The following is a 144,179-nucleotide window of genomic DNA, read 5'->3' as shown; positions in this document are numbered from 1 at the left end:
CTTGTCTAATAAAGTCTAATGATGTTTGTTGGTAAAATGTCCCCATTAAACATTTACACCTTTGATTTTTTTTTTTAATCTAGGCAAATCCTTATAAAACAATATTGCATTGTTTAACATTTGTCCACATTTTACATTAAAGCTGATTTCCTAGAAGACATTATAAAACAGAGTCATTAAAGAGTTAATAGAAGGGCTGTGGCAAGTTTAATTTTCTTAAAAAGAATATCCATTATTAACTGAAGAGCCCTTTACTATGTCTGTTTTTTTTCCCCAATTGTGTATGTGTATGATGCCAAGTTTTCTTCATGTATCTCAACCAAAACAACATATTAAAACATTAGGTGCAAAAAAAAAAAAAAAAAAGATATGAGAATTCCATTGTCTCTGTTGAAATATTCATTAAAGCAATTTATAATAATATAAATAAAAACCATAAAGCAAGTCTTCTAACTAAATTAATTTTTTTATTTTGGAACATATAGTTATTTTATAAATATATGCTTTATCTTACCTCAATGGTCTCATTGCTATCTCAAATAAACTATTAAATTATTTTTTAAATATTTTTATGGGATTAGAAAAATAAAATAAGACTTATGAAAGCTATATGATGAACTGAAAACTAAAAATAGCTATCTTACTGGATGTTTTATTTATACTAAATAAACAATTATAAATAAATTCTAAATTCTATGATGATATTTACAAGTAGCTACTGTTGTGACCTTCAATTTGTAGATAAGGAAATTGGACCAATTTGCCCAATTTACATGACTAGTGAAAAATAGAGCTGGAATTTGAACTTAATGGTCTGACATCAAAGTTTCTATTCTTATACAACACATTGTACAGTTTACAATATAAATGAAAAACATGTCTCTTAGTCATAGAAATTGGGTTATATGGTCATGGCATTTTGTGTATTTATTGTTTCATTCCTTACCTTTGCCAGCCATCATTCTTTCAGGGCCTAGAAACTAAACTGTATCTGGCTTACAATAAAAGTATTTTGATTGACAGAAAAATCTAGTTTAAGTTCATAGCTAATCATAATAATATAGTATCAAAATCTAAATATATTACTTATAATAAGCGTTTCTCTTTCTGAAATCTTCAAATGCATCAAAACACAAAATCCAACTATGACAATTCTTTATATTTGTAGAGAAAGTTTACACTACACATGCATTATTTTATCCCCATGAAAAATTGACGCTGGTAGTATATAGGCCAGAAATAATGATTATGGGTTGCTTTTATTCAATTGAACTATCAGAATTGTTATTCATTTGATTTTTTGAATGTTAACTTTTTTACTATAAGCCAGTGAAATATCTCCAGTTTCGAAATCAATTTCTGTCATAAGACTTTTGCTTCCCCCATGTCTCTTACAAGCAAATGTTTTTGTTTTATTATCAAAAGAAATCATGCATATAAGAGCCAGCAACCAAGGTGTTAAATGTTATCTTCCAGAAAACATATATGTTTGTTTTTGTATGGGCTATTACCCTAAACTAGGATTGTAAATAAGTAATTTATATTTAATATACAATTGTATGCTTAAAAAACAACTAATCTACTATAAATAACTTGCTATAATTTTAAAATATTCACATTCTTCAGAAAATATATTGATAAAAATGTAATTAAGCCTTTACTGCTAATATAATTTAAAATAAAATTAATTGGATGCCAAATGAATATAATTAAACATTCTTCTTATATAATTTTTTTAGGTTTTATTTTGCTCTCATATCCTCTTTATCCTGCTAGATTTTCTTTCTTCATTTCTAACTTTTTTTGAATTACAGTTTATTTTGTATTATTTTGTATTAGTTTCAAGTGTACAGCATAGTAGTAAGACAAGCATATACTTTACAAAATGCCCTCCCCTTCCCCGATATTTCCAGTACCTACCTAGCACCATACATAGTAATTACAATATTATTGCTCATATTCCCTATGCTGTACTTTACATCCTAGTGATTATTTTGTAAATGCAAATTTGTATTTCTCAAACCTTTACTTTTGCACCCAGTTCAACAAACCCCTCTCCTCTGGTAACCATCAGTCTGTTCTCTATATCTGTGAGTTTGTTTCTGTTTTGTTTGTTAATTTGTACTGTTCTTTAGATTTCACATAAAAGTGAAATTATATGGTATTTGTCTTCCTCTGAATAACTTATTTAACTTAGCATAATACCCTCTCAGTCCACCCATGTTGTCCAAATGGTAAAATTTTATTCTTTTTTATAGCAATTAATATTCCATTGTATATATGTACCACTGCTTTTTTATCCACTTGGGTTGTTTCCATATCTTGACTATTGTAGATAACGCTTCAATAAACATAGAGATGAATATATTCTTTCAAATTAGTGTTTTGTGTTTCTTTAGATATATATCCAGAAATGGAATCAATGGCTCATAATGCAGTTACATTTTTAATTTTTTAGTTAACTCCATACTACTTTCCACAGTAGCTGCACCAATCTGCATTCCCACCAACAGTACACCAGGGGTCCCCTTTCTCCACATCCTCTTCAACACTTGTTATATATTGATTTATTGATGATAACCATTCTGACAGGTATGAGGTGTTATCTCATCATGGTTTTAATTTGCATCTCTTTGATGATTAGTGACATTGAGCAGCTTTTCATATGTCTGTTGGCTACCTGTATATCCTCTTTGGAGAAGTGTCTATTTGGGTCCTTTGCCCAATTTTTAATTGGATTGTTTGTTCTTTGGGTATTCAGTAGTATGTGTTCTTTATAAATTTGAATATTAACCCTGATCATATGTATCATTGGAGAATATTTTTTTTCCGTTCATTGGTTTGTACTTTCATTTCAATAGTTCCTTTTGCTATGCAAATATTTTTAATTTTATATACTCCCATTCATTTATTTTTTCTTTTGTTCCCTAGCATGAGGATACTTATCAAAAAATTATTATAAAGAATGTCCAAAATTTCACTCCCTGTTTTTTTTTAAAAGCTTTATCATTTTCAGCCTTACATTTATGTCTTTAATCTGAGTTTATTCTTGTACATGTTGTAAGAATTTGGTCTAGTTTCATTTTTTGCTTGTATCTGTTCAATTTCTCATTTATTAAATAGACTGCCTTGACCTCATTGTACGTTCTTGTCTACTTTGTCAAATATTAATGGACCTTTTAGGTTTCAGTTTATTTCTGGGGTCTCTATTGTTTTTCATTGTTTTATATGTCTATTTTATTCTAGAACCATGTTGTTTTGATTACAGACTTTTAGTATACTTTGATATGTGGTAATTTTATACCTCCAACTTTTTTCTGTTTTCTCAAGATTGCTGTGGCTATTCAGCATCTTTTGTGGTTCCATACACATTTTTTTCAATTGTAAACTTTATGAAATCTAAATACAGATAAATTATTTTATATATATTCTTATTTAATGTATTGGGGTGACATAGGTTAATAAAATTGTACAGGTTTCAGGTATAAAATTCTATAATGCATCATCTGTATATTATATTGTGTGTTCGTTACCCCAAGTTAAGTCTTCTTCCGTCACCATTTATTCCCCCTATACCCTTTTCTACCTACGCCCACCCCTTTTCCCTCTTATAATCACAATACTGTTGTCTGTGTCTATGAGCTTTTCCCTTTGCTTAATCCCTCATCTTTTTTAACCCAGCCCCCAATTCTCTTCCCTCTGACAGCTGTCAATCTGTTCTCTGTACCTATGAGTCTGTTTCTATTTTGTTTGTTTTTGTGGGGTTTTTTATTACATTTTACACATAAATGAAATCATACGGTACTTGTCTTTCTCTGACTGGCTTATTTCACTTAGCATAATACTCTCCAGGTTCACCAATGCTGTCACAAAAGGTAAGATTTCCTTCCTTTTTATAGCTGAGTAGCATTCCACTGTATAAATGTACCAAAGTTTTTATATCTACTCATCTACTGACAGGCACTTGGGCTGCTTCTAAGTCTTGACTATTGTAAATACTGCTGCAATGAACATTGGGGTGCATATATTTCAAATTAATATTTCAGGTTTGGATTATTTGTTCTAGTTCTGTGAAATATGCCGTTGGTATTTTACTAGGACTTGCATTGAATCTATAGACTGCTTGGCAATTATAGACATTTAAAATAATGTCAATTCTTCTTATCCATGAGCACAGTGTATGCTTCCATATATTTATATCTTCTTAAATTTCTTTCTTAAGTATCTAATAATTGACAAAGAAAAGGTATTTTACCTCATTGGTTAAATTATCCCCTGGATATTTTATTTTTGTATGACATAATGTAAATGAGATTGTTTTCTCTGTTTCCCTTAGTGATAGTTCATAATTGGTATATAAAAATGCAAGAGATTTCTGGATATTTATTTCATATCCTACTATTTTACTGAATTTATTTATCACATCTATTAGTTGTTGGTGGAATCTTTATGGAGATTATAATAGTATTCTTTACAGGATTAAATGAGATAAGGCATTGTAAATACTCAATAAATTGCAGCTATTATAGCATAATTTAAAGCATATAACCCTTCTCTATTCATAGAGACTATGAGAAAACTTCATTATGAAAGCAGAGAATACTATAAATCACATGAATGCAGTTTCAACATGATGATTGATTGATACCCTAGAAGAAACAAAACTGGTGAAAATTGGTCATATATTAATCTTTAGAAATATTATTCATTTTGATTTATTTCTCTCCATTGAAAATATAATATGTATTTATCATGAGTAATTTGGAAAGAAGATAAAAAGATTACTCACTCACTAGCTCCTAAACATGTTTTAGTACAAACACACAGTTCCCACTTTTTTCCATTAGATGGCACTAGTGAGTAAAATAGAATGGTTATATACATTTATTTTCCACTATATTTCCTACACCACAGCTTGCATCCAGATTTTCTAATAGTGGGTCAATAGGGAGGGGGAGGAAAAGTGGAGGTAAAAGGAGAAACATTTACATAGCTTTAAGGTACAAGCAAATGAGTGAATCTGTAAAATTTGAAGCAGCAAAGCAGAAAATGAAGTGTCTGGTTAATATAGATCAGAAGAGGAATAAAACTATTTTGAGTTAGTATATTTGTGGATCTTCTACTGAGCACACAGCAACAAAAATTAAAACCTCAACATTAGCCCTGGCCGGTTTGACTCAGCGGTTAGAGTGTCGGCCTGCAGACCAGAGAGACCTGGGTTCGGTTCCAGCAAAGGGCACGTACCTAGGTTGCAGTTTGTCCCCGGCCCTGGTTGGTCGTGCGGGTGGCAACCACTCGATGTGTCCCTTTCACGTCCATGTTTCTGTCTCTCTTTCTCTTCCTTTCTCTCCCTCCCACTCTATCTGAACAAAAAAAAAAGAAAAATATTGAAAAAATACCCTCGGGTGAGAATTAAAAAAAAACTCAAAATGTTTTTCTTTCTTCAATATTTATTTCAAATATATGTTTGAAAACAGATTACCAGATAATAAGCATTTAATAATCCAACATGTTTCCCTTTATCATTTGGCTGCCAGAATGCTCAGAACAATATTTAATAACAATGACTATCCCCATTCCTTTTTTTATATTATTTGTGATATTTCTTTTAAGCTTTTTTGTAACATTAAATGTTTGTGTACTTTCATTTTAGGTCATATTTAATTATTGCTATGCATGGGGTAAAAATTATATGTTTAATATAATATATAGCAATTATTTATAAAAACAAGGAAAATTATTACTATATAAAATAAGTCAAACCCTAAATGTCAAAGAGACACATTTCTGAGATAATGTTTTGCTTGCACTTAAAATGTGCCTTGCTATTTGCTATTCATTAAACCGAATTTAATTTTTTCAAATCAATAACACCCAGTATCTTTTAGGACTTTGTAGTAAAAATGATACATTACTGTGGCACTATAAATATGTACAAAAAGTTATTTAATCCAATATGATAACATGTATTAAGAACCATTAAATATTCATTAATGATGTACCTGAAGTAAAGACTTATGGAAATTTAGACAAGATATACAGTATAGAGGCCAAAAAGGTGGTAGATAAAGTAGAAGTTGTGTATAGAAAAAAATGTGGGAACTAATTTAGTTTCAAAGCCTGGTCCCATCAACAGCAAAATGAATAGTGTTGTATCAGAGTGGATTCCAATATACTAACAAAGTCCAGCCATGAGATGTGACAATAACACAGTGGGATAGGAATACATCCTGGTTATGGAAGGATCCCCAATGTTCCTACGAGAAACCTTTCCAACTAATTAATAGCATGTAAGATGAGAAATAGGATTCCCTCAGTCAAAGAAAACATTAACACAGGCTAGACAGTATGTCAGGAAACACCAAAGAGTTGAGATCTTCAGAAAGTTTCATGTCTGAGAAGGAAACTAGAATGTTCAAGAAGGCAAAATAAATAGTTAGGTTTAAAATAAACTCCAATTCTATGGACTGAAGAAACTCTGGAGATGGCTTATGCTGTGGTTTGGTTGCTGATACAGTGACTGGGACTCAGCTCTTACCAATTTAGAGCCTGCATATCAGCATGACAACTTTTGGCACCACAAAAGATTAAACCTGAGGCTAATTTTGTTGTAGTAGACAGATATTGTGATAAGTCTGTGAGGTATTTAAGTAAAGAAAACCTTTAGGATATTTGATAAGTTAAAAGAAGGGAAAATGATTTAATGAAAGGCAGTATCTTTTGACCCTTTGGTCCATTCCTGTGAATATTCCCCAAGGAAATAAGCCAAAGGCAGAATAACAAAGAAAAGAAAAAGAAGGAAGAGGAGGAATGGTAGAATGAAAAGAGTCAAAAAACTAAACCAAAGGAGGACACTTTGCACAAAGAAAATGAGAGAGTTGGCTACTGTGGACCCTGAAAATAAAGATTAATTTGATGTGAACCTCAAGAAGGAATTTATCTGTTGAGGTGGACTCTCTATGGCCAACCAGGGCCCCACATTTTATTAATAATAAGAGTCCAGCCCTGGCCGGTTTGGCTCAGCGGTTAGAGCGTTGGCCTGCGGTCCGGAGAGACCCGGGTTCGGTTCCGGCTAAGGGCACGTGCCTTGGTTGCAGTTTGTCCCCGGCCCTGGTTGGGTCGTGTGGGTGGCAGCCACTCGATGTGTCGCTTTCAGGTCGATGTTTCTCTCTCTCTCTCTGTTCCTCTCTCTCCCTCTCACTCTATCTGAACAAAATATCGAAAAATGTCCTCGGGTGAGGATAAAAAAAAATAATAATAATAATAATAAGAGTCCAGTGGTCACTTGATGACAAGGATTTCTCACCATGTACTTTGTATACCCCGAAGAACCTCATACTGATTGCTTGGCATCCCACACTATGCCCTGCTTGTTTACACCATCTGAGTTAACCACTGCAGGGAAGCATAGGTTTCTTCTTTCATCCAATGAACTGAGACCTGTCCTATCCAATCATAATGATACAAATTATATTCTAAATTTTATCTATATCATTCAGTACTGCATGATTTAAAACAATCAGAGCCATACAATTTAGAAACCTTATTTACATGGAATAGACCAAAATGGAAATTATGGGTGAGAAAATTCTCTATAAATGTGACCTCTTCTTTGTCACAGTGGAGTACAATTCAGGTTGCTACCTGAATCTGTGTCTCCTGGGCTGCAGCTCTTTCGAGTCAAATAAATGTTTTTATTTCTTATTACAGTAAAATTAATTTTGGTCAACACTACAATAGTAAAATCAGAAACAAACTTAAATAACCAAGAAAGGAGAAGTTACTGATCAAGGAACAATTTTTCATCAACTCAACAGACTGCAATGGAATAAAAAAATAGTAATTTTGAAAATAGTATAAATATAGGGAAGTGTGGAATATGTTAAATGGGAAAATAGATTGTTAAATCATGTGTTCACTATGGCTATAGCAACATTAAAATGAGTGGATGTGATCAAAGTTTTAGGGAAAATAAACACTGGAAGTGTGGTCAAGTGAACGTTTGATAAGGAGATTAGTATAGATTAACCATCTCAACAGAAACCAGGAGATATTCTCCAAGATACTTTAAAAATTACCCTGAAGGCCCAAATTGCAAAAGCAATGGGTTAAGAATCTCAAAACTAAGTATTGAGAAAACTTCCAGAATGTTGGAATGAAGATGAGATAAAATTCGAAATCCTGAAGGGAAAGGGAAGGGAAGGGGGAAGGGAAGGGAAGGGAAGGGAAGGGAAGGGAAGGGAAGGGAAGGGAAGGGAAGGGAAGGGAAGGGAAGGGAAGGGAAGGGAAGGGAAGGAGGGAGGGAGGAAGAAAGAGAAAGAGGAAAGAAAGAAAGAAAGAAAGAAAGAAAGAAAGAAAGAAAGAAAGAAAGAAAGAAAGAAAGAGAGAGAGAGAGAGAGAGAGAGGGAGGGAGGGAGGGAGGGAGGGAGGGGAGGGAGGAAGGAAGGAAAGGGAAGGAAGAAGGAAGGAAGGAAGTAGGAAGGAGGGAAAGGAAGGAAGGAAAGGAAGGAGAAAGAAAGAGAAAGAGAGAGAGAAAGAACAGAAAGAGAGAGAAGGAGGAAGGAAGGAAGGAAGGAGGAAGGAAGGAAGGAAGAAGGAAGGTGAAGGAAAGGAAGGAAGGAAGGAAGAAGAAAGAAAGAAAGAAAGAAAGAAAGAAAGAAAGAAAGAAAGAAAGAAAGAAAGAAAGAAAGAAAGAAAGAAAGAAAGAAAGAAAGAAAGACCAGTGGAGAAAATTGTCAAAATAGATTTTGTCAGAATTGTGGAGATCATCCAAGGTTGACAATAATCTGAGAAGGATTTATTCAAGAAATTTAACTGAATCTTGGTAAGAGCTATGAGCTTTGTGGCATTTTTATCTTGCCCTAATTTCATACCGCTTTTCCCAGCTGCACAGTTGCCTTGAAATCTAATAACATTCTCATTATAATATCTGCAAAATAAGAAGCCTTGACACTACTAGAGAAGTCTAATTGGGTTTGAACCCATAAATGGCTTATTCTAAGAGAATTGCCATTATTTGACCTGAATAGCATCTCCTAGATAATACCAAGTCACAAGGTTTTTCTTTGTTTGACCTGACACAAAATTCAGTGGTATAGGGCCTATCTCCAGCATTTATATATGAAAAAAAAAAAGTATTAGGTATTAGTGTCAATTGTTGAACATTGCAGTTTTCTGAGGCAGCAATAGTAATTGGGACAAAAAAGAGGCTGTCTAAAATACTCAAAAGTAAAAAGCTTGGGAATGAGACCTCCATAGGTGTCTTCGAATAGCTCCAAATATGTGCATGCTCATGACTAACTTGAGAAAGCCCTAGGCTCTCATTCCTGGGTGACTAATAATTTTGAAGGCTAAGTAAGAATTGTCAAATACCTAGATAATTGCTCAAGGCATGCACTGATACAGACACAGATTGCCTTAGCAAAGACTGGAATACTTATTTTTCCAGTTTAAGAAAATCTTTTCCCAATCTTTGCTTAGCCAATCACTAAGCAAGCCATGCAGAAACATGAATAGCTGCAAATGACAAAAAATAGAGACTTTACAGAACTAGTACAGGAAAGTAACTAAACAAAGAAATTAGGAAAAAGAAAATACAACTAATCACCTTTCCATAGGTAGTACCTATTTGACAAAATAGCTTTTGAGCCCTGGCTGGTTTGGCTCAGTGGTTAGAGTGTCAGCCTGCAGTCCAGAGAGACCCGGGTTCAGTTCCCGCTAAGGGCACGTACCTCAGTTGCAGTCTGTCCCCGGCCCTGGTTGGTCGTGCGGGTGGCAGCCACTCGATGTGTCCCTTTCACGTCGATGTTTCTCTCTCTCTTCCTCTCTCTCCCTCCCACTCTATCTGTACAAAAAATGGAAAAATGTCCTCGGGTGAGGATAAAAAAAAAATAGCTTTTGAAACAATGGTTCGGGAATCTAAAATGGATGGTGAAGAATGTAAAAATAGAAGGAGACTACTTAGATAGGTGCAGCTTAGAGGTATCAATGCACCAGAAGTTAAAAATTGTGGTGGGAGTGGTTGAATAAGCTATCTTAAGAGACTTACTTCAGTGAGAAAATAACATGTTCTATGTAGATAGAGCATTTTAGGGGTGATGACCATGGCTGAGGTAGAACAGCCTCTAGAGAATAAAAGTGACAGTATTTTTGGTAGAAGGACTTTGAGTCATGTATTACATCTATGAAAGAGGAAAGTAGCTAAGGAATAGGAGAGTGATATAGAAGAATGGCATGTGGCCCAAAGGAGCAGACAATTTCTATAAGATATTGGGAAACTGTTGGAAGTGATACCATTGTAATAATCTGGTTATTAATTAACAGAAACAGAGCAAAGGGAAAGCCAGATAATATAGGCATGTCATTTGTACAGTTTTGCCAGGAAGCTGCAGCTTAACACTCTCCAGGTTTGTTCCCTGCAGATTGCCCGGTAAAGTCTGAGTGATGAGGGAAGATACTTGCCTGTCAGTCACATATGAAAACGGATCATTGGCCAGAATAAGCATGGCCACTTCAAGCACAGGAAGATTTGATATTTAAACTCCTGAACAAAAGATTTCTAGTCTCTTTGTTATCTTGGCTCTCTTGGTTCTTGCTCCTGCTTCTCACCCCTGACTCCTGGCTAGTGGGACTCTCATGCTCTGCACTTTCCCACATTGCCCCCAACCATGTAGACCCCACAAAATGGACTGATGGACTTTGACTAGCTTAATGTTATGCTGGACTCAACTCCACCATGGATGGGAAACTTTGGACACTGGTCTTGCTTTTATCTCTGCTGAATCCCCAGCTACCCCTCTTCCAGGACTGGTTTAAGGGAAATTGGACTTTGCAAGCTGAGGAATGTAACTTCACACAAATTAAGCTTTTTTCCACATCTCATCCTCCTCTGGGGTCCTCTGGAAATGTTTATTCCAGCAGCGCCCCGAGAATCTCATTCTCACTAGCAATGGAGAAGGGCAATCCACACAAATCTCCAATAACAGAAGGACCAATGGGGAACAATTTCATACAAGACCCACCTCTTGATCCTGAAGAAATGATTGTTTCAAGGGAGAACCCAGACTCAGTTAAGACAAGGAGGTGACAGAAACATTCCTATAAAAAGCTGTATATATGTGTAAATTTTCCAATTACGGAGCGAAAGTTCCTGAGGGTACAGTGATAGGAAGCTGAGTGAGGTGAAGCACCTTTATCAAAAGCAGGTAAATACATCTCAATATAAGATTAATGGTGCCTTTAAACTTGGGCATCAAAATAAAGTATGTACACTTGAGTTTCAGAGTTTGGGGAGAAGTGAGCACAGTTACACAACATAATACATTAAGGTGCAAAACGAAAATATTAGAGCATATTTTCCTTCTATTTTGTTTCATATTCAAGTTTTTCTGTTTTTTTTTTAATTATTTTTCTTTATTGGTTTTAGAGAGAGAAGAAGAGAGAGGGAAAGAGAGATAGAAACATCCATGAGAGAGAACATCAATGGACCGCCTCCTGCATGCCCCCCACTGGGGATCAGGCCCACAACCTGGGCATGTGCCCTGACCGGAAATCGAACTGGCGACTTTTTGGTGCATGGGTCGATGCTCAACCACTGAGCCACACAGGCTGAGTGACTTTATCTGTTTTAAAAACTACCACAAGGTAGAAAATATCTGGCCAAACCTTCTACTTCATATACTGAATAATAAAACAGAGATTAGAAGCATGGAAAATTAGTCCCAAAAGTCTCTATGAGGAACATGAGCACTGAGCTTAATGAATGCCAGCTTGAGGTGACTGTAGGTTTAGCAACAGTAGTTGCACCATTTGTGGCTTACAACCCTGTATGTCTGCAACTTCTCATGCTATGGAGCCTTGGGTGTGTGTGTGTGTATAAGAGAGAGGGAGGGAGGGAAGTGTTCCGTGTAATATATATATATATATATATATATATATATATATATATATATATGTATATGTGTATATATATATATGGTAGAATGCAAATATATATATATATTATTTTTTATATATTTCATTGATTTTATTGTAGCTAGTGTAACTAATGGAAAGTTGAAATCCCTATTCCAGGACAAACCAAATTTTAAAAATACAGTAGCAGTCTGCTATACATTTTTCAACAAGAAAACCTTCACTAATCGTCTTTGGGTATGCATGTCTCTTCAGCAATGTCATCTCGGGAGTTAGTCATTATTGCAACTTGATCTAACATATCCATTTCCAACCTAGAATCTGCCTTCTAATCTACAGTGAAAACATAGCTTCAAATATGGATTTTTCACCTTTTTATAGTTGTGAGGAATAAATAAGTTATTTCAGATAAATCACTTAAAAACATTGCCTGGTATATAAGCACTCAAGAGATATTACTTATAATTATTATCATCATCATTATTATTATTACTTCAATCTTTGTAATGAGTCACAAGAACCATAAGAATGTTAGGAATTTGGAGAGGGGAGGGTTCACTGTAAACTAGGATAAACTGCATGAATAATTTATTAGCATTTGTACATACCTTATAGTTTACAAAACACTCCCAAACACATTATATATATTCCTGTCGGGTATAAGTAGCAGGGGTAAAAATTTGATTTTTACAAATGGGGAAAGTGACTTCCAAAAGCTCTGATAGAATGCAAATTATGATGCGAGCCTGAATCATCTCACATCAGGTCTGGTGTTCTTTATTCCCTACTGTCTTCCTGGATAATGATAGAATAAAAAATAAAAATAAAAAACTTAAGAAGTAAATTTGTCTATTGCAGTGTAAGTTAAAATGAAAAGCAAGAAGTATAAAAGCATATTCAGAACCTTATCATTAGTTTCCTAATGACTTTGTAAAACTCCCTCAGGAAAGACTTTTCCTTGGCTTACCTAATGTTTTCTGGACTTGTTCCTCATAACTGTGCTATTACTGTTCCTTTCAGCTCAGAAGTTCTTCCTGTAACCAGTTGCTCTTTCCACACGAGACCCCAACATCCCTTTCTTCCTTTTTGTGCAACAGACATGTGTCCTGTGAGAAGAGAACTCTTTCTTGCTGTCAGAAAAATATCACATATTATCTTCAATCTTCTACTATCCTTTTTTTTTTTTTTTTTTTTTTGCTTCTTGTTCCATTTTGGTCCAAATCCACTAAAATTGGTTACCATCTTTGTCTTATGTGTTTTAAGGGTATTAAGTATGTAGTATTCCTTGAATCATCTGATGTTTAATATAATTTGCATTGTATCTAATTAATGTTAAAAGTGAAGCTAGAAAATGACTCAACTGCGGTAGTTAAGCCTATATAAATGATTTTTCAAAGAGCACTCTGGATATTTATTTTCAGGGTGGAGTTTTATAGGAACAATAGATCCATAAGGAAATGTTTTTTCACTAGTTGGGTGATAGAACATCACAATACATAATTGAAAGTACACTAGAAAGTATTACCTCCTAACGTCATTTTTCTTTTTGATATAATTACTTTATAATGGAACCCATGTAAATAACACTAATGCCCCACATAAATGAACTCTATTGATATCATCACTGTAGTCTCAAGGTACAAGTACAAAGGACTAGTCATAATGGAAAAACTAATGATTAAATGGTCGCAAATCAAATGACTAAAATTGGGAGTTAACAGTATCAGGTGGTATTAAAATCGTGACCTTTTGCCCTGGCCACATGGCTCAGTTGATTGGAGCATCAGCCTATACAACAAAAGGTTACAGGCTCCAGTCCAGGTCAGGACACATATCTAGGCTGTGATTTCAATCCCCTGTCGGAGAGCATATGTGAGGCAAACAATCTCTCTCTCTCTCTCTCTCTCTCTCTCTCTCTCTCTCCCCCCCTCTCCTTCTCTCTCTCTTCCTTTCTCTAAAATTAATAAATATATCCTCAGGTTAGGATTTTTAAAATTGTGGCCTCCTCATTGCGATAAACTGAACTAGGCTATATCCAAAGCATAAGGAACAGTAAATATACTAAGTAAATAAGCTTATAAACTGCACCTGCACTTTGGAGTCACACTCACTTTAACATAATCTGGTATTTCCCATGAAATAAAGTATTATGAATTTGCAAGGACTCATTACACAGTATTTTATGGAGAATAAGACCCTGTATTCCTTGCTATCTTTCAGTATTGGGTCTTGAAATGTCTCACCCATGTTCCCAACCTCTTCAGGAGGAAACATGAAGCTTTCTTAAATTGTTTTCTAGTTATTTAATGTGTCTTAATCTTGTCTTCCCACTGAGAATGTAAACCTCTCTGATAAAGGGGCACTCTTCTGTATCACTTACTTCCCTCCTCCCCCAATATTCATTGTCCATAGATACAGATGAAAAGGAAAACGAAGTGACCTTGAACTCATAACCAATGGACACGGAAAACAAACGGGGTGGGGGAGATGGGGAAGAGGGTGTCAAGGGGGAAAAAAAGAGAAATATCTGTAACAAAAATTAATTAATAAAAAAAAGTGACCTTTAGCGAGTCACTAAGCTTTTCTGGATCTATATTTACTTATCTTTATGGTGAAAGAATTGATCTAGATCAGAAGTTTTTAACAAATATCTATATTGGAACGTAGATTATATTTCCAAGCCCAAACCTCAGAGTCAGATTTGGTAGTTCCGGGTTGAAGACCAAGAAAATTTCTCTCATTAAAGTTACTCAAGGGTTTTTAATCGAGGCTGAAAGTTGAGACATAGTCTGTAAGAAATCTATCATTCTATAATATATAATTTATCTGTAGACCATATAAAATATTTTTCAGCCTTATTTTAGGTCTTTTTTTAGTCTAAGGGTCTTCACACTGACTACTTCATACATTGCTCAACAACAGCCAGCTATTGGTTTTCGGTCTGGTCCATCCAGATCCCTAAATGTAAAAAGTAATGAGATTTATCATTTGTCTGAACATGATCACCTCCTCCTTTGTCCTCCTTTGTCTCAATATTAGCACCACTGAAGAAGCTGTTCATATATATATATATATATATGGAGAGAGAGAGAGAGAGAGAGGAGAGAGAGTTAAATATTACAGAGTAGTTTCAATGTTCTTCAGTGGCAAGAGAGAAGAAAGCAAATATATTTACCTACTTATTCAAACAAAGAATGGTTGTTTGACTCATTTGTAATTTATTTGCTTTCCTCTTATGGAAATGCACTCACAGTCATTCATCATCCTTTCTATTATATGAACATTCTGATCACTTTGATTATTTCCTCACCACTGCCCAGTAAGCAACTACACAAATGAGAGATTATCACATCTAATGTTGTTATTTCTCTTTCAGAAGACATTGCAAATAATAGAATAAGTTTGCAAAAGATATGATGTATCAACCCTAAATCTTAGTAGATCTGGAATAGGGAGTGAAAAATAAGAATTGACTCTCAGTGGTTGGAGGCCAAAAGCAACAGTTGATGCCATCATTTTAGAGGAGAATTTGAAGCAATCATGCCACTATGTAGGAGCCCGTACCACTTCTGGCACACATGCCACAGGATAAAATTTATTATGTCTGCTGTTGGTGATAGCAATGACTACAGTAATGATGATGATATTCTGGCCCCAGAATATAGAAGCCTGGTACTTTGATTTAAGAATAAGAATGCCACTTCTAGGAATATATCCTAAGAAGCCTGAAACACCAACCAGAAAGAATACATGTACCCCCATGTTTATAGCAGCACTATTTACAATAGCTAAGATCTGGAAACAGCCCAAGTGTCCATCAGTAGACGAATAGATCAAAAAGCTGTGGTACATATACACAATGGAGTACTACGCAGCGGTAAGAAAGAAAGACCTCTTATCCTTTGAGACGACATGGAGGGACCTGGAAAGTATCATCCTACGTGAAACAAGCCAAACAGAGAAAGACAAGTTTCATATGATCTCACTTATCTGTGGAATATAATGAACATAACAGTCTGAGGAAGGGGGTAGTCCCAGTGGGATACAGATTGACAATCCCCTAAAGGGGGGGGGGGAGATAAACCACAGAATTTATATGCATGTGTGCATGAACAGTGGACATGGACAACAAACTGGGGAAAGGGCAGGGAGGGGGGGGAGGGGTGAATCAGTGGGAGAAAAAGGAGAAACATCTGTAACAAAAATTAATTAATAAAAAATAAATTAATTAAAAAAAAGAATAAGAATGCAAACTTGACTTGGAATCAGAAGACCTGTCTACCAGTGCCAGTTGATCATTCACTAATTGTGTGGACAATTTCTTTTCCTCTCTTTGAGAATAATATTTTTAATCTATAAAATGTAAGTTGTAGATTACATCAATAGGTTTCCAACTATTATAAAGAACCCCTAAAGAGTTGCCTTAATGTAGAAAGAGGGTGAAAATCCTTTTATCCTTTTCTCCCTCTTTTGATCACAGCAACTCTTCAAATATCTCTTTTATACATTGAGCTATTGTGTGTGTTTAGGAGAGAGAAAAAGGGGGGTACTTAGTTCTGTGGCTTTTTAAGGATGAAAATCAACATTATCTCTATGGAACTTTACATCTATAATGTCCTAGAATTTTATAATACCTAAATAAGCTTAGAATGTAAAGACCTAAAAACTTATAATAAATCCTTCCTTCTTTTTTCTAGTATATTTTTTACTATTGTTGTCATATACTTCTGAAATCTTCCCACTCATATCTTCCTGAATCTCTCATAAGACATTACCTAAGGAAGGTGCACTAGCTCCTATTCTATAAGATGGTCTTGTTGCCCCCACAGGACTGACTTTAGACCTAAGCAGTTAGGGACTGCCTAGCTAGTGGGATTTTGAGGAACTGGGAAAGGATGTTCAAATCCTTATCACATAGGTAGCTAGATAAAGCTTAAAGCCTTTTCTCCAAAGAATGCAAAGTATTGTTTCACACTGGGAATTTAGGCTTACAATTCAGACACCTGTGAAAGAAGAAATACTGACATATTCGCACTCAGTTAAAAAGGACTTTTATCTGAGAATGAGCTTTTAATTACAGAAAAAAACTGAGCACCCAAAATCATGGAAAACAGCAAATCTCAGTTTCCTCATGTATAAAATGGGAATAATAAATACGTATAATAAAAATAACGACACAGCCCTAGCCGGTTTGGCTCAGCGGTTAAAGCATCGGCCTGCGGTCCTGAGAGACCCGGGTTCGGTTCCCGCTAAGGGCATGTACTTCGGTTGCAGTTTGTCCCCGGCTCTGGTCAGTCGTGCGGGTGGCAGCCACTCGATGTGTTCCTTTCACATCGATGTTTCTCTCTCTATGTTCCTCTCTCTCCCTCCCACTCTACCTGAACAAAAAGTGGAAAAATGTCCTCGGGTGAGGATAAAAAAAAAAATTAAAAAAAATAACGACACTGACAATTTATTATTTAATAGGTACCAATCATCATACTAGACATTTGACTTACACTATCTCATTTCTTCCTCACAACAATCTTATAAGGTGGGTGAATTACCTAATGCAACAATAAGGCCCCTATGATTTATAAATTATTATTATCATTATCATTACTATTATTATTTGAATAATGGGGAGGCTACAGAAACAAATTTTGCCCACTGCATAGTCTTGCAATCATACTTGATTTTTTCTATATAAACTTTATTTTTAATTTTATTTTTCAATTACAGTTTATATTCAATATTGTTTTGTATTAGTTTCAGGTGTACAGCATAGTTATCAGAAAATTATATATTTTGCAAAGCGACCCCCCCCAATATTTCCAGTACCCACCTGGCACCGTACATAATTATTACAATATTATTGACTATGCTCTGGCCGGTTTTGTTCAGCTGTTAGAGCATCGGCCTGCAGTCCAGAGAGACCCGGGTTCGGTTCCAGCTAAGAGCATGTATCTCGGTTGCAGTTTGTCCCTGGCCCTGGTTGGGTCCTGCGGGTGGCAGCCACTCGATGTGTCCCTTTCACATCGATGTTTCTCTCTCTCTCTCTCTCTCTTTCTCTCTGTCTCTGTCTCTCTCTCTCTCTCCTCCTCTCTCTCCCTCCCACTCTATCTGAACAAAAAATGAAAAAATGGCCCTGACCAGTTTGGCTCAGCAGTTGGAGCATCGGCCTGCGGACCAGAGAGTCCTGGGTTCCGTTCCCGCTAGGGGCATGTACAAAAAAAAAAAAAAAAAAAACAACAACACAATATCATTGACTATATTCCCTATGCTGTAATTTACATCCATAAGAGTATATTGTGACTACCAATCACATTTTCTTGACAGCATAAAGTCATTTCCCTCTTTCATGTAGTATTCTAATCTCTGCCAATATTACATTTACTTAGAAAAACAAATTACTGCCTTGGTCGGTTTGGCTCAGTGCTTGGAGCATCAGCCTGTGGACCAGAGAGTCTCAGGTTCAGTTCCCGCTAGGGGCATGTTGCAAAAAAAAAAAAAAAAGAAAGAAAAAAAAATTACTGTAGCTACAGCATTTGCTGCTGAAACCTACCATGCCTTCAATGACTCTTCCACAAAAGTTTCCAGTTGCCTCATACTCTTCGGTTTAATAGGATATCCTGTACATTATCTTTAAAAGTTTCTGTTTCTGCCCTAACCAGTGTACCTCACTTGGTTAGAGAGTTGTTCATACAATTAAAGTTCCCAGGTTTGATTTCAAGTCAAGGCATTTACCAAGGTTGTGGGTTCGATCCCCAGTCGTGGCATGTGCAGGAGGCAACCTATCAATCGATGTTTCACACTCACATCGACGTTTCTTTCTCTCTCCCTCTCCCATCCTTTCTTTTCTAAATCAATAAAATAATAAAGTTTCTGTTTCTCTCATTCAGTGTTAGCAATATGATTTATTTTAAGAGGTGTTTACCTTAAATTTTCTTTATCAGAAATAAAAATTTAAATCATAATGCTATAAACATTCTCAAGCAATTAGGAAAAATTAGGTAATTTTTTTTTTTTATTCTAAGCTAACAAACAAAATAGAAACAGACTCATGGATACAGAGAACAGACTAACAGCTGTTAAAGGGGAAAGGGGTGGGGACTGGGTGAAAAAAAAGTAAAGTGACTAAGCAAAAAAACAAAAAGATAAACACAGACAACAGTATGGGGATTACCAGAGGGAAAGTAGGGGCAGGGTAGAAGAGGGAAAAGAGAGGATGAATGGTGATGGAAGGAGACTTGACTTGGGGTGGTGAACACACAATACAATATACAGATGATGTGTTATAGGTTGTACACCTGAAACCTATATAATTTTTTAACCAATGTCACCCTAATAAATTCAATAAAAAATTTTAAAATCTTTTTTTTTTGTGGATAATATATCCCTGTAGAATACAAAATACCTCCTCCCAGCAGTAAACACTCACCGCATATGGGCACTCTTCTCTCTTATTTTATTTTTAGGTGGTCCTGTTAAATGATCAGAAGTGATTATTACAAGCATTGAATAAGTTGGCAAAAAATATATATATTTTCCCCATCCCAACCTTGAACATAATGATTCATTGATTTGTTAGAATTGTTCTGATTCATTATAAAAGGCCTTATATTAGTAGAAGTTTTAGTCACTTACCAAATCTTTTCCCTTCCCTTTAATCCTCAAAACAGTCCTGTGATATAGTTGAGGCAAGTGTTGCTATTCTCGTTTTCCAGACAAGACTCAGAGAAGCAAAGTGGCAAAGTGCCTTCTCAGGCAGTGAGTGAATGGCTGAGTTGGAACTTTACTAAAACACAAATATTCTCATTGCAGAACCTCTGCTCTTTCTTACTCTCTTCCCATTTGCTTCACTGAATGATTTATTCATGTAACAGAACTGAACTGTGGATGTTTCAATATACCTACACAAGTGCAAAACTTAGTTTATATAGTACAGGAGACCAATCTTGCTCCCAGGTGTCCTTAAGGGTATTGACTCTATAAAATGGTATCTTCTGTTTATAGCCTCCAGAATTCTTGGTCTTTTTTCATTTAGTTAAGTTCTTCAGTTTTTCACTCACTGCCTTCATGTTCTTCTATTCCACTGCGCTCTCTCTCCACCTTCATCATCTACCCTGCTTTTTAAATCACTCTAGAAAAAGCAAAGGGTACTGTTTAAATGTAAGGTTGCCAGATTAAATATGGAATGCCTAGGCAAACTTTCATTTTAGATAAATGAATGTGTGGTTTGTTTTTTGTTGTTGTTGTTTGTTTTTAGTAGAAGTGTGTCCCAAATATTGCATGGGGACATATCTATACTAAAACTGATTTGTTGTCCTGAAATTCAAATTTAACTGGGCATTTTGTATTTTTATTTGCTAAATCTGGTAACCCCTAGGGTAACAGCAAAGGTTATAATGTCAGAATGACTTCATTTGGATATTGACTCTTACTCTGAGTAGCTCTATTACTTGAGTAAAAAAAATTAACATCTCTGAATTTTAATTTTCTTTTGTCTAAAATTTGGATAATAATATTACCTATCTAATAGTGTGAAAAAATTAAATAAGATAATATGAGTAAAGCTTTTAGTAGTGTTTATCATGTAATAGATACTCAAAATGATACTATTCATATTACTGAATGACAATGACTAATAATAACATTCTACCGGTAGGTAGATGGGCATTTAATAGGTAATAAAATCTTCAATTACATGGATAAACCTTTATAGTAGATATTTAGGGAACTTTCCATAGATAGCCAGTCTTCTCAGGGCACAGACCTATTTTATTTTATTTTTGTTAATCCTAACCTGAGGATATTTTTTCCATTGACTTGTAGAGAGTAGAAGGGAGGGAGGGGGGAGAGATGAGCGAGAGAGAGAGAGAGAGAGAGAGAGAGAGAAACATCGATGTGAGAGAAACACATTGATTGGTTGCCTCCTGCACACACCCCAAATGGGGATCAACCTGCAACCTAGGTACATGCCCTTGACCAGAAATCAAACCCAGAACCCTTTGGTGCATTGGCCAACACTGCATCCACTGAACCACACTGGCCAGGGCATGGACCTATTTTATAGTTACGCTTTTAAATTCAGCTCAGTAGTGTGGCTCAGTAGATTGAGCATCATCCCATGGACTGAGAGGTCCCATTTGATTCCAGGTCAGGGAACATGTGCGGGTTGTGGACTCGATCCCCAGTAGCGGGCATGCAAGAGGCAGCCGATAGATGTATCTCTCACATTGATGTTTCTATCTCTCTCTCTCTTCCTCCAAAAAAAAAAAATCAATAAAACCATATAAAATATAACTCCTCAGCGTCTGAAACAGAGGTCACTTTTTTGTTATGAAGCACAATGCAATATCAGTAGCTTTTAGGTCTGAGACAATATATGAAACAGGAATAATGAAGAGTATTCAAAGCAATCAATGTACAACACCCAATGTGAGGTCCTCTCTTTACTGTCTCAGGTCACTCAATTTGGTCAACAGGTAGCAGGCAATTATTCCATAAATCCACTTGCATCTGAGTAACCTACCAAGAAGTAAATGGCCTTAGAGAAGAATACAGCAATATTCAAAGAAAGGCAAGAGAAAAATCAAAGAAAGTGACTAACAATGAGAAAAATCCAGTCACAGATTTGTTGTTCATGAATACACCTTCCTTTACTTAGGAGCTGCAAGAGATATGGGGCCAGAGTCTAGGAATAATAGTGTTATTCAGCTTATTTAGCAGGTTTTTGGAGTCAGAATCTCAATACTGAAGTAGATACAAGCAGAAATGATGGTAAAAAATTTAACAACTCATATAAATAAGAAGTGCCACAGGTGGGACTGGAGCTGGGTACTAAAGGCCCTTTGTCTGTTCAGTTGCTGGATCATAAGGAGATCCAAGGGTCCTAAGGGAGGAGTCAGAATGGCCTGTGTTAGGAGGACTTGGTGGGTTGGGGGCAGCAGCTTCATACCAATTGGCAGAGAAGTATTTTATCATGTTTAACAATCAATAGAGGCATGCTGGTATGGCAACCAAATAGTAGTCCTGGAAACAAGATTCAGACTAGATTAGGAACAGGCCTAGCCGGCAGAACAAACAACATAGGTTATCTAGAGCTTCATGCTCCTAACTTTCATGGCTCTAAAATTAGATGGCAATGATTCACTTTTGCTCTTTGATTCTAAATCAGCTGGACTGTAATCTCAGTGAAAGGCAGTAATTGTATCAATTTTGTTCATCATTTATTCCTATCGCCTATCACAGTGCTCAATAAATATTTGTTTAATGAATAAGTAGCCAGTTCATTTCTCCTAGCAACTAGAGTGTCCTGAGGATACATCTATGAGGACAGAAAGCTCTGAAAATTCATTCTGATCTTGAATTGGCCTTGTAGGTCTGCTCCAGGCTCAAGCTACTCCCATAGCATTTGAATCCTTAGATATCAATTTTTAAGCCTCACCTAAAGAAAATAATACAAGAGTACTCTACAATTAAATAATGTCTCTTAAGTGGAGTTGAACCCTTAAAGGAGAGGGGCAAAACCACACAAGACATCAGATTCCTCAGTTGTTTCTTAAACTTTTTTCAATTCTACTCAAATTCTATTTGGTAGATATGAGTCAAATTTAAAATTGGAGAGAGAAATAAATTTCAGGAAATAGCTGACCTGTGAACTTTAGTCAGTGTCAGATAAATCCAAGGTCTTGTGACAATTTAAGTTTCATGGTCAAGTGCCTCTATTCATTTTGGGAAGTAAAAACCAGAACTACATTGCAATTCTGGGATCTACAAATGTCTCATCTTTAAATAGAAATAGCAGAACAATTCAAAGAATTAGCTGCCTATAACAATAATTCAGTATTTGTAACTGATGTCAATATACCGTAATTTGATTTTCATCATTTTATGGATATGTTCTTAAATATAATTATTTAAAGGCTATTTGATAAAATTGTGACAAAAAGATGCTATACATTTACACTATAATAAATATGAAACCAACAGAAAATAATAAGAACATTTTTATAAATTTCTACTAAACCTTGAGGAAAAGAACACAACAACATGATTGGAGATAATAAGTCCCAAATTTCCAATAAGCATTTTTCCAAAAGACAGTTATCTTTATTTTAACTTTATGAGAACATTTTTTTGCCATCTCAGTTTTTGTACTCCTTTTTTGGTAAATAAAGCTGATGAGTGAGAGTGAGGTAATAAATTTGGGGTGCCAGATGCAATTAAATAAATAAGCCATACAGAATTTACGAACATGAATGTGGCAACCATTAAAAATGTCAAAATAATTAGAAAACATGGCCATACAACTTAATTATTAAAATTGTCTCTTAAAAGAATGCAGTTGTACCACTGGTAAAATAATTTTTTTTTCTATTTATTGATTTGAGAGAGAGATTTGTTCCACTTATTTATACATTACATATTCATTGGTTGATTATTGTATGTTCCATGACCAGAAATTGAACCCACGACCTTGGTATATGGAGATGATGTTCTAACCAACTGAGCTACCTGGCCAAGTCCAAATAATTTCTCAAAAAATTAATAGTCGCACCCAAAAGGAGTCCTGATATGACATGATAAACCATAGAAAACTATTGTTACTGCAGTCTCTTAAGTCAGTCCAACAAACTTATTGGTTTTCACCATAGATGTGATACAAATTCCTTACTTCTCTGGTTTGATATTTGTAGATTAGGTGTGCTGAACTCAGAACTGTTTCCATGGGAAATAGTACAGATATTACAGCTTGGGAAAGATTGTAGGCGAGCTTCCTGGGCTTTTGATGCCTCTATGTTCTGCTCTTGAGAAATTTGAAGGCTAATCTGATTTACATTATTCATTAACATATTGGAAGCCATAAGGTTGGTTATGGAGAGGCACTTAGTGAGATTTTCTTCCAAAAATTGTTTGTAGAGTTCATCCACCTTTTTTTCCATATACTTATTAAGCATAGAATTAGAGAGGGGCTGCTTATGAAACAATATACTTTTTTCTCGAATTTCATCCCCATTCAAAATTTTTGAGGCAGGTAGTTTCTCTAGAGGCTCAATGATAGGAGAGTGGCCCAATGGTATATCTACTGAAAGTAAAAGGGGACCATTAAAAGCATCATCACGTATGTGTTCCACAAAGCAGCCTGAATCATACATGTTGCCCACGTGGTCTCCTCCAATCTGTAGGTCAGGATAATTCTGGCAAATACTTGTACATGACCAAGATCGGTATAAATCCAGTTGTCTTTCATCATGTTGTTCTCTTTTTGGAATGGGCAGTGCAACAGATACATTTCCTGGAAAGGATGCGCTTTTGCATTTTGCTACAGTTATTTCATCCACAGATTTTATTTTATTTGTATCACTAATTTGCTTTGTTAAATTTTCTTTTTCAACCTTATGTGGATTTTCTATTTTATCAGGGGAAAGTGAATTGTCTTCTCTAACTAAAAGCTTTTTCCACATTTTCTTTTCATCATTTGAAGTCTTCTTACATGTAAGTTGTTTACAAAATTTTGTATATTTCTCTTCCTTGTATAGGAGTTCAATTAGGAAGGCTTCTCCAAGCATTTTATTAGGCAAGATTTCGAAACAGAAGAGTGCAGTATATACCTGCAATTATAAAATAACTCATTATGGCAACACATATTAAAATGTCAAATTAAGATTTATCTTCTACATGAAACACAAGTGATTTAGGGGGGCAGTATTACTCAAAGGATAGAGAATAGGACCAGGAGTAAGGAGACTTGGGTTCCAATCCAGCCATTAACTTTTTAATATCAGGTAATTTATTTAACATTCCTAGATCTCAATTTTCTTATCAATTAAATGGTGATAACACTCCCCTGTTTTCTTCACAGAATTGTCAGGATGTTATATGATATATATGCAAGTGTTTTAAAAAAGTACAAACTTATACAAATGTTTATATATATGCATATATATATATAGCTGTCATAAATGATTTACTTTAAAGTTATTAAAGCACCTATCCCTTTCTTTTTTTCTTATTTTTAAATAATTTTTAATTTTTCCCCTTTGTCTCTTCAAATAGTCTACTTAAAATCAAGACTGCTTTCAAGAACTTGGTCTTAATTTAACTGCTGCATTCTAATTAATGTTATTTGAGTCACACATTGAAAATATCACTATGCCTTATAATGTGTACAGGAATGCATATTTATACATAGTTTGGAAATATGAATGCTTCCAGATTTAAACTATAAATGTAGCCACTTACTTTTTTAATAATCTAAATTGAAATAGAAATGTATAGAGATAGAAAGTGGAAAAGAAGATTGTCAGAGTCTAGGGGGAAGGAGGAATAGAGAATCAGCATTTAATGGGCAGAGGATTTCAGTTTTGCAAGATGAAAAAATTCTGGAATCATAGTGGTGATGATTGCACAACAACATGAAATTATTTAATGCAGCTGAATTGTACAGTTAAAATCATAAATAAATAAATAAATAAACAAATAAATGCAAATAGTTTTGTCAAATTCACTACCATCTTTTTTTAAATTTTATTTTCTTTCCTTCTTCCTCCTCCTTCTTCTTCTTTCTCTCTTCTCCTTCCTCCCTCCCTCCCTCCTTTCTGTTCTTCCTTTCTCCCTTCCTTCCTTTCTAACCATTCTTTTCTTTTTGACTTAAATCTTATTTTTCAAAGCATTTTTTAAGTATTTTCCATGATTTTCCGGCAATTTTAAGAATATCAAATTTTCATATAAAATCTATAAGGATGAGATAGAAAAAAGCAGGCTTGATTCAAGACACAATTTTCCCTTTATAAGTCTATAGTTGCCATTATAAATGTTTCCAAGAAACTTACTTATTCATATTTAAGGATTTTTTTAAATAAAATAAAACAATACAACCCAAAATATGTAAGAATTTAGATTTACCTTTTCTGAATATCAAGATACCTAAAAAGTCAGTCTTCTAAGATCCCAGCACTCCAAACACAGGAAAAGTACCTTTTGGCTTCTTTGTTTCTCAGCTTTTGGTTTATATATCAGAAAGATAACTTCAGCCACACACACACACAAAAAAATGGTTCTGCTTTCCATTCATGCCCTAGGACTGAACCAAACTAACAGGAAAATGATGTGGGCTGATCACACATACGGTATGGTGATGATGAGCACATACCAAAAGAGGATCTTGAAAGTATTTATTCAAGATGCAAATGAAAATGACAGTGGGAAAATGTTAACAGCAATAGTTTTCTTCATTCAAGTGAAGACAAAGACAAGATTATTATTTTTTTTTTACATTTTTTTCATCCTCACCCAAGGACATTTTTTCATTTTTTATTCAGATAGAGCAGGAGGGAGAAAGAGGGATGGGGGGAGAGTGAGAGAGAGAGAGAGAGAGAGAGAGAGAGAAACATTGACGTGAAAGAAACACCCGCACGACCCAACCAGGGCCTGGGCCCTTAGAGGGAACCAAACCCGGGTCTCTCCAGACCACAGGCCAACGCTCTAACCGCTGAGCTAAACCGGCCAGGGCGAGACAAGATTATTTTTAAAAATTTAAGTAAAAATAAAAAAGCAGCATGAAAACAAGCCTATTTTGTAACAATGAATAATTTAAAATAACTTAAACAGTCATCAACAAAATCATGGTTAAATTATGAAACATCTATTCCATTAAATAAAAAACTAAGGATTTTTAATAATGGAATGAAAACAAGCATCTATTAAGTAATTACTACCAAACACATAATTCAATAAAAGGGAAAAAAGAGAAGCTATTATCTCAATTTAACAAAATAAACAATGACCGAGAAAGGTTCTATACTTATTGAAGGCCACAAAGTTAGTAAATGGTAGAACTAGGATGTGCACCTGGCAATTGAATTAAGGACCCACCTTTTTAATCACTACACTGTATTGCTTCCGTGTGTACTGATGGAATGTGAGTTGCAGACAACATATACAGTACAACTGCATCATGCATTGAGCGTGTACTATTTGCCAGGCACTTTTCTAAATATTTCACATGTACTAATTAATACAATCGTCATAATATCTCTATGAAACAGATATTGTCATTTCTATTTCTACATAAGGAAACTGAGGTGCAAAGAAGTTAAATAAGATGCTCAATATCACACAGTAGTTAAGTGGTATAGAATCAGGGTTTGAACAGGCAGCCTGGCTTCAAAGACTGTGGCTTAACTTCCTTGCTATAATTGGCTTTTTCTCCCTTTTAATTAACTGAATATATGTAATCCTGTTTGTGGAAAGGAAATAAATCAAACTGGTAAAAGCAATTTTCTCTGGGAGGAGGGTGGCATGTAGAAGGTGAACAGGTAATTTTACTTTTTATTTCCTATATTTCTATATGATTTTAATTCTTCTACAAGGAACATGTATTCATGTATTATTTGCACAATTGAAAAATGAATGATTCATGTACACAAAAAGACAAAAAAATGTACTACCTTCTTTAGAAATAATTTTCTCAATTTCACAAGTGTTTGCCACACTCATTAGAATGATTTTAAACTCAAATACAAACTGCCAAAGTAGACAGAATCATAAACAAAATTTCTACATAGTTGATACTTTTGGCTACAATTATCAATGCAGGTTGTTTTTACAAATAATTATTTCAAAGTAATTATCCTAAACATCCCATAAAATAGGTAAATTCTAGTTTTTAATTTTTTTTCCTTTATTGATTTTTAGAGAGAAAGGAAGTGAGAGGGAGAGAGAGATAGAAACATCAATGAGAGAGAACATCGACTGGCCACCTCCTACATGTTCCCCACTATGGATTTGACCCACAACCTGGGCATGTGCCCTGACCGGGAATCAAACCAGTGACCTCTTGGTGCATGGGTCGATGCTCAACCACTGAGCCATCCAGGCCGGGCCTCTAGTTTTAGTTTTTATTTAATTTTTATTCTTAATTGAATTTATTGGGGTTACATTAGCTAATAAAATTTTGTATTCCATACCAATCAATGTATGTTAGGTTTTCAAATATATCCTCTTATAAGAAATAATGTTAATTTAGCTTAAAATCAAGAGAATGGCTCACAGCAAAGTGAGGAAATAGATCCCAATCCCACACAGGCTGCCAGATACATAATGAAAACAATTGTAAAAAAAAAAAAAGTTTTCTATCACTGCCATCACAAAGGAATATTAAAAGAAAATCAAGCCAAGCTGGTGTGGCTCAGGTGATTGAGTGTGAGCATCAACCCTTGCAACAAGAGGTCATGGGTTCGATCCCTGGTCAGGGCACATGCCCAGGTTTCTGGCTCTATCATGCAGAAGGCAGCCGATGTTTCTCTCTCTCTCTTCCTCTCCCTTCCTCCCTAAAAAAAAAAAAAAAAAAAAAAATTCAATAAAAACAAATTTAAAAAAAAAAGAAAATGAGGATCTCAAATTGTTCCTAACCTACACTCCTTCATTAGTCATATCCTATCCCCTTTGCCCCCATCATCCCGAAACCCAGTTGATACAAATTCCAGCAGTCCTCTGTCTCTGCCTTTCTCTTGGATTTCTGCGGCTGCTTTCAGTCTCGCCCCCTGTCAAATCCACTAGACATGCTAGATTGATACACCTTTCACACAAACATGTTAAATCTCTCAATGACTTCTAATTATCCATTGATTAATAATAAGAATAATTTACTGAGTACCTTGTAAATGAAAGGCACTCTTAGGCAACATCTGTGTTTATGTAATCTCAACAGCAAATCTGCAAGTTACAAATTTGCGCATTTGTACAAAACAGGAAACGGCCTCCCAAGAGCAAAAAGTCAAAATCTAAAATGAAACCTCAAGGTCTATGTGTTTTTTTCACTGTTTACTCGTTCAGCTTTTATTCCTATACTTTCTCCAAAAGCTCCAATTACTATGTGGCTTCATGACTGTCTCTTCTACCTAAAATTCCTTTATTCTCATTATTTCCTGGCAGACTATATGTTCTTCAGGTTTCTTTTTTAACTCTCAGTTCTTCAGGGATATATGACTTTGACCCACCTAGCCTGGTTAAGATTTCTTTACATTTCATTTTACCTTATTAGCTATCACTCTGTGAGTTCCTTCAAGGTGTTTTTTTCTTACTCATATTGATGTGTTTGTTCCCAAGCAGCATGCAAAGTCTGGCACTTATTATCATCAATTATAATTATTATCATTTTCTAAACTACCTGTACATGTCATACCATGTGCCTAACACTTTTATATATTCAGTTCATTTAATCTTACTTATGGTGATGCTCTCAGGTAGGCATCAACGGAGAAAAATGACATTCAGAAAAAAGTAATTTGCCCCAGAAACATAACTATTAAGTTGTAGAGCCATGGAATCCAAATTTGCCTAACATAAAAGCTGGTGCTCTTGTTCTTTTACCCTTCACTCTTAATTTCCATTGCCAATTTTTGGCATACCCCCCAAATCCCGTAAATGTTATTTATTGTTATCATCAACTGCTGGAAATGGTTAAAACTTAAACATAAGGGCTGAAATAAGCTCCGAACTATGAAGAGGAAGCCGCCGACGTTAAAGTGGGAGGTCATCTTTTTACACAAGGAAGAGAGGAAGTGCTAGAAGAATCAGGGACTATTGCACCCACAATTATGCAAAGCAAAAAGGCAACTCCCAGAATGAAAGGGTGCCCTGAAAACCACATCCTCATAAAGGGAGGGATACTAGAGAGGGACAAGAGACACCTCCAAAAGTAACAAAGCTTTCTGTGGTAGTCCTGTCTTGTCCAGGACAGCTTCGGAACCATTTGCTTTTTCCCTACAAACCTAGGTAACACAAGTTTTAATGTATCTCTTATCTTCACTCATTGCATTGCATTTTGGCCGTTTTCTCCCTAAGGTGTCTCAGTCCTTCATTTACAGCTGCTGCAGTCAAGTGCAAAAGTTCATTCTCACCACCATTCCCTAGCAGCAGTAATGTAGAGACCTTTTGCTCTCCCAGTCCCTCCTCCCCTGGGCCTTGCAAATGAGAAGAGAAAAGAAGGTTTAACTGGTGTTTATGACGCCTGAGAATTCAGCCTCTCCCCCAAGGCAGGTGGAGGCTACTGCCTGCCTCCTTGCTACCAGGCCCCCCGCTTTCCCAGAACAGGCGCTCAACTACGCCATAAGGGCCCTATTTCCCCAGCCAATCCTGAGCGCAGTGGGCCCTGGCCCTTAGCAACAACCAAAAAGAACTGCCATGCCAAGCTCGTGACTTCGCATAACATACCTGATTGAGCACTAAGAGAAGGTGAAGTGGTTAACTTCGGTTTACTTCTGCAAAGTCTCTTCAGAGTGGAAACAATGAGCGTCATTAAAGTCTATTATTCCAGCGTGTCAGGGTCTAGGGAGGTGAGTGGAAAAAAAAGGGGGGCTTCCGAGGGTTTAAAAGGGCCAATTAGAATGAAGATATTCTGATTGGGAACTTCTGGACTGTGCTAAGACATTATGATTCTCTTCTTGCCTTTCATTCTTCACCTCCCTCCTCCTTAAGTTTTCAGTGGTAGGAGGTTTAGGGGAGAACAGAGAATATGGTTAATGCCCTCACACATGTTGTGCTCTGGGGACTGATTGCGGAGATTTCTGTGTCCGGAGCTCAACCACCTTAACGTTTTCCAATAATTTTTTGGTTGTTTCAAATGGAAGTGATAACCCTGTTTACCATGGGAAATGAAAGAGATAAAAAATCCTGGTTAGTATGGGAGAGGAAACATGTCCAAAAATCTTCAAAATACTGGGTAACCCCCCCAAAGAAAAACGGACTGTTAATTTTTAGCAAGAAAACGTGTTTGCATGGATCAGATATTTCTTAGAGCACAGATTAGTTGACCAGGATATAGGAAGTATTATAAAACAGTGCTTTCCAACAGCAATATATTGCCAGCCACATCTGTGATTTTAAATGTTCTAGAAGCCACTTAAAAAAAGATGAAAGTAATTTAATGCATTTCATTTAACACAAAACAAGCAACATGTTATCATTGGAGAATATAATCATTATAAAAATACAGATGTTATATATTCTTTTTTCACATCAAGTCCTCAAATTCCAGTAGGTATTTTGCACTTATAGCACATCTTATTTTGGACTAGCCACCCTTCAAGTGCTTAATAGTTACATGTGCCTGATGGTTAACACATTAGACAGCTCAGTTATAATAGGACCATTTATATGATTAAGGGCCTCATTTGGCAGTTTTTGGAGAACAATGAAAATGGAAGGATTTGAAATAGATTAAAAATGATTGATAAATATTTATCACATTCCTGCTATGTGTCATATACAATGATAGCTACAGGGAGGAATCAGAATTGATCTCAACCTAGAAAGAGTGCATTGCTTTTGCATAAAGGCTTGTCAGGCAGATTAGAGATTTCACCTGGGTACGATGAAATAAAAGAAGTTGGAAAAAGAAAATTATGTGCCATTTGGCTAGTTTTTTTTTTAACGTTGTGATTTATGTTATTGAATATGGTACTAAGAGTCTGTAAGAGGAAATTATTTGGAATCAGTAAGGACCACAATGAATACAGCAGATGACTCACCCAACTGCTGGTCTGTCTATCAAACTGTAACATGGCAATCATCTGGAGAACTTGTTAAAACACTCCTGGAACCCACTCACAGAGAGTCTGATTCTGTACTTTTGTAGTGGGGTAAGGCTGATGATACTGGTCTTACAAAACACAAACTAACACTAGTCTAAGCATCTCTTCTTCTCTTAATGGGATCTTCTGAAGAGGTTTTGAAAAATCGCCACAAACGTTTGACGTAGGTTACATGCACCATGCTTTTGCAATTTTAAAAACTAATGAGACTTGGAAAGTGGAAATGTTTCCTTTTGGAATTTCAGAAATTTCTCAGCTCTCTGTTGGATATAGGCAGGGGTTTCTTAGCATTGCTGATTACATTTTCAAGGCATCGAACAGAAAACCTATTGACATGCACTTTCGTCGAAATCTCACTTGAATACAATAGAGTAAGCTCGGGTTTGTAATTGTCCAATTGCTTTCACATAGGTTTTCTAACTCTAGTAGTAGAGGTTTTATGAGAGAAAATTGCCCAAGAGTGTCATGTGAAATGTGGAAACTTCAATCTTTAAGATTTATATTATAGTTATTAATAAGAAATTGTAGTTAAAAATATGTTTAAAAGATAACCAAATCTGACAATTTTACATTATCAGTAGAATGTGTTTCAGGGCAAAAGACAACAGGGGAAAATGCAGTCTATTATCAGGAATATACATCTAACATTTCTATTAGAGGACATAGCAAGAAGTGGCCACTTTTATCCACTAACATATTTGTAAATCGTAATCCCCTGGTGTATGTATTTTGTTTTTTTATCCCATGGATTGTATCTCCATGTGTAAGCACAGTCTTTGATTTTGCTTTAGAACATGTAGCATGTTTCCCTCAAATTTAAAATTCTGTTATCATGTCCACTTCCTACATGGAGCTACCATAGAAATTGGCACGAATCAATGCAGTGATAACTTCAAAAGCCTGTTTCAACCATTACAAAAATGTTCATACCACTTCATATGCAGTATGAAATCAATCTGGTAAAAAAAAATTATAACCCACTAGAGATTTTCTGCCCCCACTGACAGCTTGCTACAACTGTTCATATACATAATAAAAATATTGATATAGTATATATACTACATGTATGTGATACATATCATAACTTTTGCTCCTCAAAGAAGTTATCACAGCATTAAAAGCTTTTCTTCTTCCATGGCATAATGGGCATAGAAAATAAAAATGAAACATAACACTTTGGAATCAGTTGATTAACATCTTTTTATCACTTCACAATTTTACCTAGGTGAAGCAGAGACAGGAAGAAGTTACCAGAATTTTAGATGCTTACAAGATAAACTATGAATTAATAGACATTTCCCTCAGTAAGAAAAAACTTCAAGAAATGATAATGAAGGTTTCCACCCCTAAGGCGCTACCACCTCAGATATTCAATGGCCAACTGTATTGCGGAGTAAGAGTAAAAATTAACTTTTATTTTATTTTCATTTTATATCTTAAGGTCGCATACATGAGAAAATAATACATTTATGAAGTGTGATGGTCAAGTTTCTCCATTTATATAATATATGCCTAAAGACAAAGCAATTTGTACTTTTGTACAGAAAGACTGTCTTGAAAGAAACTATATCATGTTGCTTATTTGGAGATACTTAAGTAGTATTTTTCATCATATAGCATGAATTTATTGGTACTCTGGGGAATTTTTTTTTAAAATATAACTTAGCTGGCAGAAATTTGCAAAGACCCAGACAAGATAATTAGCAAACTTACCTAGACACTTGAGTTTAATGACTTAGCAATTGAGAATTATCGTCATTGATATTGCAGATTAATTTTAATTACTTTTAGGATTATGAAAAGTTTCACAAGGCAAAGGAGAACAAAGAGATTCTGAAATTCCTGAAGATGGAATAAATGGACTATAATGACACAAAGATGTTTACTAACATGGATCTGCATTTGCTTCCATATACATCGGTTACTTTTCATTGTAACAATAAAACTGTTTCATTAAAGTTAATTGCTACCTAGATTAAGTTGTATTCATTAAGAGGTGGGTCTTGACCGTTACAAACATGCATTAAACTCATTTATCTATTACACTGTGAACAATTTGTAAAACTGTAAAAAGAAAAACACTTTAATATCTATCCTTAAGTCACTAGTAGCTGTCAATTTATAGGCATGAAATAGACATTTAGTGCAATTTTCAATTTAGTTCCAGCTTTACTTTCTAAATGTTTCTCAGTACATTTTGCAAAGCTTAGAATCTGTACTGGGGCTGTTTAAAAAACAAAAGAGAAAAACAGATCACTGGGCTTTATTCCAAGCCCTCCTAAATGGAAAGGGGGGAGAATAGAAATATGTGTTGTTAATGAATTCGCTTGGTGATCTTTTTTTGTACACTAAAGTGTGGGAACCGATATTAGAGAGTAGCAATAAGTTTAGGGAATCTCTCCCTTGACCTCCACCTTTGCTATAAAATGAAGTCTTCTTCCAAATCTTTTTTTACTCCTGGGGTTCTTATCTTATTGAATGGCACTTTCATTCACTCAAACCCTAACTCAGCAACCTGGGCATCATCCTTAATATTGGCCATTCCTCACCCTTATATGCAATCAATCACCATAACCTAGATGAGCTAGTTTTAATATCTGTTACCTCACACTTTCCACCTTTCCAGCTATTGCCTTTCCTCGTGTCCTCATCACTTTTATCTGTACCTTTGTAATGATACATTAACTTCCTACTTCCAGTTTTACTATTTTGATATCTACCCTCCTCATTGCTGCTAAAGCGGGGATTTTCAGTCTTGACTGAACTGTGGAATCACCTGCGGAGCTCTAAAAACCAAAATTCTGGATCCCATCTTTAATTATTCACATTAGAATTCAGCTTTAGTTGGGAACAATAGCAAAACAAGTTTAAGTTTATATAGCCTGCAGCAGAAAGCTTCTCAAAATGTGGTGTTGGAAAACCACATCCCTCAGAATCATGTGGAGAACTTAACAAATATGCAGATTCCTGAGCTTCTCCCAGAATTCTAAAGTTGGAGCAAAGATATTTGAATTTTAAATGAATACCTCCAGATGACGCTAATTTCTGAGAAGTGTTAAAATCTAAACTTCATACTCATTATCTAAAACAAGTTTCTGTAGAACACACTTTTTCTATCTTTTAGTTACATCTACTTCTCTCCCCCATTAACCTTACTTATCTTTTTGTAGTTTCCTAAATGTATCAGTTTTGCATTCTCTTGCCTTTTTACACACACCTGCTATCTGTTTGGCAAGTGTTGATCTTAAGCAAATAGACAGCCAGATATTTCTCCAGCAAAGTGGGTTTCTTAGGGAACAACAAAGAATTGTAATTCAGGACATGCATTCCAGTGATGAACCATATGCAAGTCCAAAGAAACTTTCATCTATAAACTTAGTATTGAGCAAAAAAGAAAAAAAAATACAGGAAAATCTCATGGAAATGGACAACAGTGTGGTGATTGCTGGGGGTGGAGTAGGGGGTGGGGGTTGAGGAGATGGAGGAGGGTATAGGGGAGATAAATGGTAATGGATGGAGACTTGATTTGAGGTGGTGAATACACAATACAATGTACAGATGATGTGTTGTGAAATTGTGCACCTGAAACCTGTATAATTTTGTTAACCAGTGTCACCCCAATCAATTCCATAAAAAAGAAACGAAAGAGTCTTTTGGAGAAAGTTGAAAGTTCAAAGTATGTATAATGACTTTTCATTAGGCAACTTATGGCAGTTTTGCATTGGCTAAGCTGATACTGGATAAGGAGGAATATTTTCTTCCTCCTGCAAAGGTAAAATAGTATTACTTCATGTTGGAGATGTAAGGTAAATTTCTTCCTATTAAGGTCAACAGTGTGTGTTGCGTGACATGTGGGAGAGTTCTCTCTTCTAGCTTCCTGACTCCATTTTAAATGCATTTCTGTTTATTAATTTTCACATTTCCCTCTTTTGATCAAGATCTTTCTCTGAAAGCATCACTGCTTAAGAGTCAGGTTTTTCCTTATTCAGTGTCTTTTTGTCCCTCAATGCTAGAAATGACCTTTCCTGGGTGTCATGTCTCACTTCAGAGGGAAAGTACATAGATAGGAAACTTATTGTGATCATATTTGAGTAACAAGGAGGGATAGGAGGGAGACTGCTTAGGCATTTCTATCTAAAATCTATATCTTTGAATGGTGAATACAGGAAAGATATACTCAAAACTGAATTGATTAAATAAATGCATTGGAAAGACACGATTCAGGAATAAAACATGAAGCAGTTAAACAGTATTGTTATTTCAAAACTAAATGTCCTACCAGTGTACAACATGTAGTTTGCAAATTCAGAGACCCATGAGTGGGATTAGAATCCAGGGTCGGTTAATAGTCCAGACAAAAGAGAAGCTTCTCTGATTTTAAACTTTCTAACTCTCCTATTCTAAGCATCTTGGGAAAGCTGCCTCATCAGGTGTTGTTTGCTCCAATTTCAGGAAATCACCTTCAGATCACCAACTGTTGTGCAGGTCAAGTCAGGGTGAGGTGTTTTCTTTAGTGTGTCACATAAATCGAAGAGTCTGTTCCCAGAAGTTGGGCTGCACAAGGGTTGGTTGCATGAATCTCCATGTTGCAAAAATGTATTGCATAAAGTTTTTGTCTTCCTGAGCACACTTTTAAATAAGAACCATCAATGCACCATGAGAAGTCTGAGTTACCCAAAGGAGTTCCATGCAGATCATCACAAGGGATCAGGAGGTAATCTGTCAGTGTTCAGCAGCCATGAGGGGCATCATTAGTAATGGAGGTGAGAAGAGTAGCAGGATTAAGTTATTACAACATGCCAAGCTTGTGTGGCTCAATGGTTGAGCATCAACCCATGCACCAAGAGGTTGCTGGTTCGGTCAGGGCACATGCCCAGGTTGTGGGCCAGATCCCCAGTGGGGGGCAAGCAGGAGGTGGTCAGTCGACGTTCTCTTTCATCAATGTCTCTCTCTCTCCCCCTTCCTCTCTCTCTAAAATTAATAAATAAAAATTATTTTTAAAAAGTTATTACAACATGAAAGAAAAAAGTTATGTGATAAGCAGTTAATAAAAGGATTCCATGGGAGATGAGGAAGTTGACTCAAAAATATTGTGTGATGAGAATGCAGGAAGGCTTTTACTGCTTGGGGTGCAAAGATGGTTAGAGGGAATTCCAAAAATTTCCTCAGTGGCTTTAACCAAAATGGCAGTGGCCATAATGGCTGTAAGGAAATGGGGATCCCCATGCCACGAGGTACAGTTTCTGGCTATAATACCCTACTTGTCTGTGGGGGCTAAAACACCCTCCCACCTTCTAAATTCTTTTAGTTGGACTAATAAATTAACAGAGACAGACTAACCGGAGAAAATAAAATTTAAATATGTGCACATGCGGAATTAATATGAGAATAAAATTTCCCAAAACAGTGAGGTAAAATTGGGTATATATGTCATTTTGAACAAAGGAAAATGGGAGCTATGGGTCTGAGATTTCAAAGGAAGTAGGCAATTTACAGGTAGTTGAGGAAGAGTGAAACAAACATGACTGGTAAATTTTGCTAAGCAACCCAGAAACAATGAGACACAAGAAGTAATCTAGTAAATAGGCCCCTGCTTTGCTCTGTCCCCTCCACCACACTCAATTAAAATTAAGTTGCTAAGGTGAACATCCTAAATTCCTTCTTGGAGTAGGCTTTTCCCTCTGAATCTCTTAGGCAGGAAAAGGGAGGAGGTCAAAGTTTCTTTCTGAGTTTTTTGTTTCTTAATAACCAGCTTAAAATCAATATCCCCAAAGGCACAGTTTGGGGGATGGCAAAACTTTGGTTCCCTTCAGATTGATGAGGGTCACCATGAAGCCTATCTGTAACTAGGTGCCAGCCCTCTTCTGCATCAGAGGCCTTAAATATCAAAGTTGGGTTTGGACAAAAGTGCAATTTTTCCTTAGTGACTTTATGTGCCTTCAGGGCTAAAATCTTTAAGAGTGGATATGGTTTTCCTGTGAAAAGACTTGGTAGGAAGAGCAAAGAAGCAAATCATTCACATATTGCAGCAAAGGAGAACCCCTAGGCAACATATGTCATCCAGATCAGCCTTCAGGATTTGTGATAAATAAGAAGGGCTCAGTCAACCCTGAATTGTATGTCCAAGTGATTTGTTTTCCTTCCCAAGTGAGGGCAAAATGGTATGGTCAGCTTCATCAAGTGGAATGCATAAATCAGTTACAGTAAATAACTTACATTCATTTGGGATGAATATTAATATCCTGTGAGGATTAGAAAAAACAGGGTGTTGAGGCATAACAATATTGTTTATTACTTGAAGGTTCTGGACAAATCTCTAACCTTTAGCCCTTGGGTTTTCTCACAGTCAAACAGAAGTATTACAGAAATAGTGCAAGGGATAATGGGACCCTGAGTCCTATGATCTCCTATTATGACTTTATACCTTGAAGGGCTTCATTATTTATGGGGTATTCATTGATTCTGGAAAGGGGTTTTGAGGGATCTATTTAAATATTGATAGGAGGTGAAGTTGAAGATTTTGCCTATGAAGAGCATGGTAGCTGATCCAATATGGACAAATGATCCCTGATTCAGCTATAGTTTCATCAGAAATAGAGAAAATAAAAGATGTTGAAGGGTCATTTAATTCAACTGATTGGTTATTTTAATGGTTACTGACAAATTATGGAAATATTTTCCCCTTTTGGGAGAGAAAACTGCCATTATACTTTTTAAGACATTTCAGCTTAATAAATAAATAGGGGTGGAGGAACTAAGGAGAATAAGGTATCTCTCAAAGGGCCCAAACATAAAGGTATAGGTTCAGAGGCAGGAACCTGTTGAGGTTTATTAGAGATCCCCACTAATTGTACTGTTTTAGTACTCTGTAGCTGGGGTTGATTTATAACAACTGTGGGGTTGAACACTGAGAGTGATCCGTTCCCAATCTGGAGAGTGGTTTCTCTGAACGAATGAAAAGTAAAAATTTGGAAGAGCTCCTGTAGGTCCTCGAAGCCCCATCATTGGGAATTAGGAGGACATTAGAAAGGCTGGTTAGGAGGCTAAAAGACTTAATTTTGTGTCGGTCTCCAATGTTCTGATTCTTTGCAATAATAGCAGAAAGTAGGAGGTTTTTGGTTTCCTAGAGAGACCTTAATTTGTTGTTGAAAATTAAGAATTTTAGTGGTTTATTTTTTAGGTGACTCATCTAGGCTGTGAGCAAGCTGATATGTCAAATAGACCATATCTAGAGACTGATATGGTCTCTTATTCCATCCTGGTTCTTTTAACTAAAAGAGAAAAATTTCAATTCAGCCCATTAATAAACATAATATTAAAAGCTGCCTGAGTAGACTCTACATCTAAAGGAAGACCAGAATTTTCTTTGGAAACAATTTGAAGTCAATTATAAGAGTCATGAAGAGGTTCGTCAGACTTTAGTGAGCAGGTCTGAATTTTGCCTGATGAGGTTGGTTAGTGATTGCCCAAGCCTGATCATATAACAAGTCAACATGTTGGTCTCCCAGTTGTAATCCTAGAGACCTTTCAAGATTTTCCCAATTAGTAGTTTTCATGCAATGCTAAACCTGGCCTTTATCAACACGCATATACACCAGGTGATTTATTAGATGGTTCTGGATGCAGAGCCTAAGACAAAGAAGTCAAGGGAGAAGAGCAGAAAATTTTCAGAGCCACTCCATCTTTTTTTAGTCATATGTTTGCCTCAGTTATTTTGCAAAGAGACAATTTTAGCCTCTTGGTAACATTTTTAAACCTTAAAATACCAAGTGAAATGGGCAGTTTATTCAGTTTCAACCATTTTAGAGCTATGATTGTACAATTTGGTTTTTTAAAAAGTAGGTTTGTGGAATTCAAAAGTTCCCCATAATGGCCATTGGTATTCTAAATTACTTTTACACAAATCAGGCCATATAGTTAAAATTGCACATGATGGGGGACCACAGTTCTCAACATAAAATAAGCTGGGATCACTGAAGGTACAGGGGGCACCCTCAAATGTTTAGATAACTGGGGTCTCATTTTTCAAAAGGTTTTTCTCTAGAGCAAAAACCTAAACAGCCTGCAGGCCAAACAACAGGATAATTCCAGTAGGAACAGTTCAATTTCAAAAAGTCCAACCAAAGGCTAAATAGCATAGCTCCCGTAGGAATAGTCCAATTCCAAAAGGAATTGGATCAAAGACTAGCACAGTTTAAGTAAACAACCTGATTTCAAAAGAGTCAGGCCAAAATGGCAACTGAGTACTCATGGACAAAAGAAAGCCTTGACCAGAAAAGAATAAAGCCTTAAAATAGAACCTGAATAAAGTGTAGAGCACTTCAAAACGCAAAGAAAGTGGAAGCTCAGATCTTGGAGATGGACTTAGTATCAAACTCCAGGCTCAGCAAAGAATCAGTGAGTTCAATAGACTCCATGGGTACCACACCTCAGAGTTGTTGGGGATCTTCTCTGGATCCCCATACAAGACACTAAATAATGTTGACCATTAAACAAATAGACATTTCTCTAGCAAAATTGGTTTGAGAACAAAGAAGAATTGCAATTCAGAACATGTGGTCTGATGATGAATCACATGAAATTCCAGGGAACAAAGGAGAGGAATACTCTTTTATGGACTTGGGGGAAGCTGTGGTAAATAAAGTGTCCATGTGAGGAAACTGAAAGTTTGAAGTACAATGACTTGTCATTGGCTGAGCTATGGCAGTCCCTCATTGGCTGAGCTGTTACTGGGCCAGGAGAAATATTTTCTTCCTTCTGTTGAGGTAGTAAAGTAGTATCACTTCCTGTCAGTGATGCAAAGTATAACTCTTTTTTTTAGGGTTAGTAGTATGTGCACTGAGTGACATATGCATGAGAGTTCTAGCCTCCTGACTCCATTTTAAATGAAGTTTCTTTTTTATTTTCACACAAGTAATTACTGCTATTTCAAGTAAAACTCCACTATGGTTGTGACTTCTTCCTGGTAGAATAAAACACTGTTTTTGTGATTCAGATGGCATCCTTACCTACTTCTATTGCATCACTAATAATAGTTTAGAACTATTGCATCCCTTGCAAAAGCCAATACTTCTTCAGTGCTCACTATGTTCTAGGCACTGTTCTAAAATGTTTTACAGGAATTTACCTCATTTACGCTTCACAACCCTATGATGTAGGTGCTATTGTCATTCTCATTCTATGGATGAGGAAAATGGGTTTCCAAGTGTTAATTTTCACAAGGCTGCATAGCTAATAAGTGATAATCCCAGATTTTGGACCATTACATAGCAAAGTGAAAAGCTATTTCTAGATAGAGAGGAGTAAGGAGAGAAGGAAAGAACAAAGTGAGTTAGTGGTGTGGGTCCCTATAAAAGAAGTCCCACAGATTAACCATGCTTATGGTCAAACCACTCAAGAGGTGGGCTAATAGAGTCTTTTCAAGTCCCAGCTGGTTTTAGAGGGACCAGAAAACAGAAAAGACTAGTAACACTTATTTCCAAATTCCAGTCAGAGAAGTCTCACAGCCTCTCATTGTACCACAATTGGATTTGGAATTTTTAACTGGGGATTTATGATGATGAGACTGAGGGCAGCCTTATAGAGCCCTACATCTCTATTACTATGAGTGAGAGAGCATCCAAAAATTTCCCCTGCCTCCTATGGAAATACACAAATACCAACCAAAAGAGAACAATTAAATCCAGACTTTGTTATAACAAGAAGTCAGCCACCGTCACTTGAATTTTTTTCAGAGATTCAAAGGCAAAGGAGTGGTAAAGTTTTAGAGTGGAAAAAAAAGTAAAGGCTTCAGGTATGCTCTTACCGGAAGCTGTTGGTATGAGGAAGCTAGAGACAGCTAACTAGAAGTAGACCAGCCTACGTTGATCTGATATAGGATCATATTTGTTTTTCTCCAGATAGTTCTAAGTTGGAATAGGAAGCTGGCAGATATTGATCAAGTCCTGGCTGTGTTGGACTGATTACTACAAAACTATTTCTTTTTTTATTTCCTAGACAGTTTACTGTAGAGGTTGTTGTTTGGCTTCCTGGGATAGCTGTTGCAAGTTATGGGTTACAGTTCTATTTTTATCTAAGGACCGACCTTTTCAAAAATTGTTTTCTTTATTGACTTTAGAGAGAGGAAGAGAGAAGGAGGAAGAGACAGAAACATTGATGAGAGAGAATATAGACTGGCCACCTCCTGCATGCCTCCCTACTGGAGATATGCTCACAACTTGGGCATATGCCCTGGCCAGGAATTGAACCAGTGACCTCTTGGTGCATGGGTCGATGCTCAACCACAGAGCCACACTGGCCATGCAAGACTGACCTTTTTATATTCAGTTTTATACTCCATTCCAAGAAAGGATCAAAAGTAGCTGAATGAACCAACAGATATGGAAGCCTTCAAGTTCAGAAAATTCATGAGAGATTTTTGTTAACCTGGTGACTAAAGAGTAGAAAGATATATATACATATCAGCCATAGTTCAAAATAAGTTTACAATTTAAAAGAGAAAAAAATGTCTACTATGTGAAAATGTTTTCTTTTCCTTTAACATCTTATTCCTCTAAGCAGAAACTAAGAAAACTGAGGAGGATTATCACTCTGCATAATAACATTGACTAGAGCTGCTAGCAGGGCTGTTAATCTGGGTAGTATAAAAAGTCTACTAATTTTGCAGATACAACACTTTGACAGCCATCCACTGACATGGTCTTTTTCTCAGCTCTCTTCTTAAATCATCTGTAATGAATTGGATTGTGGCTCCTGAAATGATATGTCCACATCCTAACCCATGTAACCTATGAATGTTACCGTATTTGGAAAAAATATTTTTTAAAAATATAATTAGGGACTTAGAGAACATTGTGCCAAGTTAAATAAGCCAGTCAGAGAAAGACAAGTATCATATGATTTCACTCATATGTGGAATTTAATGAACAAACTCAACTACCAAGCAAAATAGAGACAGGCTCATAGATACAGAGCAAGCAAACAGCTCTGGTGGGCAGGGGTTGGAAAGATTTAGCCAAAAGAAAAAGAGAGAGAGAACACACAAACATGGTACAGTGTGATGACTGTGGTTGGGTGGAGGGAAGAGGGTACAGAGGAAATGAAAAAATAAAATAAAGTATGGTTTATGAAATGTAATTATGGATCTTGAGATGGAGAGATCATTCTTTGGAATAGGGAAAGAATCACTCCCAATTCCCAAGTACTTCTATAAATTCTGCAATGCAGAGATTTTATTTATTTATTTATTTATGTATTTATTTACTTATTTATAATTTTTCTTTATTGATTTTAGAGAGAGAGGGAGAGAAATAGAAACATCGATGAGAGAGAACATCGACTGGTCGTCTCCTGCATGCCCCCCACTGGGGACTGGGCCCACAACCTGGGCATGTGTCCTGACCAGGAAGGAAACCAACGACCTCTTGGTGCATGGGTCAATGCTCAACCACTGAGCTACACCTGCCAGGCAACAATGCAGAGATTTTAAAAAGACAGATGGTTACACAATAATATTAACGTAGTAATGTTAATATGCCACTAGAATTTTTGATAAATGAAATGAAACACTAAAAATTACTACAGTATATATATGGCACATGTTAAATAGACATTTTTAGAAAAAAATCATTCCAAGATGGCTGCAGAGTAACTAGAAGCTGTGTCCACCTGCTCCCAGCCCCAAACCAGATTTACAACAAAATTACAGAGCAATCAACTTGAAAAACCAATGGAAGTATAGTTGAGCTGAAATATAACCAAGGACCACAGAAGAAACCATGTAGAGACTAGTAAGAAGGGCAGAGATGTGGAAAGCGAGAGACTCTCATGCATCTGTGGCAGCTAAGAAGCTGGAGGGATATCATAGCTGCAAAATCCACCCCTACTCCCCGTAGAGTGTAAGGTCCCAACCCCATGCAGGAATCCCAACCCAGACCAACAGAGACAGAAGGAGGAATATGCGTAGCATCAGGCAGTAGGAATCAGTGAGGATTCTTCCCACCTGGGAGACTCAGCCCACACCATCCCAGGGAAGGCATGCTCCTACTGTTGCACCATGAGCCTAGGGAGTTCGCTCTGGACTCTGACTGCTGGAGAGGCCATACTGACATACTCGATCCTTGTAGAGGGGTCTGCTGACTACATCCAGCAGTAACTTTGAACGGTCCTCTGTTTTCTGGAAAGACTTTGGGCATAGACCCAGTCAGTGACTAAACTGTGTGGTTTGGGAAAGAGAAATGGTCTCTCCTACTTTGAACATATGGTCTGCGCCCCTTCCCTGACCTGTTGTGCTGTTTGGCCTGCCTTTTCCTTCTGAATTCGACAACATGGGGAGCGGTACAGGACTGGGCTTTTTGGTCAATCCTGTTGTGTTTGATGGCACAGGGGAGCTGGAATTTTGGCCCTTCCTGCTGGATACGGAACCTGAGTGGAGCTGGGAATTTCAGCCTGCTTTGCTGAGACCAGCCGTGTAGAGAGATTGGAGTGCCACACGGAGCTGATTTTCAGCCCCCCGCTGCTTGGTTTGGTGGTGTGGTGGTGCCAGGGAGCTAGCAGAGCTGGGATTTTCAGACAGTGTTCCCAGGTAGACTCTACCTGGGAGCAAGATGGGCAATTACTGGGCTCTGTGGCTGCATTCTGAGGAGGCAGATCTAAGCTCCCCTGAAAGTTCAGCCTTCACAGCCCCCAGGAAGGAGAGAAAGTGCCCATTCCCCCTCCTACAAATTGTGGGAACCACCCCACAAGAAACTGTTTGGATTCACCCTACCAAATCTCTGATACTCTTGCAGGGTACAGTTACATGGGTGAAGGGAGAATGGCTCAAAGCAGAGACATTTCAAATTGTGATACCTTCAAGGCTACTGTCTAGGACAAGGAAGACGTGCTTAACCTCTCCTGAAAGATGGGTTGACATCATTCTCAACAAGAGACTCTTTTGTTCTATCCCTTTGAGCCCAGGTCAGCTGAGCTTGCTCCTGCAGAGGGGACGGCTAACTGTACCCAACCTGAACCTGCAGTGAGCTCCCTGGGGGGAACTAGAGTTTGAGACTCTGGCAGAGACTGAGAGGTTTGGCTTAGAAGCAGTGGCTACTCCCCTGGATGGTTTGGCTCAGCGGTTAGAGCATCAGCCTGCGGTCCAGAGAGACCCAGGTTCGGTTCCCGCTAAGGGCATGTGCCTCGGTTGCAGTTTGTCCCTGGCCCTGGTTGGGTTGTGCGGGTGGCAGCCACTCGATGTGTCCCTTTCACATCTATGTTTCTCTCTCTTTCTCTTCCTCCCTACCCCTCCTACTCTATCTAAACAAAAATTGGAAAAAATGTCCTCGGGTGAGGATTAAAAAAAAGAAGCAGCAGCAGTGGCTACTTTCCTCCTATTGAGTGCTTGAATGTGTGATCCCCAAGTAGAATACCCACTAGCCCTATCTAAGCTAGCCTGTGTTCATCCTACGTTCTCTCTTGGAAAGGCCCTAGAGAACCACCAGGCAATCTCAGGGGGGAAGTGGAGGTGGAGCTCAGGGAACTTGGTCCTATCATAGATATGTCCCCAGTTATAAACTGGAATAACTCAACCCTTTTACACAGATTGTCCCCTCCCATACACATGCATATCTAGTAGACACAGTCACAAACAGTGAACAGTATGGTAGTTAGAGACATATAGCCCAAGCCCAGTTACACACAACATCTGATGGTGACCTGTACCTGAAACTCAAGTGGACCCAGAACCAAGAAAACCAGTGGTGGGCTTTAGACCACACTGGAGCTAGACCCAACTATCCATACAAGTAGCACCTACAAAATGGATATCCTAGCTGGCACCAAACCCTTTTGGGAACAATCCTGGTCTCACAGGCCAGCCCCTGCACAGTGTTATAGACGGTTTTAGCCCCATAAAAATTAACCAGAGTTTGACCTTCACTGGGAATTTGAAAAGCAGCATCCTTCAGGAAAAGGGAGGACAGAAACGGCCCCAAGGCCAGAGTGTCCTGCATGCTCTGTAAAGAAACTGATAGGGAGAAACTGAAGCTCCCTTTACCCCATAAAACTGTAACTGTTAAAAATATATGTATTTCAGCTGGCGAACCGCTGATATCTGTCTCGAATTTGTTAGTTTTTAAAACTTAGATAATAGAATGAGTAGCAGAATAGATGTATGCTGACCCAGTTCACCCAGTTCCCTTTCGCCTCAGCTCCCTCCCATCTCCGTTCCCTCCTGCTTATCGCTAACTGCCTCCACTTCTGTACAGGCAGCTTGCTTGCTCTGCTAAACTCCTGAATGACCCCTGCCCTATATAAGCAACCCTCCCCCTGAGCTCGGGGCTGCAATTCTCCTCTGTGTAGGTTGGCTGCAGTCCCTGCGCAGGTAATAAAGCTCGCCTCTAATTCACCCAACTTTGTGTCTGAGTGAGGTTGACTCTCCTGGGTTACAACACACAGTGTCTCATACATGGTAATTGAGATTTACCTCTATAGTTCCCCAGACTGAAAGATTAACTTCACCCATAAAAGAGCCAACAGTTACCAAGCCTAAACAACAACAGTGGTGCACATAACCCACAAGAGACATTCCTATAGCACAGAGCACAGGTGATCTGGAAGATTGTGCCACAGTACTCAAAAAGGTACCTCAAGACTTCACCAGCACAGCAGCTTGCATGATGTGGTTGGGGTTGAGCCTCGCAGTCAGCCAGCCTGAGGGTCCATCCCAACCACGAATGGGCCAACAGCAATAAACACCCAGTTACAACAGGAGGGCCCACATAACATACAAGGGAAATTCTTAGTGCACCCAGCTCAGGAAATTAAGAAAGAATGTACTACTGTGTCCCACAGGACAACTATTACATAAAGCCACCCACAAAAGTTGGGAGTCTTAGCAGTTCTATCTAATATATAGAAACACAAAATAAAGCCAGAATGGACTGACAAGGAAACAGACCCCAAATGAAAGAACAGGAAGAATGTCCAGAAAAAGAGCAAAATAAAATGGGGGCAACCAATTTATCAGAAATAAAGTTCAAAGTAATGGTTATAAGGATGCTCAAGGAACTTAGAGAACTATAACAGCATGAAAAAGGACATACAAACCATAAAAAAATCAGTCACAGAGACATATATTGAGAATACAAAGGAAGGAATAAAAAGTAGGTTAGATGAAGCAGAGAATTGAATCAGTGATTCTGAAGATAAGGCAGAAATAAAACACCAAATCAGAGCAGGAAAAAGAAAAAAGACTTGAAAAGAATGGGGAGCCCTGGCCAGTTCAAGTCAGCAATTAGAGCATCAGCCCACAGACCAAAATATTGCTGGTTCAATTCCTGGTGAAAGGTGTGTACCTGGGTTGCAGATTTGATCCCCAGGCCTAATCAGGGTCATTCAGAAGGCAACCAATTGATGTTTCATTCACATTGATGTTTCTTTCTTTCTCCCTCCCTCCCTTCCACTCTATCTAAAAATAAATGGAAAAATATCTTTGTCTGAGGATAAACAACAACAACAAAATGAGGATAGTTTAAGGAAAATTTGGGACAATATGAAAGGTAATAACATCCATATCATAGGGATAACAGAAGGAGAAGACAGTGAGCAAGAAATAGAGAAACCATTAGAAAAAATAATGGTTAAAAAAATACATAACCTGGTAAAGGAAAAAGTCACACCTTTTCAGGAAGCACAAAAAGTCCCAATCAAGATGAACTCCAAGAGGCCAACACCAAGACACATCATAATTACAATGGCAAAGGTTAAAGGCAAAGAGAGAAACTTAAAGGCAGCACCTACAAGGGAGTTACAATAAGGCTGTCAGTTGATTCCTCAAAATGAACACTTCAGGCCAGAAGGGATTGGCATGAAATATTCAAAGTAATGAAAAGCAAGGATCTGCAACCAATGCTATTCTCTCCAGCAAGGCTATCACTTAAGATTGAAGGCAAAATATAGAACTTCTCAGACCCCCCCAAAAAAAAATGCTAAAGAAGTTCATCGCCACCAAATCAGTATTGCAAGAAATGTTAAAGTTACTATTTAAGAAGAACAAAAAACATATATATACACATACATAGGTATAAAGAAAAAAGTCACTAAGTAAGTACCTATCAATAATAACCTTAAATGTAAATGGATTCAACACTCCCATCAAGAGACATAGGGTAGCTGAATGGACAAGAAAATATAATGTATATATATATATATAGATATATATAATGCTGTCTACAAGAGAGCCACCTCAGAACAAAAGATCCGCACAGGCTGAAAGAGAAAGGATTGGAAAAAAAAAATTCATGCAAATGGAAACAAACAAACAAACAAAAAAGCTGGGGTAGCAATAATTATATCTGAAAAAACAAAGGCCATAGCAAGAAACAAAGGTCAGTACATAATACTAAAGGGATCAATACTGCAAGCGAATACAACCTTTTAAACATATATGAACTCAATATAGGAGCACCTAAATATATAAAAATAAATCTTGGTAGACTGTAATGGAGAGATCAACAGCAGTACTGTATTAGTAGGGGATTTTAACACCACAATGTCAGCACTTGATAGATCTTCCAGACAAAAAATCAACAAAGAAACAGTGAGCCTAAACAACGCAGTAGATCAGATGTATTTAATAGATATTTAAAAATCATTTCAGCCCTGGCCTGTTTGGCTTAGCAGTTAGAGCGTCAGCCCACAGACCAGAGTCCCGGGTTTGGTTCCCACTAGGAGAACATACCTTGGTTGCAGTTTGTCCCCGGCCCCAGTTGGGGTCATGTGGGTGCCAGCCACTCGATGTGTCTTTCTCATGTCGATGTTTCTCTCTCTCTCTTCCTCCCTCTCTCCTTCCCACTCTATCTGACAATGAATGCAAAAGTGTCCTCTGGTGAGGATAAAAAAATAAAATTAAGTAAAAATAATTTCATCCCAAAGCTGCAGAATATACAATATATGAACAAAATAAGAATATCAATAAATGCACAGAAATTATAAAAACAGAATCAAACAGAAATTCTGGAGCTTAAAAATAACTGTAATAAAAAATTCACTAGAGGGGTTCAAGATCGTATTTGAAGAAGCAGAAAAAAAGAATCAATGTAGCCCTGACCAGTCTTGCTCAGCGGTTAGAGTGTCGGCCTACGGACCAGAGAGCCCTGGGTTCGGTTCCTGCTAAGGACACATACCTCAGTTGCAGTTTGTCCCCGGCCTGTGTGGGTGGCAACCACTCGATGTGTTTCTCTCACGTCGATGTTCCTCTCTCCCTCCCTCCCTCTGTATCTGAAGAAAAATGCAAAAATGTCCGCAGATAAGGATAAGAAAAAAAAAAAAAAAGAATCAATGTACTGGAAGATAGGACAGCTGAAAATTTCCAGTCTGAGTAGAGAGAATAAAGAATAAAAATAAATATATCCTAAGGGACCAGTGGGACAGTATCAAGAGAACCAACATACACATAATGAGAGTATAAGAGGAGTAGAGAGAGAGAGAGGGGAAGAAAGAACATTTGAAGAAATAGTAGCCAGGCATTTTACAAATTTGATGAAATACATCAATATACCCATTTAAGAACTCAGTGATTTTCAAGTAGAATAAACTCAGAGATTCACAGGTAGTTATATTATAATTAAACCGTCAAGGTGCAGGGGGACGGGGAAAAAAGAAAAAAACTCGAATGCAGCAAGAGAGAAGGAAGTCATTACTACAAGAGATCCTCAATGATCAACAGCCATTTTCTCATCAGATTTCATGAAAACTAGAAGGCAGTGAGTGGAATGTATTTAAAGTGCTTAAAAACATACTATCAATCAAAAATTCTATATTCAGCAAAACTATACTGCTCTAATGAAGGAAAAGTCAAAACTTTCCTAGATAAACAAAAGCTGAGGAGTGTGCTACTCCAGGCCAAACAAAGAAGTAAAACATAACTATGTAGGAATTTACACAGGTAAATATAAAAACTAATATTATTTAATTTTTGTTTAAAACTTCTTTTTTATTTCTCATCTGATTTAAAAAATAAATGCATAAAATTAATGACCTGTGTTATCATGTATAATGTATATTGTATAATGTATCATGTATAATGTATAAAGATGCAATTGTGATGACATAAAGGGGTTTTAGGTAAAACCTGTATAAGAGCAGAATTTTTATATGCTATTTCAGTTAAGGTGGTATAAATTCTAACTAAATTGTTATAAATCTAGAATATTAATGGTAATCTCTCTGGTAACCACAAAAATATTTCAAATATACACAAAAGGAAATGAGAAGGGAATTAAATGTCCCTACAATATATTATAAAAATAAAATACAAATGAAGGCTACAATTGAGGAGATGAGGGACAAAAATGGTATAAGACATATCAAAAATAGCAAAATAGAAGTTCTACTGTATTAGTAATTACTTCCAATGTAAATGGATTAAACTCCAATAAAAGAGCAGAAGTTGACATAATGGATTAAAAACCAAAATCTAAATACATGTTGTCTACAAGAAACTCACTTTATCTTTTTTCCTTTTTAACAGTTTTATTGACATACAATAAACTGCACATATTTAAATTGTACAATTTTCTAAGTTTGTACATATGTATACACCCATAAAACCATCACTGCAATAAAGGGAATGAACATATCCATCACTTTAAAAAGTTTCTTAGGAACCCTTTGTAAACCCTCTCTCCTGTCCTGCCCCCCGCCCAACTCCAGGCAACTACTTATCTGCTTTCTGTCACTATACATTTATTTGTGGTTTTTAAAGTTTATATAAATTGAATCATACATTATGTACTATCCATTTTCTGGCTTCTTTCACTCAGAATAATTTTTTTTGAGATTGAATCATGTTGTGGCATCTATTAATAGTTTATTCCTTTTTACTGCTGAGTAGTATTCCAGTGTATGAATACACCAGCATTGTTTGTCCATTGGCCCATTGTTTACATTTGGATTATTTCCAACTTTTAACTATTACAATTAAAGCTGCTTTAAACATTCATGTACAAGTCTTTTTGTGGAGTTATACTTTCATTTCTATTGGGTAAATTCCTAGGACTGGAATGACTAGGTCATACATTAGATGAATGTTTAACTTTTTAAAAAATTGCCAAACAGTTCCCCAAAATGTTTGTACCATTTTACATTCCCATCAGCAGTATAAGAGAGTTCCAGATCCTCCACACCCTCACTAATATTTGGCATAGTCAGCCCTTTCATTGTGCACATTCTAATAGGTGTGCATTTCTCTAGTGATTAATGATGTAAGACACTTTTATGTGCTCATTTGCCAACCACATTTCTTCATGGGTGATGTATCTGCTCAAATCTATTTCCCATGTTTTATTTCTTTTGTTTTCTAATTATTAAGAGTTCTTTATATATTTCATATACAAATCTTCTATAAAGTATGTGATTTGCAAACATTTTCTTCAATTCTATGGCTTAACCTCACATTCCTTTTCTATACTTTTTATTTTTCAATTATAGTTCATTTCCAATAGTATTTTGCATTGGTTTCAGGTATACAGCATGGAAGTTGACAATCATAGACTTTACAAAGTGTTCACCCTGATATGCCCAGTACCCACCTGGTATCATACATAGTTATTGCAATATTATTGACTATATTTCCTATCTGTACTTTACATCCCCAAGACTATTTTGTAATTACCAATTTGTACTTCTTAATACTTTCTTTCACCCAGTCCTCCAACCTCCGTGGAAGGTATTTTGCTAAGTGAAATAAAAGTCAGTCAGAGAAAGACAAAGACATGATTTCACTTATATGTGGAATAGAGAGAACAATATAAACAAACAAAGAAAACATAAATGGACTAGAGGACAAAGAAGACAGAATGATGGTTGTCAGAGGGGAGTGACACTGGGAAACTAAGGGAAAAAGGTGAAGAGATTGAGAAGTACAAATTGGTAGTTCCAAAACAGTCATGGAGATGTTAAGTACGGTATAGGAAATATAGTAATATTGTAATAAATATGGTGCCAGGTGGGCACTGGAATATCACAGGAAATACTTTGTAAAGTGTATGATTGTCTAAACACTATGTTGTACACCTGAAACTAATACAAAATAACATGGAATGTAAACTGTAATTGAAAAAATAAATTCACATAATATAAATATAAAAAAGAAAAGAAAAAGACAGTCCATGGAATGGGAGAACATATTTGCAAATCACATATCTGATTCAACAATAAAAAGAAATATAACCTAGTTGAAATATAAATAATCATAATCACATGAAAAGATGCTCAACATAGTCATCAGAGAAATGCAAATCACAATTATAATGAGATATTAATTTACAGCCATAAAAATGACTATATTAAAAAAGACAAAAAACAACTGTCAGCCAGAAAATGAAGAAATTGGAACCCTCATACACTGCTGGTGGGAATGTAAAATAGTGCAGTAATTTTGGAAAATTTTGGCAGAGCCTCAAATTTTTAAACATAGAACTACCATATGACTTATCTATACACTCCAGAAAACTAAAAACACACTTTGAAACAAAAAAAGTGAATATTTGTAGCAGCATTATGCATAATAGCCCAAAAGTGGAAACAACCCAAAGTCTGTCAACTGATTAATGTATTTTAAAAAATGATGATTAGCACAGCTGGTGTGGCTCAGTGGTTGAGCATCGACCCATGCACCAAGAGGTCGCTGGTTTGATTCCTGGTCAGGGCACATGCCCAGGTTGTGGGCCAAATCCCCAGTGGGGGCATGCAGGAAGTGGCCCCCTAAAATCAATAAAGACACAAAAAAATTTTAAATGATGATTATATCAAAATAATGAAATATTATTTGGCAATAAGAAAGGAAGTACTGATTCATCCTATAACATGGATGAAGCTGAAAAACATAGTACCTCAAAAAAGCCAGTCCCAAAAAAACAGATATTGTATGATTTTATTTATGTGAGATATTCATAATAAGTAAATACATAGAAACAGAAAGTAGATTAGTGATTGTACAGCACTGAGGGAGGGATAGATGGAGAATGACTGCTAATAAATACAAAGTTTATTTGTTCGGTGATGAAATGTTCTAAACTTAAATTGTGATGGTTTTACAACTCCCAATATGCTAAACATCTTCAAATTGTACACTTTAAGTGGATAAATTTTATGGTATGTGAATTATATATCAATAAATATGTTAAATGAGAAATTATGCTAAAATAACAATTGTATAAATAGTATGTTTATTATTTAAGTAGAAATTCAAATTTTGTTTGCTTCATAAAAGGAGATGACTGATAATATTCAGAGATGAGGTAGGGGAGGTAGGGATGGAAAACCAGAATGTTCAAATTAATCAAATGTGAATGTTTCTTAATCAGTTTCATTAGAATTTTTCAAAAGAAAAGAAAAAATAAGACCAATGCCAATCCTTCTATATTTTCAATATCCATAACTGAGTAATAAAAGTCATGTGAACCTTTCTTTATCTTTTTGCTGAATTAGTGGAATATGTGCAATTAAATCTAACTCAATAAAATTCTCTATATTTAGATTTTCCCAAGCAAGTAATTAACCATCTCTGTTTTAAAATTCTGTTTCTCTGTACATTCAGATTCCCAAAGAAGTGCTGACATTTAACAATACAATCAACAACCAATTTGTATTGTTTGGTGAAAATGGAAATCTTCTTGAAGGTCATATATTCTTAAGGGCAATACACCTCTAAAATGAAAAATAAAATATTAGCAGATCTGAGTTGTACACAGAAAGATGCTAAAAGTAATATAACAAATAGCACCAGTTATATTTGCTTGCAAATTTTGTGAAAATACTTCATAAAACTTACCTTAATAATCAATTTCACTTCCTTTTCTTGTATCTACCAGATATATAGTGTTCTGTTAACAAAATGAATGAGTTCATTTAGGAAGACTAAATCCAAACTTTTACTTTAAATTGTAAGGTACAGCTCTGGCCAGTTTGGCTCAGCGGTTGGAGCATAGGCCTGCGGACCAGAGAGTCCCAGGTTCGGTTCCCATTAGGGGCATGTATCAAAAATAAAAATATAAATATAAATTAAAAATAAGTAAAATAAATTGTAAGGTACAGTCTAGTAGATAGAAACACCTCAAAAAGAATCTATTTTTAAAGACTGTTTTTGACAGTGCTAACTTATTGTATACTAAAATAAAAGCAAAAATGTCCACATAAAATATTGCAAGTATCATCAGCAGCATTTAATAAAGATCAGGAAAAAATATTGACCAAATTTTTAAAACATTTTCCAGAGTCAATTACAAAGCACCGTTTTTTCTCTAGCATTCTCCAGAGCATATTTTTGTACAAAAAACAATAGAGTATTTCTTTGACTCCAGTGTGTATTGCAAAATTCAGGACCCTAAAAAGGAAATTTCAAAATTGCATTCAAATCGTTTTCTTTGTTAATTTTTTTATTATTATTTTTGTACGTGCCCCTAGCAGGAACTGAACCCAGGACTCTGATCTGCAGGCAGACGCTCCAACCGCTGAGCCAAACTGGCCAGGGCATTCTTTGTTATTATCTCTATTAAAAATATGCATTACTCATCTAAAATTACTATTAAACTATTTAGAAACTCCAGGAACACATCAATTATATTTCTCAAAGTACTGAGTTTATTTTAAAGCATCACATCAAGTTTGAATCTCAGTAAACAAAGCCATGTTTTCATTATATGTTGATTTTAACAAAGAGCACAGACTTGAATATATCAAATGATATAACATACTTTTAAAATATGTTTTATTAATAAAGTAGTGTGGAACTAAAGTACAATATATGTATCTTCTGGGTAAGTGATTTAGGCCATGATGTTTCTTGTCTTCTTAGAATTCACATTTTAAAAACTGACCCTTTTACCTGATACTTGTGCTATTCACTGGAATAAAGGCATAGAAAATATTCTCTATACTTAGATTAATGTATTCATACTATATGTGGCCATGCTGAAATACTAAAGTCAAATATCTGAGAGATAGTGGCATTTGTGATCACAATTTGTTTTAATAGGGGGAAACCAATAAGGCACTGTTAGCGAAGACCCCCAAAATAGACTTAAGCAGTGAATGTTTACCTATTTTATAACAGTTCATTAAAAGTCTGAGCTCTTTACAAAAGGATGTCGCTTTAAATGTACTCACCATCCCACTTCTATAACATACATATTCATATTTCACTGGGACAAAGAACTTAAAAAATGATTACATCATAGCTGAGTAGTTAAACAAGAAATTTGTCAACTGAATGCATCTATTTTTTTTTTTTTTTGGTGGGAGTCAACTGTTTTGCTCACTGAAATATGCAATGAAAGGCTACATTTAGAAGCCTGGAAAACCTGTAGTTCAGTACATAGAAGTTTCAACTACAAAAAAATGGGAATGTTATAATTACCATAGAAAATTACAATGTCTTCCATATCACAAAAATTACCTGAAACTACTTTTTAGTCACAATAACATCACATTAAAAAGACGTATGTTTTTGTTTACTAAAATTAATGAGGCAATTGGGGAACAAAAGATAAATTCTTTCTCACTCTCCTTTTCAAATTCCTCAATGTAGAGCTACAGATATACTTAAGCTGCAATAATAACACCAACAAAGTACACAAGTGTTTGCTTTTTAAGATCATTGAAGTACATAAAATGCCTTGGCAGATAACAAAACTATTCCATGACATCTACTTAAAATTTTATGTTCATCTCACATTCTCCTCATCATAATATTCACATTTAAACGATTTTCAACATCATTTTGATTGTTTGCATGCGAAAATACCAACTAATCTATTATTTCAACACTAAGCCTATTTCTTCTGAAGCCAAGATAATTCTGCTATTTTATAAAAACAATGAAGACTCCTTTTCCAAGATGCTTAAGGCAGGATGTTTAGTGTTCATGCTTGCTGCTTTGCCTGAGCTTCTGCTTCCTGAAACGAAAAAAAACAAAACAGTAAGATTTAAATATCACAAAACAGACACCCATGTGTATTTTGGCTGGACTATATTAGCTTAAATTACTAACAATAGTCAAAAGCAGAAAGAGAGCCTTGGAAAAAACTGTCCTACCCAGGGCATGAATCCCCCTTGCAGTGTATCTACACTGCATACCATATCTGCTCAGTAGTCACTTAGCAGCTGTCCCAGTTATCAGATCAACTGCCATAGTGTTGCAGTGCTTGTGTCCAAATAACCTTATTCTACTTAATAATGGCCCCAAAGTGCAAGAGTACTATTGCTGGTAGTTTGAATATGATTTTAAAACAGCCGTAAAGTGCTTCCTTTATGTGAAAAGGTAAGTACAGTACAATAAGAAATTGTTAGAGATCACATTTACATAACTTTTATTACGGCATGTTGTTATCATTGTTCTATTTTATTATTTTTGTTGTTGTTACTCTCTTACTGTGCCTAATTTATAAATTAAACTTGATCATAGGTATGTATGTATAAGAAAAATCATAGTATATATATAAGGTTCAAGACTATCCACGGTTTCAGGCATCCGCTGGAAGTCTTTGAATGTATCCCCTGTAAATAAGAGGTGATTGCTCTACCATCATGTGCAGGCACTTCCCAATGCAGTGGTTTCTGTTGCTGCTTCTGTAAAAGATGCCTTAGTGTCACTTCAGAGTTTTGGAATCCCTAACAGCTCTAATGTCACATCCTCTGTGATCTCTTCCCTAAACTCCTTACTAGTAACGTATGATTATTTCCTCTGGACACATATAGCACTTAATTACAGCCAACTGTATAGAATTTGCCATAATATGTCCTTTTAATTGTTTTCACATGTCTTAAATTATAATTATTTGTACACATATATGTTGTATAATTATTTGTATACTGCCCCTCACTAGATTATAAAAACTCTGAAAGTAGGGACTACAATGTATTCTCTGTATTTTCCCCATCATCAAGGCCAACTCAGTGCTTGACATTCAATAAATACTTGTTGAATGAAAAAATGAATGAGTGACTGCTACTTTTAATTGAAGGAGAGGGAGTCATTGTCACATAAAATAGACTATTCTCTTTTATACTTCCTAAACTATGTACTGAAATCAATGACTTGGGTTTTACTAACTTGCTTAAACAAAAATGCCTTACCTAACATTTCTTATGACTTAAATTACACGAAGCCTAAAATAAGCAAATTTAAGTTTGACAAAGAAACAGAATATCACAGTGGTTCAGATAACAATGCTTGTAAATGCTTTCTAGTGAAAACATAAACAATAACACAGACTTTTGAAATTGGAGAAAGAGCTGGAGTTTAATGAATCTGTTCAACATAAAATCAGTTCCTAATAGCAAAATGTAAACTGATGGAAAAGGGGACATACATTCTGACAAGCCAGCCAATGTGGAGAAGACCTGCAGTAAAAGGCAGATATATTTAATGTCCATAGCTTTGAGACATTTCATTACATAGGCAATTTAATTTTTTATTATTTTCTTTATATAATAAAGTGTTCATGAGAACACTGCTACTTGAAAAATCAATTTGTTGTTGGCAGAGAAAAAGCCCCAAATTTAGCCAGCAATTTAATGAGCAATTTTGAAACTCAAATACCTCAGTTAATTTGAATGGATTACTCTAACATTTGCCTCACACAAAGACTGTAGATGCAGCCAAGAAGATTACTATGAACTAAGATGCTTTATATTGATGTAGAAATGTTAATGACAGCTGGCATAATGGAGTCTTTAAAGTGCTTAGCACTTATTTGCAAATGGGTCAGTGAGAAATTTACTGCCTCAAGCAGACTGATGAAGAAATCACTCTACCTACCTCTTACTGACATACTTATGTATTTGATTATGCACAACCTCCGACTGCCCTGCTAGGGATTAAGTGCGTGCAGAGCAGGAACGTTTCCTTTCAGTTATGTTGTATGGCCTCTGGCTTAAAATGAGTACTTAATAAAAGTGAAAATCTTACAATTAAAAAGATCAGCAGCAATAAAATGGCCTATAAAGCAGGAAAACCATACCTTTGAACCAGGTGGGGCTGTCAAGCCTAAAAAGGCATACACTGCATTGTTTTCTCTGGCTTCAAAGAAGGCATCATAGTCCTTGGTGGGAAAAAAAAAAAAATCACAAGAATTAGCAATATGCAACCAAAAAAAGAAAGCAAAAGGTGACATTTATTCAAAATGACTAGTCAACCTCCTTGGTGGCAGCAGGCTAACTTTCATAATCCTAGAATTCTGGAAAGGACAGTAAAGAGGCAAGGCTTATTGTGTCCCATTTAATGAAGATTAGAAGATATGCCATTCTGTGGGGCAGAAACTGCAAAATGGCTTATTCCATTTCACATATAATTGAAATTTGCCTTTGGGCTAGCAGCTTTCTCCGCAGCCCAAAGTAGCCAATTACCTGCCAGTAAGGAGGTTGCTTATTCTGGCAGGAGTCTGTTGTTCCAGTCTCCCATTATTTTCTTCCATTATTTATTAAGGTAGAGGTGATCTCAGAACTTATAGTAGACCATATATTAGCTAGATATGCCCAAGGTCATATTAGCTGTGCTGTTTTTGGAGGAAGATAATGTGATTTTCATGAAACATGACCAGAAAGGCCAACAAGCGAATAAAAGTTTTCTATCTGGGGTACCAAGAAAGCCTCACGTGACTGAATTTGGTTGGGTTTTCTTTCCACTATCATCCTCTAAGCCACTGAATATGATTCAAAAGTAACAAATACAATATCCTAAATTTTACTATGGCATAATCAATAGCCAATCTACTTTGGAAACAAGTCATTGTCAATACCTAGCCTTAGTCTGTTTGATTTAAAACAGACAAAGATAAGTTTGGCATTTGATCTGATTTAATTAGAGGTAGAAAGCACTCGTAATTTGTTGGCTTCTCTAGAGATGGCCCTACCAACAGATAACAGTATTACAGGGTTCTTTTCTAGCCCATATAATTCCTGGCACCTGGAGGATCTGGAGATACCAACTTGAGAGCCTCTCAAGCCACTGATGACCCTAAATTTGAGCACTATCCCAAGAAACATCAGAATTTTTCCTTTATTTGGGGATTCTTTTAACACAGTCAGAACTGTTTACAGCCCCTGGAATCTCCACAAGGATTGACACAAAGCATCTTTTTGCATATCCTAGATATTGGCAAAGGAATAAACCCTAAAGACTGAACATATATGAGCAGCCTCCTATACTCCTTGGGCTCCTTATTCAAAAGTAAAACTTATTGGACCTTGATACCAGTTCCATATTGAGACACATGACCTATAAGCTACTCAAGGTAAACAAACAATATAAATCATATCTACACTCAACCACTTTGAAGTAACCTCAAAATGCTAGTCAGAAGAATCCAACAGTCATACAAGAATTATTTCTTACTAACATCAAAGCAACAAAACAACATAGATCAGTCTTTAAATTCATGGAAAAGAAAATAGGTCTTCACCTTTATTAAAATCTGATAAAAAATGTTATGTAGAGGACTCTTGTCTGCATTTCAAGTTTTTAAGAATCAAAATAGATTACCATTTGTTGGCCTTGGACTTAGCAAGCACAAACAGGTTTGTAACTGAGAAAAAAGAACATTACTTTCTCAGCTAAACCAGATTAAAAATTTACTCTGCAAATATGTATTGAACACCTACTACATTCCAATCACTGTTCTTGGTGCTGAGAATACAAGAGAAAACAGAACAGACTGTGACATAATCTGCTTCTTATGTAGGAATTCTCTTGAGAAAAAATAATTTATTTGCATCTCTGAGATTCCAATAACATTAACCCAGAATGTATTCTACCATATATTGGTATCACATTATTTATCATTTCATGGAATGTGTTTTAGTTCTCCATATACAAACATAGGCTCTTGCAGAACAAAGATTACTTTATAAATTTTGTACCTTCTATATCAGAGTCTCATATATGTAGGTAGGGTAACTGTTTCAGTCATATTCCAATCTGGAAATAAGAACATCAGCCACCATAGTTCACTGTTTTTCAATAGGAGGTAATATTTCCCACAGGGACATCTGGCAAAGTCTGGAGACAAATTTGGCTTTTCACAGCTGTGAGGGTTCTACTGACATTCAAGAATAAAAGACAGGGATGCTGCTAAAAATTCTTAAATGTGCAGGGCAGCTGTCCAAAATAAAATATTGTCCAACCCAAGATGTCAGTAGTGCCAAGGTTAAGAAAACTTGAGATAGTTTAAACAGGGAATTTAATATGAAGAACTACTTAGAAAACATTAAAAAGCTGAAAGACAAACATACGATGGTGAGACAACCCAGAGATTAGCAAACAGCAGGAAGCTGCTACAAAATCTAAGGCAGAAGGAAAAAGTGAAGAAGGTGGTATTACTGGACCCAGGAGCTGGGGTACCTGGTAGAGCTGGTACCATAAAGGAGATTCAGCCACTTTCATGGACCCTCCAGATTGAAAGGAGGGGGATACTTTGGCTTTTCCTCTCCTCCTGTCCTCCACTCTTCCAACCAGTACCTCCTATTCTCAGCCAAACCTAATGCAGCCAGTTGGCTACATTGCAGCCATTTGGCAATGTAGATTAGGACATGTAATTTGCTGCAGTCAGACCTGCCAAATAATGGAGCAAGAAAATAATGAAGATGGGAATTTTGAGTAAATAGGGAAATGAACAATGCAGTGATTAAATAGAAAGAGTAAGAGCTTCAGAGTAAGACATATCTAGGTTTAAGTCCTAGCTGCATCACTTATTAATTGTGTAATTTATGAAGTCAGTTAAACTCTTCTAGACCTCAACTTCTTCATGTATAAAATAAGAATAACAGTTATCTACATCAGGAGAGTAGCATGAGAACTGACAGACGTAATACACACAAAACATGTAGCATTAATAGCTGATATGCAATACGTTTTGTATGAATGGTTTCTATATACTCTTCTGAGTGTCTGTATAGGGACAAATCTTTATTCTTACTGTTATTAAACTCCTAATAGTGCCTGGCACACAGCTAGCACTCACTAGAGGTTGGATTCCTTTTCCACTAAGTAATGTTTATGTGTTTGTTTGCTTGAGTCTCACCTCTTGCCCCTTCCTTTCCATCTTCCCATTTCTTAGTGATACTCGCCTGATTTCCATAACATACTCCATTCCTTTACAGTGTGGCTTCCAAAGGAGAAACAAACCAGGTAAATGTGATTTCTCAAACATTACCCTTATAACCCAAAGTATATTTATTTTCAAAAGTAAAACAAATTGAAATATCTGCTTTCAAAAGGAGAGGTTAAGACAATATATACTGCCTTAGATTGGGCTGTATGAACCCTGAGGCTTCTTCCAACCCCTTCGATTTACCAATCTTCAGAAATGTCAAATATAGAGAGACTGAGGTTTCACTATCCAAATGCATAGCCTTTCCCTTACCTGCAGAGTTTGTCTTTACACACTGGCTGTGTTTGCAGCAAGAGAAGAAATTTTCAGACCCCCTCTTCCTCAGAAGTGACTAATTTAATTCACAGACAAACTCTATTGTGCCAACGAGCTCAAATTTGCTATGCCCATCCCTTATATGCTTTGAATTGGTACATGAAAAGATTACCACCAAAAAGTGTCAATCTCACTCCCATATAAACCTATGAGCTAGAAGATCTAGATTCCTGGCTCTAAAGACATTTGTTCCTCGGTCATGCTAATTTTGAGGATATAGTGATGCAAACAATTCTCTATTATAAATTCTTATAGTCCTTGCATATGCTTTCTGTACCATGACTTCATAACCACTCTCTGATTGTTCCCACACCCCACCCCTAACCAGCTCCTTAGAAGAAGAGGTGGTGTTTTATTTATATTTCTACTTGCCATTGTGCTTAGAATGGCCATAAGCTACAAATGGTACTTAAATATATAGTGAATGAAGAATGAAGGAAAATACCCCATGCCTTAAATGAAGACTAAACAAGATAGCATACTTGAAAGCACCAATCACAAAGCAAAGTAAATAAATAAATAAATTCTCTCATTATAATGAGCTGAATTAAAATTTTAACAACATTCATTAATGATACCAAGATAAAAGTATTATTAGTTTCAAGCAGAAAATAAGACTTTTTTTTTTCTAAACTAATATTAATCTAAATAAGTCTAATGGCTGACCTCTTTTCAGAGACTCCTTCATGGACATACCAAAAACAATAATACAATTGCTTTGGTTGGAATTAAGATGAAGAAAAATGTAAAGCTCTATGTCCAAAATCTGTATTTATACATTAACAGGTAATTTTTGGTGTATGACTCATTCATTTACCTCCTAGCTATAGGCAAAATACCTCAGCTGCCTAGGATGGGTGCAAAGAATGAACAGGGGAAATGATTATATGACGATTTGGGCAAGAAGGTGAAATGGATAGAGTGAATTTGAGGCAATTTATGTGAAAAAAAATCCCAAGTATTTAAATTGATTCCTTACCCCACGGTACTGGCTTTCATTGAAAATCTGAGGTGGTAGGGGGTAACCTGTGGCTGGTCGACTGTTTTCAGGTACATTTTCTCTCATCCACTTCCGATTTTCTTCATTGGCGGCAATATCTTTTTCTTCAAATCCTATTTTGTTAGCTTCTAAAAAACCAAGCACATCTTGCTGTTTCTTCTTAATCTAGAACCCAAAGGACAAGAAACTATATTGTTGAACAAACAACCTCTGTTATTTTCAAATTCAACAGAAGTCAGTGTTTGTGAACTAGCATAAATAAATTCAGACATGGATCAAGATTTGTGGTTGCACAAAAGATATATGGTTTTCCCTCTTTATTATATTGTTATCAACAATGTCTCACAAGTAGTTTGAAGAGTTTTCAGACCACATATCCTTTTATCAATCTGACTTTTTCTTTTTTTTTTTCATTGAAAATTCCCACGTCTAATGATGCGAAAGTAAGGCTAGCTGATGCATATCAATAACCTAAAATGCAGTTAACTCAAAAGTATGAGTAGTGAGAAGCATTGTTTTCTGATTATTAACAAGCCTTTCTTAGTTTCAGCCCTTCCTGAGAGTCTTTGCAAACGACCCAAGTCTACCACCTGTGTTAACAAACATCATATAGTGAACAGAAATTAATCTTTCCTTGAGAATGTTACAAGCCTCAGAGTCACTGTACATCTCAATGTTTCACTGTTTAGAACAGAAACTAAATAAGAAGATAGAAGAGCTAAGTCTGCTTGTATACTAGGTCTAGAATACACTTGTACCATTCACTAGTCCTTAACATGTGTTGCTAAGGTTTCTTTCATGTGCATCGGTGCTACTTCTTCAGCTAGGTAAACAGGTAGAGACAATATATTTATTTTGCCTCCTAATCATATCTAAAAGAGAATTTTAAAGTAGTAAAATTAATACTTTTCAGTTAGACTTCTCCTCTAATATCATTTCTTTTAGAACCTTAATTCACACATCCTTGGTAATTTGTCCAAATTTAAAACTTTTACTTAACATTTCTGAGCTGCAGAGCATAATCAAACGTTTCTTCATGGAGTCAGAGTAAAAACACCGATGGGGTAGAATCATCAGAAACATAAAATCAAAAGAAAGCAGTCTTCCCAGTGGAAATAAAAATACAAAATGAAAAACTTCTGTACAGTCAAGTCCTCTCTGGATTTACATCCACACATCCACACACACATAAGTTTGTGTTTTTGTCCTTCTAACTTGCTTGTGTGTAATTTTCTCTCTCGTTATATAACCACAGACAAAAAAACTCTCATTTTCTCCCAATAAAACTGAAATTTCTATAGGTTATTTAGATGAGTATAAAATGCCCTTCTTTAATGATTAGGAATTTTTCTAACAGTAATTTTATTTCCTCATTAGTTTATAAAATCAAATTTTCAGTACTAAATATAACATATGCCCTCTTTTTAATTTTAAGAAAAATTAATGTAAAAGTCAAATAATCAGGAGTGACTAGCCCAGCGATTTTCAACCAGTGTGCTGCAATAATTCTTAAAACATGTAACACCTGACTATTTAGTCAAGAGTCCTGACCTATTTTCCTTTAGATTGTCAAATTTAAAAAAAAAGGACAACAGCCAACACAACAATAGCCATCCCATATGAATGAATCAAAAATTATACTTTTTTTTGTCAGATTGGCAAAAATATATTTTTTGGTGAGTCACAGAATTTTAGAAATTAGTTTACATGTGATGAAAAAGGTTGAAAATCTCTGGACTAGACACTTGATGGAAGGTTCAGTTAAATCAATGGTTTTCAATCTATGTGCTACAATAGAAAGTGTTCAGTTAGTGTAAATTTTATCAAGTAATTTGTCAATCATTTGCAAATTTACAAATTTAATGTAAAATGCCTCATAAAGATGGTACTTTCAGGCACTTGCCACTGCAACAGATATTTTTTAATTAATGAAGAGATAATGTTTAGCTAACAAGCTAAAAATTATACATATGTGTCATGTTTGTGTGAGAAAAAAGGCAGAGGACCTTTAAGATAAATGACTCTTTGAAGCTTTCTTACCTCAGTGAATATTTACTATGTTGAGAGCTTTACTATGCTGGGTTAAGATGATGGCCAGGCCTGGTATCACTGGCATTATAGTTTACCTTCACTGATATCTTTATCCTCCAGCCATTATCTCTGGACCACAAGTATTTCACCCATGCTATGGAACTACCTGACAATAAGTACACAAGCCTCCTGTAGTGCTCTACATCTCCATAAGGCTGAAGAGAATGGGCCTTAATAACACTTTTTCAGTAGGTTCTGTCCCGTCAAATGTGAACATTTGTTCAGTTTTTAATCTTCAGGAAATGTAAAAAAAAATAAAATAAAAAAAATTAAAAAAAGGTGCTTACTAATTTGATTGTATCTGTAAATTCAGAATTTCACAAATCAAGATTATTTCCAACAAGGGATATTTTATATCTAAAGAGTCATGCCCTGGCCAGTTTGGCTCAGCGGTTGAGCATGAGCCTGAGGACCAGAGAGTCCCGGGTTCGGTTTCCGCTAGGGGCATGTACCCCCCCCCCAAAAAAAAGTCATTGCTTTTGTTATACACTTACAAGCATATGTTCACTACAACACATCCTGATAAAGGGGCTCCAGGTGATGCTAATTTCCTAATTCTCCATTGTGAATTAAAGGGGCACAATAAATACATATGACTGAAAACCGTACAAAGCAAGACAAATTAGGAATGGGTGTCACAAGTGTTCCCTAAAGAACAAAATTTCAATTTCCTACAGGAAATATTTTGGAGTTAAAAGTTACAGATATTCTTTTCACCACATAAATGCACTTCCAATTAGACAATGGCACTGTCCAGGAATTTTTAAATCAATCTTCTTCAAAGAGCAAACCATACCCCTCACCTCCATCTAGTGAATGCTCGGTTATTTCTTCCCAGTTATGTCAGGGTTTGAAACTCAAGGTATCCTTCCCTCCAAAGACCCAGAAAAGAGCTACTGAGGAACCACCACCTGGAGGAAACAGTTGCTTTCCAGCAAGCCTCAGTAACCTCTTGTCTGTCATGACAAGGGTAAAGTTTCTTCAAAGGGAGGAAACTGACAAAGTATCTGTATCTGCTTTAGAACAGGCCAATGGGAATGTTAAACTTTCTTTTATTTAAAGAAAAATATTGATTTTAGAGAGAGGAAGTGAGAGGGAGAGATAGAAACATCGATTGGCTGTCTCTTGCATGCCCCTCACTGGGGATCAGGCCCACAACCTGGGCATGTGCCCTGACCAGCAATCGAACTGGCGACCTTTTGGTGTGTGGGTTGACAATCACTGAGCCACACAGGCCTGGCGAATGCTTAACTTTCAAAGGAAGAACAAAAGTTCAATAATCATGCTTCAAATAGGAAAACTAGACTTTTTCGTAAAGGGCCAGTCTACCATAAAACATTTAATCAAGGTGGGTGGGGTTTTATCTTGTTTTATAATCAACCTCTGTCACATTGTCTTAGCTAACACTGTTTTTTAAGTTTGCTTTTTAACTTTATGTTTATTGTTGACACTGTTACAGATGTTCCACTTCCTGCCTTTGCCCACCTCCGCCTGGCCCTCACACCCCTTCCCTCTGACCAATACCACACTGTTGTCTGTGTCCTTGGACTATGCATATATGTTCTTTGTTTAATCCCTTCACCTTCTTTCATCCAGTCCCTCCGCCCTGACAGCTGTCAGTCTGTTCCATGTATCCATGCCTCTATTTCTATTTTGTTCATCAGTTTATTTTGTTCATTAGATTAATGAACACTGACAGAAGTTCCAACTATAATGCACTAAAATCTTAAATGATTATACAAAAGAGTATTTAGTAGCCATTTCAACAGTATTTCTTGGGTGCGTGTTACATGCATAAAAACTTTATTTTAGGTTCTCTAAAATATCTAAAGAAAAATAACAGAAATTCCCATGCAGGATTACAATCTAGTGGGAGGGATTAGAGATAGATATATTATAAAGTTCAATTACAACATGGCATTTCAACATGAAGCTAAGATAGCCATCCATACAAGGTGGAAGGATGAGAGAGAGAGAGAGAGAGAGGGTTAGCGCATGACAAAGCCAGTGAGTGCAAAAAACTAAGAGAGAGCAAGCGCTTATTGTTTTTTTTTTCCTCACCCAAGGACATTTTTGCATTTATCTTCAGATAGAGTGGGAAGGAGAGAGGGAGGAAGAGAGAGAGAGAGATATCGACGTGAGAGAGACACATCGAGTGGTTGCCACCCACACAACCCCAAATGGGACCAGGGACAAACTGCAACCAAGGTACGTGCCCTTAGTGGGAACTGAACCTGAGACTCTCCAGACCGCGGGCTGACGCTCTAACCACTGAGCAAAACCGGCCAGGGCGAGCAAGAACTTATTTTTATTATTTATGCCACTTAGAGTAAGCTTAATAATGATAGCACAAATGCTATGTACTACATCCATGAATGCAATTTTTAGTTTAATAAAACCTGCTATCTGTGAAAACTGGGCTAACAAAATTACAGCATATTGCACTAGAGCAATAAAGATACAGTAGTACAACATAAACTTGGAAACTTTCTGAGTGGGTGCTCACAATTTCTATGACCAAATTCTTAGACATAATTAAGGCCTATTAATGAATAGACGTTTGTATTTGTGTGTATTTTATCATTTTCAACAGGTTATAATTTGTTAGCTAGCCAACTCTACAAAGAGAAATTCAGATATATAGATTCCCTCCAATGTGCTCTGTTTATTTAAAACACTACCCTAAGAAGCGCCACTCTACTTGTAAAAAAAATAATAAGCTTATCTTTGCCTAGCCTGTGCCTAAGGATTTAACAGTAAAGGTAGAATGAATAAATGGCATTTAAAACTGCCTTTTCAGTCTTTTGCTAATCTATTTAAAAATATACCTAAAAGGAAAATCAAATTGGAATCCGCTATTAGTCTGTTTGCCACTGTGTAGCCCTTTGGTAACCAGAGAGATCTCTGTACTTTTATAAATGAATACTGCCATGAGTCCTTAAACCACTGGCTTCCTATTGCTTAATCAAATGACACAAACACAGCAAGAGACACTTGTTTTCAGCTTGTCTGTTTTGCAATCTTTTCAAAAATGCTTTGATCACGATTAGCCATGTGCAACTTATAATTCAGAGCTCTTCAGCGCAAGTCTGCAACAAAGCTGGGTTAAGATGACTACTAAGAATTTTCTTGATCTCCCACTTCTACTTACAGCTCCCTGGAGTTCTCTCTTGACAGATCCCAAGATGTGGCAGCAAAAGAGCACAATCTAAGGTTTGCTATCTACTGCTGCCAAAAGAAAAGAAAAGATTCTACTGTTGTTATTTCCTTTTTAGTTGAAATTCTAACCATGTCTAAAGAGATATTAAGGCCTAAGTAATTTCAAAAGTAGAGCCTGATATGAAAAGAGGAGAAATTAGATATTAATTATAGTTCCTCAAAAACAGGTATGTCTTAATGTGGCCAGAGTAAAGAAAATACAGTCATGACCACTGTGTGGGTTAAAAAGGTTGTTTCTTAAATAAATAAAATAGTAGTAAATAATCTCATCTATGCAGCCTTTTGTTATCTGGCACTTACATCTACCAATAATTATTTTTCTAGAGTCAGAAAGAACTTTAGTCCCTCTCCCATTCCTTCTGAGATAGCTTTCTGTATAGACACAGAAGGCTGTGAAATATGGAGCAGTGGGAATACCACCCTATCTTAAAATTCTATCCTCGCCCTGGCCAGTTTGGCTCAGCGGTTGGAGCGTCAGCCTGCGATCCGGAGAGACCCAGGTTCGGTTCCCGCTAAGGGCAGTACCTCGGTTGCAGTTTGTCCCCAGCCCTGGTTGGTCGTGCGGGCGGCAGCCACTCGATGTGTCCCTTTCACGTCGATGTTTCTCTCTCTCTCCCTCCCACTCTATCTGTACAAAAAATGGAAAAATGTCCTCAGGTGAGGATGGGAAAAAAAAAAAAATTCCATCCTCTAATACCTGAAACCCTGATGTACTACTCTGGCCTTCATAGAAAGGGCAGGCAGTGTGCATGTTTGGAATGGAGGCAGGGACTGCTTGAAGAGACACAGGTAAGGAAGACAGTAAAGTTCATTGGTCTGCCCTAGAATTGTACTCGTAGTTATTCCTATATAAACCCTAACTGAGGATCACATGAAAAAGCAGCAGGAATGGCTCCCCTGGATAATCCCAGGAGGAAATTTCCAAGTCTTACTATATGTAAGTACGGGGTTAAGCTTTGCACAAGATAAAGACCTTTAAGGAGAAAGGGAGGCTAACGCTTAATTTGAGTGCTTGCTGAGTATCAAACACTCTGTGATGCTATTTACATATATCCCTTCAAATCCTCACAACAATTCTGAAAGGTTATAGTGTGATTACCACTACTTTACAACAAAGGAAATTGAGGCTCACATAGGTTAAAGAACCTGCTGAAGAAGATAGAGGTTTTAATGGCCTGTACCAAATTTCAAATCCAAATCTATCTGACTGCAAAGCCCTACTCTTTTTCCACCATATGCAGTACATACTAGAATTCCCAATCTAGCTGGGGAGATAAGACCAACATATATGAAAGAGTTCCTTATCAACCATATGATACTGACTAGAAAGACAACAAAAGCTGAGATATCTTATGTTCTCTTCCAAATAGCCCTACTTATTGAATTTGAATTCCTAGTTATTATGGTCTCTTTCCCCTTGACCGTCTAAAATAAATGAATTCCTAAGCCCACCAATTTGTGAGTTTGCTTGCACATAGGCAGAAGAAAAGAACAGATGAGGTCTGTGGTTTCTTTAACTTCATGGAGAACAGTGCAGCATATACCTTCCCTTTGTCAAGAGGTCAGCCACTTAATAGTTCTTGGTGGGCAACGTTGGTGTGCAGGGTATTAGTTTCTGTACTTTATACTTTTATTTTTCATTTTTTAAATTTATCTTTGTTGTTGAAAGTATTACAGATGTCCCCCCTTTTCCCTCTATTGACACCCTCCTTCCTGCTCCCGTACCACTACCCCCCTGCCTTCACCACACTGTTGTCTGTGTCCACTGGTGGTTATACATATATGCATATAAGTTCTCTGGTTTATCTCTTCCCACCCATCTTCCCCCATCAGTCTGAAGTTTCTCTGTTCCCTACTTCCATGTCTCTGGATCTACACTGATGATGGGAATACAGACTGGTACAGCCACTATGGTAAATGGTATGTTGTTTCCTCAAAAAATTAAAAACGGAACTGCCAGAACAGAGAACCCAGAAATTGACCCAAGACCATATGCACAATTAACATTCAACAAAGCAAGCAAGAGCATACAGTGGAGAAAAGACAGTCTTTTCAATAAATGGTGTTGGGAAAATTAGACAGTTATATGCATAAAAAAAAATTAAACTAGATCACCAACTTACACCACACACAAGAATAAATTCAGAATGGATAAAAGACTTAAATGTAATTCATGAAACCATAAAAATCTTAGAAGAAAATGTAGGCAGAAAAATCTCAAACATCATACGTAGTGGAATTTTCACTGATACATTGCCTAGGGCAAGAGAAACAAAGGAAACAAATTAATACATGGGACTACATCAAACTACAAAGCTTCTGCACTGCAAAAGAAACCAGCATCAAAATGAAAAGGGAACCCACTCTACACTGGGAGAACATATTTACCAATGACACACTGGATCAGGGGGTTAATATACAAAATATAAACACTACTCATACAACTCGACAAAGGGAAGATAAAACAATCCAATTAAAAGATGGGCAGAGGATCTGAATAGCCACTTCTCCAAACAGGACATACAAATGGCCAGGAGACATATGAAAAAATGCTCAACATCTCTCAGCATCAGAGAGATGCAAATTAAAACGACTATGAGCTATCACCTCATGCTTGCCGGAATGGCTGCCATCAACAAATCCTCAAATAACAAGTGTTGGCGAGGGTGTGGAGAAAAGGGGACTCCAGTACATTGCTGGTGGGAATGCAGACTGGTGCAGCCACTATGGGAAAAAAGATGATGTTTCTTCAAACAATTAAAAATGTAACTGCCACTTGACATAGTGATCCCGCCTCCTGGAATATATCCTAACACGCCTGAAACACTCATCAGGAAGAATATATGCACCCCAATATTCATAGCAGCACTATTTACAAAGGGTAAGTTCTGGAAGGAGCCCAAGTGTTCAGCAGTAGATGAGTGGATACAAAAGCTGTGGTACATTTACACAATGGAGTACTATACAGCTGTAAGAAAGAAAGATCTCTTACCCTTTGAGATGACATGGGGGGATCTGGAGAGCATTATGCCAAGTAAAATAAGGCAGTCAGAGAAAGACAAGTACCATATGGTCTCACTTATTTGTGGAATATAATGAACATAATAAGCCGATGAACAAAATAGACCCAGAGACATAAAAAGGAGTACGGTTCAGACTGACAAACCTCAGAGTAGGGGGGCAGGGGTGATGGATGAGATAAACCAAAGAACTTATATGCAGGTATGCATAACCAATGGACATAGACAAAAATGCTGCCACGGGGGGGGGGGGTGTCTGGGGAAGGGAAGGAAAAACATCTGTAACAATTAATTAATAAAATTAATAAAAGCTAAAATAAATAAATAAATGAATGAGCATTGTCTCTACCACTTAAAAACAAAACGTCCAATAACCTTCCTAAGGAACAAAATGATTAGAACTGAGTCAGTAACAGATAAAAGGACATAAATTCCTTTTGGTCTCTGGAAAAGAGTATGGACAGAGAAAAGCTCCAGATAAGAAAGGGCTTATAGATGAAGTTATTCATTTAGTCAAGAAAAGCCTGGTGGATCTGAAGATGGCGGCAGGCAGGACCAGAGGGAGGATGAGTGTGTGAGAGAGTGTGAGTGGACATGAAGGTGGACGACCAAAACCGATCAGTGCAGAGCCACAGAGCAGAAGGTTCCTGTGCTGTGGACAGGACCAGCCAACTACCACAGTAAGCGGCCCTTCAGGGTGCTTCTCCCTGCGCCACGGGGAGGTCCCACCATTTTGGAAGATCCCAGGTCTTCCCTGGGAGGAAGCAGTGGGAGTGGCTAAGGCCCAGCAACCTGAGCCCACCAGTGCACCTGGCACCATCAGACCAGTGGATACTCTGGGTCAACACAGACCGGTGCACAGTAGTGGAGCTCCCAAGGTGCTGGTCGCAGAAGCCTCAGAGAGCCCAGAGCCCAGCACCATCCCCCATAGTAGCAGCCTGATCAGTCTAAATATACCCCCAGCAACAGAGGCTGGGGAGCAGACATCCATCCCCAGGCAACAGAAGCACAGACCAGCAGCTGAGACCCACTGCCAAAAACTACAGCAAAAGCTGAGCAGGAGTTGAGCCCCACAGGGCAGCAGCAGTCCCCAGCCAGCAGCAGCTGGACCTGGGGCTCCAGAGAGGCCCGTGCGGTCCAGTAGCTCATAAGAGCAGTGGGAAGCTGGAGCCTGAGAGGGACTGGTGCCATCCAGCTGCCCGCCCGCAGGAACTGCAGGGTGCGGGGGCACCAGAGATGCCTGTGCCGCTCAGCAGGGACTGTGCCATCCAGTTACCCACGGAACCTGCGGGGTGCTGAAGCACCAGAGAGGCCTGTGCGACCCAGAAGCCCATAACATAGGCATAGAATCTGGTCCCCAAAGGGACTGTGCGATCCAGTTACCCTCCAGACCTACAGGGTGCAGGGGCACCAGAGAGGCCTGTGCAACCCAGCTGCACAAAAGATAGGCCTAGAGCATGTGAAAATGGAGGCGGAGTGAAAAGAAGCTACACAGATGATCTCCCAGGACCAAACAAGAATTACAACTAAAATAACGACAAAACCTTGGGGAAAAGCAACAGAAAAGTAGCTGGACAGGACCATATAACCAAGGACTCTGGTAGGATCTGCGGAAGCGTGAGAGGGTGGCGGGCTAGGAGCCCACAGACAGCAGCAGTCTTAGCTGTGAGCAGTGTCCTTGGGGAATAAAGACCAAGCCTGCTCCACAGTGCAGAGTGCCTGAACAGAGCACTAAAATAGCCACAGCCACTCACCTGGGGACTATGGTACAGGGAGGGCAGACTGGGCTGGAACTCTGTGGGAACACGCAGAATTTGGAGGGCACTCAGTGTTTTTGCAAAGTTGCAGCCACAAAGGACACCTATCCAAACAGGACATACAGATGGCTAAGAGACATATGAAGAAATGCTCAACATCACTAACCATCAGAGAGATGCAAATTAAAACAACAATGAGGTATCACCTCACACCTGTCAGAATGGCCTCCATCAACAAATCATCAAACAAGTGTTGGCAAGGGTGTGGAGAAAAGGGGACTCTAGTACACTGCTGGTGGGAATGTAGGCTGGTGCAGCCATTATTGAAAACACTATGGTGTTACATCAAAAAATTAAAAATTGAACTTCCATTTGACCCAGTGATCCCACTTCTAGGAATATACCCTAAGGAGCCTAAATCACCAATCAGAAAGAATATATGTACCCCCATGTTCATAGCAGCACTATTTACAATAGCTAAGATCTGGAAACAGCCAAAATGTCCATTAGTAGACAAATGGATAAAAAAGTGGTGGTCCATATATACAATGGAGTACTATGTAGCTGTAAGAAAGAAAGATCTCTTATCCTTTGAGAGGACATGGAGGTACCTGGAAAGTATTATCCTAAGCGAAACAAGCCAAACAGAGAAAGACAAGTATCATATGAACTCACTTATTTGTGGAATATAATGAACATAACAGTCTGAGGAATGGGGTAGTCCCAGAGATGTGGAAGTGGGATACAGACTGACAATCTCCAGAAGAGGGGGTGGTGGGGGAAAGATAAATCACAGAACTTATACGCATGTATGCATGAACAATGGACATGGACAACAAAGCTGGGGACAGGACGGGGAGGGCGGGGAGGGGGGAATCAGTGGGGGGAAATGGAGAAACATCTGTAACAAAAATAAATTAATTAATTAATAAAAAAAAGAAAAGCCTTTTTAATCTAGAATATGAGTATGACTGTACTTTTCCCTCTTGCAAGTGAACTTCATCCCTATACAATCTTATCAAATGTACATCCCAAGAGAGGTGTTAGCAGGTTAATAAATGATAAATATAGATTTGACCAAGGGCTAAAAGCCACAAAATTGAAACAGAAACTTGAATTCTACTGCTCTTACACTAGATCCCTGCAGCCAATTTCAACCCCACCCCAAAGGCTTAACTTTCAAGGTTCTGAATAAAGGCCCTGCTCTAGCTACCTTTCTGTGGATATGCATTCCCCTCCCCCTCCCAGATCTTATCAGGTTGTCTTTACTTTTCCCTGAGTCTATTCTAAGACCTCAGGGCTTTTTCTCTGTTCTCTTTAACTGCAAGTCTCCCCTCTGTCCACTGATGCAACTCTAACCACTTATCCAGTTCACTCCTTCTGTAAAGCCCTTCATTGGCCACTCCAGACATCACTCTTTAACTTCCTACTGTCTGTATTACCAAGATTACAGTTTAATCAAATAGATGTAATACCAATGTTTGCTAATCTTTTACATGTCAAATTTTCTTTTCTTCAATTAGTTATTTGATAAGCCACCTGAAAGTATGAGCCACGCCTTTTGCTTATGTGTCTTGAGAAAGGATGCTGACCTTCCTTCTGGACACAAAGTAGATAATACTGATTAATAAAAATATTGTTTTAGGCCAGCTGGTGTGGTTCAGTGCATTGAGCGTGTCCCAAGGACTGGGAGGTTCTGGTTTGATTCTCAGTTAGGGCGCATGCCTGGGTTGCTGGTTCAATCCCCAGTAGGGGGCGTGCGAGGCAGCTGATTGATGTTTCTCTCTCACATGGATGTTTCTATCTCCCTCTCCCTTTCTCTCTCTCTAAAAAAAATCAATTAAAACATATTTTTGAAAATATTGTGTTAAATTCAGCCTCACCAAAAATGTTTTATTTTTAGTTTTTTGTTTTATTTTAATAAACTTCAACTTTGGAATAATTTTAGGTTTACAGAAAATTTGCAGCTATATACAGAGAATCCCCAGATAACTGTCAGTCTGTTTCCCCTGATGTTAACATCTTACCTCACAGTGGAGACAAACATTGGTACAGCACTATTAATTAAACTCCAGACTGTGAATTTCATTGACTTTTCCACTGTCCTTTTCTTTGTTTCAAGATCCCTTCAAGATATCCCTTTCAAGATACAACATTACATCTAGTCATGTCTCCTTAGTCTCATCTGGTCTGTGACAGTTTCTCAAACTTTTCTTGTTTCCCAGGATTTTGACAGTTGAGAGGAGTACTGGCCAGGTATTTTGTAGCATGTCCCTCCATTCAGGTATGTCTGATGCTTTTCTTTTTTTTTTTTTCTTCTTCTTCTTTCTTTTTTGTTTTTCCTGATGATTAGATTGGGCTAGGGATTTTTGGAAAGAAGTACCTTTCACATAGCATTATAACAGGGGATGCATGAGTACTTAATTAAGACAGTATCTTCCAGCTTTCTCCACTGAAAAGTGACTATTTTTCCCCTTTCCACACTGTTCCGGAAGCAAGTAAGTAAGTCAATTATACCTCAACAAAGCTGGAAAAAAGTAAGTCCAGCCATATAAAAGAAATAAAGTGGTCTTTTGAAAACTCTTGCAGCATACTGGAAATCTGACAATACTGTCTAGGAAAGGTTGAGAAAATTCAGATGGCTATAATCAGCAACTTAAGAGAGCTTATTCAAAAATAATATATGTCAATCTTTGAGGGTGACTGGGACAAATTTCTCACAGATTAACTGTTATCCAGAAATATGACTTCAGAAGAAATTCTCTGTATTAAATATCTTATGCATCAAACTAGATTGATGGATTAGTGAAAAGTCCATCTATTAGTGAATTTTAGTTATGCTTTAGCCCCCCTTTTCAACATCAGATATTTTTGTCACTATTAAAGTGCTGATGACTGTGGAATTTTCAATATGTTTATATACATTCCATTTACCCAAGATTTGAATGCAGTGAGATATTGGTAAGGATTGCTGTTTGCACACAGACTCTTTTCCATCCCCAACTAACAAAGTAAGTCTTTATTCTCTAAAATGCCACTTTGAAATCCTAGAACAAAGTTGATTAGAAGATAAATCCCTTAGAAATCTCCAAAGCCCAACAGAGCCCGTCACTGCTAGCACATTCCCTGGAGGGACATAGCAGTCACATTAAACAAAGCATAGATGGATTGAAGTTCAAAAGTTTCACAAGTGTTGGAGTTTATGGGTTCACAGAAGCTTTGGGGTCATGCAACATAGAGAGACACTTTGGGGTATCAGAAGGTACTCAGTAATTATTCCCAAATTCACAGAAATTTCAAGTTGTGGCTGTGTTCAGACAAGACTGGGAGACTGATAAGTATCTTCTTACTCATACCAATTCTAACCACCATTTATAGAAAGTCAATTAAGTGACTGTAGCTAAAAGTAGGTGTTTTACATATGTTATTTCATATAATATTCATCGTAACCCTGTAAAATAGATATCATTACCACCATTTTACAGATTAGAATACTGAGGCTCAAAGAGGTCAAGTAATTTACACAAAGTCACAAAGCTAGTGGGTGACAGGGCCGACATTCAAACCTAGATGTTCCTAAATCCAAAGCTTAAGTTTGTTCCACTACATTTTGCTGTCTAGCTTTATGATATTTCTTGCATGCATTTTAAAAAGAAATTTTATATAAAGTTGATAACCTCTTATAATTACTAATACCACTTTTTAATGTGTTCTTACTATATAATTAATTCAATTCTACTTACCAGACTATGCTTTTTCTTCCATTATCACTGGCTGGGGCTAGTCAATTCTTAAGGTCTGGCCTCTGTTTGCTACAGGGAAGTGGGTGGATTAGGGTTGGGCTAATAAGGGAAAACAAAGGGACACAGACCTGAACTTAGAGTGTGATAACAATGGGCTGCAGAATTTTATAGGTACCAGATCCCTCTCTGCATTGCACCAAATGTAATCTCACTCTAAAGTATAATGTAATAAGTATTTATTAAGTGCTTCCTATGGGTCAGGCACTATTCTAAACCCTTTACATGCTTATTTTATTTTGACAATAATTTTATGAGGCAACTGTTACTATTTTCATTTCAGATTCAAAAATAAAAGAACAAATGCTCAAATAAATTAAGAACTTTCTCCAAAGAACACACTTGCCCAAGATCTATCTGAGCAAAAAGTAGCTCTTAACCACTCCCAAGCAATGCACTACCATGCTTGCTATCGCATGCTAATTAGATTGTCAACTTAATGATGGCTCCTTGAGTGCAAACATGGCTCATGATTGTTTTGCATCATTCTTTTTTTTTGGTACGTGCCCCTAGCAGGAACTGAACCCGGGAGTCTCTGGTCTGTAGGTCAATGCTCCAACCGCTGAGCCAAACTGGCCAGACAGCATAATTCTTAATTCCAAAGCTTGGCCTAAAGTAAGAGCAAGAAAACCTGCTGGTTATTTTAAAGGTTTTATATATAGTGTAGATTTTGCTAGATGACTCCTTCCATTCTTTCCCATTCTGAGGTTTTGTGTTAATGAAACAAAGAAACATGCCAACAAGCAGTAAAAGCCTCCTGGGACTTTAAATCTTGGTAAGAAAAAGTTAGAGTGTAGAAGCAATGATTCATAAGAATTCCATTGCCTTCACGAGAAAAAAAAAAACAAAAGCCGCATCTCTATTTAGAACTGTCATATATTTGGATAAATAGAGTGTGAATGTAAGGACATTTTAAAATGCTTCCACAGAAGTGTGAGTGACTTGTCACCATAGGTGGCTACAGGAAATGAGTACTAAGGGAGAAATAAGGTAACAGGTACTTTAGGCAGTTAAGGTAGTTTTGGGAGAATCCTTAAAGCAAAAGTTTTCCTTGAAACAAATCATACTATTATAATCAAATATCAAAACCAAACATTTGTGACAAGTGGTAGTCTAACATACATGGATCTTATGTTACAAAAATATTCATACAAACGTTGCACTAAGAATTTTAAATGAAACAAAGAAATCCATCCCAGTCTCCACCTCCCTGCACTAATCATTACTATTATTAAGGCAATACAATGAGTTTCTATACAGATTTTAATTCTCTTTAGAACTCTGTCATAATAGAAGGAAGGCAATTTGCCTGACATACAAAGGGGTATAAAATGCTGGTGATTTTATAGTCAGCAAAGATGTTCTCCAATTCATTACCTCTCTATGAAACAAATTCTAGCAATGAACCAACTTAATTTCACAAACCATGGCTTTCTCCTAAAGCTACACTTACTGAAAACACTTCAGGGCTTCTAATTCTGGTCAGACATATTTTCCAGACAGCTTTCCCATGTAAGGATAAGCAAAAACACACAAATCCTCCAAGAGGCTGATGTAAGGTCACAGGGCAGGCATATGAGAACCAAATAAGGTAGCTAAATTCTCCAGCTCACAACAGATACTTTTTTAAAAGGCTGTAACCACCAATTCCAAACTATCAGTTCTTGAATCAACAGGAAAATAACACGCAATTCATCTGTTCTTATTAGGTACCTGGGTGACAAATATTAGGTACCTGCTATCTAAAACATTAGCTCTGACGTTTTCTTCTTTTCCGTTTCCACAGCAGGGAAAGCCACTGTGAAATGTGCTGCTAAAGTGAGCATACTGAAAAACGGGGTATTGCATCTGAATAAATAAATTACTCTAATCTGTGCCTGTATAGAAGGAAATATAGAATTCACAAATGCCTCGTGTTAATAGCTTCTGCCTCATTATAGGGTAGGCACTGTCGTACACTATGAACAAGAAAAATATCCATATACATGATATCATTTTATACTAAGAAAGAGTCCTGGGGAGATCTTTGTCATCACTTGAACTGCAGGATAGAACAATACCCTTGTATTGATCTGGTCCATGGCCATAAAGAGAAGATAGTTTTCTTTACTTCATACTACCAAACCCACATGATTCAAAGTAGGTAAAATATTGTCTTTCTTTCCAATGATGATAGAATTTCAACTAGTGTTATCATATCCCTTGGCAATTTTGAAGGCTGTTAATTCAGTCAGAGTTAAATAAAATCAGACCATGAAAACATCAAGCAATTTTAAACTAGGAAACCTCTGGATTCCTAGTTTAAGTAATGATGCAAAAGAGGGTAAAAAGTACATGCCTGAAGAGGTTATGCAATGTTTTGGTATGCTTTTGTTTTTGTTAATATGTTTTTTAGTGGTGGAGGATTGAAAGTTTCCTGCATATCTAACTATCCAGACTTGATCAAATAAACAGTGGTGTGGTCATTAGAAAGACTGCAATGAGCACACTGAAACTGACCACTGTATGATTATGTAGCAACAAGGAAAATATTATGATAAAATAAGTGAAAAATAAGTTTAGACAATCGTGTATTAGTTATGAGCCTCTGAAAAGAACTGTGTATATTTAAAGACTAAACAGGAATTGAAACACAATTTTTATTACTGCTGAGAGATAATAGGAATAAGTGCTTAGCACATTGCTCAGGAGACTAATAGAGCATGCTGGGATCATGAGATTATGAGGATCCCTCCACCAAACTTTTCTAGTGATATTACATTGATTTATATAAGTTTTAAAAATATTTCAAAAATCAATTTATGTGTATTGAGTTCTTAGTAGAGGCATCATAGTATAATGGAAAGACCACAGACTATGGGACCTGTGGTAGACATACTCTCATGTTGCCTCCCCCACGCCCACCATGATCCTTACCTGCTGGTATTCACTCTTTTGTATAATACCCTCCCTAGATTGCAGACAGAACCTGTTGCTTGTTTCCAATCAATAGAATATGGCAAATGCAATGGGATGTCACCCTAGTGATGATGCTATGCCATTCAAGGCTTTATCTTTCTAGCTTTAAAGTCTCTCCCTCCCTTGTTGGCTACGAAGAAGCAAGATGCCATGTGTACTACAGTCTCAAGGAAATGAATTCTACAAACAACCACATGAGTTTGACAGTGGATTATTCTATAGAGCAGCCTCCAGAAGAGAAACTAATTCTAGTCCTAGTTGATATATTGATTAAAATCTTGTAGAGGACCCAGCTATACAAAGACTCCTGACCCACAGACACTGTGATATAATAAATGTGTATATTAAGCCATATAATATATAGTAATTTATTACACAACATAAAAAATGAATATAGAACCCAACTGACTTGGATTTGAATTTCAGACCCTCCACTTATTATCTGTGTGGCTGAGTTGATTAATTTCTCTGAGTCTCAAATTCCTCACTCATTATGAGAAAGGCCGGTAAGCCAGGATAAGTAAAATAGGGAAACAGACAGATAGCTGAACAAACTGGCAGAACAATTTACAGGGGATACAGAAGGTTACTTCCTTAGAAATAACATCTAGGCCTTAGTTGTATTTCAGCTCCAAGCCCATAAAACAACAAAATCAGGAGGGTGATGCCAGGACCAGCTGCAATAACTAATGATTCCCTGCCCTGACACTGACTAATCAATGAGGACCACGACCCTGAAAAAGCACACTTAGTGAATATTCTGTTGAAAGCCTCCTCTTAGACTTCCCCTAAGGTTCCCTTTATCTGCAAGAAAGAGATAAAGGCCTCAAGACAAAGGACCCAGAGCGTGCTTTCCTTCCAGGGAGCAGCCCAAGCTATTCTCTTTCCCTTCTTCTTCCCACTCTTCTTCCCCCACAGGCATGCATCTCCTAAATTCTAAGGCACCCCAGAAGGCTTACAACCAAGGGAGCAATGGGCAGCAGCAGGTTGTCCAAGGCTAATCCCCTGAACCTGTCCTTAAAGCCCCCTTTTTTCTGACTTCCCAGAGAGCTAAGGAAGCCCAGCCTAGACTCTAGACTCTCCTGTTGTTTCTTCTGTTAAACCCTTCCTTGTTTCACTGTCACCAGTGTTAATACATGTTCCCACACAGTCACCTGGATTCGTGTTGTGACATTTTTCCTACACTAAAGTCAAGAATCCACACACACTACCAGTTGGCCCTAGGCAGACCTACTCAGGGCCAGGTCCCCTGTTCAGTAACAATTAGTTAAGAGCAATACCCACCCCCAGAACCATAGCACAGAAAATTTTAGGTAAGAGAAACAATGTGCCTCTCACACTGCCTGCCACAAAGTAGTCTAGATTGTAAATTATAAGCTCTCTCATGGCTAGAACCTTGTCTATCCTACTCATCATTTTATCCAGTGGCTATTACCATATCTGACCATAGCTAGTGTTCTGTAACTCTTTTGCAAATGAATAAATAAATAAAATGTAAAAAAGCTCTCAAGATAGGGTAGCTACTATTTTAAATATGCATAAGGAACTATAGTTATACATAATTGAAAGAAAACCCCTGCCCTCAAGTTATTAAAAACAATGAATTATACCATGGTGTATCAATCATAATATAGGATAGTCTTTCTGGAGCAGTATGATATTGAGGCAATGCAGAAAAAGAGCCACAATTCAATGTAACCTTTTGTTAAACTGCTAAGGAATATCAGTAGAAACAACTCATGAAGGTGATAAAGAAGTGTTTAAAGCAGGCAATGTGGTCCCTATGCAGTCACTATAAGAAAATTGATTTGTAAAATGCAGGGCTGATTCCTGGGCATTCATAAAGTCTAGTGGTTTTCTTCACTCACTTTGTGGGACTCTGAGAAACAAGATGGGCTGTTTAACACACCCAGAAAATGTTTGAGGGACCATTCAGACATTGTAAATTTCTCCCCGAGTCACAGTAAAATTTCAGAAGTGTTGTGCTCAACAAAATATCAACCAAAGTAAGTGATTTTATTCTGATAATAGTCCATCAAAAAGTGCTTCTACTGTAAGAGTGTAACAGAAAGTTTACTAGCAGTTAAATATTGTCAAGCAATACATTTCTTGAACCCTAGAGTCAATTTACATTAAAAACACTCTGCCATACTGTAAAATTGCTCTTTTTCTTAGATTAGTTACCTGGAATCTATTAAACTTCTCCAAGTGCAAAGGAAATACCATTCCCAACTGTCAGATAAATATGCAACAGTAGAAAAAATTCCAAAGTGAAGTCAATTTGAACCATAAACTCACAACACTCAGCTGTATTCACTGTAAAAAATCCTCCAACATTTGTTTCAGTGAAAAGGGAAAGACCAAAAATATTGTGAAACAATGCATAAGGAAGTTATTGACTTAATCTCTGAAAGTCCCCAAAATCATTCTATGAGAAAGACCAATCAATACTTACATATACAAATTCACATGCACAGTCTCAGAAATGCAAATCTTAATGACTCTAGGTTGAAAGAAAATTATTTTTCCACTTCCGTTTACATTTTAAAGGGAAAGGAAACTGTTTTGCGTACGTCTTACCGAATTTTCAAGCCAATAAACATCTCTTTGCTAGAATCTAATTCTCTCTCGGTACAATAAAAATATTTTAAGACAATGGCTTTTACAAATTCAAGAATGGTATTATGGTGGCAATGGAAAAAAGGAGAACAAAACATAAAGAATGACTCAGGGAGGTATAACCTACTGCTAAGGGCATCCAACACTCAAGTAGGGAGAGAATCTCAACCTAACACCTACCAGGAAGCAAAACATCAAATGCAGGGAAGAACCAAAATCCTTTCACACATTGATTAAATTCATGAAACTGTCACAAACTGACCCAATTCAACTTAAATTCAATTTATTTACCCTTAAAAATTACTATTCTATCAAACACATAATAACAGGAGATATCACAAATCTGCACGTATTTTTTAACTGGATAGTTTTTAAAAATGATTGTCAGATTTTCAGATCACAGGGTCAGCTTTCCAAACAATGAAAACTTTGTCTAACTAAATAGCATGCTTTATTAATGTCATATCATGGGACAAATAGGCATGATTCTTTTTTACATACTGAAAACAAACACAACCACCCAATTTAAAGCTAACCCTCAATTACAATCTATTCACAGTAAAGGACTTTAAGTGGCCTTAAACAAACATATGATGATTGCTTTTTAAGAAAAACTAAGCAGAAAAAGACAAATACCACATGATCTCACTTATATACGGAATATAATGAACATAACAGTCTGAGGAATACAGTAGACCCAGACACATGGAAGTAGGGCACAGACTGACATCCCTCAGAAGAGGGGATGGGGGGTGGGTGGGTGGGAAGAGATAAACCACAGAACTTATATGCATGTATGCATGACCAATGGACATGGACAACTAAGCCGGGGACAGGGTGGAGGTGGGGTGGGGTGGGGGGTGCCAATGCGGTAAAAAGGTAAAATATCTGTAACAAAAAAATAAAGAAAAATTCATATAAAAAAAAAAAAAAAAAAATAAAAACTTGCAAGAATCTCCACAAAGAACTGTATATTACTGCATGTTGTTTAACAATCTAAAAGTTGTTCATATGCATGCTTCTTCAAGGTTCTACAAGCTCAGTTGGTAGATAATTCTTGGTCCAAGTTACCTTCACACTCAAAAACAAATATACATGTCCTTGGTCACCTTCTCCAGACCTTTTTAGGAAATTAATTGTAACCAAAACCAGGTGATGTCAGATCCATAGTATAATCTTTACACCTAAAAGCTGCCTATGTCTTCAGAAAACATACAAAACAAACAAACAAACCCTAGCTGTAGTACTGATTTTATTCCTCTATTGTTGGTGAGGTGATAATATTTCATTACAAAGGAAATTAAATACTTTCCTTTAAAGGAAGCGTGGTTACTCAGCAAAATCTGTATCCTAGCCAAAACGAATTCATTTGCTACAGGAAAAATAACTACTCTGAAGCTTTAGCTGAGCAGTGTGCTCCAGATGAACATTCCAAAGAACATTATGAAAGTACTCCCAGACGCAAGCCAATAAAGCATGTTCTAAACTGTCCAACTGAGAGGAACTGCCATGTATTACCTAATTAGTTAAATAGGACAAGGATCAAATGATCCAAGAATTTAACCAACTAATAAGCTAAAGTTGCTAAAACAAAGGAGGCTTGGATCTTGTAGTTCTGTGAGCTAGCTCTCTGTGCAATCAGTCAGTTTCGGTGCAATTTAATTGCTACTGTTGTTTTTTGGACTATGACCATCAAGAACAACAGCATGTTCACCAATTAGAACTACTGTCAAGAATGGTGAAAGAGTTGATGTTTTCACCTTACTTGCAAACTAACAAGTTTTAAAGATGATGACAGAAAACATGATACTTCTGGGTCACAGCAACAGCAAAAGCCAGAGTATCAGCATTTTCTTGAATCTGTTCCTTGATACTTAATTCCTGCAGGGTGACACCAAAGGCCAGGTTAGGGAACCCAAATCTTTTCTCCTGGGCAGTAGGCAAATCTTCCCTTTTCTTCAGAGGGAGACACTATGTAATATTTCAAGGCTGGTTGTATCCTTGTAAAGATAATACCTCTGCCTCTGTTTATAAGACTTAAACAAATGCAGAAGACCAATTGAGAATTGTCTACCAAAATCTACTATTATGAATACAGTCAATAATATTGTAATAACAATGTATGGTGTCAGAAAGGTATTAGACTGATCAGAGTGATTACTTCATAATTTCATATATGTCTAATCATTATGTTATACACCTGAAACTAATATAATATTTTTATTTTTCAATTACAGTTGACATTCGATATTAAAACAAATACAAAATAATATGCAAACTGTAATTTAAAATTCAAAAAAGTCTTAAAGCCACCGAGAGAGAGAGAGAGAGAGAGAGAGAGAGAGAGAGAGAGAGAGAGGCTAGACAGAAAAACAGGAAAGGGAGGAGAGGGGAGAGAGACTCCCAGCTGCTGCCACTGCTGTGTGAGTTTCTTTATACTCCCTCGCTGCCATCTGCCCTCCTGCAATGGTGGGTTATAGATGGAAGAAGCTCAACTCATGCACTGCCAAAGGAGCATCCAGCTCCAGATATACCAGAGAACACCTTCCTTTTGCAGCTTCTCTTCATTATTTCTAGAGAGCTTTATATTTGTACCCTCTCTCTATTGAAATATTGTTCCTTTGACTTTTACCCCTCCCTCTTTTTTGGTATTTTCTTAAATAATTTATTTATTTTGGTTACAGATGTTTCTCCTTTTCCCCCCACTGTTTCCCCCCACCCCCTCCCTCCCCACCCTTTCCCCAGCTTTGTTGTCCATGTCCATTGTTCATGCATACATGCATATAAGTTCTGTGGTTTATCTCTCCCCCCCATTCCCTCTTCTGGCGATTGTCAGTCTGTATCCCACTTCCACGTCTCTGTGACTACCCTGTTCCTCAGACTGTTATGTTCATTATATTCCCCAAATAAGTGCGATCAAGTGATACTGGTCTTTCTCTATTTGGCTTGTTTCGCTTAGGATATAATATTTTCCAGGTCTCTCCATGTCGTCTCAAAGGATAAGAGATCTTTCTTTCTTACAGCTGCATAGTACTCCATTGTGTATATGTACCACAGCTTTTTTATCCACTCGTCTACTTATGGACATTTGGGCTGTTTCCAGATCTAAGCTACTGTAAACAGTGCTGCTATGAACATGGGGGTACATATATTCTTTCTGATTGGTGTTACCCCTCCCTCTTGACAGGGTTTTATGAATGTTTTGTTAAATCTTAGAGGGAAAAGTGACTGAGCAAAGGAGAGGGAAAGTAGAAAGGATGACAAACTGGCCAAGTCCATTCTGCCTTTGCTTTTGATGAAAATCCTTGGACTGCTTGTTGGGAATATGGATTTTAATCAAGGCATGGACAACATCACCATGAGGCAGGGGGACCTCAGCCAGGGTAGTTGACTCAGGCCCCCTGAAAACCTGAATCTGTCACCATGATCTGGTACCCCTAGCCACTTAGACCCACTGCCCAGCCCCAACACCGAGACCTGATGCTCCTGACCACCCAGCCCCACCTCTGAGACCCAGTGCCCCTGGTCACCCTTTCTTGATGTCATGACCAGGAGCCCCAAGACCTGACCTGCAGCCCGGTGCCCCTGATGGATCAAACCTACTGCCGCTGCCAGTGTTGTGATCCAGTATGCATGGCCATTGCCACAGTGACCCCATGTTTCCAGCCCTGCTGCCACAACCCAGCATGCCCACCTCATCCTCACCACTCAGCCTTATTTCTGACCTCCATGCCAGACCAGGCTGTGGTCGCACCACCAGAACTCAGACAACTATATAACTGCTGGCATGATGTGTCAGGGTTGAGCCTTACAATCAGCAAGCCTAGGAGGAGACCCACCCTCAAATGGGGCTCAACAATTAACACCCAAGTAAACAAAAGAGCCCAAATAACCCACACAAGGAACATTCCTAGAGCATCCAGCTCAGGAGATCAAAAAGGCTCCATACTAGGTCCCACAAGAAACTTTCTACATAAGTCCACCCCACGAAGACTGAGAGGCACAGCAGTTCTAATACATAGAAACGAACACAAAGAACCAGCTAAAATGGGTAGCAAAAGAAACAACACCTAAATGAAAGAAAACATAAAATCACCAGTAAAAGATCAAAATGAAATTGAGGTAGGCCATTTATCAGATACAGAGTTCAAAGTAATGGTTATAAGGATGCTCAAACAACTTACTGAGAACAACAAGCTACTTGATAAGAATTACAAGAAACTTAGTGGAAACTACATCAGCATAAAAAAAACATATATATAGAAACCATGAATAAGAATGAATCAGAAATGAAGAATGACATAGCTGAAATAAAGAATATACTGGAAGAAATCAATAACATATTAGAAGAAGCTGTGGACCAAATCAGCAAATTAGAAGACAAGGTAGAAAAAAACACCCAACTAAAGCAGCCATTAGAAAAAGGAATTAAAAAGCAAGAGGATAGTTTAAGGGAGCAGCTTTGGGACAAAATGAAATGAAACAACATCTACATCACAGGGGTATCAGAAAAAGATTCTGAACAAGGAATAGAGAATCTGTTTGAAGAAATAATGACAGAACACTTCCTTAACCTGGTAAAGAAAAAAGTCACACAAGTTCAGGAAACAGAAAAAGTCCCAATCAAGGTGAACCCCAAAAGACCCACAACTAGACACATCATAATTTAAACGACAAATGTTAAAAACAAAGAATGAATCTTAAAGGCAGCAAAAGAGATACAAAAAGTTACCTACAAGGGAGCTCCCATTAGACTGTCAGCTAATTTCTCAAAAGAAATACTGCAAGCCAGAGGGAGTGGCAATGAAGTACACAAAGTAATGAAAAGCAAGGAACTGAATCCAAGACTACTCTATCAAGCAAGGCTATCATTTAAAATTGAAGGGGAAATAAAGTGCTTTCAAGGGGAAAAAAAAAGGCTAAAGGAGTACATTACCTCTAAACCAGCATTGCAAGAAATACTACAATGCCTGCTTTAAGAAGAAGAAAATAAAAGGTAGAGGAACAAAGGTATAAAGGAAAAAAATGACAACAAATAAATACCTATCAATAATAACCTTAACTGAAAATAGACTAAATGCTCCAATCAAAAGACACAGGGTAGCTGAATGGATAAGAAAAAAAAACCTATATATACTATCTACAAGAGACTCGCATTAGAACAAAAGAGTGACACAAACTGCAAGCGAAGGGATGGAAAAAATATTCCATGAAAATGAAAACAAGCAAAAAGCTGGGCTACCAATACTCATATCCTACAAAATACTCTCTAAAAAAAGGCCATAACAAGAGGCACAAAGAAGGTCATTGTTAACATGCACCCAAGACAGTAGCACCTAAATATATAGAAAAACTCTTGATGGATTTTAAGGGAGAGATAGACAGCAATACATTCATAATAGAGGACTTTAACACCACACTGACATCACTGGACAGATCTTCCAGACAAAAAATGAAAAAGGAAACAGTGGCCTTAAATGACACACTAGATCAGTTGGATATAATAGATATTTACAGAACATTTTATCCCAAAATGGCAGAATACACATTCTCAAAGATACTATATGTTAGGGCACAAAATAAGCCTTAACAAATACAAGAAGACAGAAATTATATCAAGCATCTTCTCAGAGCACAGTGGCATAAAACAAGAAAAAATACTGCAATAAAAATACTCAAAAACAGTCAAATACATGAAGGCTAAATAACATGTTATTAAACAATGAATGGATTATCAATGAGATTAAAAAAGAAATACAAAAACTTCATGGAAATAAATAACAATGAACACACAACACAAAATCTATGGAATAGGTAAAAGCAGTCCTGAGAGGGAAGTTCACAGCATTACAGGACTACCTCAAGAAATAAGAAAAAGTTCAAATAAACAATCTAATCTCTCAACTAAAAGAATTAGAAGGAGAAAAACAAGAAAATCCCAGAGAAAGTAGAAGGAAGGAAATAATAATGATTAGAGCAGAAATAAATGACACAAAGACTAAAAAATCAATACATATGATCAATGAAACCAAGTGCTGGTTCTTTGAAAAGATAAACAAGAATGACAAATCTTTAGCTAGACTCATTAAGAAACCAAATAAGCCCTGGCCGGTTTGGCTCAGCGGTTGGAGCGTCCACCTGCGATCTGGAGAGACCCGGGTTTGGTTCCCACTAAGGGCATGTACCTCGGTTGCAGTTTGTCCCCGGTCCTGGTTGGTCGTGCAGGTGGCAGCCACTCGATGTGTCCCTTTCACATCGATGTTTCCCTCTCTCTCTCTTCCTCTCTCTCCCTCCCACTCTATCTGTACAAAAAATAGAAAAATGAATTCCAAAACCAGAAAAAGACACTCGAAGAAAGAAAACTACAGGCCAATATCCCTGATGAACATAGACGCCAAAATCCTGAACAAAATATTAGCAAATCGGATCCAGAAATACATCAAAAAAATTATTCACCATGACCAAGTGGGATTCATTCCAGGGATGCAAGGCTGGTACAATATTCACAAATCAATAAATGTGATACACTACATAAATAAGATGAAGAATAAAAACCACATGATCATATCAATAGATGCTGAAAAAGCATTCGACAAAATCCAGCATCCATTTCTGATAAAAATGCTCAGCAATGTGGGAATAGAGGGATCATATCTCGACATAATAAAGGCCATATATGAAAGACCTACAGCCAACATCATACTCAATGGACAGAAACTAAAAACATTCCCATTAAGAACAGGAACAAGACAGGGATGTCCACTTTTGCCACTCTTATTTAACATTGTACTGGAAGTCTTAGCCACAGCAATCAGACATGAAGAAAAAATAAAAGGGATCCAAATTGGAAAGGAGGAAGTGAAACTGTCATTATTTGCAGATGACATGATATTATACATAGAAAACCCTAAAGACTCCATCAAAAATCTACTAGACTTAATAAATGAATTTGGCAAAGTAGCAGGATACAATATTAACGTCAAGAAATCGACGGCATTCTTGTACAACAATGATGAGCTCACAGAAAGAGAAACTTAAAAAACAATCCCATTTACCATCGCGCCAAAAAAATTAAGATACCTAGGAATAAACTTAACCAAAGAAGTAAAGGACCTATTTGCAGAAAACTACAGGTCATTGAAAAAAGAAATAGAGGAAGATATAAAAAAGTGGAAGCACATACCCTGTTCATGGATTGGAAGAATTAACATCATTAAAATGTCCATACTACCCAAAGCAATCTATAGATTCAATGCAATCCCCATCAAAATACCAACGACATATTTCATAGAACTAGAACAAATACTTCAAAAGTTCATATGGAACCAAAAAAGACCCCGAATAGCCACAGCAATCTTGAAAAAGAAGGACAAAGTAGGTGGGATCACAATACCAGATATCAGGTTATACTACAAAACGACTGTAACCAAAACAGCCTGGTACTGGCACAAGAACAGGCATATAGACCAGTGGAACAGAACTGAAAACCCAGAAATGGGCCCAAGGCAATACGCTCAGTTAATATTTGACAACGGTGGCAAGAGCATACAGTGGAGTAAAAACAGCCTCTTTAAATAATGGTGCTGGGAAAATTGGACATCTACATGCAAAAAAATGTAACTAGACCATCAACTTACACCATACACAAAAATAAACTCAAAATGGATAAAAGACTTAAATGTGACCCGTGAATCCATAAAAATCCTAGAAGAAAATGTAGGCAACAAAATTTCGGACATCATACGGAGCAGAATTTTCACTGATACATCACCTAAGGCAACAGAAACAAAGGAAAAAATGAACACATGGGACTACATCAAACTAAAAAGCTTCTGCACAGCAAAAGAAACAATCATCAAAATGGAAAGGCAACCCACTGTATGGGAGAACATCATTGCCAATGATGTATCAGATAAGGGGTTAATTTCCAATATATATAGAGTGCTCATACAACTCCACAAAAGGAAGACAAAGAACCCAATTAAAAAATGGGCAGAGGAGCTGAATAGACACCTTTCCAAAGAGGACATACAAATGGCCAAGACACATATGAAGAAATGCTCAACATCACTAATCATCAGAGAGATGCAAATTAAAACAACAATGAGGTATCACCTCACACCTGTCAGAATGGCCGCCATCAACAAATCATCACACAACAAGTGTTGGCGAGGGTGTGAAGAAAAGGGGACTCTAATACACTGCTGGTGGGAATGCAGACTGGTGCAGCCACTATGGAAAACAGTATGGTGTTACCTCAAAAAATTAAAAATTGAATTTCCATTTGATCCAGTGATCCCACTGCTGGGAATATACCCTAAGGAGCCTGAAACACCAATCAGGAAGAATATATGTACCCCCATGTTCATAGCAGCACTATTTACAATAGCTAAGATCTGGAAACAGCCCAAGTATCCATCAGTAGATGAATGGATAAAAAAGCTGTGGTACATATACACAATGGAGTACTATGTAGCTGTAAGAAAGAAAGACCTCTTATCCTGTAAGACGACATGGAGGGACCTGGAAAGTATTAACTTAAGTGAAATAAGCCAAGCAGAAAAAGACAAATACCACATGATCTCACTTATATACGGAATATAATGAACATAACAGTCTGAGGAATACGGTAGACCCAGAAACATGGAAGTAGGGCACAGACTGACATCCCTCAGAAGAGGGGGTGGGGGTGTGGGAAGAGATAAACCACAGAACTTATATGCATGTATGCATGACCAATGGACATGGACAACTAAGCCGGGGACAGGGCGGAGGTGTGGTGGGGAGGGGGGTGCCAATGGGGTAAAAAAGGTGAAATATCTGTAACAAAAAAATAAATAAATAATTTTAAAAAATAAATAAATAAATCCTGAAATGACCAAAAAAAAAATGGAAAAATGTCCTCGGGTGAGAAAAAAAAACAAATAAGAGGGTCCAAATAAGTAAAATCAGAAATGAAAGAGGCAAAATAACAATTGACACCATAAAAACTCAAAGGATTGTAAAAAACAAAAAAGACTATGAACAACTATATGCCAACAACTTAGATACCCTGGATGAAATGGACAAATTCCTACAACAGTACAATCTCCCAAAACTTAATCAGGAAGAATCAGAAAATCTGAATAGGCCCATAACAACTGATGAAATTTAAGTACTATTCAAGAAACTCCCAGCAAACAAAAGTCTTGGTATGGACGGCTTCACAGGGGAATTTTACCAATCATTCAAAGAAGGACTAACACCTGTCCTTCTCAATCAATTCCAAAACTTCAAGAGAATAGAAGACTTCCAAGTTCTTTTTATGAGACCAGCATTATCCTAATTCCAAAACCACATAAAGACACTAAAAAGAGCCCTGGCCGGTTTGGCTCAGCAGTTAGAGCGTCGGCCTGCGGTCCCGAGAGACCCGAGTTCGGTTCCCGCTAAGGGCATGTACCTCAGTTGCAGTTTGTCCCCGGCCCTGGTTGGGTTGTGCGGGTGGCAACTATTCGATGTGTCCCTTTCACATCGATGTTTCTCTCTCTCTCTCTCTCCCTCCCACTCTATCTGAACAAAATATCCAAAAATGTCCTCGGGTGAGGATAAAAAATAAAAAAAAAGACACTAAAAAGAAACATATTACAGGCCAATACAGCAAAATACTAGCAAATTAGATCCAGAAATACATTAAAAAGATCATAAAGCATCACCAAGTGTTATTTATTCGGGGGATGCAAGACTGGTACAATATTTGCAAGTCAACAAATGTGATACATTGCATAAGTAAAATTAAGGTTAAAAATAACATGTTCATATCAACAGATGCACAAAAAGCATTTGACAAAATCCAGCACCAATTTTTGATAAAAACTCTCAGCAAAGTAGGAAAAGAGAGTTCGTACCTCAATATAATAAAAGCTTTATATGATAAACCTATAGCCAACATCATTCTCAATGAGTAAAAACTAAAAGCATTTCCCTTCAGAACAGGAACAAGACAGGGATGTCTGCTTTCCCCACTCTTATTCAACATAGTACTGGAAGTCCTAACCACAACAATCAGACAACAAGAAAAAATAAAAGACATCCAAATTGGAAAGGAGGAAGTAAAATCGTCATTATGCAGATGACATGATGTTGTACATAGAAAACAGAATCCATGAGACAATGACTTGAGTTAATAAATAAATTCGGCAAAGTAACAAGATACAAAATCAACATCCAAGAATCGAAGGCATAATTACCTCTCAGAAAGAGAAACTAAAATACAATCCCATTTACCATTGCAACAAAAAAAAATAAGATACCTTGGAATAAACTTAACCAAGAAGGTAAAAGACCTGTTCTCAGAAAACTATAGAACATTGAAAAAAAATATAGAAAGGAAGATACAAACAAGTGGAAGCATATACCATGTTCATGGATTGGCCTAATTAAAATGTCCTTACTACCAAAAGCAATCTATAGATTTAATAAAATTCCTATTAAAATACCAGAGGCATACTTTACAGATCTAAAACATTATATGGAACCAAGAAAGAACCTGAATAGCCACAGCAATCTTGAGAAAAAAAAAAATGAAGTTGGAGTGTTTACAATACCAGATATAAAACTATACTACAAAACCATTGTAAGCAAAACAGCCTGGTACTGGCATAAGAACAGGCATATACAGTTGTCCCTCGCCACTTCGCACTTCGCCTTTCTCAGCTTCACTCTATCGCAGTTTTTTTCAAATATATTCATTAAAAAGTTGATTGAGATAGTGAAAATGATACAGTATGTGCTTGGTTGTCTGAGTCAATTATACACCCCTGTATTACAATTAAAATTACTGTACATATGAACTGTAGGCCTATGTATTCGAGCACCCCAGGAATCCTTCCACACCAGGTGCAATAGCCAGAGTCTGGAATGGATTAACCGCGATAAACAAGAGATGACTGTAGATCAATGGAACAGAACGGAGAACCCAGAAATCGACCCACATCATTATGGTCAATTAATATTTGACAAAGGAAGAAAGAATATACACTGGGGTAAAGACAGTCTATTCTTTAAATGGTGTTGGGAAAATTGGACAGGTACATGCAAAAAAAATTTAAACTAGACCGCCAACTTACACCAAACAAAAGAACAAACTCAAAATGGATAAAAGACTTAACTGTAGTCACAAAACCCTAAAAGAAAGCATTGGCAGCAAAATCTCAGACATCTCACATAGCAGAATTTTCACCAATACATTTCCTAGAGCAAGCAAAACAAAGGAAAAAATAATAAATGGTACTATGTCAAACCAAAAAGCTTCTGCACAGCAAAGAAACCATTATCAAAATGAAAAAATAACCCACTGTACAAGAGAACATGTTTTCCAATGACACATCTGATCAAGGGTTAATTTCAAAAATATATAAACAACTCATACAGCTCAACAAAAGACAAATAACCCAATTAAAAAATGGGCACAGGACCTGAATAGGCACTTCTCCAAAGAGGACATACACATACAAGGCCAACAGACATATGAAAAAATACTTAATGTCACTAATCATCAGAGAGATGCACATTAAAACCACAATGATATATCACCTCACACCTGCCAGAATGGCTATCATCAATAAATCAACAGAAAACAAGTGTTGTAGAGGATGTCGAGAAAAGGGAACCCTAGTGCACTGTTGGTGGGAATACAGACTGGGGCAGTCACTATGGAAAACAGTATAGAATTTACTCAAAAAATTAAAAATGGAACTGCCATTTGACCCAGTGATCCCACTCCTAGGAATATACCCTAAGAAGCCTGAAACACCAATCAGAAAGAATATATGTACCCCTATGGTCATAGCAGCACTATTTACAATAGCTAAGTTCTGGAAACAGCCCAAATGCCCATCAGTAAATGAGTGGATAAAAAAGCTGTGGTATATTTATACAATGCAATACTATGCAGCTATAAAAAAAGGAAGGATTTCTTATCCTTTGCAATAGCACGGATGGTCCTGGAGAGCATTATGCTGAGTGAAATAAGCCAGTCAGAGAAAGAGAAATATCACATGATCTCATTTATAAGTGGAATCTAATGAACATAATAAAGTGACAAATGAAATAGGTCCAGAGGCATGCAGGCAGGGAACAGACTGACATATCTCAGGAGTGGGGGTGGGGAGGAGACAAAAGTAACCAAATAACTTATATACATATATGCATAACTAATGGACACAGACAATAGTGTGGTGAAAGCCTGTGGTGGAGCAGTGGCTGGGAGGAGGGAGTTAAAGGGGGGAAATTGATGGACATCTGTAATACTGTCAACAATCAAATAAATAATAAAATTTTTAAAAATGAAAAAAAACTTATTTGACTATTATAACATTCTCAGCTCTTGTCTTAGAGGTTTCTGAAGGGGAAGATAATATGAGTATGAAATGTAGTTTTGGGTGATGAAAGCCTATAATTTCACCACCTTGTTAAACCAAAAATTATGGGAGTTAAGTTGTATAGCAATGCAATTAAAAATAGAAATCATGGATTCTCAACAGCCTATCAAGCCAGACTAAACTCTTCTACCTCCAGGGATAAAGCATTCCCCATAAGATGAGTTGTTATTTGTGAAATCAATGTGATCAATGTTACATATTTAACTTCTCTCACTCTAAAACCAAATATTCATATGTATGCCTAAAAAGAAAAAGTAAATCATGACCTCATTTTAATGTCTAGACAAACTGCAAAGCCTTTCTTCTCTCTGCAAACTTGTTTTTACCTTGAGGATTTTTATCCTGATTCAGGAAATAATCTGTTGAAATAAATCTAATACTAATGACAAATGAACAAAAACTGGCAGTTTTCACTACAGAATATTTACTGAAAAGAAGGACTCTAATGTCTGGTGTTACAACTAAAATGTTATGTAGCAGATTTGCTTTATTATTTTGTTTTGTTTTGATTTTAATAAATATTAGAAGCATAAGTTATCAGGAAATTGCAGAAATTAAAATACTCATTTTACCTTATGACTTTTCAAAGTGTTTATGCTTACTGCAAAGGTGGACAAAACTTGTGTAAGATCCAAGAAGAATCCATATACTGAAAAGCGAGGCTCAATTATAGGCCAGTTTCCAAGGTGAGCCAACAGGAATATTCTCTTTATTACGATTCATATACACAAGGGAAATACATTATTCTAAGGCATCACCTAGTGATCCCACAGAAGACAGTTTATAGAAATATATTTAACTGCCATGAGCACCTGACTCATTGAGACTACACAAAGAATCATAGATAGATAAAATTAACAGCAGTTATTGGATCCATATCTATCATGATCTTTCTAAAATGTGAATGCTACTGATTAACTCTGCAATCTACTAAAGCAATAACATCTTATGTCTTTTTGTTGTTTGGTACATATGCAGTTTTCTTAGACATTATGGTTCTTTTAAAAGATCTACATGATAAATATATATGTAAATAATTCTTCATCATAGAATCCTGCAACTTTTTAACATTAGGTTTGCAACACACAAACACTTCAGTGACTACTTTTGTAGGAAAATGGGGACAAAAATCACTAAATATTCCCAGCTTTCCAGAATGTGTGTACTTCCATTATTCTTGGTGTAAAAACAAGTAAAAGTGTTTAAAAGTAGTTTATACAGATTTGGTGCTATACTGTACTTAAGTAAAAGAGAATTTTCAAAAAATAACATTTTTTCCCATTTTCTTCAGTCTAGGTTTATATGAAATAGCTTGGCAATAAAATTCAACATCCCCCTCCCATAAATCCTGTAGATTAATTCTTATTCCACAGACTAGCTCTTCAGGAAGCATAAAAGGAGAATACACTATTTCTGTTTTAGAAAAGTTTAATATTTAGTAGGACACTAAATTCAATTTGCCACACTACAGTAAAATGCTTGTAATAGTAAGCATACTTTTAAATATTTAAGTCATGTGCTATTACACTAAGCACTTTACATGCATTATATCAATACTAATAGATAAGAAAATAGTTCTTAAAGCAGTCTTTTGCCCAAGTAGACACAATTAGAAAATAGTGGAATAGAGGGTCAAAGTAAACTGCTTGAATCCATGATCTTTACCACTGCATTATATGAATGAAAGTTATGTGATTAAATAAGCTGTAAAAAAGAAAGAATTCCAGAAATGTTTTTAAATTATTAGGAAATTTTTCATTCTGTGTATTGAAAGGGGGAAGTTAACCAGTCAAACCAATGAAAAGATCAATGGCTTTAAACTAATAGAAGAAAAACTATAGGACTGAAATATAAAATTTCTTTTAGGACTTAAAAAATATTTCCATTTTACTGCGGGAAAAACCTCAAAGGAAAACATTTTGCTGTATATTTATTACATTATAAAACAATGTAATAAAAATCACATGGCTGTATTTGGATGCAAAATAATCAGAACAACATTGGAAGAAAAGAACAATTAAAATCTCAGAAAGGAAAGCTGCACTGAACTGTTCATAAATGCACTTTGCAAAATTCATCACAGACAACTAGAGACAAAGTAAAAAAAAAAAAAAAAAAAACACATTTCCTCATGCTTTATTATATTAAGCAAAAAGCAAGTTCAGGTATTTCTACTTAGATGCAAACTATTTGTAATGGGAACCTACTTCTTCACATGCAGTTGGAGAAATTTAGAAAGACACGATCAAGGGACTACACGTGTTTTCGTGACCCGCTTCAGGTAGCCTGTGAAAAATAGATTACTCTGGACAATGTAAAGAGCCTAGGCAGCGGAGTTAAACATTAATAGTAAAGTCAATCAAAGATGAAATAATCTGTTAAATGATTGTATAGAAACACAAACTTTCTCAACAAAATATTAAAAAACACAGAGGTATTTAATACTGACCTGCCAAGTGAAGAAGTACAAAAGTAAACAATTGCTATGATTTTTGTGGCCTCCATAACTACCAGTTCAAATGCACACTTTCTTTATCCCCGTTAACAGTAGGTGACTTCTGCCTTTCTTATTAGAATAATGACAATGTAAAAGTCCTGGGAATGAATCCTGACTCTACGAATTTACTGGCTATAGGAAATTGGCCAACAGATGGGTACAAGATTTATTAGGATGATCATTTTGTAAAGTATATACTATATTGTACACCTGAAACTAATATAATATTGTATGTCAACTATAACTGAAAAATGCATTGGCCAAGTTATTCAAATATTTGAAGGCTTGGTTTTTTTGTATGTAAAGTGGGCATAATATGTTTACGTCATAGAAGTAAAGACTAGCCCTGGCCGGTTTGGCTCAGCGGTTAGAGCGTCGGCCTGTGGTACAGAGAGACCCGGGTTCGGTTCCCGCTAAGGGCACGTACCTCAGTTGCAGTTTGTCCCCGGCCCTGGTTGGTCGTGCGGGTGGCAACCACTCGATGTGTCCCTTCACATCGATGTTTCTCTTTCTCTCTCTTCCTCTCTCTCCCTCCTGCTCTGTCTGAACAAAAAATGCAAAAAAAAATGTCCTCGGGTGAGGATTAAAAAAAAAAAAAAAGAAGTAAAGACTAAATGAGAAGAGGAATGTAAAGTGTCTGAATTTGAGCCTGGTACTACAAAGGCACTCAATATATAAAGAGTCTTTTCATGCCCATTTCCTCAATTTCTCCTACCCATTCTTCAAACTCAGGCAAAAGTCCTAACTTTCCTAGAATATATTTTAGGCACACAGATATTCTCTGTACATGATTTTTTTTATAAAAGTGGTTTCTGATCTGTGGTCCAGAGATCACTGTGGGGAGGAGGGGTGAGGAGGGAAGAAAGGTTATTGTAAAGGGCCAACAAAGTCTAAGTACACAAAGAATTTTCTAGAGACTGGAAGAATAAGTCTTGCACTGAAATATACATCTGTTTTCCAAAATGTCTAGATACTATCTTGTAAATTAAAATAGAATTTCATTTCAAAGTTTTAACAAATTAATGGTAGCTTTTTGTTATTGTTTATTTTCTTAATCAATGGAGAGGAAAAATTAAACTACTACCCTGTAGATTTCCATATTTATACTCTGAAAAGCTAGATCCCACTATCACAAGTGGCTCTAGAGTTGTGCGGTGTTCTCCCATTGTTTCAGCTGGACTAGAGTGAAGGAACTGAGGCACTCAACTCAAGTGAAAATTTATGAGGCATCTAAAAATCTTAGTAATCAAACAATATTTTAAAGAACATTTTAAAATAAAAATTAATGCAAAAACATATGATGACTAAAAAGACCAAATTTTAACTAGACATGATCTGACAGGGCCAAGATTACAGTGAGATGAGTGAAGTGAGGCAGATAAGTGCAGGGTCAGACCTGGGCTCAGAAATATATTAAGGATTTGACCCTTCATGTCTAAAGAAGGAAAGAACTCTCTGTTTCATAATATGAATAGTGTTCATTAAAATGTTCATCTGGACCTCTGAAAGAGTAAGCCAGTTCATGCTATGAGTGCTTTCTGGAAGAAACATCTGCCTTAGGCATGCAAAAAACAGAGCAAGCACGGGGAGAGAGAGAAAGGAGGCATGAGGAAGGAAGGAGGGAGGGAGGGAGGGAGGAAGAAAGGGGGAATAGTGGGAGGGGGGGAGAGGGAGAGAGAGAGAGAGAGAGAGAGAGAGAGAGAGAGAGAGAGAGAGAGATGGGTATGCATGTTGAACATCTGAATTTAGAAACAGAAAAACAGCTCTGGGAGAGTATTAATTAGGTGACATCATTATCATCATCACTACTGTTTTGTTTTGTTTTGTTTTGTTTTCATTTTTTCTTTATTGATTTTAGAAAGATAGGAAGGGAGAGAGAGAGATAGAGAGAGAAACATGGACTGGCCGTCTCCTGCATGCCCCCCACTTTGGATTTGGCCCACAACTTGCCCCCCACTTGGGATTTGGCCCACAACTTGGGCATGTGCCATGACCGGGAATAGAACCGGTGACCTCTTGGTGCATGGGTCGATGCTCAGCCACTGAGCTACACCAGCTGGGCTCATCATCACTACTATTTACTGAATACTTACTGTGGGCCAAAAACAACACTTAGAGCTTCATCTTGTTTAGTCATTACAATGATTCCGTGACATACATATACTTGTATTACCCTCATTTTATTAACTGAATTTCAGAAGGAATCAAATGGCTTGTATACAGTGCTGTACCTAATAAAATATATTAGGGACAATATTAATTTATCCATATATACCTTCACAATAATAATAACAAAAATAATAATTACAAATAACATCGAATAGTTCATTTTAAGCACTGTGTTAAGCACATTATCTCCTTTATAACAGCCAAGTAATGTAGGTAGGTATTGTTATCCTTGTTTCTACTGAGGCTTAAAGAGGTAGAGGTGTGAGTGTGTGTGTGTGTGTGTGTGTGTGTGTGTGTGTGTGCGCTTAAATAACTTTCTAGGCTCAAGATGAAGCAGATCCTGCCCAAGGTGACATGTCACCAAACCAAAACTCATAATTTTTATGTCCCTGAAAATGCTATACTTGACCAGAAACACAGTATATCCAGTCAGCCAGCCAATCCCTAAAAGCCAAGCCAAGTCTGCACCTTCTCACCCCAACAAGGTTGAATATATGGCCCCAACCGATTACATAGCTTTCTATTTTTCTCTTTCTTTTTCTTTATTCTTCATCCTATAAAAGCTTCCTGCCTTCCATGCCCTTTCTGCATTTCTCTGAATGGAGACTGTCTTCTTTATGAAGTGTTAAATAAAGTTTCTTTGTATCACTTAAATTGTCTTCTTTAATAATTTTGTAAATATATCGCCCAGCCAGTGTGGCTCAGTGGTTGAGCATTAACCCATGGACCAAGAGGTTGCCAGTTTGATTCCCGGTTAGGACACATGCCCAGGTTGTGGGCCCGATGCCCAGTGGGGGGCATGCAGGAGGCAGCCAATCGATGTTCTCTCTCATCCATGTTTCTATCTCTCCCTCTCCCTTCCTCTCTCTCTCTAAATCAATAAAGAAAAATATTTTTTAATAATTTTGTAAATATATACACAAACTTAATATATGAACATACATATATTATTTGCATCTACTATATACAAGGTATTATGCTAAGTACCACATACATTATCTCATGTGATTTCATTTTCTACTTCCCAGGGAATATTGCTGCTACTGTAGTCTTATATCCAAAGCTGCTACTTTACAACTGGGATTTTCTAACAACTTAGCATTAAATTTTATCTGACTGAATTTCATATACACCATAAGGCGCTGAATGGTTCTCCTAGAGATATTTACAGTTATAACCTATGGAAGCTAATAAAGATTACAAAACCAGAACCAAAAAAACCCTCTTGGAATTTAAATGGAAAATATTCACATTTTAATCACAAAACAAATTGACCACCATGACTGTATAGTTTTTCTGACAACCACATGTCATTTTTCTACACTAACAATCAATTCTATGACACCAACTGGTTTTCCATCAATACAATTCCGACACTACCTGTAGTTAGATTAGATTTCACAAATTAGAGGGCTCAGTCTCACAAGACTGACCCCAATTCTAATGGCAGCCACAAGTGGGGTTACCAAGCAACCCACACTTCTGCCTGGCAAATTACATATTCCAGGGCTCCCACAACCTTCCCTTCAGGATCAATAATTTACTTTCACAATTCATGGATTTCAGGAATGTGTTCTATTTGCTAGTACAGATTGTTATAAAGGATACAAATGAGCAACCAGATGAATAGGTACATAGGGTGAGGTCTGGAAAGGTCCCAAGTGCAGGAACCCCTTTCTGTCAAGTTAGGGTATACCACCCCCCTGAAACATGGATATATTCACCAACTTAGAAGTTCCCTAAACCTTCTCATTTTGGGGTTTTTATGAAAGTTTCACTTTGTAGGCATGATTGATTAAATCATTGGCCATTAGTGGCCAAACTCAAATCTCCAGCCCTCCTCTCTCTAGAAAGTGGGGGGTGGAGTGAAAAGTTCCAACCCTCCAATCATTTGATTGGTTCCTCTGAAGACCAGCCTGAAGCTACCTAGAGGCCCCAACCTGCTTAGGGCAGTATCATTAGCATAAACTCAGGTGTTGTTGAACCTGGCTCATTATGAATAACAAAAGGCACTGGTATCATTCACAAAACTCCACTGTGTTTTAGGAGTTCTATGCCAGGAACCAGAGATAAAGACCAAACATATAGGTGTATTATGCCTCAATGGTATTCTAAAAATTAAAATAAGTCATTTTGAAAATTGTTAACACATTCATTTTGCACAAATTGGATATTCTGTTTTCAACTAACGATACTTGACTTTTCAGCAAAACTCTGACTAGTTCATCACAAAATTGATGATACTATCATCATTTAACAGCTATCAATTCAGTTAATAACTGCTGGAAGTTGGTATGAGTTAGGAATCTCTCTTCCAATCAGCTATAGTAATAAGTCGACTGCTTTCTAGCAGAGGACAAAATCCCGAAATAAAGTTTACTGCTTAGTTTAGAGCCTTAGGTTCAGATAGTAATAATCTTAAAAAGGTGTTCAAAACTAGAACTTAATTTCTCTATTCTAAAAATGACAAACAGACCATCAACTAGTGAACATATTTGCCTTACTTCAACATATTGAATCATTATTCTAAAGAGTATGGACCTGGGAGTCAAGTGACTTGGAGTCTAGTCCCTGAGCTTAAGCTCTTTATATATATAATGAGGGGTTTGAAATATTAATTTCTAAGGATACTTCTTACTCTACCATGCTGTTGTTCCTTTGAAGTCTTATATGTAACAGCCAGATAAACCACATAGGACAAGTGATGTGCAATTCTCTCTGAATCTCTATCTCCTCTAAAAAGTAGTTGAAACAAGTAAGCCCTTCTTTTATCCAAAGAGTATTAGATAAAGAAGTATGCCTCCTAGTGACCCCTCTCCCTCCCTCCCTTCCACACTCTCTCTTCTCCCTCCTTACCTCCCTCTCTCCCTCCCTGTCTGGCCACAGAAGTTCTTGGCTCCCCTTACACAGATGAAATTGGTGATGTTACAAATACAAGCGGCTAAAACTTTTCAACCTGCTGTGACCTAATTAGGAACTCCAAGGGACCAATAATCTCATTTGGAGAAAAGTAACTACAGAAGCATACTTTTAATATGAAGGCAAGTGAGGGAAACCCAGCTTTCATCTCATTTGGCTCAGAGTCAAAGTACAAATACAGAAAATACACAGGCTTTTCTTCATGTTAAGAGTCTGTTAGACCAACACATTACAGGGATTAAATAACTCGGGGATATGATGTCGATAACAGTAGTGCCAGTAATACTACCACCATTTTAAACTTCCATAGGATTTTAGAGTTTATAAAGTTTGCCATTGTGCTCACAAGGCTCTATTTGATCTTTCTTCTGACTTCTACAATTTTATTTCAAATTATTCAATTTGCCTCAGCCACACCAGGGATCTCCCATATTCCTCAAATATGCCAAGCTCATTTCCTCCCGTAGCTCTTTGCCACTGCTATTCTTGTGCCTTAAATGTTCTTTTTCTTGCATGCCATCAACATGGTTCTTGTTTCCTTCAGGACTAAGCTTAATTATCTTCTCCACAGTGGGATCTTCCATGACCATACTAACCTAAAGTAAGTCTCTAATGCTCTCACACTGAACCCTGTCCTCTTCCTTCATGAATATTATCACAAATTGTGATCACAAAATCAGTTTATGATTATTTCTTTAATATGCATTTTCCATAAGAATATAAATTTAATGATAGTAGGAGCCATGTCAATCTTACTCACTGCTTAATCTCCAGGGCCTAGCACAGAGCCAGAGACATAGAAAATGCTCAAAATATACTTGATGAATAAATATATAGTTACTCATTCATTACAACAAGCCTATAGAATATGTAGAGCAAGAACAGTATACTCATTTTCTAGTTGAGGTCACTGATGTTCACAGAAACTGGGGAACCTATAACATAGCTCTGTGAATGGAGGAACTCAAATTCAGACTCAATTTCTTACTCCAGATCCGGTTTATTTTCTACCACATATCTAGAAATTCCCTAATTACTCATAACCCAATGGTATTTAATCATATGCACTTCCTCCATAGCCTGTGTAAATGAATTCCAGGAAGCAGAGATAAATATGCATTGCAGACTTCCTTGGAAAAGAGTTAAACAATTATCTGTGTTCCTTTCAAAAGAGGACCACCATTCCATACAGACCACTCAGAACTCCCAAACTTCAGTAATAGCTAACTTTTTAAAAAATGTTTTTATTGATTTTTTTTCTTTTTCAGAGAAAGAGGGAGAGAGAAAGAAATATCGATGTGAGAGAGATACGTTGATCGGCTGCCTCCTGCACGCTCCCTTCTGAGGATGGTGCCTGCAACCAAGGAATATGCCCTGATAGGGAATCGAACTGGGACCTATAAATCCATAGGACAATGCTCAATCCACTGAGCCACACTAGCTGTGCTGATTTTAAAAGCTCTAAATCGTATATGTAATTCACAAGCTGTACCTCATGTGTCACACATGATGTCATTTCGTTGAAAAAAATTTACAAGTATATACCCAAAACATATGAACAAAGTAATACTATGGGTTAAAATAGACTACTTTTCTTGTAAACACATTACTATTAACTACCACTAGGAAATGTATATACATATTCATGTGAAGTCACTGTAATCATATTTTTTTAAAGCCCTGGTATCTAAAATTGCCTGCTTCGTGAAATATATGAGAGAATCTGAAGCTATGTGATCATAGTTTATTTTGTAGTAACTTCTGTAGATTACTAGAGTGCAGAAACCCAAGAAATGAGTGAAGTATGTTATCATGTGCACTAATGCTCCAGGCATTAGATCACCTTTCATTACACTGAGCCTACTCTTAGCTTAGGCTAGTTAGCAGGTCCAGCTTACACGAACTAAAATAATAATAATAATAATAATAATAATAATAATAATAATTCCATGATTAAAAGTGTATTTGCAAGTAAATGCTATTATTTCTTAAAGCTTACAAACCAAATGAAATCATTGTGCCTTTTAGATACTTATCAAAGCAGCAAACAAAGATAAGGCATTTATAAAGAAGATGAAGGAATTAGCTAAAGGACATATATGCATACCCCAAAGACACAGACAATAGTGCGGTAAAAGCCAAGGGAGGGGGAGGTAGAGATAGGCAGAGGTAGGCAATTGAGGGAGGGAGGGAATGTGGGACATCTGCAATACTATCAACATTAAAAATTTTAATTAGAAAAAGAAAACAAGATAACTAGTTTCCTTTAGGCTAGGAAGCTGTCACCAGTCCCATCTAATAGTTTGTTCAAGAATTTTTGTGCATTCTTAACATAGACTCAATTCCCAAGGGTTTTGCAAGCAAGTAGACAGGCTCTCTGTTCTGAAATAGACCCAACAGAGTAAGGATATATGTTGGTGGGAAATGTACAGAAGGAAACATTTTAGTTGCTTTTACGTAGAAAGATGAAAGGGAAATCTTAAATGAGAGACTGATTGATTGCTTTAACAATGGCTCTGGTGATGGCCTTCAGATTAAAATAAAAGGTAGCAGTTTTAAATCCATAAAGTAACTGAACAATTTGCACCATATTTCTAACTGGTGTGAGGTCTAACAATCAATTACTCTGCATTCGACAATTGGCCTTCCATTTTTCACAATTATCATTGCTGTGAAAAGCCCAAAGCGTTTATTTCAAGTACAAATTTACGCACGACAGGCTTGAGAGATCTGTAGTGTAGGTAATGTTAAACCTAACTTTACTTAACAGAAACCATATCAGTGACAGAGTTAAGTGAATCATCTGAGCATGCATGACAATATTAGAGCCTGGGATTTTCAGTTTCCTATTGTCACAAAAACAAATTATCACAGATTTAGGGGCTTAAAACAACAGAATTATTCATTTACAGTTCTGGAGTTCAGAGTTTGAAATTAGTCTCATGGAGCTAAAATCAAGATGGTGTCAGTGCTGGTTCCATCTGAGGGCTCTTGGGTGTATTCTCTTTTCCTTGCCTCTTCTATTTTCTAGAGGCCGCTTGTATTTCTTGGCTAATGACCCCCTTCTTTGCATCTCTTTAGCCTCTTATTTCCATCATCACCTACTTCCCCTTCTATCATCAAATCTTCCTCTGCCTTCCTCTTAAAAGGACCCTTGTAATTACATTTAGAGTTTAACTAGATAAACCAGGATAATCTCTCCATCTCAAGATCCTAAACTTATATCAGTAAAGTTCATTTGGACATATAAAATAACATTCACAGGTTCCAGAGATTTAGGACCTGGATATGCTTGGGGGCTATTATTCATCTTACCTCAGGAATAAAACCAAATCCAAACACATTCATGCTTCATCCACTAAGCCAAGGATGACTTGCCCCCAACTATATGGCTACCATGGGGGTTGCTACTGGTTTTCTGTGTGACTCTTTGATTCTTACAAATGAAATAACTCATTCTCAATCTCTCTCTCTCTCTCTCCCCCCCCCTCTCTCTCTCACACACACACACACATTATTGAAACAGATGATCAATGTTGTGATTTAAAATAAAAGTGTTCTGTGTGGGAGCGGGGAGGAGGAGACCAATGGTGGGGGGACATCTATAATACTTACAGCAATAAAGATTAAAAAAAATAGCCCAGCCAGTGTGGCTCAGTGGATTGAGCATCATCCCATGGACTGAGAGGTCCCAGTTTGTTTCCCCATCAGGGCACATGCCCAGGTTGCGGGCTACATCCCCAGTAGAGGACATGCAGGAGGCAGCTTATTGATGTAGTTCTCTCATATCAATGTTTCTATCTCCTGATCCCTTCGTCCCTCTCTAAAAATCAACTTAAAATCTTACAATAAATAAATAATAAAAGTGCTACTTATTGAAACCAGTACATTTTTAATTTTCATTCTGTTGCTACTTCTCTAAGAATGTCAGGGCTCATTCTGCAATATCATCATACCTTAGCTTTATGCAATTCACTGATGTTTAACAACCATAAGTTAAAAATCCTATTGCTTATCATCTTCATGAAGCTTTGAGAAGAACTAATAACACAAATACTACATAACATGTTAACTTTCTTTAATATGGGAGATACGACACATTGTTTATTCACAAAGATCTTAGGCATAGAGAAGCAGAGAGATTTGTTTAATATCTTTCTTGAGACAAAAGAACTTCGGGATTAGACTTAAAAATAGGCCTGTGTTTGAATCCTTCTGCTAAACTGTCTCCATAACAATTTATATTATATAGTCAAAAAGTGTACATATGGAGATTGTTATACTGACAAACAATAACATACTGACTGTGTCCAGAGTGAAGAGTTTCTCTCAACAAAACAGGTAGACAGGCACTATTCCTGTGATGCCACTTTAGATATTCCGGAGCTCTGGTCATAGTCCCATATAGATAATTACAAAATAAGCAAATCATTGGAAACACACTCAACTGTTCTATATAGATATCTCATCCTGTTTCTTTATTGTTGGCAATATTCTAGAACCTCTTATTTTCAATTATCTATATTATGTCAAGGAAAACTCAGAGTATTAAATTTGAACATTGGTATATTACTTTCCATAACTACCACAAATTTAGTGGCTTAAACCTACACAAATTTATTATCTTATATTTCTGGTTTTCAGAAGTCCAACATGTCTCATTGGGCTAAAATCAAGATATTGGCAGGGCTGGATTAGTTTCTAGATGTTCTAGGGGAGAGTCCGTTTTGTTGTTTTTTCTAGCTTCTAGAGGCTGTCCACATTTCTTGGCTCCTGGAACTTTCCTCCACCTTCAAGCCAGAAATGCCTGTCAAATTGTTTTCATGTGGCATCAATCTGACACTGATGCTCCTGTCTCCATCTTTCACTTATAAGAAAACTTTTGATAACAGTCCCTCAGGAATAATCCAAGATCCTCTTCTATCTCAAAATCTTTAAATTAATCACAACTTCAAAGTCCTTTGTGCCTTATAGAATAACATAGTCGCAGGTTCCAGGGATTAAAATGTGAGCATTGTTAGAGGTCATTTCTCTGCTTACCACAATTGGCCCTAACACCAGTAATTAATCCACTGTGTTTGTACATAGGTCACCTGTATGAATTCAGCCAGTGAATGTAACCAGACTAGTAAAATTATTACAAAATCGCCCCTCCTCTATTTTTCCTAAAAGAAAACGGGATTTGAAAATCACTTTTCCACCTAGTTTTAAAATACAAGCACAGTTCTTATGTATATCACAACATTTACTCCAGATGCTACCGCCATAAGAGTCTCTCTCATTCACAATGACAATATGAACATACCATTTGTCTGAATATGCTTTTATTAAAATTTATTCAATTTCATATATATATATATATATATATATATATATATATATAATCTTCAAAGCAAAATTGAAGAAAAATAATTAATGAGGATCAAATTAAAAGGTGGCAGCCAGGATGGTAAAGAATGTAAAATATATGTGCTACACGTAATGTTTTAAACAACTGGGAATGCTCAGTCTAGAGAAGGATATTCAAAAATTTTTTGAAAAATCTGCAGGGAGTTATGACAGGGGTCTTATCTCGGGTAAGGGTTCTGATATCAAGAAGAACATTTACAAATACAAAAATCCAGACCACTGGGTAGAGGTTTGAATAAACAACATTTTCATTTAATTGAAAATTCTATAACTAAAGTTGTGTAACAATTAAATAACCTATTTTTAGAACTACTAGAAATTGTATTTACTCAGTATTTAACAGTAGTAGTAAATAGTTAGCAGTGGAAGTTAACCAGTTGTCTAACAATGAAACAATCTATTTGAAGAATTACTATAATTATTAATGGAGTATATCAATATTTAAAAGGCTATAAGCCCTGGCCGGTTTGGTTCAGCGGTCGCTGAGAGACTCGGATTCAGTTCCCACTAAGGGCACGTACCTTGGTTGCAATTTGTCCCCAGCCCTGGTTGGTCGTGCGGGTAGCAGCCACTTGATGTGTCCCTTTCATGTCAATGTTTCTCTCTCTCTCTCTCTCTGTTCCTCTCTCTCCCTCCCACTCTACCTGAACAAAAAATAGAAAAATGTCCTCAGGTGAGGATAAAATAAATAAATAAATAAGTAAATAAGTAAATAAATAAATAAATAAATAAATGGCTATAAAAAAAATAAGTCTGTAGTATACAAAATTAATATTCAAAACTCAGTTTCACTTTTATACACCAATAATAAACTATTAGAAAAAAAAATCAAGAAAACAGCACCATTTACTATTGCAACAAAAATATAAGGTACTTAGGAATACATTTAACCAAGGAGGTAAAAGACCTATACTCAGAAAACTATAGGACATTAAAGAAAGAAATAGAAGAAGATACAAATAAGTGGAAGCAAATACCATGTTCATGGATTGGAAGAATTAACATCATTAAAATGTCCATACTACCAAACCACAGAACTTATATGCATGTACGCATAACCGATGGACATGGACAACAAAGCTGGGGACAGGGACGGAGTGGGGGTGGGAGGATGGGAAGGAGGGTGTCAATGGGGGAAAAAAGAGAAACATCTGTAACAAAAATAAATTAATAAAAATAATATCCATACTACCCAAAGCATTCTATAGATTCAATGTAATTCCTATTAAAATACCAAAGGCATATTTCACAGATTTAAAAAATATATTCTGGAAATTTATATGGAACTACAAAAGAACCCGAATAGCCTCAGCAACACTGAGAAAGAAGAATGAAGTTGGAAGTATCACAACACCTGATATCAATCTATACTACAAGGCCACTGTACTCAATATATCCTGGTACTGGAATAAAAACAGGTATACAGATCAGTGGAACAGAACTGAAACCCCAGAAATCGACCCATGCCTCTATAGTCAATTAAAATTTGACAAAGGAGTCAAAAGCATACAATGGAGTAAGACAGTTTTTTCAATAAATAGTGTTAGGAAAATTGGACGGGCACATGCAAAAAAAAAATGGAACTAGACTACCAACTTATACCATACACAAGAATCAAGTCAAAATGGATAAAAGACGTAAATGTAAGTAGTGAAACCATAAATCCTAGGAGAAAACATTGGCAGTAAAATCTCTGATGTATCTCGTGGCAAAAGTTTTGCCAACATGTCTCCTAGGGCAAGGAAACAAAGGAAAAATTAAACAAACGGGACTACATTGAACTAAAGAGCTTCTGCACAGCAAAATAAACTGTCAACAAAATGAAAACACTGAATGGGAGAACATATTCACCAATGATAACTCTGATAAGTGGTTAATTTCCAAAATATATAAAGAACTTATACAGCTCAATATCAGGAAGACAAGCAATCCCATTTAAAAATGGGCAAAGGTCTTGAATAGACACTTCTCCAAAGAGGACAAACAGATGGCCAAGAGACATATGAAAAAACACTCAATGTCACTAATCATCAGAGAGATGCAAATTAAAACTACAATGAGGTATCACCTCACACCTGCCAGAATGGCTACAAAAATTAAACCAACAATCAAGTGCTGGAGAACAAGGATGTGGAGAAAAGGGAACCCTTCTGCACTACTGGTGGGAATGCAAACTGGTGCAGCCACTGTGGAAAGCAGTATGAAATTTCCTCAAAAAATTAAGAATGGAACTACCTTTTGACCCAGGGAACCCAATTCTGGGAATATATCCTAAGAATCCTGAAACAGTAATTTGAAAGAATATACGTACCCTTATGTTCATAGCAGTGCTATTTACAATAACCAAGATCTGGAAACAGCCCAAGTGCCTAGCAGCACATGAGTGGATATAAAAGCTGTGGTACATTTACACAATGGAATACTACACGGCCATAAAAAGGAAGATACTCTTACCTTTTTCGACAGTATGGATGAACCTGGAGATTATTTTAGGTGAAACAAGCCAGTCAGAGAAAGACAAATACCATGTAATTTCATTTATATGCGAAATATAATGAACCAAATACACTGACGAACAAAATAGAAATAGAGGCATGGATACATGGAACAGACTTACAGATGTCAGAAGGGAAGGGGGATGTGGGAATGGATGAAAGAAGGTGAAGGGATTAGCCAAAGAAGATATATGCACAACCCATAGACACAGACAACAGTGTGGTGATGGCCAGAGGAAAAGGTGGGGCTGGGTGGGCAAAGGTGAGGAAAAATGAGGACATCTGTAATAGTGTTGACAATAAAAATGTAGTATAAAAAAGAAGTCTGCATTGAATGAAATGTTGGATAAATTGGGCTATAGTTCCAGTTTACCTAGTAGTAGAAGACTTTATGGGTCTAAAATTAGACTTCGCTAATAAATACAACTCCTTCCACATAAAATCTTACAATAATATTGCTTACTTTATTCAGGCAACAATATTGCTAAGAAAAGTAAAGAAATTGATCAACAAGCATTTACTGAATATCTCTTCTGGGTGAGGGACTGAAGACAGACATGATATAGTGCCTATCCTTAGAGAGTGATCAGAACATAGTCACAAAATAGACAACTGACAATATGAGTAGCATCCTTCAATAAAACATAGACAATAAGTACTAAAGGAGTTTAGAAGCAGAGAGAGAACTGCCTTACTTATACAGCCAAGAAAGACTTCATTAGTGAGAAGGGGTAAAGAATGGGACAAGACCAAATCTGTGGAATAGGAGGAGAAGGATAATTCAGGTAGAGCAAACACGGGAACAAAGGCACAGAGGTTGAGATATATCTGGCATATGCTGGAAATCATAATCCTAGATGTCTAAACCAAAGAGTGTCTCCAGTGCAGTGCTTTTCACTGATGGTACAGAAGATGTTTTTAGTACATGGATGAAAATGTTTACTTAATTGTATGTGTTTGTGCTAATGTATAATAGGAAAAAATAGGTAATTAGCACACTAAATCCATGAGTTCACAGATACTATTGTTTGGGATAAATCAAGTGCTTTATTCATGCACATTACAAATCCCAAAATAATGTGCTCATTATATACTTTTTAAATATTGGGCACTGTGCTCCATATAGTCTGAGAACACAATGGAGATAAACAAAACAAAATCCATGAGCCCAATAAATTCACAGTCTAGGAGAAAAGGCAGATATAAACAGAAAATTACAATACAATATACAATAAAATATGTACAAGGTTTTACTAGATTATAAAAAGATACTTATATTTAGGAAAGTTAATATAGGGATTCTGGGTGGAATGAATTGCAAAGAGAGACAATTGAAAGAATGGTTAATTTTTCTCCCAATCAAAGATCAAGCATCAATTCAGCTAGGATTTAGTCTGTAGTTCTCAGAAATATATACATTTTCAACTGGATTCTGGGATTCTTAAGTCACCTCTCTTTTTTTATCAAGTTTAAAATTATCAACATAAGCCATTCATTATAAAAATAAACTTTCATTGGAGCAAATATTCAGCTAATGTTTAAAAATCCATAGGCTTCACCAAATAATATACAAAAGAACCTTGAGCTGAATGTAGGTGTCTAAAACTCCGACAAAGGTCTAATTTTAAAAACAAATTTCATTATTCAAAAGAAAAAATAATTTACTTCCCACACTTAGTTTAAGGTACAGCATTCTTTTTTCTGAGGCTTTGGTTTTATTTACATAATTGGTAGTGAGCCAACTAGGATCATAGTGTTTCCTTACTCTTAATTGTATAAAAAAAAACAACATAGAATTTGTATTGAGAATGGCAGAACTTACATCAGGCTTGAAAGTCTTGAAAAAAATTCCTGAGTGTTGAGTGAAATATAATCTCTACTTGTACAGGGCTTTCATGAGGAAGCCAGATTTACCTAGTTTTGAATATCATTCATCAGGTCATTATCTTCTTCAGAGAAGAATGAAGTTGAGTCAGCTTTAAATCAGCAATTTCTAAGAAGAAACTACATTAACATTGCTCTTCTGGTTTCTGTAATTATTTTTTAAATCCATATTCCCAACCCAGAGTTGAGGAAAAAAGACTTGGCAAAATTGACTAAACAAAGAATGATTGCCCTGGCAGGTTTGGCTCAGTGGTTCGAGTGTCAGCCTGTAGACCAAGGGCTCTCTGGTTCGATTCCAGGTCAGGGGTGCATACCTGGATTGCAGGTTCCCCGGCCAGGTTGGGATCATTTAGGAGGCAACCAATTGGTGTGTTTCTCTCACAGCGATGTTTCTCTCCCACTCCCTCCCTTCCACTCTCTCTAGAAATCAATAGAAAAATATCCTTTGGTGAGGATTAACAATAAAAAAAGAAATTATTAGCGGTCCTTTTATTACACTATCAAAAGATGGAGTTTAAAGAAATGCAGTGGAATCATAAAGGGACAGTCAAAAGAAGCTTTATGTATAAAGTTAGTAAATACAAACCCCCTTAATCTGAGAGATTAGTTGTGAGTTGAAATAAGGGGATACATAAGGGGAGGGAGGAAGAGAGGGAAAAGGAGGAGAGGGTGAAGACGAGAGAAGAAGAGAAGAGAAGAGAAGAGAAGAGAAGAGAAGAGAAGAGAAGAGAAGAGAAGAGAAGAGAAGAGAAGAGAAGAGAAGAGAAGAGAAGAGAAGAGAAGAGCTAATAGATATTCTTGATTCTTTCTCAGTTTTGCCTTCAATTATGAGGTTTCATGTTAAGTACACAAAATGTGCATCAACTTGTCTTCCTGATTCACAAACTATACCTATAAGTAGTCATATTTGGGGTATATACAGTAGGGTTTCATAGTATTTGTTTATAATTTAGGATGGTCTTGAGACTGGAACTTAATGCAAATTTGCCTTAAAGAGTTGAAAAATACATAAAGAGAGTAGATTTTTAATATTTTGCAAATAAGTATAAGAGTTACTAAGTAATATATTCAGAAGACATGGTGGATGGGGAGGAAATCATCTAAGAAGAGAAAAATTATCAATGAAAAGAATGTGATTATTTTCAATAGCATAGGATTCTCTTTCCAGAACACAATAATAAATATATAAAATTCTTTATATGTGGCAGCTCTAATTTGGAAATATGAACAACACAAGCAGCATTATTGGCCAGAGTTCACAATCTTGTATAACTTTTTAATACCTTTTCTTCTTGCTTAAAATATATCCCCTTTGAAAGACACCTGTTATTAAACATCACACTCAACTAACTGCAAGTCATTGTGCATTCTTTCAAGAGCAGAGAAAAGAACCAGAGAGAAAAGGAGGGGGATACATAAGGGGAGGGAGGAAGAGAGGGAAAAGGAGGAGAGGGTGAGGATGAGAGAAGAGAAGAGAAGAGAAGAGAAGAGAAGAGAAGAGAAGAGAAGAGAAGAGAAGAGAAGAGAAGAGAGAGAGAGAGAGAGGAGGGGAGGGGAGGGGAGGGGAGGGGAGGGGAGGGGAGGGGAGGGGAGGGGAGGGGAGGGGAGGGGAGGGGAGGGGAGGGGAGAAGAGGGCAGGGAAGGGGAGGGCAGGGAAGGAGAGGGGGGAATGGGGGAGGGGAGGGGAGGGGAGGGGAGGGGAGGACAAACGTAGAAGCCCACAATATTTCTCTTTAAGAGAAGAATTTATTGTCAATGGAAAAGGCATAATTGGTAGGACACTATCCTGGGCCAATATTAGGATTTCAAAACAAAACAAGAAACTGAGGTTCTCTTGAAACCTAATCTTGGACTTCTAAAAATAAACACAAAATCCCAATTTATTTTTTGCCTTAACTGTTTTTATAAGTTATTTTGGGCTGATATTCAAAATATATATATTTCTTTCAAAAGAACTCAAAGTACTTGCTGTTAATCACATTTTTTATTGTTTTTAATCACTTTTTTTTTAATCTAAGTAACATTCTCTGGAAGTAGGGATAAGGTCGTTTCTTCTATTTTATAGAGGGGAATAAACAGAGAAACTAATCTATAATCCTAAAGCCTTTGCTCCCCAATCCAGGGTCCCCTGGTTGATTAGTACTCTAATGATGGGAAAGAGTCCAAACAAATTACTATTAAACAACATTAAAAAGTCACAGCCTTCAATTCAGGGTTCTAAAACAGCTGTGTATTTTCTACAATAGCAAGCAGTACTGTTCAACAAATTATGTTTCTGGAAATTGACACTTTTAAAGGCATTACACTACCCATATCTTATGATTTTTCTTCATTAATAACGACATCATGTATCATAAATGAACACTGCTCAATACTTGTACTTCAGGCAATTATTGATTTTAAAATGTTAAAAACACTGATTTTGAGATTATTTTAAATTCAATACATCACAAGTCTCACAAAATAATAATATATGAGAATATTCCCTTATGGCATGATCTTAGATTGTACTGATCTAGAAACATAAGCAATACCCACCACACTTCCTAAGAAAAGAAAAGGAGCAGAAGAGAAGAGAAGAAAATCACCAGGCCTATTTCAAGTTTTCCAAACCAAGGTAGGTTTTAAGTTCTTTCAGGACAAAGACTTTGTCCTGAGTTGAACACTTTATCAGCAGATATTTAGGAAATATATTTTAAATTGATAACTGATACATTTCTATGTATTGTATAGTGTTTTACCTCCTTTGCTTCAATGTTTTAAAAAATGTGATGTCCCTCTTCACACAAAAAGAAGTAAAAAATATCCTTCATTGGTCACCCAGATTTCCACAATCTTAGTCCCAGAGTCTAGGACAAGTAATAGAAAGTAGTACTGTAGCATATTACCAAGGGAGGTTGTATATTTCCTTCTTTGGAGAGTCTACTAAAAGAAAGTTGATTACAATCTTTCTGGGACAGTTCACAGACAGTCCTTATGTTGATGGACTGGATGACCTCCTATAATCCGTTCTACCCAGATGCTTCTGATATTTTATTTTCAGTATGTTTGATGCTGATAAAAATAAATAAGACCAAAAGCCCTTTTATTTTTCCAATGGAGAAGGGACTTCCAGTGTTGTACTCTAGGTTTCTTAATAAGTGACATTAATCACAATAAAGATTGACTTTCCCATGCTCTCTATATAGATATAGTTTTAGTTTACATTATAAAAAATTGAAGGCCATAATGCTATTTTAAGAAAAACAATCTGATAGCAGGAGAAAAATTATACACTAGAACAACAGCACCCAACTAGATTTTGATGCTTATTAACTCTTGGTAATGAGGCAACCGTTGTAGACAGAGTTTAAATGTTTGTGGTTAGGAAAGTTAAAAATATGTTGGAAGAGGAAAGGAGGAGCTAAAATTATCTTTATTTATCTAATGATTTGGTGGAAACATAAAGAGAAATATTGATTTTTTTTTCAGCACTTAGCCTCTTTGTCATATGCTTGACCAAAGGCAAATACTGAATAGTCCCCACACAGGAAAGTCTAGCTCAAGAGATCCTTATCAAATTTAATTGTAGCAGTGGTGTGAACTAAACCCAAGGTAAATAAAGCACACTGACATGCAGAACCCTGCATGACCCAAACATTAAAACAATACTGCTGGGAATCCAAAAATCATTGAAAAAGATGGAAAGAGTTAAGGAGAGTAGGAAGGGAGAGACAAACATACGATTATTGTAGTGTTATAAATAAAGGAGTTAATGAATACACCTAAGACTTTTGTAAGGCATAATTGTTTACACAAAAGATCAAAGCCGGGGTGATCCCAAGGTGAAGGAATTATAGAGAAATCTAAAAGGCATTTTTCAGACAATAAAAGAGGGACTTAGCATGCTTTGTTCCAGAATCCAAAGATAACTGGTAGAAATAGACAATGAAACCACAAATCTTTAACTTGGTGTCATCACCGCTACATTTGGCTTAATCAGAACTGTATAATAATCATGACTGTGCAACATGTTCAAATATAAGAAGAAAGGGCAAATCATGCTTATGATCTACTTCCCACACCTTTCTCTTGTGAAATGGCAGGAAAACTGAGTAAAAGTTGAATTGAACTAATAAACTATTGCTGTTTCCAGAATAGCTGTTCAAGGAGGAAATCATTGTCAGGATAAGTGGAAGGGGTAGAAAAAGTACTTGGGAAATTTGTTGGGGGGCAGGAGATTGATTCCTGTGAGACAATGTCCTAACTTGCATGCAAGTAGTCCCCAAAGTACTTCTGCCTTTTAGCCGATTACATATGCCTCCTTTTTGTAAACATAATGTGTAATAGCTTAGTACCCCAAACTGACATCCCATACTTCCTTCCTTATTCTGGATCAGGGGAAAGGCGGAGAAATCTTTAATCCTGACACTTTTTTGCACTGGAGGACTATAATCAGAATCTAGTTCAATGGATGGCAAAAAAAACTTTTTTCAATGAAAGAATTTGGGATAAAATAAAGAGAACCCCCAGCACAGCCTATAGATCCAAAATTTGCAGGGTCTGTCTACATTATTTATTCAAATTGTCCACCCCATGTAAGTCTGCACTTCTACACATCTCTGCCAAGTGTTTATATGGTATGTATGTGTACATATACCATTATGGTTGTTCAATTAGAAATGTTGCATGCACTCTCTAATCTAGAATTTAATAATTTAATTCATATGGAATCCTAAATTTCCCATTTATTTCCATTTATCTTTCGTTGTTTTTTCATTCTTAAATTTTGTTCACCAGATCCCAAGTCAGCCCAGAAATCTTAAGTGAGCTATCTGCCTACTGACCTGCCAATCCTATATTCATTCTAGCCCCTTGGATACTGGATTAGAATTGGGGAGGGGGGACTATATGTAAAAGATTAAATTTGAAAGAAAGATTGGCTGTCCTTTCTTATGACTAAAATAATCCATCTCATGGCAAGAAGTTAGAACAGTATTTTCTAAAGAGTCAAATTGGTCTTGACTGAATTTTGGCAAGTAGGGTAATGGAAATCGTCCAGCTGTGCTTCATAATTTCTATAAGAAATTCAACTCTTCTGCTTGTTTTCTTACAAGGGTAACTTAAATTTACCACCAAAAATAAAGATGTGTTTCCACGTGGTCAACACAGATCTTTATGTTTTATTTCTAACTGAAATTAGCAAAGGCTCTTATACTTTAAAGATAATGTTGTCTAGCCCAGCCAGTGGTTGAGCTAGACCACTGGTTGGGCCAGTGGTTGAGTGTCTACCCATGCACCAAGACATCACTGGTTCCATTCCCAGTCAGGGTATATGACCAGGTTGTGGGCCAAATCCCCAGTGGGGGGCATGCAGGAGGCAGCCAATAAATGTTCTCAATCCTCGATGTTTCTGTCTCTCTCTCCGTCTCCCTTCCTCTCTCTCTAAAATCAATTTAAAAAAATTTTTTAAAGATAATGTTGTCTTGCCCTGGCCGGTTTGGCTCAGCGGTTAGAGCGTCGGCCTGCGGTCCAGAGAGACCCGGGTTCAGTTCCCGCTAAGGGTACGTGCTTCGGTTGCAGTTTGTCCCTGGCCCTGGTTGGTCGTGCGGGTGGCAGCCACTCCATGTGTCCCTTTCACGTCGATGTTTCTCTCTCTCTCTCTCTTCCTCTCTCTCCCTCCCACTCTATCTGTACAGAAAATGGAAAAATGTCCTCAGGTGAGGATAAAAAAAAAAAAAAAAAAGATAATGTTGTCTTGCCTTGGCCAGTTTGGTTCAGCAGTTAGAGAGTCGTCCTGTGGACCAGAGAGTCCCGGGTTTGGTTCCCCCTAAGGGCACTTACCTAGGATGCAGTTTGACCCCGGCCCTGGTTGGGGTCATGTGGGTGGCAGCCACTTGATGTGTCTCTCTCTCTCTTCCACCCTCCTTTTCTCCCTCCCGCTCTATCTGAAGATAAATGCAAAAATGTCCTCAGTTGAGGATGAAAAAGATATTAAAGATAATGTTGTCTAAAGTAATTTGGATTTGTTTTGATAAAATTTTCAAATATAAACCATTAAGATGGCCATTTGGTTTCACTGTTTTCCAATCACATATATTAATCTTCTTTCTCTGTCATAATTTACGATATATTAATTTTGGAATATTTCAGCCATTAGTCATTGAGTTAAAGTTGATTCTACAATGAAATAAAAAAAAATCAGCAATGTTCTAATAAATATAGGCTGGGAAAACTGACAAATACGATTTTTCAAGGCAAAATTCTAGTTCACTTAGTGTTGTTCTTTTTTAATAGCTCTAGAATAATTTCATTTTCTTTTCAACTTTCTTCCCTCTTTCCTTTCATCAGGCTACTCAAATATTAGTCTATATACTTACTTCTCCCTTATTATACATAGCATTTCTTAACAGTTTCCTGTCAGGCTGTTCTCATTATCTCACTGAAGCTCCTATTTCTAAGGTCACTAATAATTTCCTTATTATGGATTCAATGACTTTTTCAAGTCACTTTTTATAATTTCTGTATAGCACCAGCAACAATGTTCAGCCTCCTTGAAAACTCATCCCTACTCATTTCCATTAAAGAACACTACTCTGATGTCTCAAGGAATCCTCGTTTCCTTACCTACCTGCTTCCTTTCACATCATCCTAAATGTAAACATTTACTAGGGCCCTGGCCTTCTTCTCAGCCCTCTTATCATTTCACTCTATAATAAGCTCATTCTTTCCTATGGTTTCAAGCACCTCTTTGTGAATAACTCCCAAATCTACTCTCCAGCCATCTTTCCCAAGTTCTAGTCACACATTTGCCACTAGCCATTGCACATCTCTAATTGGATGGCCTGGTTCAACTTGAATTTAAACATGTCATGCATTTATGAATCACAAATATTTATTTAGAAGCTTACCATGTATAAGCATATTCTGGGCTGTAAGAAGCTCATAGTCTGATGGAGTAGTTAAATAAGTTGTTGATATCTCTGTTGAATTTTGAAATAACACTATTCCAAAGTAGATCTCTAAAAAGTATCTTCAATTTTGACAGACCCATTAATGTAAGAGGAGTAAAGCTGGGACATTAACTGTAAAAACACTGACTTGGCCTCAAAATCCATTTTCTTTCTGTACACGACTTGAAACAATTACCATGACAGAGGTAATCTTCATAGATTGAGAAAATGTTTAGAACAATTTTAATGATATTATATACAACAATATGCCTTTTGTCTTTTTTTTATCATATACTTTTACATAGAATAAGTGCTCATTATCAATAATATGAAATGAAAATTGCTATGCATTTTTATTAAAACAAAATAGACACATATATGTATGCCCACCATTCTAACCTCAAATATTTTCAAGAAATCTTAAAAGGATGTCAAATGTTGGTCCTTTTTGTAAGTGGGGGTTAGAATTAGATCATAAGTATTTCACTGGGAGATAATTTAACTACTTTTCCTTATAATTGTTGGAGCAATCCATGTTTTGACAACCCAAAAATTCAGATTTTGCTTTTTTCTTCACCCAGAATCTCTTAACATGAGCTGTTGCACAGTATAGTATCTGGTTGTTGTACAATTATCACCTTTTTGTGTTTAATACTTTTATGCACTATTTTCCTAGTTTATATATTAACCTAAAAGTACAATTCTAATATGTCTCTGTCCAACCACATTATGCAGTGAAAAAAATCAAATCAATTTCTGTAAATGAGTGATTTTCAAAAAGTAATTATATATTGATTTACAGTAAGTCAACTTGGGCAACTAAACATAAATTATTTAGATAGGATTGTGTTAGATGCTTTGTTTTTTGTTTTGTTTTTTTATCCTCATCTGAGGACATTTTTTGTTCAGATAGAGTAGGAAGGAGAGAGAGGGGGAGAGAGAGAGAGAGAGAGAGAGAGAGAAACATCGATGTGAAAGGGACACATCGAGCGGCTGCCACACGACCCAACCAGGGCACCAGGGACAAACTGCAACCGAGGTACGTGCCCTTAGCGGGAACTGAACCCGGGTCTCTCCAGACCGCAGGCCAACACTCTAACCGCTGAGCCAAACCGGCCAGGGCAATGCTTTGTGTTTTAAAATATCACAAGGTACATCACTTTTCATGAAATATAAATGTAGTCACTGACTTTTGAAGGTACAAACAATGTCCTGTGGCTGGTGGGAATTCTCTCAAGCAGTCTCTGACATTTGGGAAGTGTAAGGATCCCCTGCAATGCGCATTTTTAGTTCTCAAAGTCAACATTTTAGTAGAACCAGACTCAATTGCAAGTGAGATTATATATACTCCTTTCTTAAGCCCCCCATGCATAACCTGATCATAATTACACAATTTCTACGGGGATACACTTATCAGTCAAAAATCATTGTTCTACTTCAACTTAAAATGATAATCATTAAGTCTTATGGATTCAATGACTTGGGCTGTTTCCAGATCTTAGCTATTGTAAATAGTGCTGCTATGAACACAGGGGTGCATATATTCTTTCTGATTGGTGTTTCAGGATTCTTAGGATATATTCCAAGAAGTGGGATCACTGGATCATATGGCAATTCCATTCAAGATATTTTATATTTGCCTTTTAACAACTTATTTTTTAAAATCAGATAAATTCCAAGTCTGGTATAGAATTGGCCTTATTTGGGATCTTGTCACATTTCCTATTTATTCCCATTAAAACTCACCAGGTACTTGTCTTGTCACCTGGCTAACTATCACCACTACCACTTCTGATTGTCCTTTCAACATTTCTCAGAATATTTAAATGTAAAACCTTTCAGTTTTAAGTAGAAATTCACTGAAAAAGTTTTACCCCAACCACTGCCTCTTTTAAGTTCAAAATATATAGATGATACATAAGACCAATTATGTTTTAGTTTCTGAAAGTGAAATAAGATTCCATACTTTTCAATAATGAATTTCCAATAACAATACTTGTAGAAGCTTTCTTCCACAATACTCTTCATTTTGTCATTTATATTCTGCTTATGAGGGTGATGAACAGCAAAGAAAGGTTTAGTGGCCTACTCAAATCACACAGGCAACAGCCAATAATGCACACATCACCTTAAAGCTACATGTTCTAGCTAAAAGCTTAAAATCCCTTCCAAAAACAGTGTGTCTATCTACTTTTAGTCAGTCTGCCTTACACAAGGTAATTTTCTTATATTGGGGTAAAGGTACATGTTCTGCATTTGAACTAATAGTATATACTGAGCTATTATGATTTTAATTTTCTGCTCTAAAGAATTCTAAGTTCTCTACGTGATGTAACAGGCCACTAGAATAATTCTTGGTACTGCTATACACCAATTAACTAAGAAGTACTTCAAAAAAATTTTTTCTTTATTGATTTTAGAGAGAAAGAAAGGGAGAGGGAGAGATAGAAACATCAATGAGAGAGAACATCAATTGGCTGCCTCCTGCATGCCCACAACCTGGGCATGTGCTCTGACCGGGAATAGAACCAGTGACCTATTGGTGCATGGGTCGATGCTCAATCACTGAGCCACACCAGCCGGGCAAGAAGTACTTTTTATAAATTTCCAAGTTCACCAAGCAAGCAATTTTGCAATGAGTTTCAGAACTATTTTCAAGTGAGTAATTAATAAATATGAATCAGTAGTCAGAAATGGCAGAGGGGTTAAGATCATTGGCTCTAGAATCAGATAGACAGGGGTGCTTTGTTAACTCTGACATTGTTAGCACTTTGAGCCTGTTTCCTTTTCTTAAAAGTGGTCACAATAAGAGTACTGAACTCATTGAGTTGCCACAGTAATTAAATGATATAATACATGTAAAGTTCTTACCATTATGCCTGGCACATTTTAACTGCTCAATTAATGATAGCTGTTATTATTAACAACTAAAGCTGACAAATTACTTGCATGAGAAATTAAAGTGAGATGATACACAATATTTTTTAACATATTAAGAAATTATCCATGTTCATCTTCCTTCTAAATTAACTTTGAAATATCACACAGGATAGAATGGTTTCTGATATACTGCTACTATTAAATATATATTTACTGTTACAATTTTAACACTGAAAAATACCTGCACGTTGGTGAAAAAATTGGCTGAGTGGTCGTGATTAAACTAACAACATTTTCTTATGTTATAACTGTTAACTCAAACAGATGAATGTTCTCCAGTGTTTAAAAGGTGAAGTTCTCTTTATCTTGACACTGTTGGAAATTACCCACGCAAAAATGTTTACCTCCACTCCAACTCTTTGATAAGGTCTCATTTCAAGAAAGAACTAAGTCAAAGGGACAACTCAACGAGTAAAGTAGTACTGCCTTCCTGATAAATTTAGATTTATAGAATCATTAAAAGCCACCTTTTACTGCCTATGTTTTCTTCTAGGATTTTTTGTTTTTAGTACTGTTGGTGGGAATGCATACTGGTACAGCCACTGTGGAAAGCAGTATGAAGTTACCTCAAAAAATTAAAACTGGAACTGCCTTATGACCCAGTGATTCCACTTCGGGGAATTTATTCGAAGACACCCAAAACACTAATTTGAAAGAACATATGCACCCTTATGTTCATTGCAGCATTCATTACAATAGCCATGGTTTGGAAGTAGCCCAAGTGTCCATCAGTTGACAGTCTTAACTTGGCTATAAAAAAGAAGGAAATCTTACCCTTTGTGCCAGTATGGATGGAACTGGAGAACACTATGCTAAGTGAAATAAACCAGTCAGAAACAGACAAGTACTATATGATTTCACTCTTTTGTGGAACCTTATGAACAAAATGAACTGACAAGTAAAATAGAGACAGACTGATAAATAGAGAGCAGGGTGACAGCTGGGGTGGGGTGGGGTTGGGGGGTGGAGGAACTGAGCAAAAAAAAAAGAGAGAGAAAAAAATAATGGACAAGGACAACAGTGTGGTGACTGCAGGGGGAAGAGGCAGGGGGAGAGGTGGAGGAGAATGTAGGGGGAATAAATGGTGATGGACGGAGACTTAACTAGGGGTGGTGAACACACAGATGATGTGTTGTAGAATTGTGCACCCGAGGCCTGCATAATTTTGTTAACCAGTGTCACCCCCAATAAATTTTTAAAAATATGATTTTTTTAAAAGCCACCTTTTTAATTATATTTGTCTATAGCCACACAAAGATACTTTCAGGAAGAGACTCGAAGACTTAAAAGTTCAATATGTGGCACAAATGTTATTTTAAAATATGCCCTTGGTTAGGCAATTTTATTTTTTAAAAAAGAACTAAACTGTAACCCTGACCAGTTGGCTCAATTGGTTGGAACATCTACTTGTACACCAAAAGGCTGCAGGTTCGATTCCTAGTCAGGGCACATACCTAGGTTGAGGGTTCAATCCCTACCTCCCCCATTCTCACCTAATTCTCATGCAGATTATGAATACACACACATTTGCTTGGTTAGGTAGGTATCATCCAGTCTTTTTCTTTCTTTTCAGAAATCATCCCATTTTAAATGGCAATTATAGATTCCTAATCACATTACAAGAGTTTAATGTACTATTGACATAATCTCTGTTCAATACCTATACACTAAAGGGATATATAAACAATGCAGTATTTAGGAGTGGGTTCTGGAATCGGAACAATCTGGGTTTTAGTCCTAGTTCTGCCATTTATAGCTCTTTGACTTAAGCAATGTACCTAATATTTCTGGGTCTTAGAGATATCCCCTCCAATTACATGATATGGATCTAATAATAGCATTTACCTCACAGTATTGATTTTAAGGACAAAATTTATTGATATAATGTATGTAAAGCACAGGCACAATGCCTGACATACATGATGCATAAATAAATATTAGTCTTTACTATTACTAGAGTCAAATCTTGATTAATCATGTTAATGAAAGGGTGATAAAACAAAAAAAATCTAGCAGCACTGACACTAAATAACTTTAAATATGCAACCTTTGAAATTGTCATGATCAACTAATGAAACCAAAATGTGAGAGACTGGGCTAGAAAATAATTCCTTTGCTTAGAATTCTTCCCTACTGTCCATATATAACAAGCTTTGCCTCTCATATTACTAAATACCATCATCCTAAATGAGATTTCCCTTCTCTCTGAATGTACAGTTTGTTTAATCTTGGTCTGGATTAGAGGAGTAATTAAGTACCAAGTTTAAAAGGCCTCCTGGTGGACTACAAAATAGAACTGAAAGAAAACAGATGGTGAGACAGTCAGCAGCAGACTCCCAATCTGTTTAATTTTATCAGTAAGAAATGAAATAGAACATTCACCCTTGATAATTCAATTAAATCAGAAAATATTCCTGTAAAGGACACATTTTATTGCCCAACATATATTTTAGAAAATAATTTCGAGACTAACTACAGACAATTAGAACATTTGACCTGATTGTGTGGGGGGCTTCAATTTATTTTTTCCCGGCCAACCTAGGGCAAGGAATGACTTTAAGGTTTATTGATCAAAACCCTAGAATAACTAGTCTTTAAGACAGAGAAGGATATATTTTATTCTTCTCTTCTACCAGATTATGAATCTTTTATTAAATTCCATAATACATTCTTTCCTACTACTACTTGACTTTAAATTACCTTTTTATTTATTAGTTAGTTATTATTATTTTTTAAATCCTCAACCAAAGATATTTTTCCATTGATTTTCAGATAGAATGGGAGGGAAGGAGAGAGAAACATCAGTGTTAGAGAAACACGTTGACTAGTTGCCTCCTGCAAGACCCTGATCAGGGCTAGGGATCAAACCACAACCGAGGTACATGTACTTGCCCTTGACCAGAATTGAACCCAAGACTCTTTGGTCTACAGGCCAACACTCTAACTGCTGAGCCAAACTGGTCAGGGCTTAAGTACCTTTTTAAGTTCTCAAGAATCATCATAGAGTCGTCCCTCGCCACTTCACTTCTCTTTCTTTTTATCACAGCATAGTCTGGAATTGATTAACCGCGATAAACGAGGGCTGACTGTAATTGATAACTGTGTTTCCCAAGCCTCTTTAAGTTGGGCCGTATTATTCCAAAGGCTTCATCATTGCTATTAAGTTTAGGAAGTCATTCATCAAATAGAGGGCACCAAGCTGAAGGCATTTATCTTGACTTAATGCGTTGGCCATGTAAAAGCTGCCCAGTTTCCACTGTTAAGGACATCCAAAGTGTATGTCTAGTTTCTGATTTTGCTCTTCTAAGTAGTTCATTAATAGCTTTAAACAGAATTCAATCAAACCTTGGAAGCTATGTGAAGATCACTACATACATCAAACCAATGTTCAATTTATAAATACAGAGACAGAGAAGCAAAAATACTTTGTCACTTAAGATGCAATTAAGAACTGTGGAGTGTTGTTCTATATCCATATTATCTGAACAAAGAAAATAGTGTGACTAGTGACTCATGCTTTTGCTATCACAAGTGTTCATTTTACTCACTTGTTTTTATAACATGTACATGGAATGCTGCCATAGCGAAAAAGTATGCATATTTCATTTGCTATATGGACAATCCAAGTAGTTTATGTTTTAGCAGACATAAAAGAGGTCATTTTACAAAAGTTATTCCATAAATAAACTTCTCAGAAATCATCTATCTACCTACCATAACCTTAAAATTTCTACACCAATCATACCTAGATTGCATAGAGGCCACAAAATGGAGATCATTATGGATCTACTGGAAAGAAGTATAGAAAGAAAACTCCCAAACCAGTTAAAACAAATTCATCATCACTCTAGTAATTCTGAGCAAGAGCCAATGTTTATTTTTTTAAAGTTATTGAAAAGTATTAAGCTACATAAGCTCTGTGCTTACTATTCCTTTTCCATTAAATAAAAATTTACAGGATATTATAATCTCAAGGAAAACATGCTGAATATTACTATTATAATGGATCAAGACATGCATGAACAGTTCTGAACATGCAGAAATCACTTCCTATAGACAGACTGTTTGGGAGTTGCATTCCTGCTAAATGGTTTCCATAAAAAGAAACAGTATTAAAACCTGAATTTCCATACCTTGACCTATAAAAGATCAGTTCCAAATGTGCATGTCTATGCAATCTTCCTGATCCTGAATGAATAGTCATTTACCCCACTTACTGACATTCATCTTTAGACATACTTTCCCTCCTTCACACTAGCCCCCTTTTTTTCTATTCCCCTATATGTATATACCCAGGTGATTGTCCCACTTACAGGACTTACTCCTTTCCATACCTCTCACCTCATGTTGACATTTATCTCAATATTCCTCCTAGCTGCCAAGCACCAATGGGAGGATATAAATCTTGGTGTATAATCACATGTTATCTGGATTCAAACTGTTTGTATTCAATTCAATCTCTGTGATTTACTAGTGGCGTGACCTTGAGAAAGCTGTTAAACCACTCTGAACCTGTATTTCCTTATCTTAAAAATAGAAATAAGCATAGTGCCTAATTCATAAGACTAAAAATTGTCAAGAAAAACTGAAATAGTATCTGACACACTTAAGTGTTTCTACTATCATTATTATGGTTACTATCAAGAAATTCATGGTCGGTTATAAAAAACCAATACACTTGCTTTCATTTCTAAACTTTTGGGAAGAAAGTGTTATTCTTCCATATTGGGGCAGAGTTAAGTACAAGTTCGAAAACTGTTTTTAAATTAGGCTATGAGGGAAAGACAAAGGAAAGAATAAGTTAATATTGTAATGCAATTTCCATAGGTCCTACCCTGCCTGATAAAACATCTAATATTGGTTATTTTTATGACAGCTATTAGGAGGAGTCAGAAAACAGTCAGAGATTACTAATATAAAACCAAAAGCTATCATTTAAATGTTCTTCAGAGAACTACACTTAGTCACTTAATAGGAACATCTCACTTTGTGCAATTGTTGGGTTCCCATTATGATGTTTGCTGCTAAATTTCTAAATCGTGTTTTAAAACAATATTGCATCAATCTTGAAGTGTCACCATTTATGGTATAAAGAATCTCTTCCTGAAGCACACTCACTTTATATTGTTTTAGTATTATTTAAAAGTGCTGTAAGATTATAATCAAACAAGGATGTATTTCAGCAATATGCAGTAGAACTTTGATAACAGGTTCATCAGAAGTATTACTGCAACAACAGACAAATCTCTAAGTACCCATAAGAAAATAAAATTGAAACAAAACACAAGTAGCCTAAATATTTCTTATATGCATAGTCTTCAGCAATGGAGTCTAAAAATGGACATAATAGGAGACAGCAGTCATTTTTCAGACTCTTAAAAACTTAAGTCTTAACAAAGAGAGAGGTACAATTGTTCTTACATGAAGAGAAATTCTGAAAGGAGTTTCTTCTTGAATCTTCTTCTGGGGATGGGTAGAAGAATGAAAAAGCAAAGAATGAACAGCAATATTGAAACTGCTTATCACCCAAAATGAAATTAACTTCCTGATCTGTTCCATCAAATTAAGGGTATTAAGCTGGTCTTCAAAATTTTACAATCATTGTATTGGACTTGAGATTCTGAGTAACTCGAATATTAACTTGAAATATCAGAATCAATACATAGAGAAAATAATAAGGCAATGAAGCTCATAAAGTGAGGTTCAAAGGCAATATTAAAAGTTTTTTCACCCTAACTTTGCTGAAAAAATGTACAGTTAAGTATTTTATTTCAAAATTGTCTAACCAACCTATACATGGTGGTCAGAAAGACAAAGTTCAAGGTTCTTGTGATTTCACACAACCTTCAGTTCTACTCCAAAACCTCTTAGGGGGTAAATAAGCAAAACAAACAAACAAACAAACAAACATGGAAAAGTTGCTGCTCTAAAGCTCAGAAGAGGGAGGGGTTTCCTACATCCTATATCTGAACCTACACATATGCTCTTGATACTGTTGGCTTTTCTCTTGAGTTGTGAAAAACAGAGATACTTTCACTTATCATGGATATACACTCAGCTTTCACCCCACTTTATCCTTTTGATACCCATAGCTGCTGAAAAATTGTTATTATAAAATTAAGAGCTTGTGAATTGGAGGGGAGGTGTCCTATCATTTGAAGAGGCAACTTCAGTCTGCCACTACACAAGAAGCTATTCCTTAGTTCCCTTTCCCTTTCTCAATGTATTTGAAGCAGTTAGAAAATGTTAGAGGTAAAATCTTTTGAAAGAAAACAAAAGTCAAAAAAAGGGACAATATGGGAGGGGAGGGGACACAGGTCCCTCATCCTTATTTATTTTTTAAACCCACAACTTTGTATCATTGTTCCCAACTTCTTCCATTCTGTCCAGTTCTAACAGACTCTTTAGAGTGAAGTTAAACACTCTCTATACATACTAGCAAAATAACTCTTTTAATACAAGGTTACTATGCTCTGAAAATAATCACAATGCCTCAGTAGGCCTCCACTTAGTCATTATAAGTTAAAGCACGTTTTACATCCCTTACAGATGTGCACTTCTGCCCGCACCTCAGTAACTAGAGCACATATGTCAAATGTCCCACTTTTGAAACTCACCAGTGTGTGATTTTTACCTGACTTCTTCACCTAACCTTAAAGACCCCATACCACCATCTCCTTTCTACCAAAACTCAGTCGCTTTCTTTTTCTTCAAAGAAGAAACGTGGCCCTAACGTCACAAGGCAAACAAAGCTAAGGTCCATGGAAAAATGAAATCGATGCAACAAAGGGAAGAAAGGAAAGAAGGGGGGTGGGGTGGGAGTGTCTTCAGAAAGAGAAGCTACCAGACGAACTTCTGCAATTTAACGGTTCTGGGGCAGCAGCAGTCTGGTGTGTAGGAAAACAACAAAGGTGGGCTCCCCACCCTCCTTACCGCGGTAGAGCCAGAGGAAGATGCAATGTACACACGGATCACCATTCTGGGAACAGTGGCTGCGGTTGTTTGAGTCTTGCAAATGGCTGGAGAGCAGCTGAAGCAAAGGCTGGAATTGAGCTAGGGGCCAAACAGAGGTTGGAAGAGAAGGGTGGGGTAACGTTGAAGGGGAACTCGCTAGAGCCCCGCCTCCTCCCTTGGCTGCTTTCACTGGGCTAGGAGCTCTGCAGTCCCAGCCCCAAATCCCGGAAGGCACAGGCTTATTTGCATCATTTCTAATTTTTTTTTTTTTAAATGGGGAATCTCGAATAGCACCGCGAGATCTGTTGAAACATTTATTTTTGACTATTGCCTCCCACAGAAGAGGGATAGAAGAAACAGCGTAAAGGAGCATTTAATTAAATTTGATTAGAATGAAACACCTTTTCCCACGGAGACTAAAAGTTCTGCATATAACTTCCGCCTCAGAAATGTACGCAAATAAGACGGATACTCCTTGAAAGAGGAAACTGTATGTTGAATCCAGACACTAGTAAGAAAGCCCAAGCTCTCAGAACCTTGTGCATTTTAAGACCCTTATTTATTATGTACGGATTGTTCTGATGTTGGCTGATGGCAGGAATTGGGCACCAAAGGACTGAGTGATGCCACAGAAGGTTTTAAAAAGTTTCAGGTTTCCCTAAGCCCAGAAACAGCATGATTGGGTTTCTTTTTAAGCCTTGTTTTTTTGTTACTTTTTGTTATGATAGGGAATCCTGCTTCAGTGAGAATATGCAGGAAGACTGGTTGATTGGCAAACTCGAGAATGGAAGAAAGTGAAAGCCAAAAAAAAAATTGTTTTTAAATACAGTGTGAGAAAGTAAATGATTTTGTCTTATTTTGTATTATTTGCTTAATAACTGATTGAGGAAAGGGAGTTTGGTTCCTATAATGTAGGAAATATTGGAATGGTGAACAGAGAGAGAGCAAATGGTTATTTGTAGCTATAAGGAAATGAGCAAACAATTGATAATGTCCAGAGAGGGATCATATACTTCAGATCTAATTTCAAATTTCCAAATTACGTCAAATGAACATAATTAAGGAACTTGCAAATTGAGTGGATAGAAGGAGTCTGTCACCTGTCCTATTTCTTTACTTTTCTTTTGCAGTTTGTTTCCCTCTATATTCCAGTGGTTTTATCACATTTTCTTAGGTTCAATAATTGTAGTAGCTTCCTAACTGTTCCCTGTTCACAGGTTCTCCCTTCTCCAATTTTTGTGCTCCATAGAACAACCTTGAAAGGTGGGTATTATTACAACAGTTTTACAGAAGAAACTGAGACTCAGGAAATTAAGTACTTTCCCAAAGTCATATAGCTGGTAAAGTCCAAAGTCAGGACTAATCCTCCAACCAACTCCAAAGGCCAGCCTCTTCACCATAATTATAACACACTGCCTGGAACAAGGAAAGTACTCAATAATTGTTAACTCCCCCCCCCCCAAACAACACTTTTATATGGCACTAAAGACAATGTAGGTAGAAATACTTTAGTTCTCCATTGACTATCTAACCAAACCTAAATTATATTTCTAAGGAACTCCCACCATAATCTGACCCTACACTATTTATATAGTCTTCCTTGGTCCCCTGAATTAACTTCCTTTTATAATCAATGTTGACACCATACTGCAATCACAGTACTTATTTATGTTCATGCCTCTGCTCTTCTTATTGCTTTATTCACTTGCCCCATATCCTCATACTCTTTTCTACCCTCTCCAACTATCCAACGCTTACTTTTTTTAGACCCAATTTAAAACCGTTATACAAATTACCCAGCAGAGTAATCTAGCCACCCTCACCATTGTCAACATCAGGGTGAATGTTATTGTGCCTCCCAGGCCACAGGACAGGGAAATCTGCCTTCAGATTTTGATTTGGCAAAATGGACATAATTTTCCATATACTAGCATAGCACAATCTCCCACTGAATAGTGGTCAGCATGTATTCTATTTGGACCTATAGTCTCTTTTGTATTGGTGATAAAAATAAAGAGAAAAAGGAAAAACTCTTCTATTTATTATGCATATCCATATGACAAAGTTAATATCTCCAGAGAATTGAATGCCAGGATTAGCAATGAGTCCAGTAGGCCTTATCTGGAACTTTGAGGAATGGGAAGACAATCCATGATACTTCATTACTTTTAAATACAGATATGTAATCTAAGTGAAAATGTCCTCATTAAATTTATATATAAACAAAATATGTTGGTCCTTATTAATAACAACAGTTAGGAAGCATTGATGGAAGCAGGGGTACCTAACCAGTATTTTTGTCCTAGAAATTGACATAATAGATTATATTAGATTTGCTGCCTACTGTATTCAATCACTCCTGGAGTGTATATTCTAAAATGGTCATTTTTGTTTCATTTTACTCCTTCATAAAGCTGTTCCCAAAACCATTTGTTCATATAATTTGACTGAAAGGGTTAAAGCTTGATTAAACAAGGTGGTTCAAAGAGTTTTCTAACACTATTTGTGACCCATTGCCATAAGTAATCTAATTATTTATTATACAAATGCTAACATTTCTCAAAAATAATAAAATAAATACATGCTGTGTGCAAAAAACTTAGCAAACATTGAAAATAAAAAAACATCCTTACCTCCAACATCTGGAAATAACCAGTTTTTATATGTTGATGTAAGCTCTTCCAGGCCTAGTCAGTGATAGATAGACAGATGATGGTGGGTTTGAGGGTTTGAGAGAAGTGGCAGGAAAGAAAGAGAGTAAACATATTTTTCAAATTTATTTATTATAAGATACATGTTATTTTATAAATGGCTCTTTTTCACTTAGAAAATATATTTTAAAAATTTTACGGAGAGCCCTGGCCAGTTTGGCTCAGCGGTTGGAGCGTCGGCCTATGGACCAGAGAGTCCTGGGTTTGGTTTTCGCTAGGGGCAGGTACCAAAAAAAAAAAAAAAACTACGGAGAGTGGAAAGCAGTATGGAGTTAATTCAAAAATTTTAAATGGAACTGCTTTATGACCCAGCAATTCTACTTCTGGGACTTTACCTGAAGAAATCTGGACATCAAAATTACAGCTAAACTTCAAAACAAACATCCTTCTGAACCACTTGAAATCAAGCTGAATAGAGGTCCTACAACTACAAAATTAAAGAAGAAGCCACATGAAGAGTGGTAGCAGGGGCAGAGGCAGATAAAATCAGGAGGATACCACAGCTGGAAAGGTCCTCCCTGAGGAGTGAGGGTTCCCCCTCACACACCAGGCCCCCAGCTCAGGGTTCCAGTGCCAGGAAGAGAAGTCCCCATCACTTCTGGCTGTAAAACCAGTGGGAACTGAGCCTGAGGGAGGCTGAGGCATCTGAGTCCCAGGCAGCTCCTCTTAAAGGGCCCTCACACAGACTTACTCAACCCACTCCCTCTGAGCTCCAATGTGAAGGGGAGGCAGCTTGAAAGACACCAGAGACATATGGGAAAGAACTGAGTTGTTTGTCATCGGGGCAAGTTCTGGAGAGGCAGCTTTCTACTGGACAGACATGCTGGCGGAGGCTAATATTCCTTTGGTGAGCCCTTCCCCCATGAGACCAGAAAATGGCAGCCATATCCAGGACTCCAGCAACATGGCTCACACTGTTTGCCCCACCCTGGTGATTTCCTGAAGCCCTGCCCCACCCACCTTCCGGCCCACCCAAGCTGTTTCCAATGGCTTTACCATAGGATTGGCCTGTTTTGGTTCCTGCTTCAGATTGTCCTAAATTCTCTCAAACAAGCAGCATCTGGCCACAGTGAGCCCCATACCTATTGCTAAGTGGCCCCAGGCCTGGCACTAGAAGCAGCTAGCCTTGGTTCGCAGCTTGGCTTTGCCTGGGCACCTCCAAGCCCAGCACAAGAAGCAGCCATCAGCAGATCACTTTGTAGCTTATGCCTGGTGGCCCCGGATAGAACACAGACAATGGCTGACCTTGCCCCAGAGCTGGCACACACAGTGGACAGCCTCAGACCATGTCAAAGCACCACCAACCAAACATCTCCACAAGTGACACACTCAAGAAATGAACTCAGGGGGTACCAGAACCCTGCTGAACTAAGTCTTTCTCTGTGTGGTGGAACCTGTACAGCTGATCCTCCAAGGTAGTCAGAGGTCAGTGGTTAGTGGGCACAACCAGTCCTTGCAGCTGATCAGCCTGAGTAAATCCCTCCCATTGATGTGTCAACAGTGATCAAGATTCAATTACAACAGAACGATGTAAGTCCACATGAGGAGTGTACCTCAAGGGCCCAGCTGGATGATCAGGGAGGCTGTGCCACTGGACGCTACAGGACACCTATTACAAAAGGCCACCCTAGGAAGCTTAGGAGACATAGCAACTGTACCTAATACACAGAAACAAACACAGGGAGGCAGCCAAAATGAGGAGACAAAGAAACATGTCCCAAATGAAAGAACAGAACAAAACTCTAGGAAAAGAACTAAACAAAATGGAGATAAGCAACCTAACAGATGCAGAGTTCAAAACACTGCTTATAAGGATGCTCAATGAACTCAGTGAGGGCCTCAAGAGCATAATACATGTCTAGTCAGAAATGAAGGATGCACTAACTGAAATAAAGCAAAGTAGAATAAGTAAAGCCAAGAAGCAAACCATCAATTAGGAATATAAGGAAGCAAAAAACGCTCAATCAGAACAGCAAAAAGAAAAAAGAATCCAAAAAAAATGAGGATAAGGAGCCTGTGGGACAACTTCAAGAATATCAACATTAGCATCATGGGAGTACCAGAAGGAAAAGAGAGAGGTCAAGAAATGAAAACTTACTTGAAAAAATAATGACAGGAAACTTCCCTAAGTTGGTGAAGGAAACAGACATATAAGTCCAGGAAGCACAGAGTCCCAAAAGAGATGAACCCAACGAGGTCCACACCAAGCACATTATCATCAAAATGCAAAAAGTTAAAGACAAAGAGAGAATCTTAAAAGCAGCTAGAGAAAAGTAGTTAGTTACCTACAATGGAGTTCCCATAAGGCTGTCAGCCGATTTCTCAAAAGAAACTTTGCAGGCCAGGAAGGAGTGGCAAGAAATATTTAAAATGATGAAAAGCAAGGGCCTACAATTAAGATTACTCTTTCCTGCAAAGCTATAATTTAGAATCGATGGCCATATAAAGAGTTTCCCAGACAAGAAAAAGTTAAAGGAGTTCATCACCACCAAACCAGTATCATATGGAATATTGATGGGTCTTCTTGAAGAAGATAAAAAAATATGAACAATAAAATGCAATAAATATATATTTATCAACAACTGAATCAACAAACAAATTGAGCAAGCAGAATAGAAACAGACTCATAGATACAGAGAATTTTTTGTTGCTTGCCAGGTGGGAGGGAAGTTGTGTGAAAAAGGTGAAGGGATCAAGAAGTACAAATTGGTTGTTAAACTGATGAACCTCAAAGGGAAGTGGGGAGGTTGGGCGGAAAGAAAGAAACCAAAGAACTTCTATGCATATATGCATAACCAATAGACACAGACAACAGTGTGAGGAAAGCAGGAGGGGGGCAGGATTGGGGAGCAGGAGGAGGTCAAGGGGGAAAAAAGAGGGACATCTGTAATACATTCAACAATAAAGATAAGTTAAAAAAAAAGAAACCTGAAACACTAATTCAAATATATATATATATATATATATATATATATATACCCTTATGTTCATTGCAGAGTTATTTACAAGAGCCAAGATTTGGAAGCAACCCACGTGTCCATCAATAAATGAGTGGATAAAAATCTGAGATACATTTACACAATGGAATATTACTCGGCCATGAAAAATAGAAGGCAATTGTACACTTTGCAATGGCATGGAGGAACCTGGAGAGCATTACGCTAAGTGAAATAGCCAGTTAGAGAAAGATAAATAACGTATTATCTCAATTATGTGCAATCTAATGAACAAAATGAACTAAAAACCAAAACAGAGACAGACTCATTGATGGAAAGCAGGTTGATGGCCTGGGGAGGGGGGTTTAGGAGGCTGGGGGGTAGAGGGATTGAGCAAAAAAGAAAAAAATGAGAAAAAATAAACTCTTTATTTCCCATGCCAAAAGAGAAGGTCTGAGAGGGAGAGAGAGAGAAACATCGACGGGAGAGGGACATATAGACTGGATGTCTCCCACAAGACCCCCACTAGGGCTGGGGACGAACCCCAGTCAAAGTACATGCCCTTGGCTGGAATCAAAACCACAACTCATTGGTTCACGGGTGGATGCTCTACTACTGAGCTAAACCAGCCAGGGCTATCCCTTTTTTTTAACCTTATAAATCTTCACTTTTTTGTCTAGGTCCTTGACATTTTAAGATTTTGTAAAGTGTCTTCTAACATTTTAAATTGCCTTTATCAAGGGGGATCGTCCAGGTCACCTAGTCCACCATGTCTGGAAAAATATTTTTTTTCTATTATTAAACTTTTGAGAAAGTAAAAGTGCTATTTTCCCACACTATAAAAAGAACTCTACAGAGAATTTTTTTTTTTAAACATCACTAATTGATGGCGGCCAGCAGGATCAGAGGGAGGGTGAGTGTGTGAGAGAGTGAGCGAATGTGTGAAAGAGTTTGAATGGACGTGAAGGTGAATGACCAAACCCGAACAGTGCAGAGCCACGGAGCAGAAGGTTCCTGTGCTAAGGACAGGAGCAGCTAGCTACTGCAGTAAGTGGCCCTTCAGGGCGCTTCACCCTGCGCCACTGGGAGGACCCACCATTTTGGAAGATCGCGGGTCTTCCCTGGGAGGAGGCAGTGGGAGCAGTTAGGGCCCAGCAACCTGAGCCCACCAGCACACCTGGCACCATCGGACCAGTGGACACTCTGTATCAACACAGGCCAGTGCACAGTAGTGGAGCTCCCAAGGTGCTGGTCGCAGAAGCCTCAGACAGCCCGGAGCCCAGCATCATCCCCCATAGTAGCAGCCCTATCAGAGTCAAGATATACCCCCAGCAACAGAGGCTGGGGAGCAGACATCCATCCCCAGGCAACAGAAGCACAGACCAGCAGCTGAGATCCATCCCCAAAAACTACAACAAAAACCGAGCAGGAGTTGAGCCCCACGGGGCACTCCCCAGCTACCAGGAGTGGGACCTGGGGCTCCACAGAGGCCTGTGAGGTCCAGTAGCTCACAAGAGCAGTGGGAAGCCACAGCCCTATAGAGACTGGTGCAATCCAGCTACCCGCCTGCTGAACCTGCAGGGTACAGGGGCACCAGAGGGGCCTGTGCTACCCAGCAGAGACTGTGCCATTCAGTTACCCTTGGTACCTGTGGGGTGCTAAAGCATCAAAGCATCAGAGAGGCCTGTGTGACCCAGCAGCCCATAACATAACATAGGCATAGAGCCGGGTCCCCAAAGGGGACCAGTTACCAGCAGGACCTGCAGGGTGCTGGGCCACCAGGAAGGTCTGTGTGACTCGGCTGCACACAAGATAGGCATAAATGGAGGCAGAGTGAATAAAAGCTACAGAGAAGATCTCCCAGGACCAAATGGGAATTGCAACTAAAATAAAGACAAATCCTCAGACTAAAGCACGAAAAAAGCAGCAGGACAGGACCATATAACCAGGGACACTGGTAGGATCTGCAGAGGCCTGAGAGGGTGGCGGGCTGGGAGCCCAGGAACAGCAGCAATTTCAACTATGAGCAGCGCCCTTGGCGAATAAAGACCAAGCCTGCTCCACAGTGCAGAGAGCAAGGACAGAGCACTAAAATAGCCACAACTACTCACCTGGGAGCTAGGGTAGAGAAAGGGCATCATAGGAGTCCCCAAAGAGGAAGAAAATGGGCAAGGGTTAGAGAATATATTTGAAGACATAGTGACAAAAAACTTTCCTAACTTGGTGATGGAAGAAGGCATTCAAGTTCAAGAAGCACAGAGAGTCCCAAGTAAGAAGAACCCAAACAGGCCCACACCAAGACACATAGTAATTAAAATGCCAAAAATTAAAGACAAAGAGAGAATCCTAAAGGCAACAAGAGGTAAGCAACAGGTTACCTACAAAGGAACCCCCATAAGGCTCTAAGCAGACTTCTCAAGAGAAACACTACAGGCCAGAAGGGAGTGACATGAAGTCATCAAGGTCATGAAAAACAAGAATCTGAATCCAAGACTACTCTATCCAACAAGGTTATCATTCAAAATAGAAGTTCAAATAAAGAGCTTTCCAGACAAAAAAAAAAAAAAAAAAAAAAAAAGCTAAGGGAATATATTAACACCAAACCACCAATGCAAGATATGGTAAAAGGACTGCTGTAATTAGTAGAAGAAATAGGAAGAAAAATACAAGCACACTAAACAAAAATGGCACTAAATAAGTACATATCAATTATCATCTTGAATGTGAATGGTTTGAATGCTCAGATAAAAAGACACAAAGTAGTTGACTGGATACGAAAGCATGGCTCACATATATGTTGTTTACAAGAGACCCACCTCACAACAAAAGACTCAAATAGGCTGAAAGTGAAAGGATGGAAAAAAATCTTTCAAGCAAACGGAAAGAAAAAAAATGCTGGGGTAGCAATACTCATAGCTGATAAAGTAGATTTCAAAATGAAGGCCAAAACTACGGACAAAGAAGGCCACTACATAATATTGAAAGGATCTTTCCAACAGGAAGATATAACCTTGGTAAACATATATGCACCCAATTTAGGAGCACCAAAATATATTTAAAATCTTTTTGGAGGACTTCAAAGGTGAAATCTACAGCAATACAATCATAGCAGGGAACCTCAACACCCCACTGACATCACTGGATAGATCTTCTAAACAAAAAATTAACAAGGAAACACAGACTCTAAATGAAGCACTAAATTAAATGGATTTAATAGATATCTACAGAGAATTACACCCCAAAGCGGCAGAATTCACATTCTTCTCAAGTGCATATGGGGCATTCTCAAAGATGGAGCACATGCTAGGGCACAAACTAAGTCTCTACAAGTTCAAGAAGATTGAGATCATATCAAGCATCTTCTCAGATCACAATGGCTTGCAACTAGAAATCAATTGCAACAAGAACATGCAAGGACATTTGAAAACATGGAGGCTAAATAGCATGTTATCGAACAATAAATGGGTTACCATGGAAATCAAGGAAGAAATTAAAAACTTCCTGGAAACCAATGAAAATGAAAGCACAACAACACAAAATCTATAGGATGCAGTGAAAGCAGTTCTGAGAGGGAAGTTCATAGCATTACAGGCCTACCTAAAGGAGCAAGAAAATTTTCTAATAGACTATCTAACCTCACAACTTAAAGAACTAGAAAGCAAACAAAAGGAAAACCCCAGAACAAGTAGAAGGAAGGAAATAGTAAAAATCAGAGCAGAAATAAATTACATGGAGACCAAAAAAAACAATTCAAGGAATCAATGAAACAAAGAGCTGGTTCTTTGAAAAGATAAACAAGATTGACGGACCCTTAGCTAGACTCACTAAAAAACAAAGAGAGAGAACCCAAATACACAAAATCAGAAATAAAAGAGGAAAAATAATAACTGACACCACAGAAATACAAAAGAATATTAACAGATATTATGAACAATTATATGGCAACAAATTCGACTATCTAACCAAAATGGACAAATTTCTAGAAACACATAGTCTCCCAAAACTGAATTAGGAAGACATAGAAAACTTGAACAGACCAATAACAACTAAGGAAATTGAAGATGTAATCAAGACTCTCCCAGCAAACAAAACCCCAGGCATGGACGGCTTCAAGGAGGAGTTTTACCAAACATTTAAAAAAGAACTAACACCCATTCTCCTCAAACTATTTCAAAAAATTCAAAAAGAAGGAAGACTTCCAAACTCGTTTTATGAGGCCAGCATAATTCTAATTCCAAAACCAGAAAAAGACACTGAAAAGAAAGAAAACTACAGGCCAATATCCCTGATGAACATAGATGCCAAAATCCTTAACAAAATACTAGCAAATCGGATCCAACAATACATCAAAAAAAATTATTCACCATGACCAAGTGGGATTCATCCCAGCGGTGCAAGGCTGGTACAATATTCACAAATCAATAAAGGTGATACACCACATAAACAAAATGAAAGATAAACACCACATGATCATATCAATAAATGCAGAAAAAGCATTTGACAAAATCCAGCACCCATTTCTGATAATAACTCTCAGCAATGTGGGAATAGAGGGATCATATCTCAACATAATAAAGACCATATATGAAAGACCCACAGCCAACATTGTACTCAATGGATAAAAACTAAAAGCATTTTACTTAAGAACAGAAACAAGACAGGGATGCCCAGTTTCGCCACTCTTATTTAACATAGTACTGGAAGTCATAGCCACAGCAATCAGACAGGAAGAAAAAATAAATGGGCCCTGGCCGGTTTGGCGCAGCGGTTAGAGCGTCGGCCTGTGGTCCTGAGAGACCTGGGTTCGGTTCCCGCTAAGGGCGCGTACCTCGGTTGCAGTTTGTCCCCGGCCCTGGTCGGTTGTGCTGGTGGCAGCCACTCGATGTGTTCCTTTCACGTCTATGTTTCTCTCTCTCTCTCTCTGTTCCTCTCTCTCCCTCCCACTCTACCTGAACAAAAAAAAAAGAAAAAATAAATGGGATCCAAATTAGAAAGGAGGAAGTGAAACTGTCATTATTTGCAGATGACTGATATTATACGTAGAAAACCCTAAAGACTCCATCAAAAATCTACTAGACTTAATAAATGAATTTGGCAATGTAGCAGGATACAAAATTAACATCAAGAAATTGATGGCATTCTTATACACCAATGATGAAGTCACAGAAAATGAAACAAAAAAAAAAAAAAACAATCCCATTTACCATTGCGACAAAAAAATTAAGGTACCTAAGAATAAACTTAACCAAAGAAATAAAAGACCTATTTGCAGAAAACTGCAGGACATTGAAAAAAGAAATAGAAGAAGATATAAAAAAGTGGAAGCACATATCTTGTTCAGGGATTGGAAGAATTGACATCATTAAAATGTCCATATTACCCAAAGCAATTTATAGATTCAATGCAATACCCAACAAAATACCAACAACATATTTCACAGAACTAGAACAAATACTTCAAAAGTCATATGGAACCACAAAAGACCCAGAATAGCCACAGCAACCTTGAAAATGAAGGACAAAGTAGGTGGGGTCACAATATTGGATATCAGGTTAAACTACAAAGCTAGTGTAATCAAAACAGCCTGGTACTGGCACAGGAACAGGCATATAGACCAGTGGAACAGAACAGAGAATCCAGAAATTGACCCAAGACACTATGTTCAATTAATATTTGACAAAGGTGGCAAGAGCATACAATGGAGTAAAGACAGCCTCTTTAATAAATGGTGTTGAGAAAATTGGACAGCTACATGCAAAAAAATGATACTAGACCATCAATTTACACCATATACAAGAATAAACTAAAAATGGATAAAAGACTTATATGTGACCTGTGAACCCATAAAAATCCTAGAAGAAAATGTAGGAAACAAAATTTCAGGCATCATACACAGCAGAATTTTCACTGATACATCACCTAAGGCAACAGAAACAAAGGAGAAAATGAACACATGGGACTACATCAAACTCAAAAGCTTCTGCACAGCAAAAGAAACAACCATCAAAATGGAAAGGCAATCCACTGTATGAGAGAGCATAATTGCCAGTGATATATCAGATAAGGGGTTCATTTCCAAAATATGTAGAATGCTCACAAAACTCAACAGAAGGAAGAGAAAGAACCCAATTAAAAAATGGGCAGAGGAGCTAAGTAGACACCTCTCCAAACAGGACATACAAATTTCCAAGAGACATATGAAGAAATGCTCAATATCACTAATCATCAGAGAGATAAATTAAAACAACAGTGAGGTATCACCTCACACTTGTCAGAATGGCCGCCATCAACAAATCATCAAACAACAAGTGTTGGCGAGGGTGTGGAGAAAAGGGGACTCTAATACACTGCTGGTGGGAATGCAGACTGCTGCAGCCACTATGGAAAACACTATGGTGTTACCTCAAAAAATTAAAAATTGAACTTCCATTTGACTCAGTGATCCCACTTCTAGGAATATACCCTAAGAAGCCTGAAACACCAATCACAAAGAATATATGTACCCCCATGTTCATAACAGCACTATTTACAATAGCTCTGCTATTGTAAAGATCTGGAAACAGCCCAAGTGTCCATCAGTAGACGAATGAATAAAAAAGTGGTGGTACATATACACAATGGAGTACTATGCAGCTGTAAGAAAGTAAGATGTCTTATCCTTTGAGATGATATGGAGGGACCTGGAGAGTATTATCCTAAGGGAAACAAGCCAAGCAGAGAAAGACAAATATCACATGATCTCACTTATTTGTGGAATATAATGAACATAACAGTCTGAGGAACAGGGTGAACCCAGAGACGTGGAAGTAGGGTACAGACTGACAACCCTCTGAAGAGGGGGAGGGGTGAGGGAAGAGATAAACCACAGAATTTATATGCATGTACACATAAGCGATGGACATGGACAACAAAGCTGGGAACGGGGGCAGGAGGGATGGGGAGGAGGGTGTCAATGGGGAAAAAGGAGACACCTCTGTAACAAATATAAATTAAAATGTTTTTTAAAAATTATAAAATATTAACATATTTTAATTAATATTTATGTTTAAATAAAAGATTAGGTACATTTGAATTTTTATATTTTGGTATACTGTGCAGTGGTGTTTTTAAAATAAGGGTACTGGATGGCTTACTGTTTTTCTCTCTGGTTGTCATATCAGCAGCAAGGGCAATATCTGCAACAGAGTTAGGTTAGGCTAAATAAGAGTTTGTGATTAAGAGTTCTAATCCTGTCTGTCTCACTTGCCTACTATATGATGATGTGTATCAGCAGGAAGCAACTTCAGGACTTGGTGCCAAAAAGTCTCTTTTTGAAGTATTAAGTCCAGAGTTCTGATCTTACCCAAGATGTTATGTTCATAGTTGCAGCCACTAGAGGGTACCATTATCCTTGCCAAATAAATGTTCTGTGCTTGGAAAAGAAAAACTTGAAGATAAAATTTTTATCACCTCTGTACAGAATTCCAGCAAACACACAGGTAGAATTTTATTTTATCCGTTGTCCCTGAGTAGTAACAAGAAAAGTTTTCAGGGAACAGTAGGACTCTGGGTAAGAGCAATTACTATTTCTAAAATCTTCAGACACTTTCAGTAAGAGCAACTGGCCTATTATTCTTTCATCAGGTATCACTGATTCTAGGAGAGTAGTGAGTCAACCTATGAAGACAACTCAGTTATCATTAATAAGAGATGTAATGGGGGCTAGGGTGCAAGTATTATTTCTTCCAAAGAGAGACCTGCTTTGAGATCTCTTTCACACACAAACATACCCTATGATTTACGGAATTATACAGTAAATCTGAAAAGAACCTCAGAAGTCAATCTAATCCCCTAGCTCCCTCCATACCCTAACAATAATAACACCTTCAAATTGTCATTGAGACATTGCTTGTGAGCACCTTCAGCTGCAATCAGCTCACAATTCTCGAGACATTCTTATTTCATTTTTGGCCAGGTCGAAACTTTAGAAATATTTTTCTGAGGTTGAGCTGAGAACTGTTTCCTTTTATGTTTCTTTTATATTAATAATTCATAGTTATAAACTCACCTCTATTCTTGTGAAAGCCTTTGTATTGGAATCCTTCTTTCCTTCAAGTTAATGTTTCCAATTTCTCTAAACATTCCTCGTATGCTATGATGTCTAGAGCTCTCTCTTCTCAATATTTTACAGTCTGTCAATTTCTCTCTTATTCAAAGGGTGGTCTCTAGGACTGAATTTCATGCTCCAAATTCGGTTTGATTAGCATCATATAGAGTAGTGTGGGGTCTGCATTCTGGACCCCATGTTTCTCTTTTATCCCTCTTGTTTCGTGGGGAATGGTTATCCCATGGTGCTTTTAATTTGCATTTCTCTGATTACTAGGCAGGTGTTCATCTTTTCATATTTTATAGTCTTTTGGATGTTTTGTTTTGTGAAATATCTCTTCAGAAATTTTGCCTATTTTTTGTCTTTCTTTGTCTCTGTCTTGAATAGCAGCCTATGTTCCTTATATGTGTCATAAATAACTTCTTCCAGCCAGTGGCTGGAATTTTTATTCTTTTAACAGTGTCATTTTATGAACAATAGTTTGTTTGTTTGTTTTTTAACTTTATCTTTATTGTTGACACTATTACAGATGTCCTCTTTCCCTTTCTCCCTTTTGCTGGAGAGGATGTGGAACCCTAGTGCATTCTTGGTGGAAATGCAGCCTGGTTCAGCCACTGTGGAAAACAGTATGGAGATTTCTCAAAAATAAATAAAAAATGGAGCTGCCTTTTGACCCAGTGATCCCACTTCTGGGAATATATCCTACAAATCCAAAAACACCAGTCCGAAAGAGTACATGTACTCCTATGTTCATAGCAGCATTATTTACAATACTTCTTATTTTTAAGTCATATAAATATATCAGTTATTTCCTTTATGGTTAGTTAACTTTATGTCAGTTGTTTAAAAAAAAATCTTTCCAGAAGATGTTCTCTTATATTCATGTATAAAAGCTTTATTGTGGTGCTTTTTACTTTTTTAAAAATTTATTTTTAAATCATTTTTTAACTTCTCAATTATAGTTGACATAAATTATTATATTCGTTTCAGGTGTACACCCCAGTGATTAAACAATATGTAACTTTGTAACTTACTAAGCGATTAACCCAATAAATTATGTACCCATCTGACACAGTACAAAGTTATTAGAATATTATTGACTATATCCCTTATGATGTACTTTACATCCCCATGACTATTCTGTAACCTTTTTTACCCAACACCCCCTGCAATCTGGTAACCGTCAAAATGTTCTCTGTATCTGAGTCTGATTCTGTTCTGCTTGTTCATTTACTTTGTTTACTTTGTTTTTTAGAATCAATTATTGATAGATATGTATTTATTGCTATTTTATTGTTCATATTCTTCTTCTTTGTGGTGATAAATACTTTAGCATTTTCTTGTCTGGGAAGCTCTCTATCTGTCCTTCCATTCTAAATGATAGCTTTGCTGGGTAAAGTAATCTTGATTGTAGGTCCTTTCTTTTCATCTCTTTGAATATTTCTAGCCAATGCCATCTGGCCTGCAAAGTTTCTGTTGAGAAATCAGCTGGGAGGTAACCAACTGTTTTTATCTTGCTGCTTTTAAGAGTCTCTCTTTGTCTTTAACCTTTTACATTTTAATTATGATATGTCTTGGTGTGGGTCTTTTGGGGTTCATCTTATTTAGGACTCTGTGCTTCCTGAACTTGCATGTCTATTTTCTTTCCCAGGATAGAAAAGTTTTCTGTCATTTTTTTCAAATAGATTTTTAATTTCTTACTTCCACTCTTCTCCTTCCAGCACTCCCATGATGCAAATGTTGGTACAATTGAAGTTGTCCCAGAGGCTGCTTCCACTATCATCATGTTTTTTGTTGTTGTTTTTTTCTTTTTGCTGTTCTGATTGGGTGTTTTTTGCTTCCTTATATTCCAAATCATTGATTTGATTATCGGCTCCATCTACTCTGCCACTGACTCCCTATAAATTGTTTGTCATTTCAGTTAGTGTAGCTTTTATTTCTGACTGGTCCTTTTTTATGCTGTTGAGGTTCTCACTAAAATTCATTGAGTATCTTTATAACCAGTGTTTTGAACTCTGCATCTAGTAGATTGCTTTTCCCATTTTGTTCTGTTCTTTCATTTGGAACATGTTTGATTGTCTCCTCATTTTGACTGCCTCTTTGTCTTTGTTGCTATGTATTAGGTACAGCTGCTATGTCTCCCAGTTTTGGTAGAGTGGCCTAATGTAAGTAGGTATTTTGTAGGGTCCAGTGACACAGCCTCCTTGATTGCCCAAGCTGGGTACAACCTCCTTTTGTAGTTGATCCTTGATTGCTGTTGGCATATCAATGGGAGGGATTTACCCCTAGGCTGATCAGCTGCAAGGAATGGCTGTGACCACCAATCTCCAACCACCATGGAGGGTCAGCTGAGCAGAGGCCCACCCCATGGAGCAGGACTTACCACAGTGGGGCTCTGGTGCCTGCTGA

General features: G+C 37.0%; 2 protein-coding genes across 2 annotated transcripts; both read right to left on the bottom strand.

Annotated features, from left to right (window-relative positions):
- Positions 1-23,360: 23,360 nt before the first annotated feature.
- Positions 23,361-25,967, bottom strand: LOC118636424 (protein CXorf21-like). The gene is made up of 2 exons (XM_036271520.1): positions 25,804-25,967; positions 23,361-24,509 (listed from the first exon to the last, which is right to left on the bottom strand). Exon 2 carries the CDS (start codon positions 24,465-24,467, stop codon positions 23,544-23,546), a length of 924 nt encoding a protein of 307 aa, XP_036127413.1. The 5' UTR covers positions 24,468-24,509; positions 25,804-25,967; the 3' UTR covers positions 23,361-23,543.
- A 28,126-nt stretch (positions 25,968-54,093) lies between these two features.
- SH3BGRL (SH3 domain binding glutamate rich protein like) lies at positions 54,094-128,173 on the bottom strand. Its single transcript, XM_036270529.1, has 4 exons — positions 128,017-128,173; positions 61,935-62,120; positions 57,494-57,574; positions 54,094-55,426 (listed from the first exon to the last, which is right to left on the bottom strand). Exons 1-4 carry the CDS (start codon positions 128,059-128,061, stop codon positions 55,394-55,396), a joined length of 345 nt encoding a protein of 114 aa, XP_036126422.1. The 5' UTR covers positions 128,062-128,173; the 3' UTR covers positions 54,094-55,393.
- Positions 128,174-144,179: the final 16,006 nt, after the last annotated feature.

This window comes from Molossus molossus, unplaced genomic scaffold, assembly GCF_014108415.1.
Source record: "Molossus molossus isolate mMolMol1 unplaced genomic scaffold, mMolMol1.p scaffold_m16_p_2, whole genome shotgun sequence".
In the NCBI taxonomy this organism is placed as follows: Eukaryota; Metazoa; Chordata; class Mammalia; order Chiroptera; family Molossidae; genus Molossus; species Molossus molossus.
This window is presented reverse-complemented; position numbering and strand designations above follow the sequence as displayed.

What these genes read in the sequence shown, in the direction of transcription:
- LOC118636424 (XM_036271520.1), bottom strand. Translation starts at nt 24,467, where the DNA reads ATGCTTGGAGAAGCCTTCCTAATTGAACTCCTATACAAGGAAGAGAAA.
- SH3BGRL (XM_036270529.1), bottom strand. Translation starts at nt 128,061, where the DNA reads ATGGTGATCCGTGTGTACATTGCATCTTCCTCTGGCTCTACCGCG. An exon ending in CTTCCTCTGGCTCTACCGCG is followed by an intron (nt 62,121 to 128,016) that starts GTAAGGAGGGTG and finishes TTTGGGTTCTAG; the next exon opens with ATTAAGAAGAAACAGCAAGA. An exon ending in CAGCCCCACCTGGTTCAAAG is followed by an intron (nt 55,427 to 57,493) that starts GTATGGTTTTCC and finishes TTTTCGTTTCAG; the next exon opens with GAAGCAGAAGCTCAGGCAAA.